Below are 119,973 nucleotides of genomic sequence, written 5' to 3' on the forward strand. Positions count from 1 at the left end.
TTTGCAGCTGTGCACATATCTAGAGGCTGTGCAGTGAAGGACCTGCTGTTCTCACCTGCTGTCCTCATGTTCTTGCCTGAATTGTCATGGCTGATCAATTACACTAATAAAGGCTGCTCTTTCTGCCAAAGCAATACAGTTTTAGAAAAGACATGCCACGAAGAAGCATAAGTATATATTATGATGCTGCCATGGTTTAGACTCTGCCTTATCCCCTATAAGCATATGTTCTAGCAAACACAGGATGCTCTCCATGTGGTCTCTCCTAGTCACAGATCAACATCTCATCATTTCTTAGCAACACAATTCCTTAATTTACAGAATATAATAATGAGTATATTAGTTTGCACAGTATGTGTTATTGAAATCAAATTGTGATTATTAAAACAAATGTGGGAAGTGCACCGAACAATGTGGTCGCCTTAGCTTATATTATTTTTGCTTGTTTGTTCAGTTTCAGTATGTGGAGATGTGTTTCTTTATCCCAGGTATTTACTGATATACATATGTGCAAGAGTCTGCACTGTCACACTGACCTTAAAAGAAATAGTCATTTGCCCCAAGTTCAGTGTTAAGTGTTGCAGTTTAGTGTCCGCTCTTCTGCAAATCCGTATGCAAGTCTCAGGTCATTTCTTTCAAGGGAACCTATTTAAAGCTTCCCACTCCAGAAGCTTCCTCAGAGCTAATCTGTCAGAACTGGGAGTCTTGAACCAGATCTTCACCCATATCTGCAAAAGCAAAACAACTGTCAGTCAGCCAAAAGTCCAGCAAAGAAAAAACAGAAACACAACTACAGCAAAACTATGCAAGTTATCTTAGCACAGGGAGGAGACTAGAATTATGCTTTTGTACAGGTCAAAGGAGGCAGAAGAACTCAAAGGGATGGTGCTAAAGAAAATGCTTTTATGCCCCTGGCTTCAGCGCACAAAAAGAGAAAAGGAACTCCCCCGAGAGGGCTTCGTTTCCAGGGGAGTGGCACGTGGTCTCCCTCAAGACATTTGCAGAATTTAAGTTCTTAGGTTTTAGTGAAAAACATCATCTCATTCTGTGGTGTGGCTAATTTAGGCTGCCTGGGGATCAGACGCTGCAGCAGCACATTTACAAGCAATGTGTGTCAGAATGCTGAATAAAAGTAGTCAAATAGAAGAAAAACCTTCATACAGTTTTGAGTTTTGTTTTTCTGATGCAGTTTGCTTCACTGATTTATGCAGTTTTACTAATGCTTTTTGGCTTCAGCAGGCTTTTTATGCCACTCCTGCTGATCAGTAACTTCATTATTGTTGTTTGTAACTCAGTGCCCTTTGGTTAGATCTTTACTCGCTAGGAAAATCGTTTATATTCATCCGCACTGATCTGTTTTTCTCATTTGCATGTGCAAACAGTTCAGATTCATCCAGTGATGGCAATACATCTTTCTTTCAACAAGTAAATCCTGAATTAGTGAGAACTGTCCTCAGCATCATTGTTATTATTCTGGTTGAGCATCTGGTGCTTTTTCATGTGCTGCCTTTAACATCACTAGAAGTGAGTGATGTCCTTACAACCCTCCTGCTTTCATACTCCCATTGCTTTCAGTCCTGCTGTCTATATTAAAAAGTGCATTTGCCAATGCGTTTGGTACAGCTTTGCTTTTGAGATTACTTCTCAAATTGCAGCTGTAGTAAATTCACACCATTGCTATGCAGAAAGCTGCCTCTTCCTGTAAATCAATACCCTCTGTTGATAGTTGCTTTTACATCTGGATTGGATTCCTGTCTTGCATCGATCTTACTCAGGTGCTGCTATGCTTGCTAAATTATCTCTGGCTCATGCTAACTATTTTCATAGCCTTCATGATTTTGACTCTTTTGCTCTTATTAAAGCACTTGCATTAGAAGTAATGGGAGCCTCTCTTTTTTCTGTTGGCCATGGGTACAGAATGATGTTGACTGTGGGTGCATAATAACGTAGGATGGAAGGGACCACCTGAATCATTAAATTCCCCCTCCCAGCTACTGCAGACATTACCTCATATAATAGTCACTGTTATTCTTTTATTGAACTCTATCTTAAAAACACTCAGATGGCTTCGTCTCATCCCTGTCCTGTACCTGATTCCCCCTTTGCAAAATTGCCCCTGAACATGATTATTCTAATGGTTTGGAAACTTCTGATTTTCAGCTGAAGCTCTTGGGGCAGCTGATATCTCACTTGTGCCAACATTGCTTTTTAATCTAAACAGTTACCAAACTGTTTGAGCTTTTTCCTCAACATATTTGTAGATGGCACTCTTTTTCCCTTCAGCCCTGGCTGAACAAGTGTAGCTAGTCTATCTAGCTTCCTCCCACAAATTAGGTTCTCAATACCCTCACTGTTCTTCTCTTACTCCTTTCTGGTTTGAAACCATCTTTCAGAAACACAGGTGACCGGAATAATATGCAGCTGTCCAGACCTGGTCGCAGAAAGGCCTTGTCTCACACCTTCCCCTTTTTCCTTCAGAAAGTCTGTCTCTGCCTTAGTCCATAGACCAGATTGTCAAATCTATGGGAGACCCATTTACCTCAAACCTGGCAAAGGAGGGGACAACTACAACAGCTGGAACACGAGATGGCTGTCATCGTGCTGCTCTCCAGAGGTCCCATCTTTCTCTTTTTGTGCTGCCTGATAGTCATGTCTCAACGATGGCTCAGACCGATAGGAACTGGCACCTATGCTTCCCCATGCCAGATGTGTGGAGCACAGCTGGGATTGACATGGGCCTTGTGCCACAGCAGGATTTACCACACCTCTCACGGCAACCTGGAGCCTGTGGAGTACACAGTACATTATGTTCACTGTTGTGGCTCTTTATTCCTTAGAACTTGGACATTATTGATTTCACACACCTTTTAGAAGCTGTGTTGTTTTGTTTTTCTCATATCTAAACAAGTTGCCTCATTGCAGCTTTTTACTGAGGACGTTCTGCCAGTTCTCTGTCACTTCATCATTATCATTTATTTGCCTGGGGTAACAGAAGTGCTGCGCTTCTCACTGAGTAGGCAGTTTGGAAACAAGCACAGCCCAATGGGGTAGCAAATAGGTCTGATGAACATTGAGGAAAGAGTGAAATGGTAGGCAGAGATGAGGTGTGGTGAGCTGGGCTGCAAAAGGGACATTATGTAGAACTGCCTCTAGGTTTTGAGTACTTTGATGATTTGTTTCCGTAACGGTTAATAGGGTTAACATTTTATATATCGTGTAGGTTTTGCCACAGAGTTTGGAAGAATGGGATTTGAAGGCTGGGCTGTTGGCTTGGCGCTCAGGTGCTTGGGAGCATTGCATTAGGTGAGAGGACCTGGGAAAGTACAGGAGGGATTTTGAGTGAAAAGAACATCAAAAAGACCATCAAAGCTAGTGTCCTTGATGAAGCAGATGCCACATACTCAATGATGTGTGGCCTCGAATGGAAAGGCAAATGATAGTAGTAACCTAAAAGCCTACTAACACCAGCAGAAGCATTTGCATTGAGCTTGACAGGGCTTGGATTTAATAAAAAAAGTTTTAATCTAGTACACATATAAACATGGAGACATGGCAGGTCTTGAGGTGACTTGGTCACCCGTAAAAGCTGATTCCTAATGGCTACAATTTTTGCAGGCTGGGGGGACAAGTCCTGACATAGCTTCAGTTTTTGTCGCTCTGTGGGTAACTTGTCATACAGCCAGCTTTCCCAATGTTTCCCAGCCAGGACAGTTCCTTATACAAAGAAGAGCAAGATTGTTTTAATTTTTAATCCATTAATTTCCTTAAGAAGGAGGGGGTCAGTTTAAAAAGCTACCTCTTAACACTTCGGGCATGTTTGACTCATCCTGTCTGGCAGATCCCTCAGTGCCCTAATAAACCCGGTGTGAACACTTTGTTCTGGTGTGTGGTATTTCAACCCTGAGATTACATTTTGGAAGCAGCCTGGTTATTGTATCCCACTCCACTGTCCAGACCAGCTGAACTGGAGCCAGTTCACTCTGCACTAGTTACTACCAAGGAATGTTTCAGTGGTTTGGGTGGCTCCGTGGGAGCTGGGAGAGAAAAAGACGTACTCTGAAACGAACATGAGCTACAGACTTCACCATCTGTAAATGGTGTCAATGATACCTCCTCCATTTTATGGAGTGTCTTCACTACGCCAGGTAGTATGCCTGTAGACTACTATATGGGAGGTACTTCCCTACCTTGTGTGTAAGCAGTCCATAAACCCAGCCATTGCCCACCCACTGGCAGTGCACATCTCACTGCACATCTGCCCAGCCACCCGTTCAGATTGAGGCTCCAATATCAGTAATGCTGTCGCTCCGTGGTTTTTTCCCAGCTGTCTGATCACGTGCGTTTCCTGTGTATCTTTTTTAGACTCATCACTGATGAAAGCTTGTTTCCTGGCTGTTATTGAGCTAGGAGAACTCGGTGCAAAAGCCACAGAAGGCAAGAACATCATCTGAGAGACATCAAGCTTCTCCCTTGACAGCTCGTGTTCATGAAGAACTGCTTGTAAGACAAGAAATAGGAGTTCAGGCCCTGGCCAATCACAGGTGATGGTAGGGCTCATCTGCAACATCTTTGAGTGCAAAATCTCTGTCAAATATTGAGAGCTAGTTTCTCCTTCCAGCTTTTACTCATCATCTCAAATCTATGTAGTGCTGTTGTTCTTCAGCTGGTGCTTCGGGGTTCTGCTGGGATGGGAATCGCTTTTCTCTTCAGCAGTTTAAGAATGACAGCTCTCCTCTGAGCAGGCTTTCCCCATGCTTTCTCACTGTCCCCAACCCGGCAGTAGCACTATCAGCACTAGTAAAACTTGTTCCCTTCTTTGAGATGGGGTCTCTAAACTTGCAGTGGCACTCTGAGTGCTAGGTACATTCCCCCCAGCCAGGGCAGTCTAGTGATACGGTGGTTGAAAACAGCAGTTGGGTCTGGAGACTCACCTTCACTGAACCGTTGCATCGTACGAGTGGACCTGAGTTAGCACTGAGAGCAGAAGTAGGCCCAGGTATGTGCAGTGCCAGTCTTACTTCCCAAACTGTATCCAGGCTGCCCCAGGCTGCTTTAAAAATATGTCCACTCCCTGGGGCAGTTTCAAAGTAAAAATTCCTCACAGCAGCATCACTGGAGTCAAAAGCAAGCAGAGATGAGTTGCTTCAAAACAGAGGGAGCCTGGATGCTGATGGTCGGTCTGACTTCTATCAGGAATCAGGAAGACCTAGAAAGGATTGTGGGGGATGGATAAAGAATAGAGAAAGAAATGTTGACAGACAAGGAAAAGAAAATAAAAATGTGTAAAGGAAAAAAGAACAGAAGGGAAAGAGAAGGGGAAAAGTTTCTTCCTTGCTTGTACCTGCCTTTCTGTCTGCCCTGCAGGCAGTAGGTAGCTATCTGTATATATGTGGCTGGAGTATAGATACCAGAAAGAAGAGCAAGTATCCTAATGAACTAAGGAAGAGGTTTCACCGATCATTTATTTTTACAGTGTGTCAGCATTTTCCCTAAAGCCAGGGTAATCCAGAGAGCTTTTAATTATTTCATAGGCAGACCCTCGAGCTTCCAGTTGCAGTCCTGTTCCCCTTCAAAAGAGGGGAGCTTCTCCCCCCTCTTTTTTATGCTCACAATGAAGTGGGATTTTCCGAGGCTCTAGATTTGTATTCTTTGCACAGAAGAACAATACTTTTTATTGTTACATAATCTGGCCATGCTTCTTCTGCAAACACTTCAGCTTTTAAACACAGCATGTCTGGTTTATTTTGGCTTCCTTACTCTTTTTACCCAGAGTACAAGGAAAAGAGACATGCATCTCCATTGCATTCTGCTCAGCTCTGTATTCACACCACACTGATCTGTGCAATTTTCTGGAGACGCTCTTGCTTCTCCTGGCAGCGTTGATCTTGTGCTGCCAGTGAGAACCCTTTGAGGTAGACATTGACCAAAACACCCTAAAAGTAGAAAAAGCTTTGCTTTCCCAGTATTGTCCCAATTTTCTCATTAACAGTGGCAGAGGTCAGCCAAATCTAATACGATTCCTGTGACGAGATCTCAGGCCTAACTACTTGTGTGGGTGTTTCCTGAGGAACAGTCGGCCCACAGAGAGCCCAACTCCCTGCTCACTCCTACTGATGTGGCACCACCGAATCCAGTTGAACTCCAGTGTTTGGAAACTGCTGACAATGAGAGCCCGCTGGTGTGCCTTTACGGGTCTCTGTAATTTTTTCCAACCCACTCCTGACTCTGCTTCAGGGCTGTAAAATTGACGCTCATAAAATATAATGCTTGATAGATCAAGTGAGGGGTTTTTTTTAGTTCTTAAAGAGCGTAGAGTTTTGAAAGAAAGCAATTGGTTGCCTTCCTTTGTGCAAATGTGGTTTTTCATATGGAAAAAACAGAATTAGTCATTTGATAGCTGACATTAGAATAGTGGTATGTTGCAGATAGTAATTTTTCCCTTAAATAGGGTGTGGAGGCTTTTTTTTTTTTAATTAAGCCACAGCTTTCAGCCATGTGATCCAATGCAAACAATTAGAAGTAGAAAAGGGACTCCCTATGGGTCTTAGTGGTCCAAGTCTCTTTGACTACACAAGTACTTGCTGCTTTGACCATCAGAATCCATCTATTGTAAAAATGTCCTTGACATTTGGGTTTGCTCACAGAGGTAGTTGTAATCATCCACCTGACAGTCAGACAAGGATTTTGCCAGTACGGGCAGCCTCAGAGCTGTATTTTGCAACTGCTCAGAATTCTCTGAATGCAGTATGACTTCAGAAATAGACCCATTGAGAGCATTACTTTCTCTGATATATAATATTCTTTATAGGATATTCCCCTATCTGTGTAGCAGTCCTCAAGAGGGAAGTAATAACAAAGGGAGAAATTTATTTGTTCTGTCATTCTCCTTCTTTGATGCTATCGCCATGCAGGGTATGCATGGCTGAGCTCCCCATCCTCCAGCAGAAAGGATTTCCTTTGTGCTTCCAGTCCTTTTCCCCGAAAGTGTTGAGCATCCAGCATCTCTTGCCAGTTCCAAGACAAACTGCAGCATGGCCAGTTGTTTTCAAAACGCAGGCAGCCTGTTCACCTGCCAAGAAAATGGAGTTAGGAGTGGTACATATCTTAACCAATGGGCTTAACATCTTGTCTTTGTCCCCACTTGCTGCTGGTTTGGATGATCAGACTAAGCAATTATGTTATTTTGACTGTTTAACACCTCCTTCATTATGGTAATTTTCAGTGGAAAGACTTGCAGTAAAAGGTCAACGTTTGCCAAATAAACCACAAAGTCACCAGTTATTTCTATTTGTGAAATCAGAGAGTAACTGTGGAATCTCACATACGCTGGCTAGCGAGGATAGGCACATGCCAGCACCAATGTGACAGACTCCACAGCAATATCAGGCGAAGAAAACTTCTGAAGTGTGAAGGGAGACTCTTTGGAGACCATTGAGACTTATGAATAAATGTGGGTTAATTAATCACTGGAATATGAACACTACAGTGATTTCCTTTTCCATGGAGAACTTGTGAAAGCTTATATCAGACTAACTGGACCCCAAGTCCAGCTGAGATAGAAATTGTCTCAGTTCTGCTTCAGTGAGTGCAGTGATGCTGATTTACACCATCTGAGCATCTGAGGTGGTGGTGTTGCATGTAACCATGGTGAGAAAGGTATATTCCAGTGAGCTAACACACTGGGGTTTAACTCTTATTTTTTTCTTGTAGTACTATATCATATTATAGAGCCTTCCCATAGGAAAAAGAGAGCTCCTCACTTTCTTTTCATCTCATTAATGTTATAAGCAACAGCACAAGTAATATGAGAAAGAGATACAGAAATATGGATACAATTTTTTATGAGTAACTTTTACAAACTTGCACTTGTTGGGATGGGGACACAACAAGTTGGTATGTTTATTTGTCTGCAAATATTTTGGTAAATTCCAGGAAATATTACCTACTGTTCTTGTCAAAAGATCGAAATCTTAGAGTATTATATACCATTCATTTTCCAGTGTGAATGTGATTCATTCCTAATTTTCCTGATGACTCATTCCCTCTTCTCATCTTGGCTTCTCCAGATGTAAACTGGAAAATATATGCAGTCCTTGTCTAATTCTCAGGGTTGTTTTGGTACTTAAGGTTCACGAGGTGTTTAAAGTAATTCTTAGGAAGCATGCAAGGCAGTCACATTGTTCTTGCAACAATGGCGAATAATGCTTAGATTAAAATTATCTGTCATCTTTCTTTGTTAATGATTTTCTGAAAACACTGAGACCAGTCAAAGAAGCAGTTAGCTCTAAAGTCTTTGTTTCTTAGTCATATGTTTGTAGAACAGTGTGAATGATTCGATTTTTCTATTAGGGGGCTAAACCAAAAGAAATTGGGGGGAAATATTTTGGGTCTACCTTGGAAAAAAATATAGTAAAAGTGATGAAATGAAATATTTTATTAGATCCATAAACCAAACCTTTACTGGATTTTCAGCAGTGTTGGGAAGCAAGCATAGTGAAACAGAGTTTGCTTGCTTATAGGCATGTGGATGTTGAAGCATTTTTCCTAAATGGCAAGCAGATGAGTTTGCCTACTTTATCACAACAGCACTGATTTCCTCTTTGTCAGGAGCAGCAGGGAGAAGAGGCATCTTTAAAACTTTTCTAATCGCATTTAGCTAAGCTTAATTTTAAGTATGTCTCTTAGCTTTGGTTTTTAATAATAGCAAATCATCAATTGAAAGAATACTTTTAAGAACTCATAAGCCAAAAATAACAACTCTATTGCCGACACCACCTCCCCTTCCCATCCAGCTCTGGCAAGTACTTCCTTTCCTCTCTTTCTCCTCTTATCCAGCCATGTCCTCCAACAGGACCAGAGGTTGGGGTCTGAAAGCATACAGGAAGGCAGCTGGGGAGAGAGGAGATAAAAGCATTTTAGGTATGGAGAGGACAGAGGTGTTTTCTCTTGTTCCTTATATACTTTCTAAGCATCCTGCCTGCCTTAGAGGGAAAAGGCACCTTATCTGCTAACCAGCTTTAATGTCTTTTAAAGTGATATCCTTTTCCTAATCCGGTATTTGGAAAACTGAAATGCCAATTGACAGTCCTGAAGTGTCATTTCAAAAGAACACTTGAAATGGTTTATTTGGAAACTTTTTAAAATTACACGTCTTGAATTTTCTAGAAGTAAATAAATTCTCTCCTTTTTTTCACTCTTAAACTGTTTACAGAATCAACCTAAACTGTACCAATAGCTCCGTCCAGCTCCAGCAGTGCCTTTTTTCAACAAACTGAATGTCTGCAGCCTGCTTTAGTGCTTTGTCAGGTCCCAAATATCATCTGCAACCTGCCAGCCACTGGCTTACATCTTGATAAACGGTGTTTTTCATTCCATGTGAACTGGGTTTTGTTCTTGTTTATACCCAGCGGTATAGAACAGCTCCTATTGTCCATTGTTCCCTTATGTACTTTCAGAAAACCTGTTTGTTTCTGGCAGCCTTCTCTTCGAGGAATGTGACGCAGAGCACAGATAAAAGTGCAAGCATCTGTTAAGATGATTGGCATTCTCCTGACAACAGTGTAGAAATTGTCTGCTTGGGATGGCAGGCAGGCACAGCCAAACAAAATTAACAGTAGCTTCAATTTGCAGTGGGTATGATAAAGCATATGCTTTAATTCAAGGAGACACTGCAAAGCTTGCTGCTTACTCCCTGTGCTTCCTATGTGTGGCAGTTGTGCACATGCTGATTCATTCAGCAGGAGCTGACACTTACATAGGTGCTAAGCTCCAAAATACTTTTGAGAATAATAGTATGGATAAAGGCAAAAAAAATAAAGTTCTTCAAATATTAATTCATTCTTGGGAGCTTCAGGGAATATTTGCAATCCTAGAGGCTGGTACTTGACAGACTTCAAGTGTTGATGCTTTATTTCAGTCATGAGTGATGGAGGAAAGTCTCCCGAGTCATCAGTGCTATTTCAGGCAACGCTAAGAAAATTCTTGATGTTTTCTCATTCAAGCTTTGACCTGACCTGACCCTGCTTAATTTTAAAATCTGGCAAGCATGGTCTAGAATTATTTTTCTGTAGCTAAGGGTTGAACACATATTTAAATGCTTTAGGCTTTCTACTATCAATGGTAGTCCTCTGTTCAAAGATATATTGTTCCATTTGGCTTTTACATAGGTGATTCTGCCTTGGCATCCCTAAAAAATATTTCTGTAGGGAGAAATTGCTTCAAACTGACATCCTATGTGGTTTTTATATTTCTCAATAAAATATATTTTTAATAAGGAACTAAGAAGCTTCACTGGTGTCTGTCGAAATTCACTGCTGTGTTTCTGCAATGATGTTTTTTATCATTATTTCTGATTTTCTGGCTAGGTTCAACAACATAACCTTCCTGAAAGAGACCAGCTGTTACTATTCCTTCCATTCTCTCCTGTCCCAGTGTTTTATTTTCACTTTTATAATGCAAAATGCAAGAAATCCTTTTAGATGCTTTCAATGAAGTGTCAAATTCCCTAAACATCAGCAAGCGAAAATAGCTGTGGAGAATCTTCCGCGAGACCCCAGTCCCCAGCACTTTCATAAAATGATCAAAGTGAGATGACTGGCATGCAAACCAGGGAAAGACTCTCTCCCATCACTGACATTTCTCCATGGGCTGCACAGAGATATCAGGTTGATACTTTGATAGATTGCAATCTGTTTTCAGCAGCTGACCCAGACATAACATCATTTCCTGATTATATTGATATGTGTTTCTATTATTTGCTTATTTTGCGCCTTGAGAAACAATTCCTTTTTGTTGTTAAACTGTAAACAGCATTGCAAGGCCTCATATTAAATCATAATTATTTACCATGCTGTTCACGCACCTTTGTCCCTGGGGAATGTGGTGACGTGAATTTACAGGAAGATCGGGGTATTTCTCACCAACAGTTTCCTGTTATTGATATGCTTTTGTTTAGTTGTGATCTTTTTTTTACCCTTTCAGGTTCTCAGGGGAAAAATAAACAGGCACATGACATTAATCACAGTCCTCGGGTATCGTATTTGAGGCCTCACAAATACTTTCAATGTGGAATTGTGAACTAGGTTTGGATCTTTCAAAAACACCACTGACAGGTTATGGTTTATTAGTATTTAATCTCCTTTTCTGTTAAATTATTTCAGTAATTCTTAAAAATTCTTCTGTGACCGTGTTCCTCTTTAGAAGCCAGAAAGGTTAGGAAGACAACCTTGAACAGTTTGTGTCTGTGTGTGTAGATTTGCATAATTGGGCTAAGTTTCTGTTTGAGACAAAACACAGATCACATAGAGATACAGGGGTAATTCAAAAATTCAGAGTTCTTTTAGCAAATACTGGCAAACATGGCCAAAAATGTTTTCTTCGAGATGGTTTGCCAACTTCTTTTCTTTATAAGCAAATGAAGCCTATATTCTTTCTGCATAATATGAATTATATTCACTATTGTGTCAAGAGCCACCAGCATAACTACCAGGGTAGTTATCTAACACATCTAACACATAGATCTTAAATCTTTTTCACTGGCTTTAGCTATCCTACGTTTATGGATAGCTATTTTATGGATAACCAGAGTAAATTTATGGATTTACTCTGTCTGGACATGTGGTACACTCCTAGCCACTGACCTTTGCATAATATCTTGATTTTGCAATAAGGAGCTACAGCAGAGCAACCAAGAAATTTAATGTGAAATCAGATTTTGGGAGGTTTAGATTTTTTTCTTCCAGGTCATTATAGAAATATTGTGGTAAAAGGCAAAATGGCAGTGTGTCCCAGAGAACCCACACCAGGAGGACCACCAAAGGTTAGATCTATTGGCTAAAACAAACCATTAAAGAAAGGCCACAAGTAATCTGGTAGCTATTCAGGTTCAGTTCTTAAGGTTTAATATTTTTAATATTTTTGTTTCATGTATTGTTAAGTAGCATCTTTCTGAGAAACTGTGTTGCAAGATTTAGAGCAAAATCTCGGAGTCAAAACTAGGCGCCCACATCCTATTAGTGGCTGCAGATTTATTGTATCTGGTATGTAGTGTTCTGCTTTGAGTATATGACACAATTGTGTTCCTTCATTACTGCTGCTAACATTAAGGGCTACTAAAAACAGGCCAACAAAAGTTGTATGTGATGTAACACGAAGAAAAATCCATGTTATATGACATCATACAGAGGCTTTTAATTACCTTATTTTCTCCTTTTGGAGTGTTTAACTTCTGGATGACCTGTAGATTTTATTTGAATTCTTAAAATACCCAATTGTCCTCTTTCTAGCAGGCCATGTAATCCAAAAGACTGCTAAAGTTTCTCTATGGCCATGCACAGTCCTGCTCCTACTGGATTCCTGTTAATTTGTCCTCATCTGTAAGCTCAGCCAAGTGATATCTGGCCGCTTTTCAGATGAGGAAATTCTAAGAAATCTCAGGTCATTAGGTTGTTCTAGTTGTGACATTTCATCCTTTGGACTCCAGGCCTTGAAAGCAATTTGTTGGTTCCATCACTGAATCAGATATATTCCCTCCCAACAGCATCAGTTTAAGATTTTACAACCTGAGCAAAATGGCTTTTTCTTTCTGGAAATCGCACTGGAAGAAAAGAAGTGAAAAAACCACAGATGTTTTGTTAAGCAGACCATAACAAATCTTCCTGTCTGATTTTGTTCTCTAAGCACATTCATCCCCCAAACCATAAAAGTGTGCGTTCCCCCCAGATCAAGTTCTTTCCATTCCAAGTGAAGCTCAAGACTAACAGATGAAGTCCCCAGCACACCAGCAAGCTTACCTCCCACTCTCTGATGTCACCCTTGAAGACCTTGGGTGCTGGGTTCTCTCCCAGCACATAGACCTCTAGATTAGGGTCTCCTATTACTTTTTTCCCAACACATTGACTTTTTATCAGCACCTGTAGGGATGTCGGCTTCAAGTTGTATACCCATGCACTGTGCCCTGGCTATGCTTGAGCAATTGTGTGGTCTGAACGAAATTATGGCTTAACATTTCATTCATACAGCTGATGCATCCTTTCACCTGCTGCCAGAGCCAATTGACCTGGTGAAGATGCACTCAGTTAAAATGTTTTAGAAATTAATGAAATGCCTAATTCCCTTGTCATATCCGCAGTTACTCACCCTCTGAACGCGCAGTTTTAACACAGTTCTTCCTTCCTCAGTAAGGTTTTAAGATAGGGATCTGGATCTTCTATTTAAGTACCAGACAGGATGGAAGGAAGTCAGAGTTACATTTCATCCAAGGCATTTCAGGCTCTTCATTCCTCCTGGTTTGGTGTTTGGGATCAGTCCTCAGCTGAGAGGAAGAGAAAGGGTCCATCGTTTCTCTGAGTCCTTAAGCATTTTTTTACTCTTCTTCCTCTGGGGTTCTTGCTCTCTGCTAATGACCTCAGGAGCCATTGCCACCAAGATGGTGAGACTAGCTTGTACTTTGTTATATCCCTCTGAAACCTTGGTTCGTGATTTTGATACTTTTAGTATCTCTCCAGAGAATTTTTATTACTATTCTTCCGTGCCACAGTAAAAAGTTTTTTCTATTGTTGTTAAGTGCCTTTGGGAAGCAGAGATGTCAATCGTGATCATTACAGAATCATGGTACCACATGGGGATGCCTTTCCCTCTGCATGGATGCTCATGGCCACTTTGTTTGGTTTTATGTTTGACTGATTGCTTTCATATTTGTCACACTTAGGAGGACAAATGTTCAAGGTAACAGACAAAGGATAGGTGTTTGGAGGTCAATGTTAGATAAAAACACTTACTCACAAACCTTGTCCCATTTTCAGAAATACCCAAGTTCTGGAAGACTAAACTTTCTTAAAAGCTCACAAGTCTCTCCTGTTTCCACAGTTCAATATCCTGTTGAAAAAGATTAATTTCACCCAGGATGTGCACTTATCTATTAAATCAACAGATATTTTACATATTCCTCTTCTTCCCTAATGACAATTTTATAATGTTCTTTATTACTTCCTGCTGGCCAAATAACACTAAAAAGGCCTTGATTTTCTTGCCGCTGCATTTTAGCTTTGCATGATATTTAACTGGTCAGGCAGTTGGACTAGATGATCGTTGTAGGTCCCTTCCAACTGAGATAATCTATTCTGTTCTGTTCTATTAAATTCTAACTTCCATTTGCCCACTGCAGGGTAATGTACTCCATTGATGACTTCAGGCACTGTGTTACCCTCATGATATTGGTTCATATTTCCAATCTCTATATAGCTATAAATGCTATTTTAACACAGGGGCCACAAGAATACTGTGGTATTTATCTCAGTTGAAAATGTGGGGTAGTATTCACCTGACCTAACTCAGACAATAGTACGGACACCTACCACTGATCTATTCTTCCTAGTTAGCCTATATAATCTACAGATTAAAATAAGTTATTTGAGTGAATTCCTCTCACCCTCTATAGGACACCAAGAGTAGGTCAGATGAGTGCGTGCAGTTGTTGCGACTGACCTGGGTTTAAGAGCGTAGAGGTTTAACAGGAAAGCGAATGACACTGCAGCTACAGCTGTACTAACGCTTTAAACACAGAATTGTGGAAGTGGTGGTTGCAGGGGACACCTGGAGGGCTCGAGTCCAACCTGCCCCTCCAAGCAAGGCTCACCATCACTGGATCAGGTCAGCCATAGCTTTGTGTAGCCCCATGTAGCCCTGGGACTGGCATTCACTAACTGGCCACACTGTTAAACTCTCTTAGTCTAGTCTCTTGGTCTCTGCAGCATGTCTCTGTTTAGTGTGGTAAGCCCCACTCAAAAGCTTAGCACTGCATGTGCATCCCCTTTTCGCCTTGGCAGTTTTTCATCATTGCTGGGGTTTTTGGCATTGTTCATTGCATAGTTCTGATTTAGCTGTGAAGTCAAGCACACAGAGGTACCCAGCACGCAATAGGCAGTGTGAATGGAGCGCTCTCTCTGCAACTTTTCACTGGGTTGTGAAATGAATGCTCTGAGGGCTCAGCCACAGTTAAAAGGAACTGCAGATATATTCTGCCTTTGAGATGCCGGGTGCAAACAGCAGGTCAGCCTTAGGTGGACCTGTGCACTGGCTTAGGTTCCTAAATAAGATCTCAGTTTTGCAATTAAAAAGTGTATTGTCTACCTGAGAGGGCAATTACACAGGTGGGATTTTAGATATGCAAATACCCATGGGTGAAATGTGCAGCCCTCTTATCTGCTGTTTTGTTTGCAAACAGAGAGCAGTGTCCCTTAGTATGTAAATCTGACTGATTTGAAGGTAAATGTAGGCTGAAGATAGACCTGAAAGCCAAGTGTGAATCCCAGAGGTGCCGTCTTGCTGGGCAAAGCTCTCAAAGCTATTGGCAGATGTTTCCCTGCAGACAGCCTGGTGTCATTGAGACACTGTTCAAACCCAACACAGAAAGAGGGAAAGTACTATAAAATCACTCCGCTCAGTTTAAGAATTCCAGTGGCAGGACCAGAGGCCCCAAAAAAAGTCTCCAGGAAACTGGGCCAGTTTGAATGTTCAAATCCAGCAGTTCCAAACAGCTTTCATTTTAGCTGAGAAAGGGTAACACAGGTCTAGTCCATTCCAGGTCCTGCAGACATTTCAGCTGTGGTGATGTCCTCTGCTAACTTATTTAGCTAATGAGAGCTGAGTCACAGCAATCAGGAGACTGACACAGAAATGGGAGTGTTTGAGTGCAGACACCCTCTCCGTTTATTCCAGAGGTGTTTACGGTGTCCCACGCATGTGAGGTGCAGAGCACTGTCATCTCATGCCGGGAAATTTCCGAGTACTTTTACAGTCGCACAGTTAAGTAGAGCTTACAATATTACTTATATGCTCAAATTTAAACACACCAGCCAGAAAGCTGATCCCACTGGAGAGCTGAGCTCCCAGCCATTGAGGTCTACCACAGAGAGTACATTTTTAAAACATAAAACTCCACTATCTTTTCTCTTGCAAAATATTTATTCTTGCTTTTCCTAAGCTTTGTTTTTCTCCAACATTTTTCAGATATTGGTGCCAATGTCATTTTACAATGATTTTGGCTCGGAGTACGATATATTAAACTCTTCCTCTCCACACAAAACAAACAAATGAAAAGAGAAACAGAAAATCCTTTATCTGTTGTCTTCCCGTCCCCCCCCCCCCAAAGTAAATAGTTACCCATTGTTATGATAACCACAAATCACTCATGAATGTTACCAACAACATGCTGGGGAAAATGAAGAACAATATAGATGCCACTAACTGGTTCTTAGTTAAAAAAAAAATATGTTACCATAGCAATATGCACTGATTTTATTTATAGAACTTCACTTTAAAGTACAAAATGCCTATTTGCACTTATAGTGAATTATGGCATGATACAAAGATGTATGTTTTTCATTATTTTTTCTCTGGATTTCACATAAAATTCAGCAAGCTGCAATTGAAAAAAATGTTCAGCAGAATCTAAACCTGCAGTGTTCCCAGAGCACTTTGCTGCTGTTTTTAAGAAAGAATAACACAGTAATTCTTCAAAATGTCCAGGTTGCATCGCTTGTCGATTCTTTATTTGATCGTACCTGCTTTCTTCCATTGTACTTTCAACTCCTCAGATTCCATCCAGTAAAAATCCTATTTAAATAAGAGATTTAAATCAGCATGAGCTAAGCAACCCATTTTCAGTCAAGGTGGTCGCACACAGGTACAATCCCAGGAAAATTTACACGGGTAGAGAAATGATTTCATTCTTAATGACAAGAAAGGAGCAGAGCACTTGGCTCTTTCCTTTGGAAATGGGGTTCTCTGGCATTATGATTTGAATGAATTGCCACCCTGCAGTGCGCTAGTGCATCATGCTAACGTTGGCTGTGAGCCTGGAGAAAATTGCCAACAAAAGCCTTAGTGGGTATGCAGTTATTCCAGAAAAAGAGTCTCCTGTCAGCGGAGCTTATTCCACTCTGAACTGGTTTGAGCGACACCAACAAAAGTACTCTCTTGCTCAGGTGAAGAGATTTTGCCAGTATTGCTAAAACAGAAAGCCTTTTCCATGCAGACAGCCCAACAGTGTGGGTGCAGCACGTGCTGCTGGTGCTGCAGTGCTGCAGAGATGATGGGTGAGCCTGGGGCGATGCACATGGCCCGCCTGTCCCCCAGTGCCTGTTTTGTCTAAAGAAGTGGTTTCAGATCGGCAGTGAGAGGAACAAACTTCAGAAGGACCCACTTGTCAGCTCCCTGCCAGGCCGCTTCCATGGGTCCTCCACCCGTTAACCCACACACACGCAGGAGTATCACTGGTTGTGTTCCTGTCACCTCACAGAGGTGGTATCTCCACCCCAGGAAGGGCCACGATGGCAGGTTCACATTGCCAGGTCTGGAGGGTGACCTCCGCACAGACCATGTAGCTCTACCCAAAGCATTTTCAGGAGGGCTGTGAATGAGATGCAAGGGGAATGAGAGCCTGGACAGGGTTTGGGAAGCATGTGGTGCTCAGCAAGCAGCGTGCCTGGGAGGAGGGAGGCACAGCCGGGGAGAGGACCAAAGCACTAGCAGAGCAGGCACACCTTGGGGAATGAAAGGAAAAAAGGAAATCAAGGTAGAGGGAAGTAAATGTGATAGGACCTCGCCAGGGCACAACCTGGTAGGCAAAGATGAGCTGCTTCTCCCCAGTAACCATTGCTGGGCGTAGCTTTTTGGTTTTCTCTTTCCTTTTGATTTATGTTTGCTAGTTTTTATTTCTCCCCAGAAGTTCGAGTGTGGGTGTGAATTCAATGGCAATGCCTCTTCTCTCAAGCTCAGAAATACTCTACAGGATTTGGGATTTATACTTCCCACTGGCAAGACACAAAGAAAGTTCTTTGCCCAAAATGATGCCTCATTTTAACAAACGAAGAAGTAAATAAAAATCTCAAGCATAAGGAGATTTGCTGTTCAGCTGGTAATGAGTCTCTGTGTTTAAATGAGGTTTCTGGCTTTTTTTGTAATGTACTTTATTAGGAATAGACTATTTCTCAAATATAACTTTGCACTGAATCATTTAATTCAAACAAGAGGACAGCATCCTGTGGCTTATGAAAACATTTGAAAGTGCTAAGTGTACAGATCAGAAAGAAAAATATTTACCTTTCATGAAGGCATGACGGCAAGGAAAAGATTCTGGAGACATTTTCAGCTCCTGCTTGGAAACTTGGCACCATGGCCAAGGGACTCGTTCTTGCAGTCTTTACACCCCTCATACAAAACCCCACTTGCTCTTCTGTAAGCACTTACTGAGGAAGCACTGCAGAAACAGACCCATTCATCCTCAAGGAGAAAAATCCTAAGGTATAGGCTTAGGTTTTAAAAAGTGACAAATGTTTTTCAACATCTCAAGGATTAGCAGGAGACCTGAGTCTGTTTCCAGCTCTCCCCCATCTGGTGGGTAAATCCAGCTATGTTACATCAGTACTTTGGGTCTCACTTTCTTCCTCTTTAAACAGGAAAGGGAAATGTGCTTTAGAGATAAAGGTGCAATCATTATACGAGAGGTAAATATGGCTAATTATTTGTTATTACAAGTGTAGGACATTGTCATTGCACTATAGTGTTAAAAGCTTCACAGCTTCAACCACTGGCTCAACATTTCTTCTGTTTTTTTCTGTTTTCTTTGCTGCATGTTCCAGATCATGGAAGGAAACTCACCCTTACCAGGAAGAACTGGACAGAAATAGTATAAAGAAGTAAACATTTTAAATTTAATTAAAGAAAATAATTTAAACCTGCGGTGTGGGAGAGGGAATAGATAATCAGTTTTAGAATGAGATGTCATTCTGTCTTACAGAATTGGAAGAGAATGAGCGATGGTTTGTCTGCCGAAATAACCTTCACTGCGCCCTGGAAAAACATCTGTGGTGATAAAAATATATAAAAGAACTTTTTATAACAAGAATTAGAAAAAATGCAGACAGGAAGAAACAAATTAGCGTAGTAGAGAGGCTGAATTTACTTTAGCCCAGCAAGAGGCAGGAAGCGAACACTAAATAGGAGCTCAAAGAGCTACTCTAATACAGACAACAGTAATATATGACATGTGGTCTGTATATGAGGATATACTGCTAGTCCGATTCTTGTTGTGCGTTAACTCATGCTGTAGAGTCATACAGGGAATATCAGGGATATTGAACCATAATTAGGAGTTACAGGTGTGATACATCACTATGCATGTTAATTACATCCATCATTTCAAGTATACATATTTGCATATGTACACGCTTAGTTGCTGGGGTTTATATGCGTGTGCTTTTCTCAGAGCAGCATGGGTTTGCACAGCCCCACACGGGACTGGGACTTCTTTGTACTTCACTCTGTGTAAGCTCACAGGAAGACATGGTCTTTGTCCCAAAGCATTTTAATGTCTACCTAGAAACAATGGCATGAAACAAAAGGAGGGAAGCAGAGAGGGAAAGGGACAATGAGGTCTCGCAGTTACGTGAGTCAACTCCATGTACAATAGAGTTGACCTGAATCATCTGAAAGGCTCCTCGGGTAAATAGCTTTGCTGTCCTGGCATGTGTCCGGGCAGCTGGTGCTTTTACACGGCTTTGATGGTCTGTCTATTCAGTTTTTGTTCTGATGTGGAGGATGTTGTTTGCATTGTAGAAGAAGCAGGCCTGGTTTTGAGGAGGGAAGCAGGACTTCCAGGTTTCCATGCCACTGCTATGAGTTTGGGAAATAAAATAAAACCTAGGACATACAATGTTTTTACAGCATGTCTGAGGAATACAACAGGAACTGGTATTGGTGTTATTATCTGTCCTTCCGGACTCTTCTGCTTCTACAATCCCAGCAGGTTCAGAGATATATGTGGGCAGGGGCTGTGGAGAGGATCCTCCTGCGATTTAGTTTACGCTCCTTGAGAAATCAATAAAATTTAATTGCAGATGACAATCAGTCAGCATAATTCATGTGCACCCTCTGTCTTACATACGAACATAAGTGTGTGAAGAAATACTGGTTCCCAAAATATCTGTGTGATCAAAAATATTTTCACATAAGTCTTCCTGGAGAAACAGTTGTGAAGATGCCCAAGCCTGCTTGAAGCAAACATCTGTCCACAGCTGGAGGAAACATTCATAACTGTTGTGCAAACTTGCTGAGCTGTGATAAATCAAACTGCAGCAGTAGCCATGTCATGCTCAGAGCTTCTTCATAAAGATTATAAGGCTCTAGGATACAGAGAAAGTGTGTACCCCGCGCTGTAATCAAGTCCTCCCTGTACCAAATCATAGCAACCAGAAGTCAAACTAATAGACATCCTTCTTCTTATTAAGCCACTGGATGCCTGGAGGTTTGCCTTGCAAACTTTTTGAAAGCACTTTGTGAAAGAGGATGATTCAATATGTAGTCACTAACCTGGTACCTGCAACAGCTGGCTGTAGCCCTTGCTTTGGCCTGGAGTACCAGTGGGGTCCTGGCTGGGACACCTGGTCTCCTCTTTCCTCAGTTTGCCATCTGCAAGCTGTAGTGCCTTTCTGTCTAGCAGCAACGGGGAACACACTAGCGACTGCAAGATGCTCATGATATGGTGGAGGAAGCGCCACAAGGTGGTGAAAGGGTTTTGTAGTACACAGGGCTCCCCGCTGTTGTTTTCAGAAGAAAAATACTCCTACCTGCTCAGCGCAGATTCAGCTGAGTTCCTATATAAATTGCATCTGAGCTTTTTAGAGCACAAGAGCTACAGGTAGCTCATTTGCTATTTCTCCGTATGTGAGCACTGCCAGTTGAACTCTGAATGCTGCTGTCTTCTTCCTTATTAAGGGTGCTATTTATAGCCCCTCTGGCTGCATTCCACCTGAAGGTCAGATTGTTTATGTAGAGTGAGGATATATTGTGTTTTTCTAAATAGAGAGCACGTTTTTTGATTCATAATAAAACCCCTCTTTTCCCTGCACAACATAATGGACAGACCTTACTTCTCATTCACAACAGAGGCCTGGCTGCAAATCCAGGGAGTTCCAGAGAGCAGAGATGGCTGAAGATTTGGGAAAGTACACTAAGGGTATTCACATGCATGCAGGAAAGTAAAGAACATCCAAGTAATAAACACAAATAAATGCCCCTGCATTTATCTCCATTGAATGTTTAACCCAGGTTTATGTTTGTATTTCTTGCAACAACTCCTGCTCTGCTAGTAAACAGCATATGAATTCCTGCACAATTTCATAGTCCTCAGGCAGTGCTACTGTTCCCATTATTTATTTTCCAGTCACAGAAATTTTCCTGTTTTGTTTATTGGAAGCAGGATTGGATCTAAAGTTTTGGGATCTACAACCCCAAACAGAAAAGGAAAATGGCAGATGCTGTATAAAGTAAAATGTCAGTTTATGTGGATATATTATGTATTGTATCTAATTTTTTTCCCCACCGAATTCCCCACATGTAATATAGAAGTACATTGTGTCCTGGTGGAACCAAAGAGTCCCTGAATATGACATGATATGGTTCTTTCCTTTCTCTGTTGTTTTCTAGTTCTTCAGCATCTCCTCAGCTTAAAATAACATGGGGGAAAAGTATCACAAAGATAAGAACTACTCTCTACACTCCAACATTTAAAGACATAAATAAAGAAAATGAGCTGTTTTAGGACTTTGATATTGCTGTAGTTTGCAGGATAGAAACACATGGGACAGGCAGAAACTCTTCCATGTGGAACCAGGTAGTTCACATCAATCAGCCAAGAGAGCTATTTTTGGCATTTTATTTTGATCCTAGGAAATTAAGTGTCCTGAGAAAGAATTCTTATCCAGTGTATGGTAAGAGAGGCCAGTGTGTGGCCAGTGAGCTGATTATAGGCTTAGACTTAATTGGAGAATTAAGATCTTTAGCCTCTCCTCTCCTGTTATTTCCAGCCACTGCCACGTCACACAGTTGCAGCAGTACAGCCTGCCCCTGCAATGCAGCTTTTCAACAGCCTTTAATCCTGGTCTTTTCTTTCCATTACTGAGACTACTGCAGAGTTAAAAGCCTAAGGAAAAGAATTAAAATTAAAAACAAACAAACAAACAGACAAACAAATTTAAAATGAAGTAACTGGAAAGGGCTTTTGAGTACCCACCACCCTGCGATGGCATCCAGGGAGCTGCATGGGGGTTATTTCCCAGATGACCTCTGCCCAGACATATGGCAAGGGGGAAGAGAGCAGATGCAAACCCCACAGCTGAATTTGCTAACATGCTGTGGGCAGCTGGGAGGCCCACATGGCTCACATCAGGGAATCAGCACCGTGGGGCCAGAGATTAACATTGGACGGTGCTTCTTCAAGAGTCACTTGAGATAATAGAAGACAAAGAGTTTCAAGGAAGTCATCCCATCTTGGACTAAAAGGTGTGAGAAGCTGCAGGTGGGCCACCAGTTCATGAACTGACTAGACTGGGGTCTGCCCAACCTCTCCGATCACAGCTGAGTCTTTCAGGGCTATTCAGCAACACAGCACAAGCATCTCTGCCACCTGCACTGGTAGGTGCTTCCCAGGACAGTCCCCTGACTTGTTGGTTATGATAGACTTGGTCACTGGAAGGAGCTGACAGATCCTGGGGAGGTCCTGAGGAAAAGACTGGCAGTTTGGATGGCTGTTAGGGAGCTAAGTGTCATTATGAAGAGGATATAGGACTAGGAGGATCTTCAGTTGACCTAATATGACCATTCTTACTCCCTCCTTATGTTATGCTCTCCACTGAGATGAGCAGAAGCACTGGAAGACGGCTCTACCTTACCACGTGTTAGAGTTGAGAACAGCTACCATGTACTTCCTATGTGAAGTCATCAGGTTTCTGGTGTCCCAGTATTTGCCCCTTTGAGTCAGCTGAGACTGATCTCACCTCCTATTTTTTGTCCGTCTGCGATAGATAGAAAACAACCTCACACTAGGTCATCTACTTATCTGAGACAGAGCCAAGATAGCTATAGACTTGAACACCATCAGGACCTGGGAAAGATCTGGACCCAGGTATAGTCTATGCTGCCTTGGTAATTATTTAATTTTGTGCCCAGGGCATTTGTGCATAGTTTTCATCAAACGTTTTATTGATGTTAAGCTGGGTGTGATGGTGGAAAGGTGCTGTGGTTGGCAGTGCTGGGTATGCTTGCCCCCATGCTGGCCAGAGGGAGCCAGCTGTTGTTGCTTGTCATGGTAGCAGCCAAATTTCAGCATCTTGAGGAGGCTTTTTAAAGTAGGGAGATGAGAGAATTAGGGGAGGGAAACTGATGCTTTCACTGTTCACCCTCCTTTGTTATGCGCTCTGGTTTTGTACTTACCATTGGGCAGTATCAATACTGCTAGCCCTGAGCTTTCAGTCTCATTTGGGAGCCAAGTGCCAAGAAATTATGGCGTCAGTTTCAAAATCTTAAAGGGGTTGGGTTGAGTTGGGTTTTTTAACAACACCTTTTGGACTGGGCATGCAGCTGCTGATTTCTGAGTCTCTGGGTGCATACTTGCAATGAAGTGCATTTCCCTGCAATGAGGTTTATTGTGGGGGAAATAAAACTTTTCCCAAAAAAACTTTCTATTTTTTAAGCATCAACTGAGGTTCGTAACTAATTCTGTGCAGATAGGTCCTAGGCTGCTAGCAAAGCATTCAGTAACGTGAGATTTGTGGTACAGTTTTAGGAGGTGATAGCAGTTCCTGTTCTATAGATCAGCTATATGGCTGTACAAGATGACAAATACTTCAATATATAAACAAGGCGGGGGAGCAGGGGGGGGGAACTTCTTTATAATACAGTGTTTCACCAGAGCCCATTTTGTTCCTTTTTTCATTAAATGTCATCCTGGAACTTTAATGTGGGACTGGATACTGGTGGTTTCCCAGGTGCAAAGACCAGGACATACTGAAAAGCAGACTAGGGCTCTCCTTGTGTGCTGCTCTTTTCTTATGCTTATAAAGCTTGAGCATGTTCAAAGCTGAAAACTAGCAATGTAAATTTCCTAAATGCCTTTAGAAAACCAAGAACTCAACCACTGCCAAGAGAAACATGAGTTCCTGAAACTGGACAGCATTGCTTGGGTTTCCTTTGAAGAAAAAAAAAGGGGAGAAGAAAAAAAAAAAGCCAAATGCCTGAAATATGTAAGATGGAGCTATACAGGAGGTAAAGGGAAGCTGCATAGGAAGCAAAGCAAAGCCCAAAATAAAAAGCAGGAATGGAAAACTAAAAATAACAAACAGGAAAGTGTGACACAGCTGCAAGGGCTCTGGTGCATTCTCCCCCAGCATTGTACCTTTTTTTTTCAGGAACATACTAATATTGTGTTTGGATTTCAATGGCATTCCAATCCATTATTTGTTCTTCAAAAATAGATGTTTCTTTTGTGAGGAGGAAAGATATTTTCAAGTAATGTTCATGTGATTTCAGTTGATCCCAGTTTATCAAATAACACTTCTATAGGCTCGGCGTTTGCAGAGCAGAAAGACTGCATCAATTATGTCATTTCAAGAAAAATGAATCTGTGTCTCGTTAGAATGGTGAAGATCAGCTCATGTATAATCAACTGTTGCCCTTAATTTCAGTTGAATATTTACTTGATAGCTTTCACAAGTAGGAAGGGAGCTAGCACATCAATCTGAGTTGCAGCTACTTTGGAAGCACAGTGGATGGGAGGGGATCAGGGAGGATCAGGACCATAGTGTACTAATAAAGTTAAGGAAATCTCTGTCTTTTTCTTCATCCAAACACAGGTTTGTTTGTTTACATAAAGCATTTTGCCTGTCCTGTAAATCCTGCAGGAAGGCAGCATGGGGGTTACAGGGCTGCCGGGGCTGCGGCTGGATTCCAGCTGGTGCCTGCCAAAAAGCCAGGCTCTCCAGGCATGGGTGCAACGCAGCCACCCCAGCCACAGCCAAGGCACCCAGCACATGCACAGGGATCACTGGCAGCTGCTGCATAAGGAGACAGGAAGGAATGCTTCAGTATTCGGAGGTCTTGCTGTATTAACACCTATTTAATTGCTATACTCACCCATTCTGCAAAAATTAAGTCACGTGGCTGGGTTGTGCATGGTCTGTGGCCACCCAGAAGATAGATAGACAATTGACTATGCTTGAATAGTGCTGGTGCCTATTCTGGGAGAGCAAGAAAGCCAGAACACGCCAGTTTGTCAGCCCAAGTTCCCTCAGACAGTCACAAACCCCAGTGGAAACCACATTAAGACCTGCCAAACTGGCGATTGTGGTGCCTGTCAAGTTATCAGTCCAACTTGTAAAATTCCTATTTTCAGCAGACACAACAAAAACAGGAAATATTTACCAACTTTGCAGGTGTCAGGAAATACTTTCAAAGCACTAATGTAACCTGACAGTCCATTAAATAGATAGCAAGAATGTACAGAGGTGATAATAAATATATTTTCATTTGAAATATATACTTTGGTGTGTTTGCTCTAATACGTCTGTCCTGGCAGATCAGAGTGGCAAATTTATATTGTTAATCACACTGTGGTGATTAGGCAGTGATACGTCTCACAATACTTGTGTGAATGTATTTATATAATGAAATTGTTCTTTAAAGTACTTTAAAGATGTTTTGGACAGTTGAAGCTGATAATGCTGTTTTTCATTAAAAGTTGGTCTACACTGGAAATATATTTGCTATATGTTATTTGAATCATGAATGGAATATATCTGAATACATTTCAGGCTTTTCTATTCTGTGTATTTCAGACATCACTCTAAAACATATGATGATATATTGTTTGAACTGTAATGGTGTCTGCAACATCCTATAATACAGGCTGTAATAGAAACTATAATATTGCATTACAGCATACTTCTTATCAGTGTCCTTGCACATTAAATATAAAGTAAGAGGCAGTGCGTATATTACCAGCTTACTGTTTAGTAGTTGAGAAAATAAAGTCTACCTACTAGAAATGAGGCCTATTTGCCAATCATATTCATACTGGAAATAATATATGACCCCACTAAAAACAAATCTAGAAACTAGATGACAGGAGCACATTGTGTGATGAACCGTCTCATGACTTTTACCCCAGGAGGGAAGAGCATCTGTAGCTAACTTCAGGCTTGTGTGGGAAGGAAAGGTCAGCTGGAAAAAGGATGCCTGCAACATGGAGTTTGGTGAAGAAAAAAGTCTAAAAGAAAATCCACATGTGCAAAATAGGGGAAATGAGTTAGAGTGTGCAGTGGGGAGCCAGGAGAGATGTGAAAGGAATGGTAGAAAGATGAAAGGGTGGAAAATGAAGAAGAGGCTGGTGAAGAGCCCTTGGTTCCATGAACATCACTTCATGTCCCTTGGGAGGCAGTCCTGAAGGGCAAAGGAGTACAGGAAGGCTGGACATTCTTCAAGAAGGAGATCTTAAAGGCACAGGAGAAGGCCGTCCCCATGTGCTGAAAGACGAGCCAGCAGGGAAGAAGACTGGCTTTGGCTGGAACTCAGGGAAAAAAAGAGAGTTTATGACCTTTGGAAGAAGGGGCAGGCCACTCAGGAGGACTACAAGGATGTCATTAGGTTATGCAGGGAGAAAATTAGAAGTGCCAAAGCTCAACTGGGACTTAATCTGGCTACTGCTGTAACAAACAATTTAAAATATTTCTATGAATATATTAACATCAAAAGGAGGGCTAAGCAGAATCTCCATCCATTATTGTACCGTTATTGTGGGGGGAAACACAGGGACAAAGAGTGAGGAAAAGGCTGAGGTACTTAATGTCTCCTTTGCCTCAGTCTTTAATAGTAAGACCAGTTTTTCTCGGGGTACCCAGACCCCTGAGATGGAAGACAGAGATGGGGAGCAGAATGAAGCCCCCATAATCCAAGGGGAAATGGTTAGTGACCTGCTACACCACTTGGACACAGACAGGTCTATGGGGCCAGATGGGATCCACCCAAGGGTACTGAGGGAGCTGGCGGAAGGGCTCACCAAGCCACTTTCAATCCTTTACCAGCAGTCCTGGCTAACCAGGGAGGTCCCTGTTGACTGGAGGTTAGCAAATGTGACGCCCATCTACAAGAAGGGCCAGAAGAAGGATGTGGGGAGCCTCTCAGCCTGACCTCGGTTCCAGGGAAGGTTATGGAGCAGATCATCCTGAGTGCCATCATGCGGCACGTCCAGGACACCCAGGTGATCAGGCCCAGTCAGTGTGGGTTTAGAAAAGGCAGGTCCTGCCTGACCAACCTGATCTCCTTCTGTCACAAGGTGACCCACTTAGTGGATGAGGGAAAGGCTGTGGATGTTGTCTGCCTGGACTTTAGTAAAGCCTTTGACACCATTTCCCACAGCATTCTCCTGGAGAAACTGGCTGCTCATGGCTTGGACCGGTGTAGTCTTTGCTGGGTAAAGAACTGGCTGGATGGCCGAGTCCAAAGAGTGGTGGTGAATGGAGTTAAATCCAGTTGGTGGCCGGTCACAAGCGGTGTTCCCCAGGGCTCTGTGTTGGGGCCAGTTCTGTTCAATATCTTTATCGATGACCTGATGGATGAAGGGATCGAGTGCACCCTCAGTAAGTTTGCAGATGACACCAAGTTGTGCAGGAGTGTGGATCTGCTGGAGGGTAGGAAGGCTCTGCAGAGGGACCTGGACAGGCTGGATTGATGGGCTGGGGCCAACTGTATGAGATTCAACAAGGCTCAGTGCCGGGTCCTGCACTTGGGTCACAACAACCCCATGCAATGCTACAGGCTTGGGGAAGAGCGGCTGGAAAGCTGCCCAGCAGAAAAGGACCTGGGGGTGTTGATCAACAGCCACCTGAATATGAGCCAGCAGTGTGCTCAGGTGGCCAAGAAGGCCAACAGTATCCTGGCTTGTATCGGAAATAGCGTGGCCAGCAGGACTAGGGAAGTGATCGTGCCCCTGTACTCAGCACTGGTGAGGCCGCATCTCAAATACTGTGTTCAGCTTTGGGTCCCTCACTACAAGAGAGACATTGAGGTGCTGGAGTGTGTCCAGAGAAGGGCAACGAAGCTGGTGAAGGGTCTGGAGCACAAGTCTTATGAGGAGCGGCTGAGGGAACTGGGGTTATTCAGCCTGGAGAAGCGGAGGCTGAGGGGAGACCTCATCGCTCTCTACAACTACCTGAAAGGAGGTTGTAGTGAGGTGGGTGTCAGTCTCTTCTCCCAAGCAACGAATGAAAGGACAAGAGGAAGTGGCCTCAAGTTGCACCAGGGGAGGTTTAGATTGGATATTAGGAAAAATTTCGTCACTGGAAGGGTTGTCAAACATTGGACCAGGCTGCCCAGGGAAGTGGTTGAGTCACCACCCCTGGAGGTATTTAAAAGATGTGTAGATGTGGTGCTTAGGGACATGCTTTAGTGGTCAACTTGGCAGTGTTAGGTTAATGGTTGAACTCAACGATCTTAAAGATCTTTTCCAACCTAAATGATTCTATGATTCTGTGATAATTTTCATTATTTCTTCTACCAGTGTAGTCCCATTGCCACTAGTAGCAACAGGTAGACGTTTCAAAGAATAATGGATAAAATTTGCTTGTACTATAATTTCATCCTGGAACCTATTCTGTGTGGAGCAATCTGTCACCAGAGAAGCTGAGGAAATGCAAAAGCGTTTTATAAATTTGATGGACAACAGAAGAAAACATCACAAAAAGTTTGCAGGCATCGTTCTCCTTCTTTCTCCTGACTTGCCAGGTGTGGTTCCAAAGGTTACTCCTATATGGTAAATCACAGTGCCAAGGAGTTGCAGTCACTGCCGAGGGCTAAATGGTACCTGGCATGGCAGTGGCCTGTCCAGCAAGAGGACTCCCAAACCCTTCCTGCACTGAGGTTCACCAGGGAGGGGCTGTCCCCAGTAGGCAACCTGGATCCAGCCACCTTGTTTCAGAGGTGAAGACGGTTGAATGGTATGGACAGAAACCATTCTGGGCATGGGCCACCACTCAGCTTTAGCAATGGAGAATGGTCCCCAGCAAATTCACTGAAATAGATGTAGGGATTTGAAACTGTTTCTGTGGATTTGGGAGCAAAACTGCTCCTAGTCTGCATGCACCATGGCTAGGCCATCACCAGCAGTCTTACTCTGTCATTAATGGATAGACACAATAGACAGCGATGCTTTCAGTTGTTTTTTTATTGAACAATAATAATCATATACTTTTTAAAACCAACCAGCTTATTAGATTTACATTCAAGAACTTGTAATGTCATTTATGACACTGTTGCAAAATAGTAATAATGTATGCAAATATTTACTACATTCTTTAAATAATTCTCTTCAATCTGCTGAAGGACCATGGGTTTGATCCTGCTGTCACTGAAATCAAGAAAAACTTACTTTTGATATCAGTAGATGATATCAAAAGTAAATAGCCCAAGATAATATTGCTCCCTCTCAGATCTAAACATTCAATACAAGTTAAAATGTGGTATATGTTAGTTTGAGATTTATGTTTATGTGTCTCCGATTATCATGGCAAGAGAGCCTGCACTGCCATACTGACGTTTGGATGTCTACTGCTGTCATCGTCCTTTAGTTCTAGAGCAGCATGGTTCAGCGCTGCTTTCCCAGGTGAAAGCAGCCTGCTTCCACTGACGTTGGCTTTGGATCAGGATTTGGACTCTTTAAAGTCTTTGGAGTTTCTGTTGTTCATAGTTTTAAAAGTATGTTTTCAGATCCTGCACCAAACTTTGGCTGCGGTATTGCGTGCTCCTTCTTTCACTGAAGTCACTGTCAAAGCTCACATTCATTTCAAAGGAAATATTAAATTCAAACCACGTTTCCAATGAGAGTTCTCTACGTTACGAGGCAGTTCCTAAACTCATGCAATCCAGGTTCGCTCTGACACAGCTACATCAGTTTCCATTATCTGAGGATCTGGTTGTTTCCAGACATATTAGCAAACCCATCTCAGTGTGGATTTTTATGTTACAAATATATCATCAGTCTGGACTGAATGAGGCACTGCCAGTTCTATAACTGGCATATAAGTATGTAAGTTATTCTCCTGGCTGAAATGGGACTGCTTGCTCATGCAAGTAAGAAACAAAGGACTGGGCACCAAAGTAGCGTAGGATGTGGCTGCACTACCACTCACTGAGGGTCCAAGTCTTCCCTACATTGGATCAGATGAACTCCTGTGAGTCGCAGCTGGGCCGCAGCCAGCGCTGAAGATGGGAAGTGCGAAGGTCCGTTTGCTGGCCTCTGGCATTGGACCTGCTCTTCCCCAAGAAATGCAGACATTGCTTTGATGGCACCAAAGTAGCTGCTTTATAGAAACATATATATTTAAATAATGCTAAGCAGCTTCTATCATTTCAGGTCCCCCTCTACAAATCTGTATAATTTACCAAGATGCTGTTTCTCTGTACAGAATTTAACTTTAGAAATCCACCTCAATACAATATATGTTTGCAGTGTCTTGCCTAGGTTATTCACAATGTACAAACTGAAATGCTGGGTGTTTTCTCACAGAAGAAAGGCGTGTTTATCTCCAAGGAATTGTCACCAAACTTCCAAAAACCAGAAAATTACTAAGGACTAACGTTGATTTATTTAATTCACACTGTTGTGCTCCTACGTTATTATTATTCTTGTGATTCAGGGGTGTTGCTTTCTATCCTGGGATTTGTTGACGTGCATTTCTTTCACGTTGGCTCTGCACCAATAGTTTCACTCACCCAAACCGTCCACTGAATTCAGTGAGAGCTTTCCCAGCCTCAGGCTGCAAGAGTCAGCCTCTGGCATTCTTTAAATGAGGAGGGTTGAATCGTGTTGGTTTTTTAATATTACTATACATTCAGGAATCCACAATACATTTCTCTGTTCAAATACTTATCAAAACAAATATCAAAAATCATATACACTGTACAGTCTATTTTTAAGTAAACATTTTTCTCATGAAAAACATAATCACAATTGGCCTTCAGAGGTTACATTTTCATATGCTATAGATCTACTTTGTTCTTAAAGTGTGTTGTTGCATATTCAATAATCTGTGAGAATTGCATTCACTTGAAAGTCTTATGAGTGTAAGTAAATATCAGCGAGGATTTAGCCACTTCATTACCGGAGAGCGAATAGCTTTCTCCTTAACGAATTCCTCTTTTACAGAATTGCCATCCCCTGATGCCATGTCGTTCTCTGAAAATATACAAAAATAAAGGTGGATTTCATGAAAATGAGAGAATTAAAATATTGTCCTGCAGCAATGTCCCTGGTTTTGAGAACACTTCGGAAAAACCTTAGCTGACAAATCTTGCAGGAATCTCCCTGAATGCCTCCAATTATCTAGTTGCAAAATTTCTGGGAAATTATGGCATAAGCCAGATGTGTTTTCTAATAGTTTAAGCATAAGGCAGGTGATTTGAGTTCAGTTGCCAGTTCTCACTGTAACACTCCAGTGTGACATGGGACCAAGCAGCAGATCCTCAACAGCCACAGCAGTAAATTAAACATGCCAGGAGCTATTCTCTGACTGAGGCCAGCTGGCGTGGAATAGCCTGCTGCATGCCACTAAACTCTCTTACTCTCCAAAAAAAGGTAAAAGATATCCAGTTTGTCTACTGGAAATGGTCCCTGGCTGACGCTGATTCCTGAGCTGTGGCTGAGGTTGTTTGGCATGGCTAGCTAGGCTGGGACAAAGCGTGCCGGCCGTTGCCCTACTGTTTGACCGTGAAGGTGGTCAAATTGCAATACACAGCAACATGCTCTGGCACCATTAAATTTACCAGGGTATATGTAGCCTTAATGTCTTTATAAAATATATGGGCCAGAAACTCGCCTGTTTAAAATACAGAAGCATTCACAGCTGTTTTAATTCACTGAGGATCTGTCCTAGATGCTATAGCTACCTCTGAAGACCACTATTAAATGAAACCCCATGTGACCATCCCATGCAGTACTACCCACAGTGTCCCTGGTCTACTTCCAGTGATGGACCTCTGAGGACACTGAGAAATCAGTGTGAAGCCTTTGCACTGGTAAAAAATTACCACTTGTTTCTATGGGGTCAGGATCTCATCCTGGCTAGGATCAGACAAGCTGCTAAACATTGAGGCAGCAGAAGGTTTGGGGCCAAAGGCAAGGGAGGGAGAGGAAAGGGGAGGAGGAACTGATGAAAACAGGCTACCTGGGAAGATTTGGGATATAGGCTAGATACACAGAAAAGCAAGACAGGAATATTTTTTTCATGTTATTTCAACACCCTTGGTAATAAACAATCTGGAAAGGCAAAAGAGCACAGTCATGTAGAAAAATACAAAAGGATCAGGACTGATCCATCTCGCAAAGTTTTTTTAAAGCTTTTAAATGTGGTATGAGCATAAGCTGAAGAAGTTTGCTTCTGTCTAACTTTCTCTAAACAGAGAGTGCGGGAAAGATAATGCATGTATTAAAGCAGCAAACTCTAGATAGTTTAATATAACAGGAGAAAATCAAAATAAGGCACACAAACTGCAGTTGGAGGAGAAATAAAATTCAAAGACTGCTGGGTGAAATCCTAGAAAAGCTCCCAGTAGGTCTGGGATTAAATCTCTGATATTTATTTAAAATCTTTACATTTGTACTGATTTTGATTGGTGTTTAAATTTAGAGTAAACATTTTTCAGTCAAAAATACCTCAGTATCATCAGGTGGAGAATAAAAGGGGAAGAAATTTTAATCCCAGCTTTAAAAAAATCAGTGATCTCTCCTTCCTGCCTCAAAAGCACTCCAGTTTCTCACACACCTTTTTTTTTCATTCTGGAGAGATCTGTTACAGGCTTCAGATATAAACTAAAAGGTAAGAACTTATTCCAGAGTTACTGTGATAAATGACTACAATAAAACATGTAATAAAACAGTTCACTGACATCTGAAAATGTATAAAGCTCTGTCTTCATGGGAAAAAAAAGGTGTTTTTACCTTATATTAGCTAACAGTAGTAAATGCAACCTAGTGAAATCCTATTCTACACAAAGCAGCTACATGCACTGACTGAACTGACTAGCATAGCCTCCCATTGCACAGGTGACATTGTACTGCTAGCACACACAACAGCTGCAAAGTATTTCACCCATGTTAGGATTTCAAAATGTTTTTACCATGTGTCACAGCTCACCTAATCCCTTGCCTTATGTTAAGAGAGCTGCCAATAAGAAAAATAAACGTACCTCGTGTTGTTAGCTGTTTGCACAGCTCCACCAAAGTACACATCACTCACACACAGCATACGCAGCATGGTAATAGATCACGTACAAGGTGATTTCTGCTAAAATCAACTGCCCCACGAAGTCTTACCTGTGTGTGAAACTATTTTTCGTCGATTTGGAGGCTTTGAAGCAGACAGTTGAAAAAATGGGAACTTCAAACACTTCCCTGTTACTCTGTCACAGATGCCAGAGGGACAGTTGCAGGTTTTCCTGCATTCCATTCCATAGGTACCATAGGGACATTCTGAAAAAAAGTAATATAGTCCTCAGTGATCTGAGTCAGCTGCCAGCAGTCTTAATAGCTGGTCTGCTTATATCCTTAAAAGTGGAAAACCTTTGAGTGGAGGTCAGCTGTACCTTAACTACAGGATTTCAGCATGCCGACTCCTTGTTACAAGTATTTTCCAGTTTTAACAAACCTTGACACATATTATATACCTAATTTCTTGTCCTATAACTTATTTACAATGTGCTATCAGTAGTCCTTCTCTGAAACACTCGTAGTATTAAAATGCAAATTAAAGGCAATATGAATATGGAAGTATGGAATCATACGGGATGTCGTTAAAGGATTAGCAGGGGATTTACAAAAGAATAAGACTTCAGAAAAGTTCCTCAATTCAATATTTGGGCATGATATTATCTGACTTACATGACTGTCATGATTTAGAGCTGCAATCTATTGCTGGTACCGGCTTGCTTGTGGCCGGGGCCACTGCGCGTAGGCTCACTGGAGGGTGCTGCCCCGACCCTGAGGAGCTATCCAGCAAACGCATCGTCCGCCTGGAGACACTCCCGGCTCTTGGGGAAGAGCCTTCCCCTGGATGACAACTTCGCAGACAGCAGAGGTCTGCCCGCCCATGGCAGATAGCCAAGAGCTCACCTACATCTCCAGCCTAAAGAGTGAGTATGCCCTAAGGGATCACTGGCACTGAGGCAGCTGCCTGGTTATACTGCATCTGGTCACATACTGCCCCAATTCAAATCTCCCATCCCTGAGCAAGCTCATAGAGGAGCACCAAAGGGCAGCTGTCAGGATGGGACCAAAAGTTTTTTAAAAAAAAAAAAGTCAGGGGCAGAGGATTTGCCCCATCCCATAGCTGACAAGTGTCACATGCTGGATCACATAACTTCCCAGAGGGTTTAAACCTGGGGTCACAGCCCTTGTCTTCCTCTGCCTTGCTGTTGAACAGGGTACCTTTCCAGGACCATAGCTGAAGAGATGGAGACAAGGAAAATCCATCTCCAACATCCCCTTTCCAAACTCCTAAACAAGATATCATCCCAAGAGAAGTTTGGGATGTCCCAGGAGAACGGTCTTTATGCTCAGGCTGTCCTTGCCAATCCAGGGTGCATGGTCGCCTTAAATGGCAAGTTCTGGAGAGCTTCCAAGTTAGTTCCTAAGGGCAGATGAATGACCATTCAGGCTGGACCAAGGATCCATCCAGCCAAGGCTCCCACAAAACACTTAAGAAAGAAGATGACCATGGTAAGCACAAATGATACCTCCCCCCTCATATTATTCCCCATTTTCAGCTCTGGGACCTCCTGAGCCAGACATAGTTTCTGTGCATGTATCACCCCACAACAGGGTTATCCTTCTCAGTTTGTCCAGTCTCTTGAATCAATGCAAATATTTAGCTTTGCCATACAGCTTAGGCTATCTGAAAATCAGACTAATGCCCCAAAAGGAAACCAACATTTTACAATTCTGTGCATACCCAATGGGTATGCGTTTGTAAATTAAAAGCACAGGAAAATCAACCAATTCCCTGCTAGGGACTGCACAATGAATCCCTCCAGCCTAGAGGACCTCACTGAGCTTCACCGTACTCCCTTTCCCAAGCAAGGACACTCTTTGATCTGCTGTTTGTCCACATAAAACAAAAACAAAATCCTGCCAGAGCAAAACAGTTTTTGTGTGCACAATCCTCCCTGAGGGACAAGCTGAGAGCACGCACCACATGGAGCACCAATCTGCCCGCTGCAGGTGCTCAGCCCAGAGAGGTGGGATGCAAAGCTGTGCAGGACAGCATGGAAACGAGTCTGAGCCCAAAGCACTTGGCTCTGTGGGGAATAATCCTGACACTGATGCTCCTCTTCAGATTTGACAAAACAGATCTGAGTCAATTTTGCTGTTAGAAGATTTTGCTCAGCAGGAGCCTGCTCCTAAATAAATTGCAAATAGCTCCCAGTGATCTAAGGGAAGCAAGAGCAGGCTCTTTACTGTGACAGTTATACCTCAGGTTTAGAGGGTATTTAGTAATAAAAGTGCAGAGCACCTGTATTCCTTAGTCTGTTTTGAACAATAATGACATTGCTACTATTAATAATATGATGCACTCTTATAATACTAAAAGTACTCCAAAAATTGCTCTGAAACGTATACTGTCCATGTTTTACCCATTTTAAAAATAAGAAATTGAAGAACAGAGAGTTCAGGTCATTTTTCCACAACTTCAAAGTAAACCAGTCGCAGGCAACAAGAGAGAATTTAGCCATCCTGACTCTGTGAATTATTACAAACATGGAAGTTATTAAAATGAGTGAGTGATCTGGTATCATAGCTATAAATGGATGTATAAAATAACAATACTTGGCCCCATACTTTGCCTGATAAAATTCACATACATACAGAATGAGATTATACTACCTCAGAGCGGAGATGAAAAAAGAAAAAGACAACTGTGATATTTAGTGCAAAAAAATATATCGTGAATATAAGCCTTAAATACCAATTTACAACTCTTAAGTCAAGATATGGCTTTATTGAAATTAATGAGAGTTTTTCCACTGACTCACTGGGAAAAAAAAAAACATTTTACTTTACATTTTCTACAGAGCTTCCAAGATTCAGCTACAGGGATTCAGATCTCTTGTCTCTCAATGTTTCTTTTTCCCATTTGAAGTGTGCTATTGCAAAGAAAGGACAGTGGAAAGTATATGAGGACAGTGAAAAGTATATAATCATTCAAAAGAATTGTTAAAAGAATTATAGTTGGTGTCTTGCACTGCAGTAATTTTTAATAAACTGAAGATCAGTCAACTATCTCAGTAAAATACTTTTCTGGTGGGTGCACCAAAGATACTATCTTTATGCGTAAATTCTATTCTTTAGAAATAAAAGTAGTATTTTGGGTTCACCCTCAAACACGCACATGAATTAGGTTTTAAATATCAGTGTATATAAGTGTGTGCTGTATGTGAGCCAGCCTGAATGATTTTTGCAGCATCTGGTCCTAAGTCACTACTTTAACTGAGGCTACTAATACTCCTGATGTTTAACTGCCAAGATATCTCCATTTTTAAGGAAGTTATTCAAAGGCATACCTGTATCTACTTACTGAAGTGGTACACGAACACAGGAAAACTCACTGCATTCATACTTTGCAAAGCCTTTTTTTAAAATGATTTATTTTTAAAACTTTCTTCCTACTTCTTAGTAATTTAATACCTCCTCTCCTTTTATAGATTCTCCTTTTTGCATGGAGTGAGGATAGCCCTTAAATGAAAAATGCAATTATAGTGCATGACTAAAGAAATCAGCATGCAGCATACCTGGAATAAGCTGAGAGCAGTGGCTGGCTGCTCATCTCACAATCAGCTCCTGTTCTGTTATTCTCATCTTTCAGGCAGGGTCTCTGTCTCCCCTGACCACATCCCTAGGGTAGCTGAGCACCTCAAAGGCAGGACTGAATTAAACATGACAACGTCCCCAGGTGCTCAGGCAGTGCTGTTATCTCCATCTCCCAGACCCAGAGAGAGCACCTGGTCCCTGGGCAGGCAGCCAGCAGTACCCGAGGGAACCTCACCCCAGGGAGAGCCCAGCAGGGGCAGGGACCCTGTGACAAGGTTGGTGTCACAGGATTAAAGTCTTTGCAATTTATAGAAAGCAACACACCAAATCAGCGGAAGGATTAGGACTAGTACCTGGGTTTCCCAAGTCCCAATCAAAAATCTCATCTCTGAGCACACCCCATCTGTATTTCGTCACACATGTCCCCAAGTCTAAACAGTATTCCCACATTAATAACCCTGTTCCACCTACATGTAACACCTTTTAATACCAGCAGGTATTTTTCACTTTCTTCTTGGCTAAGGGCTGAGCTGGAAAAATCCAATTTTAGACCTTTCAAGCAGGAGGCAAGCTCTATATGTAGGTCGCTGTCAAATTGCCACAGTGGGTGCATGCAAAGTGAATATTGTTACCTTTGCAGATACCAAATTCATCACCAAAGTCATCCTCCTCAGTGTAAAACTGGCACTTCAGCCCAGGACCACACTTGACACCATCCATACCCGAGACTGTACGATAGCAAGTCTCCCCCAGAGCAGCTGCACACACTCTGCAACAGCCACAGTCATCCAGCACCGTTCGCTTACAGAGCAAGGTACTTTTGCATGCGTTACTGTCACAGGGCTCAGGACAATCTACTGCGTATTTCGCACTCCAAGCAGTTCCAGCGTGCACGGGCATCAGGAGGAGTGTGAGAAACAGGAAGCCCTTCATGTCTTGCAGGGGTAAATGCTCCGTCCCAAAGAGCAGGCTTTAATGCTCAGCCTGCTGGTGCCTTGTGCCGAGGGAAGCAGTGGTACAGAATCCAAAGTGGTAGCTGCACACATCAGCCTACAAGTTTATGAGCTTTATACAGTGTGTTGCCCACATGCTGCACCGTCGTCAGCTTCCTCAATCCGGCAGCGCTGCTCCTGCCAGCCTCCCTTGTTTCAGTTTATGAAATCCAGGATGAAGGTTGGATTAGCACTCTGCTGCCATCCAGGAATTGAAAAGCCTGAGCTGATGTAATCTGTTATGTTTAGTTGGTTGTTTTGCATGAGGACTAAAAACTCTCTCACATCCGTCTCAAATGCTCAAGGACGTCTGCCAAAAAGAAAAAAAAAAACCCACACACAACCGAAAAAAAAAACCCAACCCCGAGTAGGTCGCATACCTTCCTGCAGGACAGGGATCACTCTGACACTGGGCATACTGCTGACAGGACAGGTCTGCCTCGCTAACACAGCTCATGCAGCCAGAAGAAATCACACTGAATCATCTCACTGCTGAAAGAATAATCTCTAAAAGAATAAATCCTTGCCTTCCCCTTCGAGGAGACGTGGACAGTTACTTTAAGGAACAAAGTGAGATCATGCCATTTAACAGCCGAGCTCAGATGTTTCAGTAGTGGTTTTCCTGCCTGCATCAAAATGATACTTTTTGATCAGTATTTAGGTGGAGAGGAATTAAATGTTTCACTCAAAGATTACTGCCAGAATACTTTGAGCTACTTACCAGGTCAGACAGAAACCAGCATTTTGTGGGATCTTCCACAGGAAGTTCAGGAGAATGATCAATGAACTGCCCCAGCCTCCCAACCAAAGGGGGAAATCCCCATCCATCACCAGCACGGTCTGCACAGGCTTAACGTGGATCTGGGGGGGCTAATTCTCCTCCCCTTTACACCACTTCTATCCTGATGAAACTCTGTGGGATGCCCTGATGTTGTTCTTCAATGAAATCAGTGTAAATAAACAGAAAATAAGCCTCAATTTCCCCTGTCACCCCTCTCAGACTTTATTCATGCTGTCAGAGACTTGACAAGAAACAGCAAACAATCAAAGAGTTCAGTGAAACAGATGAGCCACCGGAGAGATGGAAATTTCTGCTCTAAAGAAAGATCTACAAGAAAGGAAAAAAGGAATGAAGCTACCCATAAATAAATCTCTGAATACCAAAAGTTGCTGCCACTGAAGTTAGTGGGAACCAGATCAATCTAAACTTGTATGTGACCAGCTTGCCCTTTGAGAATCCTGTGTCTAGAGCGGGCTGAGGACACTGCCAGTAGGCTGCCAAATAAAATGAAGGGCTATGCTGGAAATACAGGAGAGCAGGAAAGCCTTTTCTTCATGAATACAAATGTGAATTGATAGATCCAAAACAAAATGCTTAACTCTTCTCTGTTGTGAAGAAGAGGAGAAAACCAACATACTGTATGTTGCATTTGGGTAGGTTGTTCACATACTTCTGGTATTTGTGGGTATAAGAACCTTGATAGGATAGCATAGCATAACATAGCATTGCATAGCAGAGAAAGAGAAGAGAAGTGCAGAGAAAGAGAAGAGAAAAGAGAAGAGAAGAGAAGGAGAAGAGAAGAGAAGGAGAAGAGAAGAGAAGAGAAGAGAAGAGAAGAGAAGAGAAGAGAAGAGAAGAGAAGAGAAGAGAAGAGAAGAGAAGAGAAGAGAAGAGAAGAGAAGAGAAGAGAAGAGAAGAGAAGAGAAGAGAAGAGAAGAGAAGAGAAGAGAAGAGAACCTATTACGTTTAATACATGTCAAAGGGAGACTACACTCAGGCAAATATTTGCAGGCATCCATCTTATACAGTATATAATTACTCAAAATACAGTTCTTCTAATCACAGTTGCCAGCTGGCAGTTGTTTACATGCACTAGCTCAAGCCTGTTTTCACATGTAATCTTGGACCAATCAGTAAATTTAAAGTGTAAAAATTAAAGCATTAAGTTGAAGTCTCGTATAAACCAACAAAGTGCTATTGGTAGCCATGAAGTGACAGCAATTAGCAGTAGTAGACGGCTTCATCTTCAAAATCCAATGCAACTATCCTCTGGGAAGTGAAAGGAATACTTCAAACATGGAAATTAAGATTGCAGCTAAAAACCAGGGAGGAACAGTGCAAGGTTATAATGAGCAGATAAATTAGAAATGGATGTGCTATCCCTGACCCCATCACAACTACAACATGGCAAAAGCCTGTTTTTTAAAAATAAAACAACCAACATCTCCCCCATAGTTCACAGGTCAGCAGAGTAATGTAAATTACTGCCCATTTCTGCTGGCATTAGCATCAACTAAAATTGACATTGGTTTATATTAATAGGTCAGGCTGTAACCTGTGGGGCTGAGGAGCCTATGTAAATCCCACTGGGCAGTCCCTCAGTAGGAGAGAGAGGCTAAGTTTGATGAGAGAGCAGGGAGCACAGCTAAGGGCAGTAACTATTCTAGTCCCCTGGCCAAATCTTCCCGCAAGGGTGAAATAGCCCAAAGAAGCAGGTTGCATACTTAGTGCATGAGACTTCACAGGTTTGCAGCAGTAAGGAGCAGGAAGGCTCTCCCTTAAGTGCCTCCGTGAAGTCTCCCTTAAGTTAATTCACACCTGCCCTTAAATTCATACCTGCTTGCTCACTCAGAGGAGATAACAGAGGAGTGTGCAAACCCATCCACACATGGACTTAGGTGTTTACGCCTGGTAGTAAACACCAGCTGTTAAAATCCTGTTCTGTAAATATATTTAGTAAATGCTCCTTGTATAAAACACCAAACAGGATCTGAAAGGGCTGCATTTCACGTTTGGGTTTCTCACAGGGAAAATGTCCTAGGGAGATGATAAATAAAAAAATTACACACAGATGTGGTGAGGAAAAGAAATCGTAAAAGAACTCAGCACACTCCCCTAGCAACTAGCCAATATTATTTGGAATAAGATGGAAACTGTATTCTGTGCTTGGAGCTAGAAGCCAAAGTAAATTATTACAATGGATCAAAAAATACATGTAATGGAAGAAAACAATATGAACAGATAGAGGTCTGGCTTATACATGAGTATCATAGAGGAAATAATGGTACTATGATCTTCCACACTGTCCACTGATTAAGTAGTGAAATAAATGCAGTGTCACTCCCTCTGGTTTTAATGTTTCTTTATTGTTTTACCTGTTGAATCCATTAAGCTTTTCTTTCCAATGAACAGCTTGATCCTGTAAAGCCCTGAACTAAGCTCTCCCTTGAAAACCAGTGCAACGGTAATTACTGAAGGTTCCCCAGATATCAACAGCAGAGAATTTGGCATCATTATTTAACTTGTGGTATAAATATATTTTAAATGTGCAAGATTTTCTGGATCAGACCAGATCAGTACTAATTATTTTTTTTTCCAAATTTACAATATAAATTGTCTTGGTGCCAGTTTACATCATAATTATATCACCATATATAACATTTGGCATTCCTTCTAGAAGCAGAAAAGGTTTCAACCCTTAGGTTCAATGCTTTACAGCAAACTGAGAAATCACTGAGAAATCAGTGAGTTGTGAACCATGTTTACAGCTAAATACTTCAGAGCACAAATTTTCTAGTTCTTTTGCAAATAGTCAATTTCTCAAGCAAAAGCAGCTTGTGTGAGGGACTTGAGGTTGTATTTATGCCTCTGAAAAGTTTGACCCCACCTGTTAAAGATCCCCATGAAATGACATAGCTCATGACACATGATTAATCTGTGCTGATACACGGGAGCAGTCTGTTTATTAGGCAAACACTCTAAGGCTTTGCTTGTTTTACCCTTTAGATAGAGTATCATTCACTTCAGTTCTTCTGAACTTAAGCATTGTGGCCACTGTCGTTATCCAGTCTTTTGAACATGTAAAGTCGGGATAAGCAGGAAGCATTAATATCTCTTTAAACATAGGAAAATGTTTAATGCATGACTCTTGTTGCTCATTTCCAAAAGGCAGTCCCTAAACTAAAAATATGTTACCGTACATTCCTGAACGATCCAACCTTTTCCCAGGCTTCCTTTACAAAAAGCCATAAGCACAATGCTATAGGAGAAGCAAAGATTCAAAGGGAAACACCGAAAGGAAGCTGAGCTGCAAAGTCCAAAATGAAAAGCCAGAAATAGGAAGTAAAAGATAAGAATCAGGAAAGTGAGATAGCGGCAAGGACTCCCCTTTGTATGATTTCTTTTCTTGTATCTTTTCAATGAATTGCTAATTACTCTTTGTTTCGACTGTAACATGGCAACTCAACTTCACTCTGGTAAAAATAGATGCTTTGGGACATTTCCTACTTGCTGAAGGCAAGAGGTATTTACATCCTTTCTCCAGGCAGACCAGGTGCTACGAAGAGAACTGGGTAGGGTGGCTACCTATGCACAGACTTCAGGAGCTACTATAGAAATGACTGGATATGGTGGGGTTATCTGCAGAGAGCCTCAAGAACTAGAGCCATAGCTTGTTCGGAGCATATTAAAAATATACTTGCCCATAACTCCACATACAAATATGTGACATGTCCAGCCTGGGAGCTGGAAGCCAAACTGACGGCACATAACTTCTGCTCTGAGTTTCCTCCCTCAGGTCTATGGCCATACAAATGGAGCTGGGCACATTTCAGGTCTGTGCCACTGAGTCCACATGGCACAGTCCTGTTCCTCAATGGGTTATGGTCATGGCCTGGCTCTGATTGAAGGATCTCTGCACTGTGTCATCCCTGCGCAGTGTGGATATTCCCAGTGATTTTACAACCACTGCGATGATCTGCATAGCAGAAATCACTGGCTTTCCCTCAATTAATTCATGAATCAGGTCACATAATTCTGCTGTGCTTGGAGAACATGTTCAAGAGACGAAAAATATCACATAGTGGTGGAAAAGCTCTACTACATGGCAACAGGGGTCAATTTTCTCCAAGGCAGGCAAGTTTGGTTTTGTCACGCACAAAAAATAAGTAGTTGATCTAAGTGAGGGAAAATGATGAAAAAATAGGTTGTGATTCTGTTATGCTGAAGTCTTTTTTTTACTACTTTCAAATCGTCTACATTTCCAGAGGAAGAAAGGAGCTTCAGTGCCCAAGACCTCTAAGATCTGTATTAGAGAGTTTCTTAAAAGTACGAGAAAGTCACATAACTTCTCCGTACTTCAGAAAATCTACTTCTCTGAATACCATGCTAAACTTGACTGATCACTCACAGCCCACACCAATGCTCTGCCTTCACACACCCCTGCCTTATCAATAGTTTTGTCAGTAGCTGTTTCTTTTGTGACACATCTTGGTCCTAGGAATCTAAATCACCCTGATTAAGCCATATGTCCACCTAGGAAAAAAAAGCCTTTCCACATACCAAAATATCTCCACTATTTTTCAGTTATTGATTTTCAACTATTTGCAAAAAAAACCCAAAACCTCTTTTGGGAATGATCTTCAAACGTTTGGTTTCTTTATCGATAAAAGAAAACAAGATGTGGATAATGGTTCCTCGCATGTTCTATTTAGGTGCTCAGGTGCATATATTCTGCCCATATGGTATGCAGCTTTAATGCTGAGATAATGCGAAAGATATTTTGTCTCTCACTATTTGACATAATTAACTGATGTAGGAATACACACTCATTTATCTATTGCCATGCAGCCTATGCTCTCAGTAGTCCTCTGCAGAACTGGAACAAGCATTTTCATTAGTTTTGTTGTGACATAAACAATAACACAACAGTCAATAAAATGACAAATATTGTGAACTTTATCCTTGCCCTACTCAATGCTAATGGTAATTGTACTCTGACTCTATCAGTCAGAGGAATGTTTGTTCTTGGTACCTGTGCAGAATCTCAAAGTGCACCATTTGATTTTCAAATCCTAGGTATAAGTTTTAGAATCAAATATTTTAGGATTGGTAGGGGGTATCCTTTTACCTGCAACTCAAGCTGATTTTGATCTCTGCTCTTTAAGGAAAAAAAGGTGACACCTCTATAGATACTTATGGGAATAGGACCGTATCTTAAGTATTAATGTGATTTCTACTTTTCTGTACTAAAACACGTTTTTGAAAACCTTGTTGCAATTAAGCAGTGCTATAGTCTTACAACATTTCTGCAAAAGTTTTAGCTATGCTTTATATATAGTTTAGACTTGACTAAATAGCTATTTCCTGTAATGAATGACAAAGCTATTAAAAGCTCAGCTCTTGTTGTACTCCGTGGGTTGCTAACAAGAAAATCTGTGGTCATATGTGTGAAACGTTCAGTTGTTTGAGTTCAGGTTAGGTGTCCTCATGAGCTAATATTTCCATGTATTCTTTGCAATATTGCCAGGATAATAACCTTTCCATTGGCAGAGAAAAAACAATTTGAACTAATTAATTCAGATAAGCAAAATGATCAAATTTATATCAATCATCATTTTTCTTTAAGAAGAAATCTCTCTTCCTTTTCATAAGTACCCACCTTTGAAGCATAAACACTTTCCAGAATAATTAGATTATCCCAGAAAGTACATAAGAGGACTTCAGCATCTCCTACGTAATAAAACTTCAGGGAAGAGCCAGCCAAAGGCTGAAAGGAGTGAGGACACCTACAAGAACTATTAAAGAATTTTCTGCAGTGTTACACACACTTTCTTTCCTTAGGATGAGTGGCTGTTTTATCCTGGCTTCTTTCTGCCACACAATCTCTCCAGCTCACCCTTAGTCCTCATTATGCTGTTTTTCTTCACTGCTGACATTTTCATCTCTTTATTTAAATGTCCTCTCTCTGATTTATATGCAGCTTTATTCTTCACAAGTCTACTTATGCCATGAACAAAATGCACCCTAAAAATAAAAGTGGAACAAGACTGTGTCCCTTCAGCCTATCTTTATTGCTTTCTCTCATTCACAGTCCTCACATTCTGTCCATCTTGTCTATCCAGACTGAAGCCTCTTTGAGCTAACTGGGCTAACTTTGGGCTAACTGGTGCAGAGTCTTCTTCTAGGAGACTTTTGACAGTTGGTCTTCAGGCATTTCTATGCTATATGCAATTGGTATCTACTTCAGTTAACAGGTTTGGACAAGAATTGAATTAATACCTTGGCTTCCATGAAAAGAGACACCAGTCAAGGTCTCCCAGAACAATGCACTTGGAGAGATCTAGCACATGTCCATTTGTTTCCCCAGGGCGTCAACAGGATTTTCATGCATGCACATGCTTCCTACATCCTTTGTCCTTTGCCTCATCAATCATACGGCTGTATTTTCAAATATTTGAATCCTTTTTTTTTTCCTGGGGTACACATATTGTGGGTGAATGCCGACCCCAATGACATAAATGCTTTGCCACTCATTTCAATGGGGCCAGGATTTCACACAATACTTTCAATATATTATGATCTTCTCTGCTGTAAAGAAACCAAAGCCAGTTCAAAGCTTTCTCTGTGTGTTTTTTACTCAAAGTAAGGGAAGGAGTGTTTGCAAACAAGCTCTAATTAGAAAGCAATGAGGGGTAAAAGCTGCATATTGCCTGTTATAAGTTTGTGTTTCATTAAATGACAAAACTGCCAGAAAGCTTAGAATTATAAGCCATAAACCTAAAAACAGCCTAATCACTTCCAAATCTATTTTAGGTCGTATGTCATTATTTTCAACTTCCTAAATATATTGCTAAAAGAAAAGAGGTCTTATAACTGAGCAGTTACAAGTGCAGAACAAAACCTTGTGTTCTTACACAGAAATTTGATAATTTATACACATTTATACCCATTCAGCATATTTGAGAGAATGAAATAAAATCTTGTGAGTTGTATTGCTTTTTTATTTTATTCATAGATCAACCTTAATTATTTGATCAAAAACTTGATGTTAATTTTCAGTCATTTAATCAAATACCCAGAAGCTTAATCCTTTAAGACAAATGCCTGAAAAAAAAATTAAGTAAATTATTCAAAGCTGCAGCTATTTTCCCAAATTATGAATCTGACAGACTGAATATGCGACTTCTCCATACTGGCATATTCTTCTTCTGTTTTGCTTTATCTTCTGAATTGTCATAGATTGACCATGGGTTATTTTAGGTGTTTCCTGTCCCTGACAGCATAAACTATTTAAGCAAGCAGAATTTCTGAAATTGTTTGCAATCAGATATACTTTCTCAGATTATTTAATTAAAATCAGATAGTTACTGCTCAGCCCCCAATCCTATGTTCTAATTGCTCCCTGTGTTGTATTACGGATCCTCTTCACTGTGCCAGGGGTTGGCCTATAATGTTATAGACCACGAATGCTGGCCAGGTGCTGGGCAAGTATCTCCTGCCTGTCAAGAAGCTGCAAAGGGGACCAAGAGGAGGGTCAGCTACAGATGGTTGTTGACAGTTGGAAACAGCCCCTAAAGCTCTGGTACACAGGATATTCCCTCATGTGGATCCCATGAGGCCAGTTGGGCCAGAATTGGGCAACAGTATCTTCAGTTCTGGCTTTAGTGGCTTTTTCTGTCTTATAAAATGAAAAATGTTTTTTCATTTTATAAAGCATTGGTAGTAAACAAATAAGTCTGTTTGCTACAACCACCATAGAGGGAAAGGATTTTTTTGTTTGTCTATTGCCTAAGATAAGTGCCTGAAACAGGACTTATAAACCACTGGCTGTGCCCATTGAAATCTACCCAGAGTCACCAGCAGTGTTGGCTAGGCAGATGAATACTGCCTGGGATGGCTAAGCTGGAATCAAGCATCATGAGAAGGGAAAAACCCAACCCAACACAGGTGGTGGAATAACAAACGCTTCTGAAAACCACTGTCCCAAATACGAATATCATTGGTAACCATTACCGTGACCCTGACTTCAGTAACTGGGTGCAGGACAAACAAGGGGAGGGAAAGAGGCCTGAAAGAGAAACACTTTAAATATCCCATTAGAACTGAGTCTATTTCTTGCATTATCTTATCACCAGCTGTGCTCTTACCTCTTGCAGATACTCTCAATATTTCTGCATAATGAGACTGAGACCACCCGATAAGATCAACACCATTGTTCATAAGACAGAATACACAAATTGACTTTGTTTAATATTCAGGGCTCTGATGTGCAGTCCCTGTCAAATCTCACTGTGGTGCTGCCTGGCTGATTGCTGCTGCAGCAGTGTCTCATTTCACAGCTCCACAAACTAATTCACAGGGCAGCAAGTTAACTCAAACCACCCATTTCCGCTCCTAGAGGAGCACAAACACCACTCCCCTCTGGCTACGGAGGTGGTAACTTCTGAAGTTGGTGTACCTTGAATCATGAGCACCATAGCCCCCTGTATCATACTTTTAAGCACACTCATGTTCTCACATACTCATGTTTTAGTATAGAGGCATCCCCAAGAAAACTTGTCGTTAGAACCCATCCCTTTGAAATATTGCAGGAAGAAAATTAACTATGCAGCAGTATCAGCAAGTTTATCTTCTGTCTCTCTGTGTGTGAGATCTTTAGCGCTGCAAGTATAGTTGCTGCCTCCACATTATTCTTTTCATTATGATGTGGATTGTACATAGTAGGAATTCATTGACAAGATCTGGCTGGACCACCTTGGAAGATGGGGCCTCTCACAATCCCTAGTGAAAGGAAGCAGTGCAAGTTTCTCCACAGTGCTCCATCAGCATGCCCGAAGCCTCAGTTCAGAGAATAATTGTGTGCTCAGTGTGACCATTTGTTACTTGAACTCTGCTAAGATCTGTGCTAGGATAGGACTGTGGCTTTTGGCACAGGATGTGTATGCCCCAGAGTTTAATCAGTGAAAGCCACATCACTGTCAGTGTGGTCCACTGCCATTTGAAAATGTCGTGGGTTTTGCAAATCCGCTAGTCCAGAACTCCCCCTTCTTTTCATGCAGCTGCTTTTATCTGGTACCGAGAGGGCTGAAAAGATGTGTGATGCGGCTTTGGTTATGACAGCTTGAGATAGGGATGTTCCAAGAAACCTGGACACTACATCCTGACAGGTAACATCCTCTACATGGTTTCAAGGTAACCTAAACCAACAACCATGTGCCATTTATTCATTTAAATGGAAATGGTTAATTAAATACTCATGACTAGTATTTTTTTATGACAGCAGTGACTAAGAGTGATTAAAGTAACATTTTTGTTTTTCATTTACTGATGTTGTCACTGTTTTAATTATTGCTTATCTTGATTTTCTGTGTGGCTGCAGAGAGGTTTGATATTTTATCGAAATAAAGATTTTGTGAGAGTGTGTTAATAGAGCAAAGTTTCTTGCTTTTTACAAACAAACATACATACGAATGAACCCTGTGAAACACCATTGTTTATACATTGAATCTAATCTGTGCCTTTGGAATTAGCTAAGATCTGTACGTTTCTGTTCTATTTTTCATTAAAATAAGGGCTTTTTTGCTCATCTTTCTGTGGTTTTCTCTTTGTCATGACAAGGATGTGGGTGTTGATACAGCTTTTAGACTCGATGACTCTTTGTGAAATTAGTGGGTGACTTTCAATGCACGTTTCACAGCTGATTTCAACGGCTTTGAAGCAACCTGTGCCACCTTGAACTGAATTACAGTTAAATTTAACCTACTTGCAATCTGCTAGATACTGATTATTAAATATTATTAGTCCATCCAAAAAGAGTTTCATCAGATGATTGTGGGGTTATAAACATACTGGGATGGAGGTGTCTGAACCACCTGCCATATCATTAATGAGATTAGGATAAATTTTGGAAACTAGTAAATCATAATTAAAAGATGTAACAGACATATTAAAAGGACTTGCTGTAATTTGTCCGACTATGGTGAACTGACCTGTTCAGACTTCAAAAGAGTCTTCTGAGTTTATCTTTATTTCTCTTTGGCAAATGTCCAAGAAAATTATCTTGAAAATCTGATGGTTTTCTTTGTTTCAATGCTGTTTTCTAAATGTTTCTTCCTGATGCCAGATTGGGTTGCCCAAAAGGAAGGTTACTTTTACAGCTTGCTAGATGGAGGGCAGTTCTGTAGTCAGAAGATAAAACAAAGACTTTGACTAGGAACTGTGGAGGCAATCCATGCTCCAAACATATCACCACACTTTCAGGAAACAACAGTTGTTGACAATAGATAATGCCACCCTCTGTACTGAGAACCAGAAGTTTGTTTAAAAAAAAAAAAGATTCCCACATTGAACATACAGTGCATTAGATGTACAGCCAAAACAAGTACAAAACATCAGCCACTACTGCCCAGTACAAGGGCAGAACGAACATAAGGACTAAAGCTAACTGGCATCTGCATCCCTGTGTGATGTATGAATACGAGTTACCAGCCCCCTCTATTGGATAGAGAGCTGTCAGCGATATGTCAGCACCGTATGCTCTATGTCAGTGCCATACATCGCATGTCAGTGCCATATGTCATGTCTTTGCATGGCCTGGTCAAGCTTAGGGGCTGCTCTCTATGCCCAAATATGACTACGTGACAGGCAACAAGCAAGTCATACTTCTCAGCAAATAATCCTTAAGAAATATCACTTACCTGGAAGACCTCAGTAAAAACAGAGATGGATGCAAATGTCTGATAGAGAAGTCAATGCAGCAGAGACCAAGCTGCAAAGTGCAAGCGTGGATAGAAGCCCAGCCCTGGCCAAGGGCAGAAGGATTCCCAGGGCGGGACTCCTTTAATCCACTCAGAAATTTCCAGTAAAGATAAAAACAGATGGTATGGGAGAGCTGGTCTGGTACAAGAAGCCAGTATTCGAAAACTAGGAGGTAATGTGCAAGGGGACATGTCACAGGCACCTAGAGATTAGTGTTGAGGTGTGACAGGTTAGAAGAGACAAGACTAGATTTCTCTTATTGAAGGACAGTGGAATTGCAAATGCTGTGCTGGAAACAAATGGAATCTATAGTAAACTCCGCCACAAGCTGCTGAATATGAGCTCCTCTCAGTCTAGTAAGAATGTGTTTCTAGCTTAATTTTGTCAGGCTTTGTGGGTGTCTGTTGTTGTAAAACTGTAACATACCTGGAGTTACTGTCTGTGGCTTTCCTGTTTTCAGCTCAGTTCTGAGAACCAGCCCAGCAGTGGTTTCAGCAGTGAGTGACACCGGTGGTCACCTTGTTTAGCCAACACTCACCCCTTCCTGGACCTTTGCCTACCCCTGGCTGCAGAAGCAGTCAACCTTCCACCATGTGCTTTCACATGTCCTAATAAAATGCAGAATTGCGGGGCATTTTGCAGCCTCGCTGCAAAACTACAACGCTCCCTGGCCCAGACTGCCCCTCACCCAGAGGTGAGGCAGGCACTGTCTCAAGACACGGGGATTTCAACACAAGCAAAGACTTCCCTCCTTCCATGTGGAGGGAATAAAGACTCTGCTCACCTCAGGGTGGACAGAAAATGAGTCCAGGTTACTGCTCGGCTCACAGCTCCTGCACCTCCCTGGGGACAGGCCAAGGCCAGGCCGGGATGCCGGCCTATGGGTAGGCCCAGCTCAGCAGGGCCCATGGTGGGGCAGGGCCAGGCTGAGGGCGGCTGGAGACCAGCCCTGCTGTGGCGTTGCTGGGGCAGGGTCTGATGTCCCTGGGGGTTGTCATGGGTCCTGGGCCGTGGGCGGTGGGTGGGGGAGCCCTGGGGGCTGGGCAGGGGCAGTTGGGCCCAGTGGTGCTCTGGGAGCCTGGCAGTAATGCCCTTCCACCTGCTACATCGCCCAAAAAAGAAAAAAAGATGCTGTAAATGAACTAAAGTCATTACAGGAGATCACACACACACACACAAAGCCCAGTATCTGAACTGGAATTAACTTGCTGGGTTATGGTTTCCTGACTCTATCACTCATTATTTCCCATCAGTGACTGAGACACAGCCAATGTTCACATGAACAGAGCGAGTGAAATCTTTGCCTCCGAGAGGTTAAACACCAAGTAGTTGTTACGGGGCTGTGGGGTGTGAAAAGTCTCCTGTGGGATGGACAGAAGGATATCCTTGCTGTCATTTACCTTACAAAGGTAAAAGGGACTAATTTGTGTTTGCAACATCCTCTGAGACGCCCAGCTGAAAAGTATTAACAGCGGTACATTATTCTTTCCACTTTGATATCGCTTCCCCTTTTTTCCCCCAGTTTTTCTCAGTTTCTGTCTGTGTTCCAGGCCTGAGCCAATTCTCATTGGCATCTCTTCAAGGTCTTCCCATGACCTTCAGTGAGAACGGGATCAAGCCCCCATACACCACATCAGCAGGTTTTATTGCACCATGGCCGACTGCCAGCCCAGCTTTGTGGTGTCCATTTGCTCCTTTATCTGCATAGCCTTTATGAGACAGGGCTTGCTCTCCTCAGTGCAGTGACACAGCTGCTGGTCAATAATCAAGGCCAGTATGTTGATGTGTTGGAATTATTTATTCATGCTTCTGCAACATCACAAAGTTGACAGTATTTGGTACATATTAATGCAATATGGTACATATTAATGCAATAACCAAAGAAGCAGAGAAATCCCGCAGATGGTCACTTCTAAACTGTTGGCAAAAAAAGACCTCGAGAATATTTGGAAGATAATGTGAATGCACCAAGCTAACCACAGGCTTCTTCAGAAACACAGCAGGTCCTTCTGTTAGTAGAAGTCTGTTGAAAACCGTAGCAAAATGCCTGTTTGTTTTGACAGATGTTAGATAGGCACTGTGTTAGAGAAGTATAATTACTCCCATTACAATCAGTATTTATACTTTTTTCAGCAGATCATTCACTGAAAGGGTGAGATCATGAACCCAAGCTGTGAGAAGAGATGATTTTGTCGATTTGATCACAAAAAAAAAAAAATTAGAGAAAATAATCTAGAAAAAAAAAGATAAAATTATTTTTTTCCCCTCATAATGGAAGATTAACTGGAAAAATGTTTATCTGTTTAATATTTTAACTTTTTGAAAATGAATTTAGTTAAATAAATATTTAGTAATGGAGAATTGAAGTATTTGGTTTTGAATAACATCATGGCGAAATATTTGAACACTTAAAGCTTTTGTTCTGTTTTTTCTCATTCAGCAGACATCTCATTCACTATCAGTCTGAAATGGAATTTTTCTGTAAGTACACATTCAAAAATGTCGCCTCATCACAGGCACAATGAATAAGGTGAGCAGTACTTTCTCATCACACTAGGAAGTAGGGTGAAGTCCAATACAAATTGTGTTATCTAAGAGGCAGTTTCCTACTAAAGATGAGTAAACATGTTATCTGTACAAAAGGGAATATTTTGAACTGTTCTTATAAAGCTGTGGTGGTGTTAGTAAAGCTGTAAAGTTGGGAGGTACTTTTTAAAGGTGGCGTACTAATGCAGCAGCATCTAGTTCTAACGCACAGCACAGTTTATTAAAACTGTCTTGCCTGCCTCATGGATCTCTGTGAAGGGAAATTTCTTTTTTTATCCAGTCAATATATTTTCCAGTCAGTCGTGTATAAACTCCAGGCATGTCTCTTCTTCCACATCCTTTTCCAAAAGAAAGAATCCCACTGTATCGGCCAGCACAGATTAATGGCCCACCTGAATCTCCCTAGAACACAAAATAGAAGTAACTATCAATGTGTGTTGGTTCCTCTCCAGAGGAGCAGGCAGTGCCACCTGCAGTGCATAAGCATGTTTGGGAAAGTTGCTTCTAATCTGTTCCAACCTATGAAATGGATCAGTTGGTTTACATCACTTCATGGGAGTTGGGTGAGGTATAAGGAGAGGTTGCTTTTAAGGCCTGAGGAGCCTTTGATGTAAATGTTGTAGACCAGTACAGTGCTATCATAATTCTATTTCAAAAGGTATTTTTTATTGTTGGTATAAATTGATTCTCACTTCTGTAGCAATTGGCCCTTCTGGACTCGGCACAGAAGACATGAAAAGCAAGATCCAAACAGCACTTTTGAGTGTACTGTCAATTCTGTACTGTTCAGAGTTGACATCTGGAAAGGATCAGATGATTCAGACCCGGGAAGTTCTTCTTTTTCTCTGATAACTACAGGTGGTGCCTAAGGAGAGCACCTTAGCTAAAGAAATCCACCTGAAGTTAACTGAGATAATCCCAGACTCAAATTCCCATACTCTCGATCTTGTTGTGTACATTGACCTAAACTATTCAAAGTTTTAACACTTTTTTTTCACAGCAATAAAGTCTCTTACAAATGTGGTTAAAATCACTGTGAATGTGATCAGCCTCATTAAGTGTCTAACACTGCTTTGTTCCCAGTGAAAAGGGAACCATTGTTAAAAACACATCCCCTCCTCTTTGTAACTTTGCTTCTTACCTCGCAAGCATCTCTCTTAAAAAATCTTTCTTTCCCTATAGCACACAACATGTTGATGGTTATTTTTGTGTAATTTCCATATTTGCTCTCACAGCTTTTTCTATTAACAATTTTAAGAGTTGTTTCCCAAATATATTTTGATGGTTTTCCTGAAGATGTGACTCCCCAGCCAGCCACCTTGCACATTGTGCCAGGTGTGATATCCTCACAAGAGTCAGGCAGAAGCAAAGGTTGCACATATTTATCCAGTTTTGCAGCACCATTCAGCTGGAAAAAAAAGAAGAGAAAAAAATGTTTTCTCATGCAGAAAGGAAAGTATAATCTAGTTTCAATTGGCATTTAGTCTCATTTTACCAATACTTTCCTTATAAATCACTTTTCAATATTTAGGAACTGATCCTGAGCTTAAATTGCCCCTTTGCAAATCCAAAATAATTTCCCTGGTGTCTGTATAGCAATTCTCTATCTATGGCAGCAGTAGTGAGTTCAAGCCCAGCTTCCCATTGATTACAGTAGGAAATTAAAAACCTGCACAGGAGTTAGGCTGTTGGATCTATATCCTATTTGAGAACCTAACTTGCCACTGAACTTCTGTGTTGAAATCAGACTCTGGTGCTTGACTGATACGCAGAAAGGTCTCAAAGCACAGTGCAATGTACCCAGTAACAAAGATGAAAACAAAAGCTAAAACAAATTAGACATGACAGCAGCGACATAACTGGAGAAAAATGAGGTCTATAACTCTTCGGACTGCCAAGTTTTTGCTCTGAGAGATTCAAAAGGGCTTAAATGATCCAAACTGTCTGTGTTTTGTTGGCATTTACCTGACAGATTCATCCTTCAGCAGAGGCCAATTTAAGCCTGTAAACGAAAACATAGCAAAACACTAACACGTATCCTCAATGCGCTTGGTAAGGGCTCACAGCTACTGCACAGACATTTTCCGTTTTACACACGATCACTGCACTGTGATTCATTTCACAGATGATTATACATGTTGCTGAATGGTTGTCAGTTAAATGATTCTGGCTCTATACCTTTTAAAAAAGGCACTACAACAAATCACAAGTTTATCCAAAAAATCATTACAGTTTATTATCGCCAGTGCTGGTGGGAATTTCCAAAGATGGAAAGTTTATCCCAAGTCACTTAGTACTGCATTACAGCAGAACTGTAGAGATGGGAGGGGAGCCCTGGTGCTAACGCTATCCCTGCTCCTGTGTCAAATTCAGACAAAGGATTTTATGGTATCCATGTCATTCTGGAACAGAGTTGTAACTTTCAGCTCTACAAATACTAATTCCTAGCAATCCATTTTGGTATTGTGTTAACAAATAACCTGGTGCTCCTGATAGGTTGCTGGTGGCCACAGGAGAACCCAGTGAAATGAACCTGTCTGCCTTTGCAATGAAGCAGATGGAGAATGCTTGCTAACATCGGGGGGAAGGAGCTTCTCACATGTGGGCAGTGATAAGTTGCTGGGGGCACAGATGTCTGTAAACACTCCAGCTGGTTCCAGAAAGGGACATTGCTAGTTTCTTCCCTGTGTCATGGTCTTACCAAACTGGTGATACCCTCTAAACATCAGAAATCAGGTTCAAGTCATCGCTTCCTTTTCCATACAATTCCACCAGTTATTTCAGAAGTGTGGTAATATTCATAATATACTGTACCTAGTCAATTATTTTAAATATACATATTGGTCTTTCACATAAAACTATTTCTTCATTAGCAAAGGCGTAACACTAAAGCATAGCCTGAATAAAGATCCATCCAAGATTTCTTCATACTGAAGTCATGATGTTTCTAAAGGTATAGGCAAGATGATGTACAGGTCTTATCTTTCTCAGGGACTCTGGATCATCACTGAAACTGCTGGTACCAGGAATGCAGTCCTCCAGAATCATTTGACCATCTACAGGTTTCCTGCATACCGACCGCCCTCTCCCTATTCAAAATACCCATGGCTGCCTCCATGTCAGTCTCAGTACTGGATTAACAGAGTTCTCAGTGCAGGGACACGTGACGCATGAGCCAGGCTGACCAGGAGCTGGTATGCAGCAAATTCTTATAGCCCTGCCCCACTTTGGCATCCAGGATGATGATGTTGGTGAGGACATCTTACCATGCTTCATTCTGCCGTGTCCTGAGCCTTCTTCACTATGGGACCACTCCATGCTCCTAGAGCTGAATTCATCTATGTTCTGTATTATCCATACTTTTACTTTATGTGATTATCCCAAATAATTAACATAATAATTAATAATTAATATAATAATTAATAATTAAAGTTTCATCCCCGTATTTGCTTAGTGCAGCGCAAGGTATCCCTTTGGGATACGGCTGTGACCTAGACTCCGTTGCATACATCACTTCGGCACTGCCTTTGAAAAATTACTAAAGAATGTGTTTTGAGATATTGGAGGGGTTGCTGCAGTACATGGGGTAAAGGGGGTTTTAGAGCACAGAATGGGCTTCAAATGTCATTCCTGCTCATGGTGCCAGTGATCCTGTAACCTTATCTAGATCAGTACAACCAAAAGCAGGGTGTTCTGTGATATTGTTAAGCTATCTAAACAATGTACAATTCGATATCAAAGAATAGCCAAAACAATCATCAGCAAAATTCCTTTTATAATAATACAACAGTAATTAACACAATACCTTGAGAAGCATTATATCATTTTCCTTGGAAGACCTGCCAAACTGAGGATGAGGAAAGTACTGCATAACCTTAAATATCTGCTGTTCTTTTTCAGCTATGGATGCTCTATGGGCTCCAAGAACAACTCTAACTTCTGATTTGCTTACTCTGTAATGTAAAGAAAGTACAGGGAGAGAAGGTCACTACTGGAACTGAGCAACATCTCTCAAGATAATGATAAGACATGTAACATAATACTCACAATTTCATTTTACAACAACATGATTAAACCAGAGGGAAGGATATTGTTCATTTTGATGTCTTGACATTAGCTTGTATTTCCCTCTACAAAGTAACATTTCTTTACTGTAAATCTAGTTTGGTGAAATAATGGTGTGATAGCTGACCTTCAGGGATTTCCAGAGTTTGGAATTAATTTAATGAAAAAGCCTGCTGGCTTTTTAAGGAAAGTCTGTTGCACAAAGACTGCTAGTGCTGATGCCTTTCATTAATCTTTTAATGGTCTCCTTTGGACTTGTGACCTAATCCTGCAAAGGACTGAAATATGCCTGATTAATAGCATGTAGGTTGTCTTGCTGACATCAGTGGGATGTCAGTACACACACTGATACTCAATACTCATTCTGAGCGTTATGCATACAGGTAAGTGCTCTGCTGAAGTGGACATCTTTAATATCAATAAGAGTTTTGTCCTTAACTTCACTAAATACAGGATTCAGCCCATTAAGGAAGAAGGATGAGGGCTGCCTAACTCAGGACACCCCTGTAGTGAATCTTAAAAAGGGAGACTGCCAAAAACCAGAGAGAGATATATGTCCAGTTCCTGCTAATAAACAGTAAGAGTTAAGCACCTCATAAATCTCCCTCTCACCCAAGCTCTCTGAGTATCATCAGAAATGTATTTATTAGAGTTTGTCTTTCTTCATTTTGCCCTGCTGAACTTAATGCAGCCCAGTAAGATGACATTGCCAGAAGACATACTGCTGGTTTCCTGTGCTTCATCTTCAGAACACAATCTCACTACACACAGGACAATTTATTCAAGCCAGAACGAAGACTTTATCAATCCAAACAAAAAAAAAGTTATTTTCTTCATTCCAGCTGCATGTCTCACTGAAAGGTACAATTCATTTATTTGTATGTGAATGTTTGCTTGTGAAAATAGCTGTAAAGGCAGTGCTGGATCCTAAAAATTTCTATTCTAAGCTACAAAGCACACTTACACAGTGAGAATGATATAAGACTCACAAAATGCCATCACTGGGACTCTTTCATGTATCATACCCAACAGAGGTGCAACTGCTGGACTTGCAGAAAGCCCAGGCAATCGGTCACTGTGCATACAGAGAAGCTTGGGGGGAAGAAAAAACAAAAAAACCACACTGTAACCTCATCCAGGTCTCTGACAGGTTGTTTGCAGGCCACACAGAAATTCATGTTGATGGATTCATGGCATTTTCTCTAAGACAAAAAATATTTCAGAAGTGATTATCACATAATATTCATTAGTTATGAAGGCTTAGATGCACTGCAATTGCACCTGCTATAGTTTAGACATAGCATAGAGGTGGGTGGGTTTTGCATGGGCATCATCATACAGCTGAGGAGAAGGAGACCAGACAGATGTTGTTTCACTTTGCCCCAGTGACAAAGACTCAAAGTCAGCCCAAACCGATGTGCTTGTTAGAAAACCAAACCAGCAACCAGAGCTGTCCTCTCCACAGGACCAGAGACCACCAGTGCCCTTTCCACTAAATAGCTCCCAAATCTGAATTTTTACAACCATAACTAACTGACTATCTCTAACCCATTGACTGAAGAGTGAGAGACTCCAGCTCCCACCAAAAAACCCCTTAATTCCAAAGAGGAAGGCTTGGATTTTGTTTTGTAAATGTTCAAAACAGCACAAGCTAGGTGTGAATCTTTTTACCCTTACAAAAAATGCAAGCAAACCTGATTCAGCTGAAGAAGTGTGGAAGTCATATTCAAAGAAGGAGCTGTGTCCACTATTTCAGACTAACTGATGGAAGAAGGCTGGCCAAGCTGCCCACACTGTGTTTGAGAGGTCAGGTTTGCACAGGTTTATTGTAGTTGGCTTGCTTTTAGTTACTCAAAGTACAGAAAAAAAAATTGGAGAACTAAAATACAATTTAGAAAATATTTTAGAAAAAACACGGGCCTTTTACTTCCTAACGTGAACAGCAGATGTCCTCCTTACCCTGAGCCAGCTATTCAACGGCTATGCCAGCCTTGGGATATCCCACCTGGGGAGAGGGTGCTTGTGCTCACATCTGACTTGTCAAAAGGACAAGGCTCCTTGTGATAGTCATGACTGACATTCAGTCTTTTTGAGCCGCGTCCACTTAAAATGGGAGGAATAGTGTTTCCATCTAATTCAACTTCATCTCTCAGGGTGTTTTGAGGCTCAGCCCCAGGCACACAGGTAAGATTTGTTTAAAGCACTTTGGAATATATCCACATCTCTAAGACACTGCTGTTTCAGATGCATAAACAATGAATTGGGTCTTTTATCAGCACAGTCTATATCCTGTAACATTGGCAGGATCTGACTAAGGAAGGTAACTGTACACAATGCAGATCAGTAGTTTACAAAACAACTTAAAACAGAATGACAAATTCTTAGATCAGTTTAGTGAGAGAACTGCAGCTTTTAACAATTCTTAAGAAGTCAATAACCACTTGTCTTTACTTACAGGCTTGCATGCCATGCCCCATCGCAATGAAAAGTTAAAATTGCCCCAGTATAAGATACTTACTTACAATGCGCTGCTGTCAAAACCCATTGCTTTGCCACAAGAGCTCCTCCACACACAGTTAAATTCTTTGTCTGGATAGCAGCCATAAAAGGCCAGGAATGAGTACGCACGATGTGTCCTCTGATAATGTCCATGCAGCCATCTGAAATGCAACAGAAGTGCAACAGAATGCCATTGTGTTATCCAAAGGAAGTGGGAATTTGGATATTTTTATCCTTAGAGGAGTACTTACATCTCGGGGGTAGGATAACAGCAATTAGAGAGAGCAGGAGAGCTAACAGGTGGCTTGTCATATCTGCTGCTATTTACTGACAAGAACATTGTAAATTACAATACAGTCTCTTCTCTTTAAATGTCCCCTACAGGAAATGGTGGTTGAAATGTTTTATGAATAGCTCCGTCTCTTGAAGTTTCCCTTTACATCATTAATATTGTATTATTTTAACTGCAGCTTGGTTTCTTTAGGTTCTTTCTTCAGGTTTCTTTAGAAAACCTGCCTGTTTCTTGAATCCCCAACATGTGTCAATATTAATCGGTCCAAGTCTTACAGGAACTTCAGCAGCCCTTCACCACAGGTATTATATAAGAAAACAAGTGCATTACATGGGATGAATGTATGATAAAACCTAAGTGTCTCAGAGAATTCAATGCTCTTTTGACTTTAAAGGGAAAAAAAAAGGAAATATGTGAGAAGAATGAAACTGGCCATCTTCGAGCAGGTGAACAAAAGGGAGAACGAATACAAGGGCCACCTGAAATGGCTTCACAGAACACCAGTGAGAGGGAAAACTCAGGGCATGTTGACTACAAAAGTCATCCCCAAACTGTGGACCAAGATACAGCAGCAGCCAGAAAATCCTCTGCAGAATTACACTGCCCAGGTAACATTCTCAGTTGAAAGACTGAAAAAGATTCATTCATGAGGTTTACGAGAGCCACTGGGAATTGGCAGGCATCTGTTGTCTGACAAGTTTAGGAACACCTGACACAGAAGACAGGCTACACACATGGAGAGCAGAGCAGTTTGCCTTTTCTTAGCAATAATTTTTGAGGATGCAGGATTCAGATGCAGAAAACCCTAGAACATGCAAGTGTCAAATGCAAACAAAATATCTAATCAGTGTTCACAAGAAAAAGATAAAAAGACACAGTGGTGGGGGAGGCATTTCTGTGTTGCAAACCTCTGTGTCTGCACCCATGTTTTGCACGCTTTGCTGGTAAACCACTACAAAAAAACAGCATGCCCTTGTGTGAAGAACTTAAAAAGCCTGCTATGATCTTAAGTACCTTTAGAAAGAATCAGAAACGTACCTTGCCCAATATAGCTGGCTCTGATTTTTATTCAAGAGTTAGAGAAGAGCAGCTCTCCAGATTGTTGAATGAGATTATAGCATTGAAATGCTTATTTCTATGGCACAGAATTTTACTAGTTATAATCCAGTTTGAAAACATGTACGTGATGCAACATAAGGTAACACATTTCATATTTCAGAACACTCTTCCAAAGCTCTTTTAAAAGAAAACACGTGACTATTAAAATTCATCAGCTCATAAAAGAGCCAGATGTAGTTACTCCAAAATCACTCTCCATCCTCCAGCTAATCCTGGGATTATTGACCCACTGGAGGTTATCTCTGCAAAGAGGGTCCTAAAGGCATAATTATGTTTGAGTCCTTTATGGCTTTGCCCTCCCACTAAGTGGCTAGCTTAGAAAGCAGCATAAGAGACAAAATGGGCAACAGGCCCACAGTCTGACCAGACAGGAGAAGGCTTGTGCTTCCAGAGCATAATATCCAATGCTGGATTCTTTCTGCCAAGTACATTCGACTTCATAGAAGTAATGCTGATTCACTACAAGGCTTTGAGGACTTTCTGAGTTAACTACATCTACTTGTATTTCTGTGCTACTACATTTTTCTTTGATATCACACAGTAAATAGGTGAAAACAGGGAAGCTGAGCAAGCAGCTGAGGCAGAAGAGACAACAGGTAAATATCATGAGAAAGTGGTATCAGAGAAGAAAGTAAAATAGGCATCCCCAGCATGTATCCTGGTCCCTTCACCAGCAAGTCCCTGGGAGTGCGTCCCCCAGCCACTGAGGGCTGTGTCCAGGGAAACACACTGGAGTGGGGTTGGGGATGGGGCAGCCCCGGGAGGAGACAGAGAAGGCACCCCAGCTCTGCCTTTCTGTGCTACTGGCAGCTGCCCACTCTGCACCACTCTCCTGCCCTCCCTTCCCCAGCCCCAGGCACTAGCCCTGGGGCTGTGCTAAGACGCTGCCTGAACTCGAGCACCCAGCGGCTCTGGAAGGTTTAGAGCTGTGGTTTAAACTGGTCTCCTGAATTGGTCTCCTAAAATCATACCTGATGTTCACCTTTAGCACTACAGAAAGCAGCATGAAGAAAAAAGGAGCATAGTCACTGGGGAAGCAAAATGATCATAACAACTGAGTATGAGATAAAGGACAGAAGCACTCCACGCAGTACAGAGCTGAAAGTGATCCACTGACCACTGCTTAATGCCCATGGGAAACTTCCTCAAAGGCAAAGGCTAGAAATAGAAGCTGGGTAGACTTGTTCTTTTACGCAGGCAGTGGTTTCTGCTGAGAGAGTGGCCATGCCTCGTGGGCACTGCGGGGGAAAGGATGCAGCATTTTGCTTACACATGTCGGTCCTCTTGAGGACCAATTGCTTATGCAGCAGAGGAGCTCATGCAAGAATTCAACAGTGCACTCAAATAGAGAAGGGAGTTTTGCTTTGAGGTTCCCCTTTACATACAAAAGGCCAGTAAAATCTAAACTTGATCATAAATTATTTCCATAACCAAAGGAGCCCAGCCAACTTGTTGCACACCCTAAAATTTGATGTCAGTTTTTCAGCCTCATCTACATAAGTTATAAGCTGAAGAGGACACTCTGACAAAAGCATTTGGGTATGAAACTAGAGGCTGATTATGTGCATATCAATCTGATCTTTGACACCTGAGCAATCAGTCCTAGGACTATGTGATAGTCAGAGCTGTTGCTCAGAAGGAGCTTGCACAGAAAGCGATCAGTTGTTATCAAACAGTATTTTAGACTGCATATTCCTAATTCTAATTATCAATGTAAATAGGATCTCACCGGATTAGAGGGGATTTTTTAAAAGGCATGGGTATGCTAATACCTATGGAGTTAGAGAAAACTATCTTTAGAAGTAAGTAGGATTTAGAAGTAAATAGGAGTGCATTTAGATATTGAAAAAAATATAAACAGGCTATGGAAGATTTGTTTTTAGATGGTAGGCATAGATTTATCTTAGTTGCCTGGAAAACATCTAGGAACATTTGCTAATGTTTTATTCTGTGTCTCCCAAATAGGTTTTTATTGAAAATAGATCAGGTAAGCATAGGATGACACATACCAAACCTCTTTTCACTAGACATGGCACCTCATATAGGAATATCCAAGGATGAATGATTGTAGTACTATGAGTTTAAGCAGGTCTCAGCGTACAGGATTTTTGCTCGCAAGTGCTCATCCTGATCATGTCTGTGCATAGTCCAGAGAGGAAACAGCTTCAATATGGTAAGACTGCTTGGGAGAACATTGAAGAAAACTCCAGTGCTACAAACTGCTGATAGTTACAGGGCATGTGCAGGTAGTGAGGAGAAAAATGAAAGAAAATTAAAAGCCTGGTGTGGTTTTGCAGTGCATGGAGCTGTCACCATGTCACATAGGTGACAGTGTCTCTCACAAGCCATAGCAGTGACAAAGAGCTCTGCTATGTCTACAAATAGCTCCACATCTGCCTTCTTCAGAGACATCACCAACAATTACCCTCTGTCCCAGACAGGAAGGCAATGGCAAATTTGAGCCAGCTGTCTGTCCAAGGTCTTCTACAGGTAACACTCACATCAGGCTGGGCCAACTGAGCTCAAAGATGTGACACAGCCAGAACACAGAAGCTTTCTGCAGTCTGACTGTAGTGGGGCTCAAGCCTTCAAGAAACCTTCCAGGCTGTGTGGTAGTGACACTTCACTGAATGCACCTAGTTATTTAATAGAATATTTGATATTCCAAATTATTTAATATTGATGGAAGCTATTTCTATTATTTGGGTATATACTTGGAAGTGAGGAACTGTGCCTTTACAAGGCTCTAATAAGTTTCAGGAGTCTAACTCAGTTTTCAGGACTCAATTCAGTTGCCTAAAACTAGGCAGTTAGTGACATTTGAGATACCCTCGGTTTCCCAGACATGGGCACAGGGCTGGCAAATCTGACATAGCATCTACAGAAGACCCATGGCCTTCTGCAGCTCGAAGTAGATGTAAGACACCTTAAGACACTTTAAATGGCATTATACCCTTAGGGTAGGGCATTATACCCTACCCTTAGATGAGGTAGGATCAGATGTTGAAAGGAACAAACATCAGATTCCTTGGCCCTGGGAGGCTCCTGAACAGCACAGATAACTCGCTAATGGGGAATGGGCTGGGATTCATCTCTGATCTGGAGGCCACCTGGGGTGTCTAGAATGAAACTATATGTCTTCATGTGGGCAACTGAATCAAGCCTAAATTTATGTGAGCTGAGTCCCAGTGTATAACTGGACACGTAGTGGCTTGCAAGGTTTCACCAGAGTACTCATACATTAGCTCTCTGCAAATGCTACAGAGGGAACATGAAGGGGGGCAGATCCTGTCTTCACACCGCAACACATGACGCAATTTCTCACTAACACCTCTGCTGTAAGCTACATTGTTGGGGAGGTTTTTTTGCCTTTGTCACAGGTACAAATGTCAAATATCCTTAAGAGGAAAAACAAAACCCACATCCTTTTCATTTACATATATATATTAAACAGTGAATAAGGGTGAACACCAGACAGAAATCATGGGAACTTTCCTCACTTTGTCCACCTCTGCTGCTGCCATTCTCCTGGTAATTCATGGAGGTAAGTGCCCAACTTGATCCCTTTGAAGGTATGCTGAATGTACAGAGTTCCAGTTAAGCCAACGTGTATTAATGTAAAGGAAGTAGTCACAATTTTTATTTGCGTTCTTATTATTAGCTCTTTTCCACTGTCTGCATGTGTTTGATCTTTCGTACAAACAAAATAATTTCTGAATGGGCAGTATTAATTAAAGCTGCACAGAGGACAGGCTATTTGGAGGAGTTCAGAGGACTTAACATAATGATTATATGACCTTTCTCTCCAGAGGCATACACATACATTAATCTCTGTTTTTCTGAAAAACAGGTTCATGTAATGTCACTTACACTATATAGCCCAGTTTGCAGGTGTCTGCATTAGTCACGTACTGTACATTTATCATGTGGCAGCTCTGAGGTTGTTACAATGAAAGCTAAGAAATGAATCATAGCAGCGAACTTCAGGAAAATAAATCTGTGCAAGAGCAACAATACTTTGGTGTTTTTCTTGTCAAAGCTCACCCCACTGATCTAATTTTGGTCCCACTGAAACATAGAATCATAGAATCATAGAATGGTTTGGGTTGGAAGGGACCTTAAAGATCATCTAGTTCCAACACCACTGCCTTGGGCAGGGTCACCTTCCACTAGACCAGGTTGCTCAAAGCCCCATCCAGCCTGGCCTTGAACATTTCCAGGGATGGGGCATCCACAGCTTCTCTGGGCAACCTCTTTCAGTGCCTCACCACCCTCACAGAATGTGGTAAGTGTAGAATTTCTTCCTTATATCTAATCTAAATCTACCCTCTTTCAGTTTAAAGCCATTACCCTTTGTGCTATCACTACATGCCTCTCCAGCTTTCTTGCAGGCTCCCTTCAGGTACTGGAAGGCTGCTATAAGGTGTCCCCAGAGCCTTCTCTTCTCCAGGCTGAACAACCCCAACTCTCTCAGCTTGTCTTCATAGGAGAGGTGTTCCAGCCCTCTGATCATCTTCGTGGCCCTCCTCTGGACTTGCTCCAACAGCTCCAAACATACAGAATTAGTACTGCTGAGCAATTTTAAAAGTCTACCCTGAAGACAAGCATTGTGACATATGTGTATACTTGTGTCTCTGTGTACTTTGTAATTACATTAACTGTTTTTTCTGAGGTACTTTGAGTGTCTTACAGTATCTGTTAGCCCAGCTGTATGTATTGTGGATTATTTTTATTTTTAGGTTTGTGTGTGGATATCATTGGAGGAGATGAAGTAGCACCACACTCGAGACCATTTATGGCCCTAATCAAAGGAGCAAATGGAAAACCTATTTGTGGAGGAGCTTTGATCAAGGAGAACTGGGTGTTAACAGCTGCCCATTGTAATGTGTAAGTTCCTACTCTGATTCAGAGATTGTCCTTAGTGAGTATCTGGTGTCTCTGTTCAAGAAGGAAAGTTAATATCCCTGGTGGTTTTGTGCATTTAGTATGACCATGATCATGTTCTGAGTACTGTGTTTCATCATTTATATTGAGACATGTGCTTCAGTGAGTAAAAAGTAGTATGACAACGCATACTGATCTTCACTGTTTCTGAAGAGATATTTTACAAGCTTCTAGCTGCATGCAAGCACAGAATAGCAACACTGAAGTAGTGAATTTGGGGGAAAGGTTTATCCCTGTTTTCTCAGTCAGTCAGTGCACTAGGCCAGAGGACTGGCCAGTCTAAACAGCTGCTCAGAAAACAGAAATAAATTCTCATCATTTTATCTGTAAAAGATATGCAGTTCACCACAGAAGGAGACAGCATGCAGTTAGTTATACAGGAGCAAAAATCTTCCAGACAGATGACCGGAGACACTGAGAGATCTCTGCACTACTAGATATGTTGGTTTGTCAGCCAACCTTTCTTCTTCCTGTCTGACTCAAGATGCAAATGGCTGTTTGGCCCCGCAGAGTCCCTCAGCGAGGCAAGATGTGAGGTTTAAATGACACGTCCTACGCCCTGCCTTTGCAGGCAGGGCTGGAGCTGCTGCTGAGCCAGACCTCACACAGCCTCTGTAAATGTCCTGCCCGGGACCAGTGAATCACTGGACTCTGCAGACATCAGAGAAATGTATCCATCTCTCCTGGCCCCGTCCAAACAGGGAGATATATGGGACCTACTACAAAGAGAGCATAGGGCCCAAAAGCTGTCGTATTAACGTAAGGCAAAGAGTGTTTCCAAATGAGATCGCATTTAAGAGAAAATACAATCCATAATTAACCTAATGATGCTCAGTCAACAGTCACACAGCTATTAATAGCTAAAGGAAAGGAGCAACCACTTCCTCAGGGTTGTGTTTGCTGCAGTAAGTTGCAAATGAGGGCCAGCCTACACATCTGCTCAAAGAATATTCTTCCATTCAGCTGTAACGTACATTGTTCTCCCAGAAACAGCTATACCCATGGTCTGATATAAAGGTCTGCTTGGACTGCTTGACCAAGGAGTTCTAGACTCCTGGTTTCTATACCAGAGAGCCCCAGCAGGCACAACTGTCACCACTTCAGTATCTCATAAGTACATGAAGTTGCAGAACAAGTTAGATAAAGGGAATGAGCTATATCTCACAGGGACTCAGAAAATGGTGTTGAAATGGTGTTAGGGCAAAGCAATGGTACAATTCAGTCCAGTCATGATGATCTCTGAATTAACAGTGCTGTGAGCTATTCTCCTAAATTTTCAGCACAAATTGCAGAGGGCACAGTTGGTGAGACCACTGCCAACAGCAAAGCTGATATATCCACCCCTCATTCAGTTCCCAAAGGGAAACAACAGGGGTAGGTTCAGAGTCAAGTATCTGAACCCTGTCTGTGCTCCTGGGAAGCTGAAAACAGGATAGCATGAATTTTGATTCACTGAGTCAAGTTTTTTTAACTACTTGTAAAAACAGGGTAATGTTTTATATTTTTCTAAATTACTGTTGCTTTTCAGGTATCAGAAGAGTTACTCTGTTGTAGCTGGACATTATAGCACCACATTTAATGGCAAAGAATCATGGAGTTACAGCAAGTGAATCCCACTGACCATGTTGTCTCTTTTCTCAGGGAAAGAGGCAAAGTTATTCTTGGAGCTCATTCGCAGAGAGCAAAAGAAAGAGAAAAACAGGTTTTTCTGATTGCAAAACAAATTCGCTACCCATGCTACTATTCCAGTTCTACGGAAAATGACATTATGCTGCTGCAGGTATAGACTTACACATCACTTATGAAATATGCATCTCCTGCAATGTACTGGTTTCTTCCTTCTTGTGAGGGAGATGAGCCAAGGGAGTTTCTGGTGACGACTTTTTCTGGGGTGATATAGTCTGGTCTGCTAATCCAGCAGTCTGGGGAACTGGGGAGGCACTGGGAACTAAGGCAATCAATAATTTCTGTAACGCATGCCAGTGCTAGAAGTAGAAAAATTCTGGATCTTGACCAAGATATTTCAGTTTCTGGCTTTTCAGTGAAAGAACAAAGATCGTCCACAGAGAGAAGTGTATTGCACACATAGAAATAATTTGGTTAAAAACCCTAATGTTCTGTCTGAAAAACAGTTCTAATTAAAAATTTCTGACTTCTCTGATTCTCAATTTTGCCAGCTTCAGTGATTACTGTTATTTTGTCCTCCCAATGGTCTGAGAGCCAGAGAAGTAAAATAGGGTATTTTTTTAGAGCTAATATTTCAGCAGAAGCTAAATGGGTTTTCATGAGACAAAGAATACTAATTTTCTTCATTCTTATATTGGTTACATAAATCCTGTCACAAAGAACTGAGGAATCTCAAAAAGGGGTTGCAGTAATCCCCCGTTACCATAATGGAAAAGGTCCAATGATTAACATGCAGGGGCCTCTGTTAGACTCTGCCCCATAGTAACTATTTTCCATATCTTCTACAGCTTCAGAAAAGAGCAAGACTTAATAAAGCTGTGCAACTCATTCCCCTGCCTACCTCAGATGATGATCCCAAACCAGGAACAACTTGCACAGTAGCAGGATGGGGAAAAACTCACAATCATCTGAGAAAGCTTTCTGATACCCTGAGGGAGGTCAATATCACTGTCATCAGCAGGCAAACCTGCAACGACAACAATCATTATAAAAGCAACCCTGTTATAACAGACAACATGATATGCGCAGGGGCTAAGAATGGAGGAAAGGACTCATGTTCTGTAAGTATATTTGCTGTCTCTATCCACACAGATTATATTAAAAATAAAATATAAAGTCTTAGCTTTTATACATTTATAATTTCTGCCTCTCTTCAATTCAATGAAGAATTTTATTTAAAATTAGTGAATTTACCAAGGCTTGTTCTTCTAAGCCTTAAAATCAAAACTTCTGATTGATAAATTCACCTTCACAGACTTTGGATATTGTGGTTTTATCCAGGCATGGCAGATAGCTATTCTCTTATTCACTAAAATGATTTTAATAGAATAATCACAAAATAGCTTATCAGCCCATTCTCAAGCAGCTGACCTCAGTGGAACAACTTCTTTGATGTCTTTTGATAAAAAGCATTTTGACTGGGCCCCAAGTCAAGTGCACAACTGGGTAAGAACTACCACGTTTTAAAAGATTTGAATATTAAATTAACGAAGTTCAAAAAAAGGTAGCAATTTCTAGAGACTTTCTGCTTTTCAAGAGGAAAGTTCCCAGCTTTTTCTTTTCATATTCAAAAAGACTAACTATTCCTTAGCACTGAGCTAGATTCATTCCCCATTACTCACATTTGAAAGATCAGATTGAAGTCTTTTTTTCTTTTTTGCTAATGAAAATCTTACCTTCCAAGGAGGAAAAAAAAGAAATCCACAATAGCACTGCTTACATTTTTATTTCCTCCATGCAAGTGGTGTAAATTTTATTTAAAATAAGCATTTTTTAGCTTTTGTAAATTTGAATGACAATTTTTCTTCCCTTTTTCCAGGGGGATTCTGGCGGACCTTTAAGATGCAATAATGTGATGAGAGGCATCACTGCTTTCGGGAAGGCAAACAAGTGTGGTGCTGTTGATGGCCCTGGCGTCTACACTCGACTCACAAACCAATACCTGCAGTGGATAAGGAAAACCATAGGGGGAGCCCAATAGATTAGGTTTTCACCAAGTGATTTCCTACTTTGTACTTGTGTAACAATATCTAGTTTCAAAATACACTTTTAAAAATAGCTTCATTATACTGGTAAAAGAAGTATTCCCTCCTGGTAAAAGAGGTATTTCCACCAATTTTAGCAGCTTGATGTCCTTACAGGTGAAAATACATAGGTCTGTTTTCAGGGCAGATGTGATCTTAACAGTGCCAGAACACAGTGCTCTGCTACAACAGCATTTGTAGCTTATACTGTCAGCCACGGAGTCATTTGACGGGTATTTGTGACTCAGGCTTCCAACATTCTTGCATTGCACATTCGAACTGAGCTCTACATTAATGAGTATGTCTGACCAAGAATCTAATCCAGCTGTTTGTGTCCTCACTGCATGCTGAGTATATACTGCACTCTTCTGTATCTGGACTTCTGCAAATAACCCTGAAAGTTAGTGAGATGCTAGGTACAACTCCAGACACCTGTAAAACTTGGTAGTTTCTCTGCAGCAGAGCTCCTGATTTCACAGGTGTAGGAGACTGCTAAGCTTCAGAAAATTAAGTTTCAGCAACTGTATTTGCTTGTGGGACATAATAAGTGTGCATTTCCTAACTGTCCTGTATTTGAAACTTCTAGATTTCATCCCTTTATGTACTTTGCATTTAATAAAGAAATGGCAATAAAAATCTACTGCTTGCAGCTGTCAATTTATGTGGAAAGTGCTGTCTGTTGCAGTGCAGATAGTCTGTGTACATAATGTTTTGGATGTGCAATATGTTTGCAGAATGCACCAAGATCAGCAACATTATGTTAAAAAATCAACTGAAAACCCATCCTCCAGAGAAGCAGCAGAACATCTCTCAGCTGGAGTATCAGAATGATAAAGCACTGTTCATAACATAAAACAATCTTAATTTTATGATACCACTACTGCTGCTTCAGATATGCAGTAAAATTTTTAAGTGCTTCAACAACCACTTGTCAAACAGAAAACAGACCTATTGTGAAGAATGCTTCTGCCCATCTCTGTATTAACAGTCTTGGGCACTTTCAATGCCATGAACACCTCAAAAAGGGTTTGGTTTTATTTTGTGTTGCTTTGGGGGTTTTTTACTTGGAAGTAGGCATTAGCTAAGAGAAAGCAGAGAATGCTCAAAGGGTGGAGAAATCTTCTATTGATTTTAATTAAAAAATGATTGCTCGGTTCATCATGAGCAATTAAACATCACTTATAAACACAACATGGGAAAATACAGACTAAAACTTTTTTACACAACTGCCTTCACCTGATCTTGTTGAGAAGAAACAGTAGTTTTGTCATAGAGAAATAATGAATGGTAAAGGAAGGAGGCAGCCTAAACTACAGGGATCTTTACTGAAAGTTTTGATGCTGAACATTTCTTTTATGTTTTCTGTCCATTACAAACATTACACAGTCAGAACTTTTCACATTCCTCATTCTTATTCCTAAAACGTTTGTTCTGACTCTTGGGCTGAACACACAAACAAGCACACAAACACAGAAGCAAAGCAGGAGCAGAGAGAAGAATTCCCAGCCAAGTAAGATTGCATCAGTGAAACTGAGGGAGAATTGGACTCACTGACTGGTACTGACACCCAAAGTGGTGACTTGGATTCTGTCTTAAACACACAGGAAATAAGTAAGACAAGTCCGGACTTTTTCTACTCTTGCAAACTACCGAACCCTTGCTTAGGAAAGAACTGATTCTAAAAACCTTCAGAAAACAAAAATATCTTTATCAATCTCGTGAAAAATCTGTAGCTGATCTTCAGGACAACTGATCACCTAGGGCTATTTCACTCTTCCCATACATTAGTCTTACTTAATTTCTTTCCTCTTTGTCCATTTTTTCACTGTCTCTCTTTCATCCTGCTATAGTATTTTTTTCATGTTACTGCTTCCTCTTTGGTCTGCTTCTTTCTCTTCTCTGGAAGTCACAGGCAGTTTCCTTGTCAGTGGAAAATCCCACTCAAAGCCTATCATTCAGTATTTCTCAATTTTTCAGACAGTGGTTTTGACCCAAGTGGGGTCAGAAGGAAGCAGAGGTTCTGACCAAGGAGAAGTTCACGATGCATGAAGAAACGTGCAAGAAAAAATGTGCAGCCTTCCTCCTCTACCTTGAAATTTAGGATCTACCCCAAAATACTTCAAAAACTTGGTGTTTTACATGAGTGTTATTTAGTGAATTGTGCAAAATGAGCCAGTGGAACTGGACTTACATGGTAAACAAAACATTCAAGCCTCTGTCACCACTGCCAATAGTGGAAACCTGGGGGAAAAGGCAGAAGTTAGGAGATGGAACTGAGTTTTCATCTAGGCTGGCACTTTCTCTGATCAAGAGGCATGAACCCATTCCCAATACAGCTCCACCACTATGGGATGGAGCCCATGCAAGTTTATGTACTAGCTAAGAAAAATTTTATGATCACTCGATGTCATTTTGATATCTAGAATGTAACAATTTCTTCTCACTGTGGGTATATGAGATAACTGGGGGAAATTAACAGGTATAAACTGCATTACACAAACTAATGCAACATTTATGTAGGTAGTCAGATAGTATAGTGGCTGAAGAACAGGGGACTGTCTGCTAGAGACTATTTAGTGCATTTATGTGCAGAAACAAAAGGATTCCCTAGCCTGAGTTTCTTTAATCCATTTCATTGCATTACAGACAGAAAATCACTTTGTCATATCAGTATACCTGGGAAGACATGTGCCCTGTATGGGCAATTAAGTTTTTCCTCTTGTAAAAATGATTTTTGTCCTGAAGTTTTGGATTCCATGTGTTGCACAGTGCTCAACCTGGGACAGGACTGTGGGGATGACGGCCTGAGTTTAGGCAACTTAAATTTTACTTAATACTCTGTGCCACCTCTGAGACTCAGCCTTTAGTGCATACATACCTCAGCAGACCTCTTAGAAATGGATTCTGAATTCTATCTCAGTCTGGGTCTGAACAATATACCAGGCATGTAACAGGCAATGAGCTAAAAATATGCCATATTCTATTTTGCCCAAGACTTCATATGTTAAGACCTTTGCACTGGCAGCTATGCAAGAACAATGATCTACCTTCAGCAACTGCACATTGTATACCTGCAAGCATTCAGCAATATTACCTGCAAAATATTAGTGAAGCAGAATCATGCTGCCTACTCAAGTCTTCAAATTCCTGTTACACAAAGATACATATTTGCCATGTGAAAGAAAATGACAGTAAAGGAGCCTATCTAGAAAAGAAGCAAATCCAGAAAAGGCACTTCAGTATATGTTTAATTTCACTCCAGATTAGTCACAGTCTGGAATTTAAATGCATGCTTAAATGCTTTCTCAGACATGGTCACAGAATAGAGCTACAGGTCACACATACAAGATTCTCTCATATTTAGTTCTGTTGGTTAGTTCTACTGAAATCAGTGACTTCTCCCACTTTTAGATATTATGTTAAAATACTTCTGGGGCAATACAGCTTGACCACTCAATAAAAAATAAGCATAATTAACTAAGAAATGAGCACTTCTCGGTCTGAAAGAAATACATTTTCTTATTTTGACAGTTGAGCATCCAACAAAATATGCTTAGCTTCAACATTGACCAGCTCCTTCCCCACCACAGCCCCCCTCCTGTGTTATACATCTCTTCCTGTGTTTGGCAAACCAATAGCATTTAGGTACCTTCAAAGGAAAGAGAGAGAACTTCTGGGAGAGTCCAAAAAATATATGAGTAAAGAGACTAATTCCACTGCTTTTTTCCCATTCAAAAGAGAAAAAATGTTTTTAACATTTTAAAAAACTTTTAAGTTATTTAAAATACTATTTTGAATATTTAAATCAGATTCTAAATGTTTGATAAAATCTGCTGCAACAAACATGCTCATATGAGAAGACGGGCACAATATAAGTTATTTCACATTCTTAGACATAAGGTTCTCGGTAGTCATTTCTTAATTGATAATCAATGTTCCCATTTTCTAACCTGTTTTGAAGACCACATGAGATGACATCAGAAACCAGCGGTTTAGCAGCAGATTTGTTATAAATTAACACCTTATTAGGTAAAGATGATGAGTGGTCTCAACCTTCCAGACCTAAAGTTAGCAACCACGTGATTTATGAACAGTAGAAGATGAGGTTTTAAAAATGATGAGAACTAAAGACATGACAGTTTCACATTCATTTCCAGAAATACTTGTGCCCCTGTTAACTTTACCTATCTCTTTTTATGCATTTGATCATAGCTTAATTTTCCATGGGCTGACACTGCTCTACTCCCCTAATGTCCCATTCTTCCCCAGCTACAGGAAATATTCTAAATAAATTTCCAGCAGAAAAAAAAGAAATCCAAACACTATGAGTTTCTGAGCTCACAGGGCTTTTCATACATAAATGCAAGACTGAATCCTTACCCCCTGCCTCTCTCCATTCCTAATAATGAAAGCAAAGCTCCACAAATGTCTCTGGATAGAACACATTTTGAATAGCGCTACTGAGTTGCAAATGAGCAATGTGTGAAGACCAATCCTGACATCCTTACTTAGCTGTTGACAGTGTACAAATCTTACACAGGCAAACTTCTGTTAAAGTCCAAGAGGTTTGGTCCTTGTGAGCACTAAATAAAATTCATAAGCGAGTGACAGCTGCCAGGTTTGCTGACACCCAGAATTAAACTGGTACCCTTAAGGAATGAATGAACTAACTGTTGTGCTTGATCCAAACAGTGTGCCTCTTTGACTACGTCCATCTGGCTTATTAACTACACAATTATGCATAATAATAGAATTATTATGCAATTATTTATCTTTTCAATAATTAGCAAACATAATAGGTGGGAAAGGAAACAATTCAGAATGCAATAAATACAGTTTCCTAATTAAGCTAGTTATCATTACCACTACAAAAACAATAAAGAATTCCCAAGAAATCATTTATATTTAGTTACAGTTATAAATTTAACCTAGATCTCTAGAAATATTTAGAGAGATTCTGTACCATGATCTATGTGATACATAGAACAATACAGTTCCCTGGACTGGTCTCTGCTGATCCTAGCCTTTGAATGATTCAAGGGCATTTACATGAATTGGCATATGCTTCCCAATGGGGATGCTAAGATGATGTAAAATTACTTACAAGAATCATAGCTAAAAGCAGGACCTAAGACTTTATGCTGGCACTTGACACAAGGTGGAGTCTATCCATGCTTGTTAGTTCAATGAAAATAAATAAGGTGTTATTCTTTAGCATTAGAATAGTTTTTCTCTAGGCTAAGTAAGACAAGCTACTAACATTTCACATGATGGACCCATGGGGAAAATTGCTTTATCTTGAAAAAAATATACTATCTTTTGCCACGTTTCCACTGGAAGGAACACACATATTTTGAATTATTGAATGGGCTAAGTACATTTAATCACTTGCTTTCAAGGAAAAAAAGTCACAAGAATGAGCTCAGATAACCATTAGAAAAAGCCTTGCTGCTGTGCTTGCTCTCCCAAGACTCGTGGCATTTCCACAGACAAGCTATCCCATCAGCCGCAACAGAAAAGAGCCTGCTGTGATCTGGGCTCAGGGCTATATGCAGGACTCTCCCTTTGTGACCTGTAAAATAAAATACATACAAAAAATGCAAAGATACACCACAATTCTACACTGATTATGCCAATCATTTTCACCACCCCACCCACAGCATGGCTTGTTCCACTTCTACTGGAGCAGCTCAAAATGCTGCATAGGATGCACGGAGCTAGCATTATCTATAGAATATTTTCACATTAAGAAAGAGCTGAAGGCAATATTTTCTTATTAGGGACCACGCTTTAACTGCCAGGACTGCACCACATTGAGAAGATGTTTCTGTCAAAGGAAAACATGGAACCTGAACTCTTGATTCTCCACTGCATTTACATCAGTCCCACCTGTGTTTGGTAATGTGTCTCACTGCTGAGCTTTCCCATCTGTCTGCACACGCCTTGCAGACAGTTTGCAGCTGATCCAACAATCATGAGATCGTGTCTCCAGCTGCTCAGTTATTACTGTTAAGGAGATCTTTAAACAGTGATCCCACTGAATATTTATTGGAATTGTACATTGAGTTTGTCTGTAGTTGTAGTACTTTGGGAACCAGACACTGAAGGCCAGAAGCTAGCCCAGTCTAGCAGCACAAAGAATGTACAAAACTCATTGATCTGGTTATACAAGTATCTCCCTCAGTAGAAGCAACTGAATTTGAACTGAAAGCAGAAAGAGTCTGGTATTAAACTGAGACTGTTGAGACCTGTATTTACCTCTGCTTTCCTATATCATCTAGCACAATGTCAATGCTAAGCAAACCCATGAGGTTTTTAGGCACACAGGGGAATGAGAACTTAGAAGCCTTTTTACTCTAAGTTACTGGCCATTAGCTTCTCTGGTTGGGTGAGTTACTGACAATCATATAGCCGAGCTAGTCACCCAAGGGGAAAAAAAGAAACTTCTGAGACATACTGTATTTTATCTAAAACAGACCAGATGAACCACATCCTAAAAGGAAGTGCTGGGTGACCAACTTGAATGAATGTAGGTCACCTCTGTCCTCCCATCATCTGTACCAGAGTTCTCCATGAACACAATAGGGATAGCACCTCTCTAGCTCAAAATAATATGATGAGGATAAATATGTGAGGAACTGTAAAGCCCTCTGAAACTGTGGTACTTCACAATGGTACCTGACGAAGATCCATAGGACTGTTGTAGATGGACAGTCTGCCCTAACTTTGCAAAGCTGCTACAATGGCTGTCTGGAGCCACTGTGACTAAATGCAAGTATCTGCTATCCTGGTGCTGAGTAATGTGTGTCCCACCTAAACTTGGTGACTAGAATTTTGACAACACCACTAAATTATTTCAGCAGAGATTAATTTTTAGGCTTTGCTCCTTCTCAAGTTATTGAAGTGTACACGATCTTTGTCAATACTTAAGACCATGAGTTTACAACTCAGCAAATTCTTCACACTGTCTCCATTCAGTGTCTGTAACAACTTTGAAGGAAGAGCTGGAGATGTAGTCTCTGGAGGCATCCAAAACTATGCATGACACTGACTGAAATCTGATTAACAGTTTCAGTCAAGAAGACATGAAGGGGGATAGGGAGAAATCAGAAAAGCTGAAATTATTCATTTCCATGTTTTCTGAGTGGAGGCGGCTGGGGTTTTATTTCATTGTTTCGAGATCACATTCAGATACTTTTCAAAGCAATTACATATTTTGTTTGCTTGTATGTTTTCTTTGATCTACAACAACTTTTCTAAGGGGAGGGCATTTACATCCAAAAGGAATCTTTTTTCCTAGTAAATTACTCTAATAGTTCTATCAGAAGTATCTCAAAAATGGACTCAGTGCTATAAAAAGGTTATATTCTTTCAGTTGTTATTCTGTTCTGAATATGACCAGTAATAGTCAACCTCAATTACTAAAGTACTCAACAGTAGCTGATGGTGCTTCATTGTTAGCTGAGGTCTTCAGCTTTTTGCAGGAGGATTAAACAATGAGATTCAGTGATGATTTATCTGTTCTTTTCTTTGGGTGTAAAACTCATGTGGTTAAGGGTGTCTGAGGCTGATTTAGAACCATCTCACAATCATCCATCACAGTACTTTTTCTGAACATATTTTGATACATTGACAATTTCTTCCAACATTCAATTGCTTATAGTAAGGTAATAAGAATCTTCAGAAGCAGGAGTATATCTGTGTAACAATTACCTGGTCTTTTTGTTCACAAAAATTAGTTTCTCTTGCAGATAAGTAAACTGAATAGGAAACAGGATGATAAGTAACCCTCCAGCTTCACCAAATTACCAATACAGTTGACTTACATGGTAAATGTTTTACACCACACACTATTCTCAAAGGTAAGAGTAAATCTAGGTTTCGAGACTTACAAAGATTTGAGAAACCTCAAGCTACAGTAGTTAAGACTAATGATGATGTCAATTTCCAGGTCATTTCTCAGAACATCACAAGACATGACCTTAAGAGCTATACATAAATGAGTAGGGATAAGGAAGGAAAAGCGGCACAGACAAGCAGCATTACACACGGATAATGTGTAATCAGATCCACATATGTCTCTGCTGCCCTCTCTCTTCCATCCATATTTGTTTTGACTGTCCTGTGCTTTCCTCTTATAGGCTAGTGTTGAAGCCAAGTCCCCAGTTCCATCCGAGTCACTGGTTCCAAGGGCAGCATCCCAGTATAGCTGGGATTTAATAAATCAGGAATTTAATAAATGCCTTCAAATGTAGCAAGAGGGTACAAAAAGTATTTGTAAATATCAGCTGTTAGATTAAAAATCCAAAGCTTCTTTGGCCATATCTTGTCAGTGAGTGTGAAAAAACAACCATACTTGTGAAAATGCAGACAGTGTGCAAATAATTTTTTTTCTTTTAACTTCAGATGCTTCTATTGGATCACTTCAGTTAACACTGAAACAAGTAAAACTTAATGGATAGGAGTGACAGCAAGCATCAGAAACAAGAAGGCTTAATAGCAAGGAACAACTTTTATGTGTAGTGTAGCCCTACAGCTCCAAGGACCAATACAGAGCTGCAAGGAAACTCCACTTTCCCCTAGCTGTCAGCACAGTACAAGAGAAACACGCTGCGCTGCATTGCTTCACAGCCAAAATCATTCATTAAAACCCAGACAGCTCTAAATAACACATGGAGGTTTATTTCAAACGTCATTAGGAAGCTGGTTCAGTATCCTTCCATGATGAGCTGCAAAATTGAAGAGCCACATCTGTTTTGAGTTATCTAGAAGGCCATCAGCCTAGAATATATTGGAAGCAACCTGACATTAGCACACTCAGTCCACGCCTAGTAAGCCTTAGGGAGAAGTGCAAATCCATATCCTGCACCTGGGATGGCCTTAGAAATTATAAGACAGAAACCCATCATTAAAACCAAGGAATTTTACAGAAGCAACTTATACTATTATCTTAATAAGTCAACCTGTACAATCCCATGCATCAGGATTGTGCGCATGAATGCATGCATGTAGGCAGAGAGAGGATGTGTAGGTGACTGCTCTTTTAACTCTATTTTATGTAAATGCATAAGGTATGCACTTGCAAAAACACACTGATTAGACAGACAGTTAACTGAAATAGTTCAAACTATTAACTGAAATACTTGCCATAGACTTGTGACGAATTGACAAGCATGGGATACTTCCATATTTTCATCTGATTTCCAGGAAGGCCTTGTCCAGTCATCAGTTCGCTGGTTTTGGGTAACCAGAGCAAGGAACAAATCTATTGCAATTTAAAATTCTGCTTTAGTTTTCAGAAAGGGTCAACATGCACCATTCAGTAGATTTGAAATGTTATCTACAATGTTTAAACAAGCTACTGAGAAAGTCCCAGGAGAATATTTACTTATTTAGAAGTTTCATTCCTTACAACAACACTTCGAAGTACAGTTGCCTTATTGTCCTATCTAAATGTGATAGTATATATCATATACTTTATACTGATAGTATAAAACCAAAGCCCTTCAAACACATCCTCAGCTAAGCTGTAATAGCTCCAGGAAAATCAACAGCTATGCTGTTTTACTCCAGCTGAGAATCTGTTCCTCTGTCTCCTAAAATTCAAACTCCAGAGATGGATGTTTGCCCTCTGACTCTTACACCTCTTCTCACCCCAGCACTCTGGGAATTTTCCCTCCCCTCAACATTCTCTCCATATCAAGAGTTTTGGCCAAAACTATTATTGCCAATAAGGAAAAGATGATGAGAAGTGTCTGGCTGCGAGACCACCTCCTCTTCAATCACTTCTGTGTGGAGACAGAAGTGGTGAATGAGAAACAACAAACTGCTTGAGTCCAATCACACACTGCAGTGCCGAATGTAGCACAATTGCACATCCAAAGAAAATCCTGCTGTTCCTCTGACCACAGAACCACCCTCAAAGTCATTGGGAGTTTGCCAAATGAGCACAGCTATACAAGAAGAGCATAGCCTAAGTATGCAGACATTTCATCATTTCACCTGAGAATCTGTAGCTGCACTTTGGATGATTTTCTCACAATTTATGTCCCAGACACGCAAAATCCCATCTTTCATTCCACCCCCTGTAGCAAGGACTTTGGACTGCCAAGGACACCAGTTCATCGCCTAAAAAAAAAGAAACAGATGCCAGAACAGACTAGGAGGTTAGCTGAAAAAACAGAGTAGATTTTGCTTAACAGCTTAGTTGGAAAAATGGACTGCAACAAGCACCAAGAATGCACCTTTGCCTTTTTTTACCCCTACACCATGATCTTCCTCCATACACACACAGCAATGTAGAATCCCAAAACTCCAAATGCTGCTTCCTTTGCCATTGCTTCACAGTAGCTTACACTGTCCCACATATGCTCATAAAACTCCAGCTTCTCTGCTTACCCTTCACAGGCCACACCAGAAGCACCCAGCAGGATACAGTCTTACTGCCTAAGCCAAGCCATCACAGAAGCCTAAGCAACATGACTACAGGGCTTACAAGAGACATTGTTTATTCTGAGATATTTCCAGGATATGCCTGAGGCCCAGACTCTACCTGAAGAAAACCTACTGAGAACTGAATTCCACCTATTTCAATAACCTCCTCTGACCCTTCAACAACAGCACTTCAAGCCAGCCTCAGATTTTTCTGGGAGGATAATCAGCTTATAAATGCTGGACTCCCCTGCCTCTTATTGCTGATATCTGTCCTCTCTCCCACACAGACTGGGACTTCATAAAGATGAAGAATCTAAGTTGTCTCATTTCCAGTTTCTTACTTTGGATTCTTTGCTACCAGCAATGACATGAAAATATGGGCAGGAAGGCAAAAGAAACCTCATATTTAAAATAATTTCAGCAGAGATAATTTTCCAAAACTGCAAAAATTGAAAGATCTTGTTTGTTAACTTGTAAGTATTGCCCCACCAAAGTTTTCTGTGAAAAACAGAGGAGAAGGCTGTAAAATTTTATCTCTATTTGGCATTATATTTACAAAGGCCTACTAATCCAGTAAAATTTCCTGATCAAAGCCCTAGCAAACTTATCTGTGACTTGGAGTGAGGAGAACTGGTCTTAAAATTAACTGCATAACAGTCAGGAGAGAAGAAACTAATAGAAATCAGTGAGATAATTTGAAAAATTCCCTAACTGTCCACATCAACAAAGGGATTTCATGAGAGCAAGTACAGAAAAGCAGACATTCCTTTCCATATACCTTAACTGCTGAGGAATGAGGTATGGTTTTCAGTGGCTGTGACTGCAATTTCGCACCAGGGTCACTAGGCCAGATATTCAATATACCATCACTAGACCCACTTGCCAGCAACTGGTTGGTTAGTGACCATTTCAGGCTGCAAATGCTCTGTCTGTTTTGGCAAAGAGTCCCAACATGGTGCTGAGCAACCCGGACATCATGGTGATGAATAGATCCTAGTCGTGAACCACTGCAGATGAAAAAAGACAGCATGAGTTTAATGTTAAAGAAGACAAGCTACATCATCACACTTTTTCAGCGGTTTCAGAAACAAACCACATCAGAGTGAAACGTGTCTGCAGAACAACAGTATTTCAGTAAAAGGAAACATAAATGAACTATCAGAAGCACACCCTGACTGTAGAGGTGGCTGACAACAGAAAGGAGCCAAGCAGCTGCTCAGTTCAACCCAGGCAGAATTCCTGTTCTCTCTCATGGTTTTCATTTCCCTGAAGATATATTGCATTGTGTGCCACTAATCTGCACCCTGTTCAACTATCAAGCCATTTAATATAAACTCTTTCCTGTTCCTCATGAAAAATAATTTCGCAAGATGATTTTTGCCAAGGCTAGATATGACTCCATGCCCAACAAAGAGGCAGTGTAAAACTGCATTGCTTGGGGAAAGGGCTTACTAGCAAGTAACAGTGTGCTCTTTGGTTCTGTCCCTTCCCTTGTTCCCTTTCTCCCTCCCACTTCCAAGCTTAAAGAATATCTGCACAGCTTGACACTGTTGCACTAATTGCTTGTTAGGAAATGGATGCATGGTTTTACACCCAGTATCATCAGTCTACCAAAGGAAAGAAGAAATACCCTGCCTGGAAGCACAGCTACTGTTACAGCTCAGCTCCTCGATATGGGTTTTACACATCAATAGTAGAGTTGAACTGAAAATACTGAAAATACCTTGCAGCACATTTTCTTTTCCTGCCTTTCTAAGGATATTACCTACATTAAACCTATGAAAAAACAGGAGAGCTTCCTGATGGAAATTCACACTTCCAACTATTCTGATGACACTGAAAAAATCAGCAAGTTCAATACCATCTTTCTGGGTATCTGAGAAACAGATATCTGACATTACTGCAATAGATTAATTTAAGGCAATAATGACTGGAGACTTTCCCATACTGGCTCTTAAAAATTTTTCAGATGCAAGTTGAGTGACTTGGAAGCTCTAAAAATGCACACACAAAACTGACTGATTGCAAGAAACATCATTCTGTTGTGCTTGTATTATGGACTTGCCGAGCTCTTAAAGTTCACAGAAGCAAGAAAGATTCCAACCAAGCAGTGCTCCAGTGAATATTAAGCACATCTTTATGGACAATACCTATGAAGATACATGGGAATATGTGCATTACATGCAAAGGCATCACCATTTGCCTCCTGAAGATTTATATAAATTTTTCCTACTAAATAATAAGCAGAAAATCTAACCAAGAGAAACAGAATTGAATTGCCAGTGTTGGCCATATTCAGGTTTTCAGTAATTCTAGTGGTATGAGTAGGAAGGAACTGGGCTCCTGAGAATCCTGGCTGAAAGGACATTTTTCCACTTGGCACAAAAAGAAATCAGAATTATTTGCTTTTGACACAGAAGATGTTTTGCTAAAAACACACCAAAAAATTTTTGTGACAGGTTAATTTATGGTACTGAAATTTATTTACACGTTCACGATGATGTGTTGGTTGGACTATTTTTAACCACAGAAATTAGTATGTAATCCCAAAGTATCAATTGTCCACAGTGAAGTTTACTGTAAGAATGCTGCTCTTATTTCAGTAACAATGAATATTAACTCCACGTCTTTTTTCCTACTTATACAGATATTTTAACCCTGCCCTAATGTTAGAATGAACTGTTTAGTTTCAAACCTAGCAAGAGAAATAAATGTTATCTCAACCTAATCTGTCAGCTATAACTGTAGTTCATAGGTTCATGCTGAATTTTATCATCAATTTCTACTCAGAGAGATCTGTAATTTAAGTTTCTGTTGTTTTCACTCCTTTGGCCAAGCCGAAATGCAAATTGAAACTAATGCCTACTGTAATAAGGTTATGCCACTGGGCATTGGCAGGATGTTCTAGCTGCATTCTTGTAACTTAACACACCCAGCATACCTACTCCAGCAACAGCATTTTATTAACTGGTTGTTCAGCTGGTATCCTTGTACCTCACTCCACCCAGCAGACCTAATACAATCAAAAGCCAGAGCATCTTGTGAAATCAAAATAAAACTACCTCTAGTGCTCCTATCCAGACATACTAGTTTCATTTTGAGTTTAACAATAAAATCAGTCCACCCTTGCTATCATTTCTGCATTTAAGTAAAACAGAAGACTATCACATCATTTTAAAATTGTAGAAGCATCCATCATAAACAAGTCTGCCCTCAGCCCCTTCAAGTCTGAGTCAAAGATCTGAAACAGAAAATGGGAGGCAAAAAAACACAAGAGAGTACACTTGATCTTTCTCATCTGAGTCCCCAGACTGAAATGATTCCTAAATATAAAATATTCACCAGGTAGTGTAAAATTCACCCTTGGCAAAGGAAAGGTCAACCACTTCAATCCTCCTTGGGTTGTGGATAACAATGAGCTGGCCTTCATTTGTAGATACACAGCTAGAGAGATGTGCAACTCTAACAGCTGGTTTTTGCTGTGCATCTGAAAAGACAGATGCAGTCTTCATATCAATGGAGGGGCAGTCCAAAATGCCCTCTCCCCAGCACCAGGCAGGCTAGGATTTTTGGAGTCCAGACCCACCGGAGACAACACCATTTCAAGCTCAGGCTTTTCACAAAACCAGAGCCACAGCCTCCACATCCTAGTGAAATTCTGCAAGTGGTGACAGCTTTCTGGAAAGAGAGTAAGAAACAGAGACTAAAGAGGCAGACTAAATCCCCTTTGGCTGCTTTCCTGTCATACAGTAAATATACATATGATTTCTGAGATGGCCGATAAGTAGAGGGACAGGATAAATCACCTTTGAGCAAAGCCAATGAAAACAGCTAAAACGAATGGGACATTTGTCTAAGTAAAAGCAGCAGGACTCTTTCTGGGAATATACTATACCACTCACCTGCTCAGAATATAATGATTCCAGCTCAGAGCTCCAACTACAGACAGGTGACCAAACATATTTCTCAATCTCTTTTTGGTTTCAATGTCCCACAGCTGCCAATCCAAAACAAACACAAAATACAAATTTAACAACAAAAAGAAAAAAGATTTTTTTCTCTTCGTTTGCAAGTAAGCCACTACCTCATTCTGATTTGACATATGGACAACCTCAAGCTCATTTGTTTCACAAGTAAGACAAGAAGGAGTGTTTCCAAATTGTGGCACCTATATCAGTGATACTGAAGTCAGACAGGATTGAACGGAATGCATGTCTCTGAGTTTAAAGCTATTTATTTACATGTCAGTATTTGGAAGTTCATACTGAAAGCACTGGCCTTCAATACCTTCACATTGCTGACTCAGGACTGCAGCAGGTAGGTTCCCATATTATCTAGCACCTCAGCCAAAGTCCCACAAAAATCTTTTGGTAATAGGACTGTCCTACAACAGCAGGCTGAGAGATATGTGTAATCAGACTGAAGTCAAATTCTCGTGTGTGAATCCATAAAGAGAGTTTTGGCTTGAGTTCTTAAGGCACTGATCACTAGAGTGATCTTAGCAAGACAGATACAAAAATAGCCTGTGCTGAGTAAAATAATTTAATGAAAGAGTTCCTCTTACTGGTGGGAAAAAAAATCTGATTGTCCCTGCACAACTGAATCATTAATTCAGTCATCAGCTTTTTAGTGGCTTCAGAGGCTCCATTACATATAGATAACACTGGATGTCACTAAGCTGTTCAGTAAGGTGCAGCATCATACAGGGAAGTGCTATATATTGTCTCCAGCAGAGTTGTTCTGTAGTTTATCCAATCTTTTTCATTTGTTTCCTTAAAAAAAAAATCAGTATCAAATTGTCTTGTGGCCACTTTAGCTAAAAATGGAGAAAGACTAAAAAAGTAAATTATTTAGTACTTGCACTTCTCCATCACTGGTGCCAATTGCAAGGCAAGTTCCTTCTTTTATCCAAGCCAGAGATGAAATGTATTTGGAACTGGAATTCAAATCAATGCTTGCAATGGCTTGAAGAGTCCCTCCATTCCAAATGTGTGCAGAAGGTCCTACAGCAATAGCAATGAGATTTTCAAGGCTCCAGTCCAGTATGTTTAGATCTAGAAGAAAGCTACTAAAAATTACTGCAATAAAGTCGTAGGTAATAGGATGGGGTGAGGGGGAGTATTGTTTTGGGGGAAAGAGGTGCTTTTTTTTAATAGCTATGGAAAAACTTCAAGAGAATGCTTCTATGAAACCATTACTAGCAAGTATTCCTCCTACATGAAGGAGAGTATCTCTAACAAGCCAAGGTCTTCATAAGGCTAACGTCCACGAACTGGCATGTTTGCACAGCAGGATCTGACTTACAGCTTCCCCACTACAATTTTTTAATCTATCACGCTGCATTTGCCACTCACTCTACCACCAGAAATGAGGCTCCTCCACCAACAGCTACAGTTCCAAACACACCCTTGTTCCAAGGTAATTCTTGTTATTGAGAAAGACATAGGAGAGAGTCTATATGCTACCGTCTGTCCTACATCCTCAGGTTAATGATGACATTTACCCTGCACATGATAGGAAAAAACATGCAGAAAGGAACAAGGGAAATTCTGTTCCTCATCTTCAGAGCTTGCTCAGCAAGCGTATGATGGAAATAGTTTCCACTGCCCCTGATGGTGGGTGTATTGCACTTGCAGATCCTGGCAAAGCAAATCACTACTGTGATTAGCCTCAGAACAGCCTGCTATGTCAGGTAGGACAGAAGAAGTTGGTATACAACATTTAATACCAACCCAGGACATTCTCCCATGTCAAGGGAAATCCTCAGCTGTTCATTTAGGGCAGCTTAAAAGTCATTTTGCATGACCCCTAAAGCATGGAAGATTGTCACCATAAGCCAAAGTCTGACATCATATTTTTGTAACTAAAAGCATGGAAGATTGTTACCATAGGCCAAAGTCTGACATCATATTTTTGTAACTAAAATCACTCTGAAGAACAGCTGATCCATCAGCCAGCTGTTTGACTACAGTCCTGGTTGTTGCAGCCAGAAATAAGTATTAAGAAATCACTTCCAAAGACTTCTGTTAGTGCTGTTAGTCTTGGGACATACCTTGTGCACAATCAGTGTAAATCATACAAACAAACCTTTGTCCTGTTCAAAGATATACACAAACACTTGCAAGGATATGTTGAAAAAACCTCCCCAGGGAAAATTAAGAACACTTGCACATACAGAGTTGTTTGTTAGATCTTATGAAGTGTTAAAACATGTATTTGCTGCTGTAGACCAGAGGGCCATGTGTGTTCACGTGTAACTTGTGCATGTTTAATTTTTGCCTGTGCACCACCAAAGACATAAGTGAGAATTTAGTTCAGAAGGTATCTATCATCCAAACCATAAACAATGTCACTGATGTCTCCCAAAATAAGAGATTTCCAAGTCTGCTCAATAAAGTTGCTGCCGTGTTGACTGGCTGCTAGATATCCAAGGCTGACAGCTGAAACGTTTAACTTAATTAAACGGAAGTAAGTATATTGGTTTAATGTGAAAGTTGTACTGAGATCTATAGCTGAAAGAAACCGCATGAGAGTTAAGTAATATTGATCCTACAGTTTGATCAGTCATGTCTCCATCCTAGGACAGGCAGTTTTCAAACATGCATCCTTATAAGAAAAATTACATCATGCATATGTGCTGCGGAGTTTCGATTTTATGCAAAGGGGACACACCTTCTCCATCTTTATTGACACATACATAAGAATTCCCAGTCTCTGCAAAAACCACCACACAGGAGAAATTAACTTACAGTAATCATTGCGCAATCCAGTAATATGAAGCCTCACTTCTGGCTCCAATGGTACAGAAGGCTTCATGATGGTAACAGCTCTAAACTCATTCTGGGTCCCCTCTCGGCATCCTGTATTTGAAGATTCACCACACACAAATCAGTAATGCAAAACACCACCAGTTTTTCTCAGGCCTAAGCCTTTCACATCCTCACTATATTTGTCTCTCCATGATCCAGAGGAGGCCAGAAGGGTCTAATTTATCCTGGATAGGCTCAAAACACTAGACACACTAAACTAGATGAAAGGCACCTTTTACCACCTCTTTCAAACCTCCATGGATTTAGTCAGCTAGAACGGAGAATAGGGTCCACTACATTTTTAAATTGTACTACAGCTCAATACAGAACATGGGGTTTTTTGTCTTTTTCACCTTAGTTTTCTGTCAAAAGTTGTTAGTAGCGGAATGTTTCATATGTGCTCTACCACTTCAAAACCCCGTCATACAGCAATTAACTCTTTTGCTTTCTGGTGTTCATTTCCCACCAAAAGGTCTCCCCCATCAATACCTAACCACAGGAAAAGGTTTTTAAAGCACACACACTTTGATCATAGCACACTAAGCTTGTGACAACACATAAGCGAGAAACAAAAGCAAATACAAGTATGAGCAAACAGAATACTCATCCTTTGTGGTCATTGTCTACATTACGCTGCAAGGACTCCTAAACATCATAGGAAAAAAGCTAGATCACTAGCACTATGAATCATGTAATGCTAGATTTTTATGTGTAAGAAATTATCTTGCTGTAAAGTGCAGAGCAGAAAGCTGGAGATTCACATTTCTGCATTTTTCTCTGTGTTTTGACTTCCTTTTTGAATTATTCTCCAGAAGGGAGTATTTAGAATGAATATTAAAAGTTTCAGGGGCAGAAGACATAACTTATCTCTACAACTAACCTTCTTTGTTCAAAAAAGTTCAACACTGACAAAGTTTTTGTACTCTATAACTTAAATACACACAAAAACATCATATATGGAAGTCCAATGACAAACTGTGGAGAACTTATTTCACACAGTCCTTCCCTACTCTGTCCTCAATCTTCTCCCTTAATCCAAAATTCATTTCTGCCAGACAACAAACGTTTCCCCTCTCAGCTGTGGTACCCCCTCTCTCTCTCCAAATAAAGACTGAAGATGATCAAGAAGCAGGCCACAGTGATTTTCTTCTGTATCTAAAATTTTGTGGAGTTAAACAATCAAGCAGGCTTGCACAAGCGACCTTCTCAGATCTGCCCAATGGGATATGTAACACAGCATTTTAACCCTAAAAAGGTCTAAAATCACTGAAATGAGATATCTCTCTACAGAAAAATCTGTGTTTCTAATATCTAGGCTTTTGGTTATTTTTTGAAAACTTTACCAAACCTTTCTGAACCCAGCCCAGTAAGATAATTCAGGAAAACTAAGGCACCTAATCGCAACAGTTGGATGAATGGCAACACTTCTGAAACACTCTGAAAATGTTTTTCTTCTTTAACATTGGTAGCTGGTATTGAGCAGTGAGATATAAAGGGTGAAATAATCTCCGTAACTCATTTCAGACCTCTCTTCTCTCATAAGTAATTCATCTACCCCAAATTCATACTGATCACGCTTTTCAGCTCTATTCACGTACTTCATAGACACATGAATGTGCACAACAGGCTTTTTAATTAGTAGAAAATAAGCTTAGTTACACCATTTTGTGTTATTTTGCCTGGGTGCTAGCAGATATCACTGACTTTTGATAGGATTTCGGCTCTCACATGCTTGTGTCACTTCTCAAAATGAGACACAGGAAGTGGTAAATAGTCAGTACTGTCACACCAGACCACTTGATCAACAAGTAGGTGGGTGGAATAAAACCTGTATTCCTAATACCTGTATTCATTTGCCACCAAGAATAAAAATACTGTGACCAATCCCTATACTGTTGCTATTGACTGCTCTGAAATGAGTCTTATTTGCATGGAGAAGAGCAACAAAGGAATATATAAATCTAGCACATAGCCCCCAACTTCTTCTACAGGAGCTGAACTCCAGATTCATAAAGAAGCTGTTTCTCACTGTTTTTACATGAGCATTAATCAGGCGCTGCCTGGCAAGAACCTGTCATAGACAGAAATAGCCAGATCACCAAAACAAATCATCTGTCCAAGACAGAACACAACAAAATATCGGTCTGATATTTAATGAACTGCCTCATACTCAAGTAACTCTGGGACTATCTGTATTATTTCACAGGTTAGCTCCTCACATCCCACCTGTTTTCCAATCGCCTGATCATTCACACTCCCTTATGCTCATTCATTCCTAGGATATCTTTTGGAGCAAATTAACCAACTCCCCCGCAGATTAAACCAGAGGCAGTGCTAGGCACAGTTTGCTGCAGCTACCTTTCTCTACAGGTAGGAGCAACAAGACCCCACCACCTCTGCATATCTTGCACTCTCATGTACCCAGCAGTCTATATGATGCATATCCTGTGGCCATTCTGCAGCACAACCCCATATAATTTGTAGTGTTCTAAAACCAAAAAGCCGAAAGGAAATTAATGCTTTAGGGCCACCAATGCATCAGATGGGGGCCAAAGGAGAGCCAGGTAAAATACTAGGGGTTAACCACACTGGCAGAGGTGGAATACTATCTCTTCACAGGTGGTGGGAACTCTAGAAGTAGCCCCAAGCAGCGTAGATCTCCACCACTTTATATTATTCTGTCCAGTTCTGCTGGAACTGGTAGATGCACTTGCTTTTCCAGTATAGACGCTGGATCTTTTCCAGCATCTTTTCCAGTATAGATCCTTACTGTTCAGTGTGCATGAGAATATTTGCTGTATTGGCACATACCTTTCCAGATGCAATTAGTATTTTCACAGACCTTCATGTCACCACTTTCTGCAATGTTATATCCAACCTCCTGGACTATTGGAAGCTGAGAAGGACATTTCTGCCAATACATCGAAGTGAAAACAGGACTGAATTAAGAAATCTGTTGAAAAACGTATTTAAGCATCGTGGATAACACAAATCCCACCAAAGGGCTCAACACTCGTTACATAAAAGCTTCAAAACAGCTTGTCTCTTGGATAGGAGATCAGTAACAAATACAGAATACTAGTGTCCAAGTCGTGTGCTCTAACTTGAGCCACCATCTTGCCTTCCATAAAACACCAATTCACTGCTAATGAACACACAAACTTTAAAAAAGCTGTTTGAACAAGGCCATCTTACCAGTGGAAGAGGTCCCAGGCCCTGTACATCTGTAGGTACTACCACAGGTCACCTGTCAAACCTTAGTGCCTTCTTGTCCTCTTCTGAAGTAGCATTTAGGCTAATTTTACCAGCATACAATGTCATGTTTTCTGCATGCAGACAGTAAGTCTGATGCCTCAGGCTTGCTCTGTGAGGGAAGATCAGTTTTGTGGTGCATACACTGCAGGGCCATTGATTCCAGCATGAGACCTACTGGATGTCAGAGTCCTCTCTCAAACCAGAGTCCCAGAGCCTGGACTCCATGATCCCATTCCTTAAAGCAGTATTACAATATGAAACTGAAAGTATATACATGGTGTCTCAGAGGAGTAAAATTTTTTTAATTACATCATTATCATTTGCTTTTTTAATTGCGTCAGTATCATTTGCAAGAAACAGATGATGCAGCGGACAAAGATAAGAAAAGGGAGATCTGAATTGTTATTGGAACTTTTTATTTTTTTCAAAAAAAAATTAGCTTAGGCCTTTAGCCAAGATTCAGGCAAAGGCTCAGATCAGCTCACACACCATATGAATCTCTTCACCAATACCTAGTGATATGCATTTCTTCACAATGTTCACTGAGTTGTATGCTCTGATGCCAGCTGTCTGTTTGGTCTGTAATTCTTTATTTACAGTCAGGTGGAAATGCAGCTGATCTTTTTACCAGCCAGTCAAGATTAATATGTTCTTCCTCCAATGCCCATGAAACCTGTCTTTCCAAGCACACTCAGTGTTACTTTTCTTCAAAATCCTGTTGCAATCACAATAAGAAATGTCTTACAAAAACATAGCTGTGAAAAAAGTGTTCCTCCTTTACATATCTCAGCTGTTCTACAGCAGGCCTTCAACTTTGAGAGGCACTTCCTGTATCATTTATATAGACAACTTGGCAGAAAGCTAATCAGATTGCTTAGATGTGTGTCCATGTAAAATAAGCACAGACATTTCTGTGAAAAACTGACTGTGTATGCAAGGAAGTAATCTTTTGGCCCACAAAGAGACCACACACATTCACAGGAATGCAAGAAGATTTTATTTTCAATGCATCCCATCCCTTTATGCTACCAGGCAGCACAAATTAAATAGTCATTAATTGCTATACTGTCGTGGTTTTAGCCCAAGCCGGCAACTAAGCACCACGCAGCCGCTCGCTCACTCCCCCCTGGTGGGATGGGGGAGAGAATCAGAAGAGGAAAAGTAAGAAAACTCGAGGGGTGAGATAAAAACAGTTTAATAGGGAAAGCAAAAGCTGGGCACGCAAGCAAAGCAAAGCAAGGAATTCATTCACTACTTCCCATGGGCAGGCAGGTGTTCAGCCATCTCCAGGAAAGCAGGGCTCCATCACATATAATGGTTACTTGGGAAGACAAACACCATCACTCCGAATGCCCCCCCCTTCCTTCTTCTTCCCCAGCTTTATATACTGAGCATGACGTCATGTGGTATGGAATAGCCCTTTGGTCAGTTTGGATCAGCTATCCTGGCTGTGTCCCCTCCCAGCCTCTTCTGCACCTGGCAGAGCATGGGAAGCTGAAAAGTCCTTGACTAGTACAGCAACAACTAAAACATCTCTGTATTATCAACACTCTTTTCAGCACAAATCCAAAACATAGCCCCATACCAGCCACTATAAAGAAAATTAACTCTATCTCAGCTGAAACCAGGACATATACCTAAGAAGATTAATAAATTTTCGTATGGTTTTAGCCAAGACTGACTTCCAAATTGTTTTAGGAAGAACTTGGGGTTTGGTCATCCCACAATGTTATCTCAAAGACCCCCACATAACACTTTTAAGAGATGGTTGTGGTCCTTGATGTAGAACTCTGAATATCTTAACTCAACTCCTGCTTGTAAATTACAGTGTAATTCTAGGTAAGTCACTTCACTGTAGAGATGACACTGACACATGGCTCATATTGGGACCAGGACTGTTTAATATCTTCATCAACGACATAGTGGGATCAAGTCCACTCTCAGCAAATTTGCAGACAACACCAAGCTGAGTGTGTAGCTGACACACCTGAAGGACAGAATGCCATCCAGAGGGACCTGGACAAGATCGAGAAGTGGGCTGATGTGAACCTCAGGAGGTTCAACAAGGACAAGTGCAAGGTCCTTTAACTAGGTCGGGGCAACTCCCGGTATCAATACAGGCTGGGGGATGAAGGAATTGAGAGCAGCCCTGAGGAGAAGGACTTGGGAGTACTGGTGGATGAAAAGCTGGACATGAGCCGGCAATGTGCGCTCACAACAATATGCTGGCCTGCATCAAAAGAAGCAATGGCCAACAGGTCAAGGGAGGTGATTCTGCCCCTCTCCTCCACTCTGGTGAGAACCCACCTGGAGTACTGCGTCCAGCTCTGGAGTCCTCAGCACAGGAAAGACATGGACCTGTTGGAGCAGGTCCAGAGGAGGGCCACAAAAATAATCAGGGGGATGGAACGCCTCTCCTATGAGTAAAGGCTGAGAGAGCTGGGGTTGTTCAGCCTGGAGAAGAGAAGGCTCTGGGGACACCGTATTGCACCCTTTCAGTACTTAAAGAGGGCTTATAAGAAAGATGGGGACAGACTTTTTAATAGGGCCGGTTGAGACAGGACAAGGGATAGTGGTTTTAAACTAAAAGAAGGTAGATTCAGACTAGATATAACAAAGAAATTTTTTACAATGAGGGTGATGAAACACTGGAGCAGGTTGCCCAGAGAGGTTGAAGATGCCCCATGCCTGGAAGAACAGTGGTCTGAGCAACCTGATCTAGTTGCAGATGTCCCTGCTCATTGCAGAGGGGTTAGACTAGATGACCTGTAAAGGTCCCTTCCAACCCAAACCATTCCGTGACTCTATGACTAAGAGTGAAGACAATGGCATGTAGTCATCTTTTAAAAGACGTTACATTTTAAGGAAGGAAGAATGTTTTACATACATTACTTCATAGAAAGTTCTTATCTCACAAAAAAGTTTTATTAAATTTCTCTGTGGGGTAGATCTGTGGGGTATTAATTTTCTCTGTGGGGTTATTACTAAACCCATTGAGTTGTATATTTTAACAACTCTAAAATTCACAGACTCTCCAATCAGACCATGGAGGGGGGTGGGAAGGAAGAAAGCACTGCTGTTGAAAGAAGGATTTTCCAGACTCTGTTGCCTACTTAGAAAGGAAAGTGATTGCCCCAAGGACCAGGTTTCCCAGAATGATGTAAAAGCATGGTATCTTTCAAACATCCAATGACCTTCAACAGTACAACTATTACAAGGTATCAATCGACAAGCCTGTTAGCCCACCTGTCCTGACACTACCTGCTTTTCTTAGAAGTTGAGCTTGATACCCTCACAGAAACTTCTCAATAATATTAATTAAGGATTATAAACCACTATAAGCAAGGACATTGAGTATGCATCTCTGAAGCATCCTCACTCAACAGTTACAGTCATAAAAAATAATCACGTGAAGACAGCTATCAGCATCTTCAGTACTGATCTTGTAACTGGTGCAATCAAGGAAATGGGAGCACAAGAAAAAGCGTGGTCACTGACTAAAAGTTTACAACTTAATATATGAACAGTCACAATTAGATAGCACTAAAATAGAGAGGTGTTTCTGAGTGTAATGTTACGGTAATAACTTTTATTAATACAGACAAGTATCACCATGCTTCAAATGAGAAGTCAATTTTCAAGAAGTTAGTGAACAGAAACAGGTGGGTGGCTGGAACACAGGTTTATTTAAGATGACCAAAAAGCAATGGATAATGCCTAAAAAGAAAAAAATTGGTGTGTCAGTGTCCACTGAGAAAAAAGAAGGGATAAAGTGTACAGCAATAGAAAACAACACCTAAATGGGAAGTGATCTGAAGTTTTCATTTCACATGTGAGGCAGATTCCATGTGTTCTTTCATCCTTGGCCAAGAATCTGACCTTCTATTGTCATGACAAAAAATTTTATTCTCAGAAAGCTACTTTTGGCAAATTTTTCATAGCACCTCATTCTGTCTACATGACAAAATGAAAAGCTACATCCTGCAAAACTGAAGAAATTTTCTTCTTCACACATAGTGGTTATTAAAACAAGCGGAAAACTGAGTCATTCATGCTTTTCATGTGAATTTTTTACAATATACATTTTCCCTCAGAGGTAACAAATGTATCTTGAGGGCTTCATTAGCTTGGTTTCAATTTTAGTTTGCAGGACAATAGCCTGGAGGAAGGGGAGAGAAGCTGAATCAAATAAATGATGAAGCAATTGCTCCTGACATTTCCCTAGGAGACATTTCCTGAATGGACCTCTTCTTGTTACTGTTCTCAATGTCAATAAGGTAGTATCCGCATAACAGATTCCAGGCAAAAGATAAGGTAAAAAAACCACATCAGGAAAGCAAATACGCTACCTGTGCATTTGAATGTTACATTACTCACCTGTTTTTTTTCCATTTCAGCTCTCCTGTTATTCCTCCCTTCCAAGCCTGCTGCAGCATGACTACCAGGTAGAGTCACAATGGTTTTCATGATGGAGAGTTTCTTAGGCACCTGAGGTGTCACTGGAAAAGCAATTTTAATGGAAACAATACCTTTAAAAGCCATACGTGGGGATATTTGTCAAGTGCTTTTCAGAATAGCACTGATTTCATAGTAGCAGTACTCTAAAAGCAAATCTGACACACTAAGTGGGACAATGCAAATACTGACATTCAAACCAGTCACCCTGCTTTCCTTTTGTCAGTGAGAGAAAGAGACATTTCTACAGCACTATTCATCTTATCCTAAAAGAGATGTCTAAAAAATGTCAGATTGATCGTTCCCTTTCTAAAGAGTGCCTGTTTACTACTGCAGCTCATATCCAGCCTTAGATTTATTGACTGGTTACACAGGACCCTACCCCATAGGAATCAATACCTGATTTCCCAGAACCATACAGGCTTTCACCACTGCTACAAGACTGAGACAGCATGCAGGATTTTCTATTCCAGAAACTGAAGTAGGGAAGACTTCACCTTGTTTTAGAACCTGTGTTTCCTAGAGCTGGGCATGTATTATTAAACAGCTCTGGTATTCTGCTTAGCAGAAGACAGAATTGCACTTTGTGACCAACAGCCATGGCATCATAGGAACACATCTTGAACACTAAACTTTTATTTGCTCTCTAAAGATTTCAATTATTGATCAAGAAATGAGTCTTGTTTAGTTCCCTAGATCTTCCAGGAAGCTCTTGTACATGCAGCACATAAACCCTTCCCCACTTTCCCCTAGCACTGCTGGAAGTAAGAGTCAGTGAGCTCAAAGGCTCATTTTACCTTTCCTCAGCTCCCTCTGTTGTTGATGGAGAAAAAGAGCCTCCCCTAGAGCCCGTTCTTCTCCAGACCAAGTCAGAGTACTGACAGTTCGATCTGTGCTCTGAATGGTCCTCACATAAGTCTCTCCCTAAGGTGAGCTGAGTGTGAGTGTCCCTTGGCCACTTGTTCCTTTGTCAATACCTGCAGCCCTACGCATTGGAGGAGAGACAATAACACAGGGCAAGCTTCTCCTTCAGTAAGCGTACACTATACCACATCCATGCATGCAGACTAGTCCGAGTTCCACAGTTATGGCCAAGTCTGCAGTAGCTGTGTGTAAGGCAAAGGAGAAGCAGAAGGAAGGGGAGGCCTGTATGAATTCTCCTGCTCTCCTGTCAGTTATTATTAACTATTCCAGATATGAAGGTGCAGCAACAAACCCTTGCACTGTTACAGCCCAGTGCAACTTAAACCCAGTCCAATACAGCCCCCATCATACAGCAAAAAAGATTGGTCTGCAACAGGCACTGCTTGGCTGGGGATGAGACTTTCTTTCCTCTCTTTCTTTTCACCCCCCCTTGATGTCAGCTGTCTGTATGTCCTGCTGTCCTAGGCTGTCTGCACATTGGTAACAGGAACCTTGGGCCCAGCTTTCCTCTCATGACAGCAGTGTACTCCCGCTGAAAGGATGCTGGCCCAGAGCTCACTCTGCCTGTGAAGGTCTGCACAGACTGCTGCTGCTGCACACTGCCATACCCAGAGCCCCTGACAACTGGGCACAGGGGAACACCAACCCACACCTTACACTAATTCCCCACTCCAGGTTATTTCCGAATTCCCTGCATGAGGCCATCCCCTATACGAAAACGTTCCTGTCTATACGAAAACGTTGCATCCTGTCTGACCTGGAGCTCTCCCAGGTGTGCTGATAAGCTGGGGCCCGCCAGAGGCACAAAGCTGGGCCAGGCAGCGGGCCCTGCGCGGCTCCTGCGCGCCGCCTCTCGCGTGCAGCTGCTGCCATCTTGTGACAATAGGGCTGCTTGCCACCGGAGCCCTGGCCGCCAGCTTCTTCTTAATGGAGCTCTTAAACCTGGAATACGTCGTCCTTTCTGAGTCTGGGACCTGCACAAGTGAAAGGAGACAAAACACCACAATTAGTCATGACTTAATAGCACTCTGTCCCTTCACACTGTTTCAAGTTTTCCTGTGCCACGCCGCCTAGGCTCAGCCCACCTCACAGCAGGCGGCCATGGAAATAGATGTTGAGCTGAGGATGGCTCCAGCAGTCAGTCACCCGGGGGGAGAAAGAGTGAGGGGAGGAAGGAAAAAAAAAAAACCACACACACCCAGAAAGAAACAAATGTTTCTGGTCAGATAAGTACGCCTGAATCAACTGTCACACAGAAAGCCTGTGGCAAAGAAGAAAACTAAATTTGTGTCATTCGTGTAGTAGGCCACAGCACTGGCCTTCAAAAGACCCAAGGCATCTTCAGACATTTAGCATAGGATCTTGGGTCTGATCTTTCCTGAGAGATGGGTATTTGGACAAACCCACGTGTTGGCTGTCTGGAACCAGGCTGGTTTTTTGATCTTCACCCAAAGAACAACTTCACTCACTTCTGATTTCTGAATCTTCTCACCACTGCTGTGGTTTGCTCATGTTATTATTTTGTATGTTATCTTACACTTTTTAATACATTAAGGTGTAGTAAATAAAGATTAAATGACAGATTTATAGTTCTTATTTTCAAAATTCATTCATAGAGCAATTTGTGTCAGAAAAAACATAAAACATAGGAATGTATTAAAATTTGACATGTAAGAGCCTAGATAATATTGAATACAAGATTCTGTTATTCAGACAGTTTTAAAGCAATGTTTTAGGGAAAACAGTGAAAGTAACAACAGTAAGAAAGCACAGCAAGTATAATAGGCTTCTGGATCATTATTAGGTACTCCAGTAAATATCTGTAACATATTAAGTCTTGTATTTTTTTTTTTAATTTCTGAAATAATATTAGATGCAAATTACAAGCTGTTGAGACATAACTTAGACACCATGATTTTGCATGGATTTTCTGAAATCAAACACATTCAAACTTGCTTTTAAAGTCACCATTAGTCACCTGTGTTTGCTTGTTGAGTACAGCTTTGTTCGTTTCAGCACATAAGTCTATGTCTTTTCTGTCCCCACCACCAAAAGAAACACCACGCTCACAGGCCTCACTGCCAGGCAGAGACCAAGCCTCACATGTCCTCAGATCACAGGAATCACCCATACAAATACTGACATTTCACAGTATTTCCAAAGCATCTCACCATTACATAGAACTGTGTGAAACTCTCTATATAGTCTTGTTAAACAAAATGAACATGGACCTTAGCTATTAGAGAACATTACAGAAATGGTTGAACATACCACTATGATACTGTACAAATCAAGGATAGTTGAGGCAGTATCGAAGTCACTGAAAAGCAATGGACCCCTAGACTGCATATTTCACCTTCAGAAAGTCCCGTTCTATTTTCATCCTTTAAAATGTAGCCTTTAAGTGCAGCAAAAAAATCAGAGTGATAAGAAAAACAACTGATACAGAAATCACTCTTCAAAGGTGGTTTGGACTGGGAGGAAAAGAAAGTTAGCAGAGACTGACAAGCAACGCAGGCTGAAAGTCAAGTAATAGTCTAAGTAATAGCTTAGAAAAGCCCAAGAACAGAAATGCAAGGAGGACAAAATCCTGAAAGCTGAGAGGAAGAGAGGGAATAGCAAATTGACAGAAATAAAGAGGGAAGAACTGAGCAAGGGAAAACATGAAAAAAAGAGAAAATTTTGTTTTTTCCGTAACTGAGTTGTAACCTTCAGGAACCAAGAGCAACAGGCAAACATCTTTAAAATATAAAACAATAAAATGAAGACAGATAAGACACCAGACTTGTGTGGCTCTGAGTTTCAGAGTGTCTTTAACAATTGCCTCAGCAAAACACCACTGGAGCTGCCTGGCTTAGACCTGAGATTCTCAGCTAACTCATTCTTCTCTCATGCAGACCTTCCATCTTCTCATCTCAGCACAGCTAGTTGCCAGTTAGCCAGTAGCAATAAAAACAGCAACCTATTTTCCATCATCAGCCACCGCTCCCATTACAAAAAACCCATTTTATTTTCTTGCCTTATGCCAGCCTATAAACAAGGGGTTTTTCTCTGCCCCACATGCTGTAAAAGAGTTTTACAAAGCTGCCTGTGATCCACAGCAGCTGATGAGAGGCAGGACAAAGGCTGTAAACTGGGTGGCTTCTGCCATATTGCCCTCCTTCTACCTGAACAGCTGGCCCCAAACTGCTTCTCCAGGTCTGTCTGATGGCATGGGTGCCTGCTGCTGAACAACTCTGCCAGGGACACCCGGGGGGGCCAGGGGATGTGCGGGAGCTGCACTACAGACTCACAAAAGAGGCCCCTCCTAAGACAATGTGCAAACACTGGAGTAACCCACACAGGTTAGTTAAACAGAGCAATCAGCATCCTTAGGTGATGGGAACACACTTATCATTCATTTCTTTTTTCCCCAGCCAGAGAAATTTCTGTGCTTTACCCAAGAACTCTGAAGCCCAGCAGAGGCACTGTGAGATGAAACAGTTACTTTTGCAACAGGAACAAAATGACCAGCTTGTTCTTTCCAGTCCAAGCTGCGAGTTTCATATTTCAGCTCCTCCTTCACATTCCAGGCCTGCCCAGGCTCCTCTCCAAAGATTTCGAAAATGGAGCCTCTCACAACTACTTATCCTCTGAAATACTCAGTGCCCAAAGCCAGGGTCTTTGTTGTCTTTCTGTCAATGGTTTTGTGTACTGCCATTCTCTGCCTGCTGCAACTCAGATTTTTTAAACCTAAAATCAAAGATTTTTATTCTTTCGAAGTCAAGGATTCACGAGGAAGGATCATTTCCTTGGAGAAGTACAGAGGGAAAGTAAGTTACAACTTCATTATATCTTTGTCTTGAGTCTTTACTGACAAATAGGTCTCCATTTCTAGGTTAACAAAAAGTTTGGTTATGGGAATTTTTGGCAGGGATTTGTGCTAAATTCCTGTTCTTCAAACAGTAAGCTGGAGAGAAATTTATTTTATCTAGGCCTGCTCCAGGAATTAAGTATTAGATCTAATAAATTGAGAAAAATTGTATTTCATATTCTTTATTATAAATCAATATAACCTAATAATACAATGTGTGCATTTTAATCTTAAGAATGATAGCATGTTTTGCTGAATTCTGGAAGTTTGTCTAGTAAATATGATTTTAGTGCCTGTCCTAAATATCTGCTTTTTTACATGCTTATATTAAACAAAGCTGTAAGTTTAAGTTTATCCATTTAATGGATTTTTAAAACGGGTTGTCTAAAAGTAAATATCTTGAGCTTCTATCATCTTTATCTGTTTAATGAAATTACGATCAGACAGATTAAATTTAGCCTTCAGGCAAGAACAATGGTGGTGGTGGGAGATGCCATTTTAAGACTTAATGGTAATCTCCACGCTATCTCTAGGTTTTTTTCTTACTCTTATAACTTTATTTCTCTGAAGGCAACTTTGGTTGTAAACGTGGCCAGTTACTGCCAACACACAGACAAAAATTACATCGCACTGCAAGAACTACACAGAGAGTTTGGTCCCTCCCACTTCACTGTGCTGGCCTTTCCCTGCAACCAGTTCGGAGAATCAGAGCCTAGTTCAAGCCAGGAAATAGAATCTTTTGCCAAAGGAAACTATGGAGTAACCTTCCCTGTTTTCCACAAAATCAAGATCCTAGGATCAGAAGCAGAGCCCGCCTTTAAATTTCTAATAGGTAACTGTTTTATTTTATATATCAAGCTGCCTGTAACCATGGTATTCTCCCTAAATTCCAGTCTGCATGCATTTGTCAGGGAACATCGTAGTCTTCATAGTCTATGGAGAGAAACAGGCACTCAGCATATAATTCATCTCATTTCAGTGTGGATATCAAAAATATGGTCAGAAGAGTTGTACCCTGAAAGCATCTGTTTCTTCCCATAGCTAGAAACATCCATTTTGTGGATGTATAAACTTGAGTGCAAAGACTCCCACTTACAAAATCCCATTTCAAATTATGTGACTTTTGTTGAAAAACGACTTTTCTTATGGACAAAAATGTAACTATGGGGGGGTCTTAAAATTACTGGAAGATTTTACGTAAACACATGCAGATGAAAAGATTCCTGTTCAGCAGACTCATATGTCCACCTTTATGTAAACTATTGTAAAGCAGGATTATATATACTGTAGTTATATATAATCACTGATTTGCATTACTGTGTCTTGTGAACTTCAGGGCCCGGCCTGCAAAGCCCATGCGCACAAATATTCCTGTTACAGTAAGCATTTACTGACTTAGAGCCTCATACTCTCACAAGCAAAATGAAACTCTTTTTAGTTGACCAAAGAGCCCACAGACCTAAAGACAACTTAAAAAGCCTCTCTGAGTTTTCCTGAGCTTTGGCCAGGTCTTTGACCCATACTAAACACTGATATATGAAAGAAAGGATAATTAGAACATAACCCTTCTCTATCCCATCATTTTAACTAGAAAATAAGGTAGGAGAAGGCCCAAACCTGTATTACATCTCCTTGCCTCAAGACAGGATCACATTTACCCAAATCAGTACTACACGTGCTTCTCCAGACCGTTACAGTATGAGAGATTCCAAAACTTCCCAGTCTATTCCAGTTCTTCACAGCTCCTCTTGTCAGAAAGCTATTTCAACATCTAAATGAAATCTTTCTTACACCACTTAAGTCTGTTGCTTCTTGCCATATACTCTGTGATACCTCTTATGTACTTGAAAATTATTACCATTTAGGAGTCATTTAAGTGGTCACCATTGTCACTGTAACTGTGTTTCTTCCTACCTCCCCTTAGGCATGTCACCAAAGACCTCAGGTAAAGCCTCGTTGCTCTGAGTTGCCTGATGTCCAGTGGAATCACTGAATGCACTCTGGAGGTGCCTCTCAGTTCATTATAGAGGAGACTAGAGCACATAGGTACCAGCTGGGTGGGATGAATCCAGATTGTAACTACCAGTGCAATCAGTATCAGACATTAAAACCTACACAGAAACAGAACAGCCATATGCACTCAGTCGGTTCCTATTTGACATGCTGTTCACCCACAAGAAGGAAGAAGATCCTCTGGTACTTAAATATTTTAAGAAAAGGTCTTTCTTTTCCCACATTCCTCTGCTTCACATGAAATTACTGTGAAACTTCAATTAAAGAAGCACCTGTTTTCTTCATGTAGCTGTCTTGACAATCAGAAGGTTGAACATCTTCATGCTACACCCCCTTGTGAATGTGACTGCTAGCTACAATTTGTCCAGCACTGTCAGATAGTCTAGTGCAAAAAGAATCCATGGGCAGCATAATCATGGTGCCAAGGCCTTTACTCAACTGCTTCCTGTTGCTTTCATAGCAGTAAAGCATTTTGTTGGGCCAGTGCAAGGTTTGTGGCTTCACCTTTCCTCAAATAATGTCCAGCTTCCTATGTGTTTGTACTTTGTATGAGTTATTCATATGCATTAATGAACACTGGAAGAATATTCAGAGATGGAGTTATGTTACTTCAACGCTGATCCTAGGTACAAAAACTCAGCAAAGATATAATTATTAGCTGGGCCAGAGCCTCCATGACATGAGCTTTACCATACCCATTTGATTGCCATGGTGTCTCCTTACAGTCATGACATTACAAATGTAGTCCAATGGCAAAATTCAACCCGTTGCATCCAAGAATCAGTGTAGGGTTCAGCACTGCTCCCCACTGGATACCTGTTCCCTAGTCAAAATCTGCTGGAGTTTTCTTCTAGTTCTTCTCTCAAAAAGAGATTTCCCTCTAAACCTGTGAGATCCTCCAAGGACAAAGCCAGAGTCAGGAAATTGCTTCTGCCTTCTCTAGGAGCCACATAGTTTCCTGATAGCCCCTTGATCTCAGAAATTATCTTGCCAGGTTTTATGATAGCAAAGATACCAGTAAGGTTTTGCCTCATGGGATGAAAGAAGCTGAATTAAGCCATCACCAGTATGACTTCCTGCTCCCATTTCACTTCCCCTAACCCGACATAAAACTGGGGATTCCCCAAATGAGTACGCAGCCCTCATATCCTCCTCCCTGGGAAGCAAAGTGTAGTAAAAGTAGGAACTCTTAAACAGTTTCACAAGATGACGAAAGGATCATTCACTTCCCACTTTTCAGATCATTAACACCAACCAGTAAATCCATGCCCAGATTACTAGCAAAGAACAAAGTGGGATTATTTCAACATAAATAGTTGAAGAATCACTGCAGGGTAATGAAACAATGACAAGTGGAAGTCACTAAAATGATCTGATGCCATTCTTGCAGATTCTTCAAAGAAAGAGCCTCGATGGAATTTCTGGAAGTACCTTGTCAGCCCTGAGGGTAAAGTTGTGAAATACTGGAGACCTGAAGAGCCCATAGAAAGTATCAAGCCAGAAGTAGCATCATTAATCAGGCAGATTATCATGAAAAAAAGGGAAGACCTCTGAAAAAGTCATTCACGCTGTGAATCCATTCAATAGCATGGGTACACAGCCTTACTACATTCCTGGGAAATGCTGCTAGAAGCTAAACCATCAGGTGATTTTACTTCTCTTTGGCATTAGTATTTTCAGCTACACTATGTTGCTGTTGGATTGGCTCCTACAACTTGAGAACCACTGAAGTTACTGAGAATGGCAAAGCACTCAGTACCTTGCAGGGATGAACCTTCAATTTGCATAAAGTTTCTGAATGTTTCTTTAAATTGCTGACAATAGCTAATTACAATTGTCACCAGCAGCGAGATAGCTAAAAAGACGGGGATTTGTTGATACATTACAGTATTTGCACAGAAGAGTTTTGTTTCACATCTACCAGTAACAAATAGATTTTTATATTCCATTAACACATAATTGTCCTGACTGAAAGACATGGGGCCCAGAGGCATCATACCAGGGTTTTTAGAGACAAATGCAACTGAAGATACCAGCTTGGCAGTATCTTATCGAGGAAGATTACTAAGTTGTGAAGCTGTCAATTTAGTTGTAAAAAACTGTACATAGAAAATAAAATTACTAAAAGAAAAAGAAGAAATTGCAAAAACGTTTCCTTGCCTGCTTTGTGTTTTGATTAATTTTACATTTCACCTTTACAGCAACACCTCTAACCTCTTTAGCCTTCTCCATACATTTGCACTGCAGTACAGTGCCTTGGCTGTGAGCTCATCTCCTGCTGGATTCCCAGTCTTCTGACCTGGGTGAAGGCAGGGCCTGTGTGAATGAATATACACGGTTGCTTACAGCAGGATTCAAGGGGCAACAAAAGTCAACAGCCTGGCACTCTTAACAGACATCTTCCTGAGACAGTCCAAGACAATGCTCACCAGCCATCTACCTCACATCTCTGCAATAAAACAACAGTCTTCAAGTAGAGGTAGAAGAAGGGCATGAAGGTTCATGGCCTCAATCCCCACTCTTCTGACCTTGCAATCCTGCATGCAATTGCAAACCCATTTCCAGTTCTGTTCCACTGTTCTATTTCAAACTGCCAAGTGTTTTGTTTTACCTGTTTAATGAAAGGAGACAGTAAATTGGAATAAGGAACCTCATTGCAGCTGTCCAAGTCTTAAAGGAGGCCTGAGAGAACAGAAGTGAGAGAAACCAGTGTCTCAGAAGAGTTTTCTATGTGAAAAAGGACTGGTAGCAGTAGTGCTGTTCTCTTGTAAGACTAACAGTGACTGAAAATACCTGAAGTGCTTCAAAACATTTTCCAATAAAAATAGCCACTTAACAGTATTAAAAAGGTGAGAAATTCAAAAGCAATGTAAAAAAAAAATTTTTTCATTCATCTGTGGAATTCATTGAGAATTTCACAGGCAGCCCCTGAAGGATAAGGACATAAAAAGATTTGAAAAGATTGAGTAATGGTACTGATGTGGAGGATTAAACAGTCAGCCTCAATAATGACAACCATCATTTTGGAAGGGAAGTCAAACCTTATGCATGACAATTTTAGCCATTCTAACTTTCAGACATCAGTTAAGGCCTATCTAAGGGTCTAGTTAGTCCCAATGTGCCTACTGCTGGTGTTTCAGACCAGCCTCTGAGCTGTTTGCCATTAGCCCACAAGATTCCACATCCAATCCGTCAAGACAGTTCCTGTTCTTATGCTGAGGTCCTGTGTTTTACTCCAGTCTCCTTGTACATGTACAGTTCCAGCCTTGGGAATATTTAGCAGAACATGTCAGGTGAGTTTTGTCGCATGTCCCTGCTGCTTTGATGGAGCAAGGAAGGGAATTGAGATACGGATCGTCTCCACTCACTGGGAGCAATCTAGGTTCCATGGAACTAAGTGGCAGGACAACATTTTTCCTATAAATGGTGGATGATATCTTTACTTGAAAATGTACATAAGTAAAACATGCATGTCCGCTTATGTGCACTGCTATAGCTCCCTGCTTTTCATATCACTGAATAAAAAAGGGTAGGTATAAAGAAATGTTGGGTGGTATTAGTGTAACACCTGAAAAAAAAAAAAATCTATTTTAGTTCTGATATTGCCTGAGAGTTACTCAGCATATGGGAAATTTCTCGTGAGTTCTTCAAATACCTTATGAAAGATAAACAGTGCAGTATCATTTTCTAGTTTGGAAGGGATCATGAGGGAAGGGAATGTGCACACCTTGCTTGTGATTCACTCACTAAAGCTCATATTCTGTTTTCCACAAGATACACGGCAACCTTAAATAACTCAATGCCAGCATTAAGATCAAATATCTTTCCTGGTATTCAGAAATAGCATGGGATATTAGCAAATGAGTGGACAGAATTATTTAACTCACTGCTTCCTGAATTACTTTTACTTCAGATTCCTAGAAAAAGAAGGTTTTGCCTGAGAAAACAGTCATGGAATTTCTTATTTCACCATTTGGTCACAATCCACTATAACCATTTTCTGTAAAAATTTGAATATAGGTACCATTCAGTCCTGATTCTACACAGAGTTCAAGTTTTTCAAAGTTTACTGTTAACATTCCTCCAAACACTCAGTATGTTTATATTACGTATTCTTCATAAGACATACCAGCTCTTCCCATGTAATATTTAAGGCAGATCACTGATAAACTAATCACTTCTTTCTTAAAACCAAGTTACCAGTTGTCCAGGGTAAAACTAAAGCATCTTTAACTGCCAAATCTACACAGACTCGGAAAGGCAAATAAATGAAAGTTAGAACACTGTTATACAAGCACACATCTATCTATAGTCAAAAGCCAACAAAGTAATATGAATACATGTATGTATAAATATCCACTTACAGTTACGTAGGATACAGCATATAAAAAAATACTAAACTACAAACGCTATAAACAGATTAAAATCTATTTATTGGATTCTTGAATAATTCCACCAATTTAAGATAAAACTGCCCCTTTAAGAAGGTTAATAGCATTCAGTCCATGAGTGTTAAAGTTTCTTCAACTCCATTTGAGCATAACCTATTGCATCCTTCATCCTAACACTTCCTTCATTCCTATCTCATGCTCCCCTCACTCCTTAGGTCTGACATATCCTCATTATCTCCAACAGATACCATTTAACTGACAGCTCCTCTTTCCAAAAAGTTGCCTGGGAGTGCAAATATTCTAAATAATTACAGTCACTGATTGGACATGTCCCTGTTAATTCAAGTATTATCAGAAAATACTTGTTTGCTGAGCCCACACATCAATGCTCCAGTAAACATTTAGTGGTGTAGGAGAAACATATTCACACAGGGCCCAAACCTGAAACTCTTACTTAATACTTACATAATTTTGTAAATTCTTTAGAAACCAGTTGGATTAGCTGTCTAAGTGTGAACACTTATTTTACACCCTACATTCACTGAGTCTGCATAACCTAGCACAGCTCCTTTCAGTCAGGGGAACTAGGCAGGCATTGGGCCCCATACCAGCTAAGGATCCAATGAGATATTTATAATAACAGTGTTTATATTCTTGTCTCAACAGTGATGTGCTAATGTGGCAGTGTAGTCAGTTGCTGGTGTATGAAGAACAGCTAACTAACAATAACACTGCCTAATCACCACACACAACATGAGGATCACCCTAATTCTGCAGACCTTCACAAACATTGATTTCTCTTCCTAGGAGACCTTCACTTTGCAAGGCACATATAGGAGCACCCAGATAAAGCAAGTAATAACAAAGAGTTCCTTTTGCATTCTTTAAGTGCCCAAAGTCCCAGGATGAGAATAGAGGTAATACTCTGTTGCCTGTGGCAGTATGTTTGATAGAAGCTTACAGTGTAACACAACTCAAAAGGATCAATGTGCTTCTAGCCTTTATTCTTCCAAAGTACATGTTATGTCCTATTCAAATTGTGTCTCCTGGTTGGTGAGACTATGTGCAGTTGTTTTAATGCATTGCTGTTCACAAATTAGGTTATTCTGAAAAGCAAGGGGAGAAGAAAAACTCTAAAGTTGACTTCTCTTTTTTTTTTTATAGAATGGAAAGGTAATTATTTTTCAGATATAGCACTCAGGCAGTTAGTGAGAGTGATTTTAAGCCTTTCCAAAAAAAAAAACCAAAAAACAACCAACTTGCATTTGCCAAATATCATTACAAAAAATTTAAAATCAAACTGTAAAACTCATGTGAAGTTTTAACTGTGCTTCTTTTGCTTTAAGGAAACTTCCAGAGCTTAAAATTGTTTGAAATGTTTGAATTATTTACCTGTTTCAAGTATTTACAAACTTTCTGTTACCTTGGTATCAAAAAGCAGATGAAAACCAGAGTCTAAATCAACCAAAAATTCTTACAATTCTTTGGATAACGGTGGATAATGGAAATACAAGGCACTGCTATAATACCAAAAATGAGCCTGACAGTCAAAAAAAGCAATAATCAGGTGGACCCAAAAGATTCCTTCTACAAAAGTGGTAGCCCTCCATTTGATGATCAAAGTATGTGGAAAAGGATAGCAACTGCATGTTAGCTGATGTCAGAATTTCAACCAGCTAACATACACTGCCATCCCATTACACACAGATGTACCACCTGCATTCCTGGAAATTAGAACCCTAGCACTTTCCAAAGGAACCGCCTTTAAACAGCGATGAGCTGGCCCTGCAGCAGGTGACAGTGCAGTAGTGGCTGCTACATTCAGAAACAGCAGCCAGCTAGCAGTACACTGCCTACCAGGCACAGAGTCCATGCAGAGCGAGATGTCTCATGAAATAACATGCCTGGAAACATCTCTTATTTTCTACCTAAATTCAGTATTGCTCACCTGTTTTGAGGTTCTTGTTTCATATATGTATATATACAAGTTCAAGCAGTAAATACTGTCCTGAAATAAATGGCACAGATAAGTTTCTGATTCAGCAAGACCTGAATAAAAGTAATAGCATAGAACCTATGTGGAGTATGACTAGAATCAGATCCGAGGCTGTCTAAAAGGAACTGGATAGTGTTGCAAACAGTTTGTTGCCTTAGTCCTACCAGAACCAGTATAGTATGTTATCTCCACAAGTTAATTAGTATCATACACGCTTTCTTCAGTCCTTTTCTCCCTTGGGCATCCGTTTATGGTCACTGTTGGAAGCCAGCCCTTAGTCTAGATGAGCCCAGAGTCTAACTCAGCCTAGTCAATTTTAGGTTATTTTGAAATTAGAATTATCATTGGTTACTCCGTAGTGCAACTTAACTTTAGGTGATGAGCCACACTGTACCTCCATTTACAGCCACATAATGGAGGATGCATAAAGATCCCAAGATTCAAGCTTATGGATTTAGGCTGGATGGAGGTAAATTTTTACCTACAACATCCATTTTGATGGAAAGCCCTTCGAAATCATGCTGGAAAGCAGCCACTGAGTTAGACATTTTGTATAAAAGCCAATGAATACCAAATTTGAAGCCTTCCTTTTGCTTCTTAAAAACTGCTCATAAATCACTCAAAATAAATGTCAACTCAATACAAAATGAAACACTAAAACATTTACTTGCCTGAATGCTGCAGTTAGCAGCCACAGAAAAGCATTGGCTAACTGATTTCCACTTACTCCACAACAAGAGGAGGCCACCTCTGAGTTTTCCACGATGCTTTTGAATGAAACAATATGGAGTGCAGCTAGCAGCTGTTGACACATCAGAGACAACAGCCAGCTAACACGCACTGCCAGACTGTTACATTCTGTTGAGTTTTGGCCAGTAGCTCCCCCTCACCCCCTAGAGCCCAGTCACTGCTCACTTTAACAACATGGCTTTTCCCATGGGGTTACTTACATAAAGTATTTACGTTGGAGTGACATTCGCAGCATGCTGGTGGCTAACTTCTGTACTGTCATTGTATGTACGCTGCTCATCTCCTGCTTCAGTATTTTCAGTATGGTCAATTCCTTTTTCGCCTTCACCTCCCACTCCACCAGTTTGCATACTGCAATCTCACCAGGTTTTGTGATCTACGTCAAATCCTTAAGGCACAAGCTGCCCGTATTTTGCCTCTTGCTTACTGTCAAGCATATTGTTGGTGATTAATAGGTTTTCCACCTATGCTCCTACAGTATACCTGAGTTCTTCGTTGTCCTTTTTATCTTTACCACCATCTAAATGGGGACAAGTCAGCTTGCAGTGCCAACAAAAAGACAGCTCTGTAAATCCATACAACCCCTTCAATCAAGTCACATAACTTTTGCTTTTAAACAGCAAGCAGTCCCTCTAGTGCCAAAGGAGAGAAGCCCACAGGTGTTTTTTGATTCCTCCTCTCAACAGATGTCACTTTACTATAACTTGTGTTTTTCTGACACTTCAGATGCTACAGTTAAGAAAGTGCGATAAGGATTAATAGGAAAGGAAAAAAGTAATATAATTTGTTTTTTCAAAATCACTTATTTTCAACAGTTCCCTCCTCTCCCTCCCCCAGAAATGTAAAGAGGGGAACTCTTTAGTGCAGTGCATACAGAGGAGTGTGAATGTCTGTGCCTGCCCTTACCTTAGCTGCTTTCTGTGGGCTTTGCTCTCTGCTCCCATTCAGGTGTTCTCCGGGTGTTCTCATCACTTTCTCCTTGAAAGAAACACAGAGGCACAACACTTAACAAAGGCGTGGCTCACAGCTTCTTCACCCTAAATCACCCTCCGCCCAGCCTTGCCGCTTGCAAGGCTCCGCTGGGAGCCACGGCCCTCAGGGCAAGGCAAAGCTGCCGGACGGGCAGCGAAAGTGTCTGCCAGGCCAGCTCCTCGGCCACGACCCTTCCCAAAGCAGCCACAGCCCCCCACATCCCCACAGGGCACCATTACCCATAGCAAATCCTCATCCCTCTTGCTTATCCTCCGGGCGGCTTTTTCTAATTTCCCCTCCATCTCCGCCGGCGCTGACTGAACCCGCCGCCGCCTCAGGCGAGGTGACCTGACCTCGAGGTGGGTCCCTGCGGGCGAGGCGGCCCATAAGGGCGTAAACGGATGGACAGAGCAGGTGTGTGGAGGGCAGCCTGCACGCACGGCAGCCTATAGGGAAGGAAACTTATAGCCCAGCCAGCCCTCGAGGCGCCGGTTCCTGCTGCACGGGAGGCGGTGCCGGCGGTGCCAGCGCCTCCGCCGCACACCCGCACCGCTCCCCGGCGGCCGCCGGCGCCCTTTAAGCAGCCGGCAGGCGCGGCCGGCGAGGCGGGAACCCGTGGGGGGCGACGCGGCCCGGCCCGGCCCGGCCCGCCGGCGGGACGCAGCGCGCCCGGGCTGCGCGGCGGCGCCAAGGAGCGGCGGCGGCGGCTGGCGGCAAAAGAGCGCGGCGCGGCGCGGAGGGGGAAGGCGCGGAAGGGCTGCGGCGGCCGGCGCCAAACGGCCCTGGCTCGTCCCCGGGACGGGCAGGCCGTGAGGCCGTCGCCGCGGGTGGCCGCTGCCTGCCCCCGCCGGGCCCGGTGGGTCACCTGCACAAGGCCGTGTCCTGTGGGGCTGCCCCCATGGCTATGCCGTAGCGCTCGGGGTGCCACCGCCTCGGCCCCTGCCTGGGGAATGGAGCGAGGGCAGCCTCGGCGCGCTCCGCACGCCAAAGCCCTCATGTCGCTTCGTTTCTCACTGAGGTTTTTGCCTGCTGTGAGGAGTCGGGCACAGCCATGCAGCAGCGGCCTCGGAGCAAGGCCTGGGGAGCAGTGACTCGCTGAGGCGTTCGGGCCTGCCTGACCGAAACAGAGAGCTGGAGCAGAGACCTAACGTACAGCACCGCATCTCTGTGCACCATGTGGTGGCCGGTGGCCTGTCCTCCAGCTGATGTCCCCAAAACCAAAAGTGAGCAAAACCCAGCCACCACCATGAACAACAAGACTCATAGAAATAACCTGCAATAATTTCCTTTAACACGATGGGCAAAGGCAGGAGTTGTAGGAGAAAGTGTGAAGAATCATTTTATCCTAGCAGATTAGTTCCTTATGCAGGTGTTTTATGGAGCGCAGGTGACAGGGGCATTGTACGTGCCCTTTGGCACTCGCTTCACCTGAGGAAACTTGAGCACAGATTTGGTAGGAAAGAAGTCAAACACGTTTTTGTTGGAAGAGAGTTTTTAGTTAAATCTGAAGAGATAGGAAGGGAAAAGAAGAGCTACCACTACATATACCTTCCGTATTTTTTCAAGGCAAGTTCAGAGCAGTCCTTTTTCAGCCCTTGTTATAGTTTCAAATTTGGAGTGACACCACTTGAGTCTTCAAGCAACAAAAGCTGAGAGAGACGCAGCATGTAAAAGAACCTGTTTTTCCTCTTTCTGGCTTTTGGCTCTGAGAATCAACATTAAAACTGTTACTTTCTAAGAGTAAGAAGCAGAGTGCCACTTTTTAAAATGTGCTCAAAGTTTTCTTCACTTTCTAACGGTTTCACTTTTTTCCCCCAGGAAAACAGAGGAGATTTTTCTAAATTTTCAGTTGGAAAAGTATTATTTGAACCAAAAAAAATTGTCCTGCAAAAATCTTCTCATGCAAAGTCCCATTTCCCACTCAATTCTATTTCTATAGCTGCACGTCACATGTGCAAAAAGACATAATGTAAGCAAGACAATGGAGAATATTTTTATTGACGCCAGAGTTATAGGTGATACTTAAATATCAGATGATAGAGCCATTTTGCCAAATCAAAGGAAAATGATTTCAAAAGTGCCATTTTATTATCTCACTTTGTATCGGTAAGGACACAGCTAAGCACACCTAGGATACGAAGTGGCTGAGTCACTCAACACCATTTTAATGCTTTGTATAGAACAAACAATACACAAGGCATTGCTAGAGTACCATCACAAAGGATTGTTTGCAATGCTTCAGTTGTTCGTTTAACTGAAATGAGCTCTTCCTACAAGATTAACGTTCCACAAGCAAGGCCAGCTAGCATTAGCCTGCCTAACAGCAGCTGCTGGCATGCACTGCAAAGCCAGCTCACTTTAATACTCAATGAATCAGCAACACTCAGGTGAAGTGTATTGAACTGTTACCTATCAGACCAGCGTTTGGCCCTCTAACAAAGCTTTTGCTTGCACTGAAAAGTTTCTTTCAGATGAGCAAACCTGTAACCATGCAGTTTGTTTGATAGTGGGAGGAAAGAGGTCACATTCTGAGAGCTATAAGGTTCTGAACTGGAATAAAAGCCGAAAGTCTTTCAAAGTCAACAAGGTTTTGTCTGAATGAATTAGAATTAGGATTAATTAATGCAGAGCAAGGCATTAAAGACCAAATAATATGACCGACTGCAATTGGTATTACAAGCAGTGACTCCTGCCCGTGAACCCTCAACTCTTGCATGCATGCACCATGAACTTGTTATGAGAAAAGGTTTGGAGGTTTTTTCTGTAAAAGCTCCTTCCAAACACTGATTAGCAAGCAGAAAACATGCCAAGATACTGTATTTGCTAGCAGCCTTAAAATAACTAGATCCTGAAATGAAGTCAGTGGTAAGTAAAATCCAGAAATAAGCAGAAGTGTCATGGGGAGGTCTGAATTGCTTCGTGTTTGTCAAGAAGAATGCGTTGCATCGTTAGGCAGGTATTATAACATCAAGGGTAACCTTAAAACTCACTTCATCACTTGAAGCGCTTGGTATTTTGGAAATTATATGGTAGGTAAAAGCTCTGTTGTCACTCCGAAATTGTAACTGAATTTTAAACACAGGAGTTTTGTTTCTGAAAAGCTGTCCACGGCTAAGTGTACCACTTGTGAAATGCTTCCAGCATCTCACTAGCATGTCTTTGAAGTGAAATGAAAAGGTCATCTTAGTTGTCTTCATTTCTTTCTCACTGTGGACTCATTTTGGAACCTCATTATGGAACCTCATTTTGGAACCTCTATTTCTCATTATGGAACCCATGCAACTAATTGCTCAGTTATTTCACTTACCTACTAGAAACGTGAGTGAATTTTTGTGGCTCACTGTTAAAATATTCCCAAGCCAGTATGTAGAAATCGTGTAGTTTGTCCCCGCTGGCAGCAGGTGGTGCTGATATGTTGTTGCTGGGTACATCCTTGAAAGCTGGTGTGCAGGTTCTCAATCCCATAGTTACTTTTTTTTTTCCTCATTCATTACCCTTAAGGTCTTTTCATACTAATTTGTCATCATCATCAGACTTCAGAATTGGTCGAGATAAAATACGAGTTTGTAGTTTGAAGATGAGGTTTGGACATCAATAGCAAGCCTCACAATGTTATCAGAGAATTAAGCATTGACTGAAAGAGCACATTTCAGGAAAAGTTGGATTCATCACATCCAGACTGCTGAACAAGTGCCACTAATACTTGTGGGGCCCGGGTATCTGAGGACATGATAATGAGGGTGCTGCTTGCCAAATGATTGCTGACAAGAGATGATGCTAGCTTACACCAGATTCTGGCAAATAGAAAGATCACAAGAGCTGGTCATAGAAAATTGTCTTAAAAGCAATAGATCACAGGTTGTCTCCTGCTCTTTATGTAAGTTTCTGGATTACTAACAGGAAACTCTTGCTTAAACCAAAGGCCTAGTTAGAGAAACCTTCCTGGCTAAGGAGCACAGGGCCCTAACACCCAGGGCATACTGAAGTTTTCCAGAGAGGATGTAGTCACCGTCTGTGTTACCCAGTTAAATAAACGAAGGCAGGTGAAACAAATTATGTTAAGAAAACAATTAACCTTTTGGAAGTGTGAGGGATCTGAATAAGATTTACCACAGTTTTGAGTTGCTATTTTAAATAGGTGGGAAAAAATTGTTGAACATACTTTGATGAAAATTTGTTTCCATTTTGCCATTGCAAAGTGATGAGAGGTTTCTGGAAACCAAGGCCGCTAACCTCCTGCCAGAGAGAAATGGTGTCCCAGCTTTGTTAGGTGAGACCTTGAGGTACTGAAACATCTTGATTTTTCTTCCTGTATTTCTTCACTCTTTTCTCTAGCTTTTCAGCCACTATCCCAGAAAGATCCCAATCTTCTTGCCTTCTCAGTCGTATCAGTACTCAGATGCTTCTGAGTGGGTTAGAGGAATGGTTCTCACAGTGGTACAGGGCAAACCATGGGGCCTTTCTAAGTGACTGACAATAGTAGTAGAGCTGTGGTTCCCCAACAGTGGTTCCCATTTATAAAAGGGAGCTTTGACCCTCAAGTGTTTCTAACTGCAATGGAAAGCAGAGAAAGGATGGGGAAGGAAGGAATCAGGAAAGTGAAGGGACTCAGTTCACATGGCTGTTCTCCTCACATCATTAACACTGCAATGAGCAACCGTTTAGACTCCAGTATGAAATATTGTTGACCAGGCAACTGGAATATTCTGGCAGTGAACCCACAGCTTCATTTTAGCTGTACAATGCATGGGTTATTAGATGTCCTTGAGAGGATGAGGCAGGAAAAAGGTTGCTGCTTCTTTGCTGGGTTTTACCTTAAGCCATGCACTTAATACCTCAGTCTGGTAGTCCACTCATCAGACATCTCCCATTTCATTTATCTTTGTCAGCACAGTAAAAGTGGTTGGGAACATGTGGAGCGTGAGCTCTGGAAAGGACTGTCCATTATTCCTCCTCAGATGAACCTCAACACCTCAGACATTAAGGAAAATTACATCTCCTACGCAAACAAGCGAGAACATTAAAAAAAACTGAACCTGTTCCTTATGTTGCTGCATTCTGTTGCCTCAAGGATGCTGCATTATCTGGATAGAATGATACACGAAAGATGGAGTACCATCTTTATATTTTTCTGGCTTTTGTCCATTTGTGCCACACCTTCCCCAGTACTTTTATTTTTTAATAAAAGAAATCGATTTCTTTTATTTCCAGTGTTAAATTTAGCAATAATGATGAGCCTGGTTGGCAAGCATGCATAAGTAGACTAAAGATCTCCAGCTCAGGAGGAATTTGTGTCAGCTGTCAGCTTCTGTCTTGTAAAAGATTTTTATGGGTTTAAAACCAGAGGAAAAAGAAACAAGAAAACAAATGCACCAAGGGATAAGTGCATTTTAATAAATTGTATGACTTTTCATGTAACATACTGTTGACTCCCAGGATTGTCAGTTTTAATGTGACCTTTAGCTTTCATAAAACAATACAATTCACAATCGATTTCTTCAGCAGCTATACTACAGTAATTCAACACTATAGGAATTGCCTGGTTTTGCTGTTCAGTGGGCAGATCAAGAGCCGTCCTGCTAAGTCATCCATCCCAGCTCTTTCTGCTAGGTTTCTCTCTTCAGTGTGTACTCCCTTTTTCTGTCCACGCTACAAATTGGTTTTGGCACCCCACTGCTACAAAGACTGTCTCAGTTAAAGCTTCCAACATGCTGGAATCCCATGCCGGCTTTGGGAACTGCACACAACATAAAACTACATTTTGTTTACCTTGGCTAAACTCCAACCCAACAACAGAACTTCTGGGTTCACTGCCAGCTGCCAACTGTGTGCCTAAATAATATTTCATCCTGGAATCCTGAGAGTCTGGATTAACAAACTGCCAAAATGCCACTCAGATGTGGTTCTTTCCAAAGCTTCTCTAGCAACTTCTATTGTTAACACCATACTTATTACTACTTTACTAGTACCAAAACTGCTATAAGTTATTGTAAAATTAAGTTATGCAAAAAGTAATTATGGCTTTGAATAATTATGAATTGTAACTATATCCAAGGCTTCAGGCACCTGTTGTAGATGATTCCTCTCAGGTGGTCTTGGAGACAGGGCAAGGTTTCTAACATTCTTTCCTGGATAAGGCAATTAAATACACACCTTAAAAAGCAACTGTCATCTCTCTTTGCAAACATGTTTCAATCAAGTAATTGCTGAGAGGTTCAGCTCTATCAGCTGTGAGTTCCTGAAATTCTGTTGCATCTCCATACCATTTCCTGTGGAAACAAGTCTCTGGTTTCACTTCAAAAAAATAATATTCAGGGAATCAGTTCAGACTATATTTTTGATATAGTTGAACCTATAAGCTAAGTTTTCAATTAAAATGTATGTTTTGGTGGGGTTTTTTTTCTGTTGGGTACTATGATCTTTGAAAACAGGTCAGTAGTTACAATCAGGTAATATCACTCACAATTGAGGTAATATCAATCACTAAGCAAACCAGTGGTTTAGTTACGCAGTTTCTAGATGACTGCTAGTTGGTGCTGCTTTCCACTACCTACCTTTTAGACAGGGGCCTCATGGTTAAAACACTTACCCGCAAAGTGGTAGGTCCAGGCTGCATCCCAAACTGAGGCATTGCAATGCCTCAACCTCCGCAGGGTTGTTACCTCTCCATGTAGTGCTGACACTTGGACACTGGTTGTCACGTGTATGGTTGTGTTTTGGAGCATGGATTGCTATGATCAGATCTCTTTCCCAGTGGATTTGTGAACGCAGTTGTGAGCAGTTACTGCCTCTATTTGTTATAATGGAAATACAACCTTGTGTGCTACTGATTGCCTTCTCATTTGCCTCTAACTTCAGCTTTCACCTTTTTCACCTTGACTGTAAATACTACTGCTATATTTCTTGCTTGTGTGTCATCTCTCTTTTCTACTTATTTTTTGTTCCACCATGTTAGTATTTTCTTATTGAAAAATCTTGAATATGAGCATTAAAAGCCAGTGCACATCTCTCAGTACTTTTCTCCACGTCCTTGTTTGTTTCAGTCTTGATTCTCACTGAAGAACTTTTCCTTGCAGTCAAAATCACTTCTAAATCTAGCCCTTGTGTATTTACTGAAATGTAAACATAATTGACAAACATTCATTATCTTGAAATTATGACCTACTTGCTAATTTGCACTGTACTGAATGGTAGTAAAATGCCCCCTTGGTTACACAGGTATATTTGCTTTGTGATAAAGCATACTTGGAAGTGTTTTGTTTAAAAAAAGTGATTTGATTAGATTATGGGGCAGTTTTCAAAAGCATATGACACCCCTAATATTCATTTGATTCACTAACTCTTTCCATACATTGCTTTAAGGCTTGGAAGGAGAAACATCCTGTGAAAGAGAAAACCTTACTCATTGATCTGGAAGAAGAACATAGGCGATTCCACAGATGCCAATAGAGTTTCACATGTTTACAATCAAGGCTCCTTCTGTAATAGCAGATGGGTGAGGACTTAGGCAAATAAGCAGACAAAATTCAGGACTAAACCCCATTTCTAGTTCCTGTCTAGGTGGATCCCCTAGTTAGCGGCAAAAATTCAGGTCTGATATCTGTTTGCGGGCATTTATTTATTTTATGAAAGTAAGTCAAACCAATGTGTTTGCTTGCTTGTTGGGTTGTGTGTGTGCGTGTATATGCAGAAGAGAAGGAAGGTCTACACAAATGTTCAAACTGTCTGAGGTGCATCTCCATTTTCCAGTTCCTTGCAGCTTCATGCACTACAGTAAGTTCTGTCACTCATGTATTTTGTTACTTTCATTCCTGAAAACATAGTGTTGGCTGTTCTGATATTATTTGACACTTTCCTGGGAGATATGTCACTAGTGCAATAGATCTTGTTTTGCTGTCACAGCTGTGCTACTATGACCAGTAGAAGTTACACACAATATATGAGATTCCCCTGTCTTCTACAAGAGGTGCTCCAGGTCGCACAGAGTGGCGTTACCTATGTCTACAGTAGTAAGGAGTGAGGAGTGGCATGAGTGGACCTGGGAAGTGAAGCAGCTGATGCTAAGATCCAGGGTCCACTCTGTACATGCTTGAGGGGAGAGTAACTGAGAACCAGCTCTAGCCCAGGTGTCTGGACTAAATGCCTGTTAGCAGTTGAGGTACATTAGACGAGCTCCTAGAAGGCATCTTCGGTTTCTTTTCATCTGAAAGGAATTCAGGTGACAAGCTTCAAGACTACTGTGCAGTACGAAACCAAGGTGGGGAAGATGGGATCAAGCATGAGACTTGCTTCAAACATGTGTTCTTCATCTAGACTAAAGTGATAAAGTTGCTGTAGCCCGTATACAGCTGAATACTGTCAATGAAGAGCTTTTGAAGTGCCATCTCCTGCACAGCTGCCCATCTTCCCCAGATAGGTACCCCACAGAGTGAAACAGGAGACAGCAGAGGAGGCAAAACAGACTCCAGCTTTAGCTGTTCCTGATTTTCTACTGGTGCAAATTAGACTGAGTATCAGTGAATAAGGACCCACCTCTTCCTCTGTATGCTTCAATAGACTGGAGCCAAAGTCAACAGAGAATCTCTCCCATCAAGTTTTAGTTTATTCCCCTAAGTGATTTTGATACAGTCACTCCCAGAAAAAAAAAAAAAAAAAAAAAAAAAAAGGACGAGAAACAAATGCCCACCATAGTTGTCTCCAACAACTCATGGAAAGTTGTTTAATCAGTATAACCAAGGAAAACAGCCTGGTGTACTCGAGAAGTTCATGCCTTCCCATCCTGTGTAGCCTGATTCAAAGCCCACAGAAGGGAGTGACAGCCCCATTTATTGTTTTGAAGGGGCTGTGGCAAATATGAACAATCCAGGAAGAATACTAGAGAACTTCCAGAGAGATTCAACTGGACCATGGGGATTTACAAGATAATATCTTAGTAACTGATGAGGAAATAAACAATTGAGACATTAATTATTTCATAGTCTTCAGGCTTAACCTCAGATGCTGAATGTGTGCTAAAGTTTGTTAAGGAATTTGTGTAGGAGGTCAGAACTTGCTCATTTGCACAATAATTGGGAAAGCGTTTCCAAATATCCACATCTCTACTTCTTCTGCCCCAGTTGTTTGTTAAACTCTTCTGTGAAAAGTTGGTTGGGATCAGTGCTCCTTGCACTGACGTCTTGGCCGTGTTAGAGGTTCTAAACATGTTCAGAGGGGTTCACCAAGTACTAGAAAAAAATTGAGAAAAATGCTTAAAAACTGTTACAGAGAGAAAGAATGCACTAAGAAGAAAAATCATATTTAATACAGTTAGCTGCATTAAACTATCTGCTTTTCCTCCTTTAAATATTTGACCATGAAATTCTGTGACTTTTCTGCCACTAAAAGAGCCACCCAAAATAAGCCAAAAGGATGCACACTTTCAAAAAATGTCTTTAGGCAGAGGCTCTGGGTTTACAGAGCATGCAGCACAACAGGACTCTGCTTTCATGTCTCTGGGCACTTTTGAATTACCAGCCTAGTACAAGGCAACTAAACAAGCAGACTTTAAGAATGGAGGAAGAAGGGGAAGGATAAATACGTTACCAAGTATTTTTTTGTGTAGTTTAATTTGAACTTAATGTATGCACTGACCAGCAGTAACACTGTTTCATGTATTTTGCAACTGGGGACTTAATAAACCAAATTAAAGCTTAGCTCATAGCACTGTGTTCAGCTCTAATTCAATGTGAGTATGTAAAGCTGCATCTCTCTGTCTGAACTACTGTCTAGGCACCCATCACCATCACAATCTAGGAGCTCTCAAAAAATGACATTTATCCTCCTATCTCCTCCCTTTGTGTTGAAAAAAGACAAGTTTATGGCCATTATCCTTGTCAGAGCACAGCTGGGAGCAGGTCTGAAGAAAGAGATGGGTTCCACACTTAGTTCTGAAAGTCACGCGGGCAATACTTGTGCTTTTTCTTTTACTACCTAAATCTGTGACCCAGTTTGCCTCCATTAATGGTTTTGTCCTCATGGATCCTCCATCAGTGAGTTGAGAATTTCCTTCTTCCTCTGGAAAGTCGCTTTCATGGGAAACTACAGTTGCAGACAGAGAAACAATATCTTGGGTAATGAAGATTATTTCTAATCAGGCTTTCTAAATCAGGAAAAAGACAGTGAGTGAGGTACATGTCAATGGAAATCCTGTGTGTAGAGATACTGTTCTGGGACATTTGGTGGTTGTTTTCTGGTCAAGCTGAATCATTTTCAAAATTGCAGTAAATGAGACTAAAGTTACAAATATAGGGCCAGATACCTGATGTACAGTGAGGGGCAGTTGTTTTAGGTTTTTGCCAACGTGCCTATGGACCTTCAAGGGCAGTTTGTAATCTGGCTGATCCCAGGGCTGCAGCCCAGTCTAAGGTACAGAAGGGAGCACCTGTACATGGATGAGGCTGTGATTCACCCTTTTTTCTAACATTTTTGTCCCCTGTCAGAAACAAAGTCCATGCTTTTGAAGTTTTCATGTTTTTAATTTTGCAAAATTTTGGTGGTACAAATCAAAACAGAACAGAGAGATTCTACATTTGAGTCCAGCCTTTCTTTGTATTTTTGAAGTGCTTATATTTCATCCAGGAAGAAAACCGTACATGAGTGAGATGAACTTTACCTATTTGGTAACGCCACACATGCCAGAAGCTGCAATTTAAACTTCATAACTTTGATTGAGTGTCCATCCTTTGTTGCACACTTATTCAAATGCATTCATAAGCTCTCAGGGTCTGTGTTGTAAACATGGACTGAAAATAGAGTAACAATATACTGAGGTGTGTCTTTGGTACAATAACAGGTTAATCTGGCTAACTCCATTAACATGGAAGGAGTTTAGGGCTCTGGCATAATTTTTTATTGCTTTATTTAAACAGCTGTATACTGTTCAATAAATTGTAAAGAATGCTTTTGTACTGAGGCTTAGTTTTAACATGTTAAATATATTTTCTTACAGTAAAAAAATCACCTTACATAACCTTAATGATTATTAATATACCTTAACAGATCTTTGACCACTTGAAACTACAGCTTAGTTGTCTGTTGCAAACACTCAAAGTATTGCGACAGTAGTGGAAATTGACTTCAGGTTCCCATGTCTGCTCCACCTGAGCTAAAAGAAGGTGAATCACAGGGAGTAAATGTGCTAATTCATGTTGTATTTGTTGCCAGAATAGTAGACAGCTGAGCATCTGCAAAGAGAAAAAAAATTCCCAAAGGACCTATGATTCAAAGTAGAATTGTTTGGACAACATCCAGTGGAAAGTAATCAGAAAAACAGAGGCTACAATGTGTAAAAGCACCTGCTAAACAAATAAATATAAATTATTATAATCCTTCTAGTTCTGGGCATTTACAAAAATAAATGTTTTCAGCCAGCTTTTTTTTCTGATGACTTATCCATATGCTCAACCTTTTTCTTCCTAAGTTAAGGTTGTGTAAGAGTTCATACAAAAGTAACCGCATAGTATTTATAAATACTTTCTGCAGGTTCATAGTTCTTCTTGTAGGTGTTGATTTTGGCCTTAACTCAAAACCCCAAAATGAGAAGTAAAAAGATTTAATTTTGAGGATGTCGAATCCATTGCTGACAGGGAATTCTACTCATGGCAAATATTTAGTGTAAAACAAATACTTAGCTACAGACCTTGATTCCACCTGCTCTGAGTTTTATTCAAATTTAAAAGGGATTTTTC

The 119,973-nt window shown here is 41.1% G+C and overlaps 5 protein-coding genes across 7 annotated transcripts; 2 read left to right on the forward strand and 3 right to left on the reverse strand.

Moving 5' to 3' along the window:
- Window positions 1–30,962: 30,962 nt before the first annotated feature.
- On the reverse strand, window positions 30,963–37,636 carry ESM1 (endothelial cell specific molecule 1). Of its 2 annotated transcripts, XM_072860313.1 has the most exons (3): window positions 37,321–37,636; window positions 33,200–33,355; window positions 30,963–31,063 (listed from the first exon to the last, which is right to left on the reverse strand). In XM_072860313.1, exons 1-3 carry the CDS (start codon window positions 37,619–37,621, stop codon window positions 30,963–30,965), a joined length of 558 nt encoding a protein of 185 aa, XP_072716414.1. In that variant the 5' UTR covers window positions 37,622–37,636. The 2 variants fall into 2 exon arrangements, with proteins under 2 accessions (XP_072716414.1, XP_072716413.1); XM_072860312.1 differs by lacking the exon at window positions 33,200–33,355 and having other exon boundaries at window positions 37,321–37,621.
- Window positions 37,637–51,380: 13,744 nt separating this feature from the next.
- Window positions 51,381–58,691, reverse strand: LOC140650899 (granzyme A-like). Its single transcript, XM_072859761.1, has 5 exons — window positions 58,582–58,691; window positions 58,350–58,491; window positions 55,572–55,719; window positions 52,908–53,174; window positions 51,381–52,168 (listed from the first exon to the last, which is right to left on the reverse strand). The coding sequence occupies exons 1-5, from the start codon at window positions 58,640–58,642 to the stop codon at window positions 52,007–52,009; spliced, it is 780 nt and encodes a 259-aa protein (XP_072715862.1). The 5' UTR covers window positions 58,643–58,691; the 3' UTR covers window positions 51,381–52,006.
- Window positions 58,692–63,224: 4,533 nt separating this feature from the next.
- Window positions 63,225–69,013, forward strand: GZMA (granzyme A). The gene is made up of 5 exons (XM_072859437.1): window positions 63,225–63,285; window positions 64,481–64,628; window positions 66,327–66,465; window positions 67,160–67,432; window positions 68,191–69,013. Exons 1-5 carry the CDS (start codon window positions 63,225–63,227, stop codon window positions 68,350–68,352), a joined length of 783 nt encoding a protein of 260 aa, XP_072715538.1. The 3' UTR covers window positions 68,353–69,013.
- Window positions 69,014–73,803: 4,790 nt separating this feature from the next.
- CDC20B (cell division cycle 20B) lies at window positions 73,804–108,754 on the reverse strand. Its single transcript, XM_072860915.1, has 12 exons — window positions 108,487–108,754; window positions 108,182–108,253; window positions 95,030–95,246; window positions 93,271–93,392; window positions 88,450–88,549; window positions 85,579–85,689; window positions 83,687–83,883; window positions 82,732–82,826; window positions 79,608–79,836; window positions 78,398–78,523; window positions 77,543–77,660; window positions 73,804–73,967 (listed from the first exon to the last, which is right to left on the reverse strand). Exons 1-12 carry the CDS (start codon window positions 108,547–108,549, stop codon window positions 73,804–73,806), a joined length of 1,614 nt encoding a protein of 537 aa, XP_072717016.1. The 5' UTR covers window positions 108,550–108,754.
- On the forward strand, window positions 97,846–102,278 carry GPX8 (glutathione peroxidase 8 (putative)). 2 transcript variants are annotated; one of them, XM_072860260.1, is made up of 3 exons: window positions 97,846–98,084; window positions 98,696–98,957; window positions 101,529–102,274. In XM_072860260.1, exons 1-3 carry the CDS (start codon window positions 97,878–97,880, stop codon window positions 101,690–101,692), a joined length of 633 nt encoding a protein of 210 aa, XP_072716361.1. In that variant the 5' UTR covers window positions 97,846–97,877; the 3' UTR covers window positions 101,693–102,274. The 2 variants fall into 2 exon arrangements, with proteins under 2 accessions (XP_072716361.1, XP_072716362.1); XM_072860261.1 differs by lacking the exon at window positions 98,696–98,957 and having other exon boundaries at window positions 101,529–102,278.
- Window positions 108,755–119,973: the final 11,219 nt, after the last annotated feature.

Source organism: Ciconia boyciana, chromosome 4 (genome assembly GCF_034638445.1).
Source record: "Ciconia boyciana chromosome 4, ASM3463844v1, whole genome shotgun sequence".
Classification (NCBI taxonomy): Eukaryota; Metazoa; Chordata; class Aves; order Ciconiiformes; family Ciconiidae; genus Ciconia; species Ciconia boyciana.

Excerpts from the sequence above, each read along its gene's own strand:
- ESM1 (XM_072860313.1), bottom strand. The coding sequence starts at position 37,621 with ATGAAGGGCTTCCTGTTTCTCACACTCCTCCTGATGCCCGTGCACGCT. Across the intron at positions 33,356-37,320 it reads TGAATTTGGTATCTGCAAAG|AATGTCCCTATGGTACCTAT; the intron begins GTAACAATATTC and ends ACTTTTTTTCAG. Across the intron at positions 31,064-33,199 it reads AAAAATAGTTTCACACACAG|AGAACGACATGGCATCAGGG; the intron begins GTAAGACTTCGT and ends GTATATTTTCAG.
- LOC140650899 (XM_072859761.1), bottom strand. The coding sequence starts at position 58,642 with ATGACAAGCCACCTGTTAGCTCTCCTGCTCTCTCTAATTGCTGTTATC. Across the intron at positions 55,720-58,349 it reads TTGACAGCAGCGCATTGTAA|AGTAAGCAAATCAGAAGTTA; the intron begins GTAAGTATCTTA and ends TTTACATTACAG. Across the intron at positions 52,169-52,907 it reads TTAAGAGAGATGCTTGCGAG|GGAGATTCAGGTGGGCCATT; the intron begins GTAAGAAGCAAA and ends TTTGTGTTCTAG.
- GZMA (XM_072859437.1), top strand. The coding sequence starts at position 63,225 with ATGGGAACTTTCCTCACTTTGTCCACCTCTGCTGCTGCCATTCTCCTG. Across the intron at positions 63,286-64,480 it reads TCTCCTGGTAATTCATGGAG|GTTTGTGTGTGGATATCATT; the intron begins GTAAGTGCCCAA and ends TTTTATTTTTAG. Across the intron at positions 64,629-66,326 it reads ACAGCTGCCCATTGTAATGT|GGAAAGAGGCAAAGTTATTC; the intron begins GTAAGTTCCTAC and ends CTCTTTTCTCAG.
- GPX8 (XM_072860260.1), top strand. The coding sequence starts at position 97,878 with ATGGAGCCTCTCACAACTACTTATCCTCTGAAATACTCAGTGCCCAAA. Across the intron at positions 98,085-98,695 it reads TGGAGAAGTACAGAGGGAAA|GCAACTTTGGTTGTAAACGT; the intron begins GTAAGTTACAAC and ends ATTTCTCTGAAG. Across the intron at positions 98,958-101,528 it reads CGCCTTTAAATTTCTAATAG|ATTCTTCAAAGAAAGAGCCT; the intron begins GTAACTGTTTTA and ends CCATTCTTGCAG.
- CDC20B (XM_072860915.1), bottom strand. The coding sequence starts at position 108,549 with ATGGAGGGGAAATTAGAAAAAGCCGCCCGGAGGATAAGCAAGAGGGAT. Across the intron at positions 88,550-93,270 it reads CTGAAATGGAAAAAAAACAG|AAATGTCCTTCTCAGCTTCC; the intron begins GTGAGTAATGTA and ends ATGTATTGGCAG. Across the intron at positions 85,690-88,449 it reads TACTAATTGCATCTGGAAAG|GATGCCGAGAGGGGACCCAG; the intron begins GTATGTGCCAAT and ends CTTCAAATACAG.